At 45.1% G+C, this 144179-nt stretch overlaps 1 protein-coding gene across 3 annotated transcripts; it reads right to left on the reverse strand.

Moving 5' to 3' along the window:
- Positions 1 to 24163: 24163 nt before the first annotated feature.
- LOC143975588 (shootin-1-like) lies at positions 24164 to 118845 on the reverse strand. Of its 3 annotated transcripts, XR_013272399.1 has the most exons (17): positions 118685 to 118845; positions 102501 to 102547; positions 86704 to 86752; positions 71465 to 71559; positions 65959 to 66271; positions 61026 to 61126; positions 54446 to 54527; positions 52909 to 53003; positions 49692 to 49838; positions 45445 to 45598; positions 42668 to 42815; positions 41878 to 41939; positions 37043 to 37134; positions 33732 to 33791; positions 30329 to 30524; positions 26598 to 26694; positions 24164 to 25700 (listed from the first exon to the last, which is right to left on the reverse strand). XR_013272399.1 is itself a non-coding variant. In XM_077478055.1 (16 exons), exons 1-16 carry the CDS (start codon positions 118767 to 118769, stop codon positions 25582 to 25584), a joined length of 1845 nt encoding a protein of 614 aa, XP_077334181.1. In that variant the 5' UTR covers positions 118770 to 118845; the 3' UTR covers positions 24164 to 25581. The 3 variants fall into 3 exon arrangements, 2 of the variants coding, with proteins under 2 accessions (XP_077334181.1, XP_077334182.1); XM_077478055.1 differs by lacking the exon at positions 26598 to 26694; XM_077478056.1 differs by lacking the exon at positions 26598 to 26694 and having other exon boundaries at positions 118632 to 118754.
- Between the last annotated feature and the right edge of the window lie 25334 nt (positions 118846 to 144179).

Consider the following 144179-nt stretch of genomic DNA (forward strand, 5'->3'; position numbering starts at 1 on the left):
CAAGCATTCAGCAACTGCAAGAGGAAGATGGAGGCGATTGGTTCATCTATATGCCGCCACCCTTCCTATGCAGGTGTATGGGGGGGGGGGGGGGGCGCACGGGCCCCCTGGAGCAAGGAGCTGGTTTTTCAATTTCAAGATGTTTTCGAGATGTTTATTTTTTTTATTGAAGAGGATGGGAGGTGTGAAAGTTGTGGAAGCTCCCAGTTCTAGTTGCATGATCCCATGGTAGGTGTCAAGAATCCTACATAGGTGTTGATTCCACAATGTACGTGACTAAATATGTGAATTGCCAAATTGTCAAATTGCCAGGGTAGATAGAACGCCCATCCTATACATCAACTGTACATATTTTTATGCAAAAAAAATTGAGCCAATGTACTCTTTTATGAAAACAGTAACTAATGCTGTGTACACATGACCGGACTTTTCGACAGCAAAGTTCAGACAGAACGAATCCTTCGGACAATTTGATTGTGTGTGACCTTTTCTGTCGAAAAATCAGACGGACTTTAGAAAATAGAACGTTTCAAATCTTTCTCCCGAAACCAGTTCCTATTGAAAAAAACGCTCGTCTGTATGCAGGTCCGACGGACCAACAATGACGCAAGGGCAGCTATTGGCTGGCTACTGGCTATTGAACTTTCTTTTTAGTTTTAGTCCCGTCGTACGTCATCGCGTTAAACGGTTGGACCTGTTGTGATCATGTGTAGGCAAGTCCGATTCAGTGGAACTCCATCGAAAAGTCCGTCAGAGTTAATTCCGACGGAAAGTCCGGTTGTGTGTATGCGGCATAAGAGTAATTAGTCACATTCAACTGGACCTTGTTCTGTAATTTTGAAAACATTTCGTAGCTTACCAAGCCACTTCCATTGAGTGTCAGGAGGATACCCCAGCATTTATATTCCGACCTTGAAACACCTTAATCCAATCACTGTGGAATGGTAGATAGTGATGGACGAACTTCCGACGGGACGTTTCGCGAACGCGAAATGCGAACGGACCCAAACGTTCGCGAAACCGAACGTTCGCCGCGGGCCCCATTGACTTCAATGGGAGGCGAACTTTGCAAACCTTCATGTCGAATTTGCGGCCACGTGGTAATTATTAGGGGGTAAAACGTAGTCCCACCATCTGGACAATGACATAATACATGTATGAGGTGAATTTGGGATCGATAACTACAAGCATTTTTATTTTATTTGGGAAATTGTTCTAACAATTCAGGACTATGGAGCTAATGAAGGCAATGGAGGAGAGGGAAGGTCAGGGACCAGGGTAGGCAAAGAAGAGGGTGCAGGAGATGATCACCAGCAGCGTGACATACCGGAATGACACATGCACCGTGATAGAGGCATCTGACAGCAGCACCGTAATACAGAGCACTGACAGCAGCACCGTGACATACAGCGCTGACAGCAGCACCGTGACATACAGCGCTGACAGCAGCACCGTGACATACAGCGCTGACAGCAGCACCGTGACATACAGCGCTGACAGCAGCACCGTGACATACAGCGCTGACAGCAGCACCGTGACATACAGCGCTGACAGCAGCACCGTGACATACAGCGCTGACAGCAGCACCGTGACATACAGCGCTGACAGCAGCACCGTGACATACAGCGCTGACAGCAGCACCGTGACATACAGCGCTGACAGCAGCACCGTGACATACAGCGCTGACAGCAGCACCGTGACATACAGCACTGACAGCAGCACCGTAAGCAGCCCCAGGAGGAAGTCAGCACAGCACAGGGATGGTGTGATCCCCTCATAATAAGAACCCCCAGGAGGAAGTCAGCACAGCACAGGGATAGTGTGATCCCTTCATAATAAGAACCCCCAGGAGGAAGTCAGCACAGCACAGGGATATCATAAGCAGCCCCAGTAGAAATATGACACCGCTCAACCTCTTCAAAGAGGAGGGTAGGGGCATATAGTACGGTGTGCTTTTTTGGGTCAAGGAAGTGAGCCAAATGAATTAAGAAGGTCTGTGTGCTTGATTAAAAAAATAGTTTATAGACATATACATGGTCTACTGGTCACATGTGTTGAATTCCTCCGAGATCCATGCCTCATTCATTTTTAGAAATGTGAGGTAGTTAACACTGTGGTGAGCTAGGCGAGTACGCTTATCGGTCACAATCCCCCCTGCTGCGCTGAACGTCCTTTCGGACAGGACACTGGATGAGGGGCAAGCCAACAGTTCGATTGCAAATTGGGCAAGCTCTGGCCAGAGGTCAAGCCTGCCCACCCAGTAGTCTAGGGGTTCATCACTCCTCAGAGCGTCCACATCGGCCGTTAACCCAATGTAGTCGGACACCTGACGGTCTAGGCGTTCCCTGATGCTGGATCCGGATGACACCTGTCGATGGGTCGGCTGAAAGAATGACCTCATATCCGAAGTCACCAACACATCTTCAAACCGGCCTCTTCTTGCAGGCGCTGTTGGATTGGTACCCGCAAATCCTTCTCTGGGAGTGGGAATTGCTCCTCTGCCAGCGCACGCAAAAGCAGAATGCAGCATTTCTCGAAGCAAGGCCTGGAAGTGCTGCATTCTGACAGCCCTCTGCGACGGCGGTAACATTTCCGCCATTTTGTGTTTGTACCGGGGGTCTAAGTACGTTGCCACCCAGTACTGGTCCTTGACCCTCATGCTTTTTATACGGGGGTCCCTATTAAAACACTGGAGCATGAAGGCCCCCATTTGCACTAAAGTGGAAGCGGTGTGGTGGCCTGGCTCCTGCTCATCATCCAGGATAATGTCGTCCTCTTCATTCTCCTCTCCCCATCCTCGCACAACAGGGATCCCAGAAAGGTTTAAAGCATGCTCTTCTTGCTCCTGCTCATCCGCCCCGGCACCATCCTCCTCTGACTCCTCATCAGACTCCTGTTGTTGACTTGTCTCAGATAGAGTAGCCCCCCCTGGGAATTCATCCAGCATTGCGACTTCCTCATCTTCCCGCTCCTGCTCCTCCACAGCCTGATCAATGACACGACGCAATGCACGCTCCAGAAAGAAGGCATAAGGTACCATGTCACTGATGGCGCCATGGCTGCGACTGACCAGTTTGGTGATCTCCTCAAATGGCCGCAGAAGTCTGCATGTGTCGCGCATGAGCAGCCACTGGCGCGGTGAAAAAAAACCCAGCTCCCCAGAACCGTTTCTTTCGCAGAGTTCATACAGGTAGACGTTAACTGCACGTTTCTGCTGGAGCAGCCTATCAAGCATATAGAAGGTTGAGTTCCATCGCGTCGGGCAATCGCAAATAAGACGTCTGACCGGCAGATGGTGTCGCCGCTGAATGTCAGCAAGGCGAGCCATGGCCGTGTAAGATCTTCTGAAATGGGCCGAGATTTTCCTTGCCTGCCGCAAGATGTCCTGGACCCCAGGGTATTTGACAAGGAATCGCTGCACGACCAAGTTTAAGACGTGTGCCATGCACGGCACGTGCGTGATTTTGCCCTGTTTCAATGCGCTAAGCAGATTGGCACCGTTGTCACACACCACTTTACCAACTGTCAAATTGAGCGGTGTTAGCCACTCATCTGCCTGTGAACGCAAAGCTGAAAGGAGTGCCGGGCCAGTGTGGCTCTTTGCTTCCAGGCACAACAGACGCAGCACGGCATGGCAACGTCTCACCTGGCATGTGGAATAGGTTCTGGGGAGCTTGGGCGGTGCAGTGGAAGAGACGCTAGCAGCGGAAAAGGAGGAGGCAGCTGAGGAGGAGAGGGAGGAGGATGGAGTAGGAGGAGGAGAAGAAGAGTCAGGCCTGCATGCAATCCGTGGCGGTAAAACCAAATCTACACGGGTGCCACGGGTTACATGCTTGACGGCCGTCAGAAGGTTCACCCAGTGGGCAGTAAAACTGATATACCTTCCCTGCCCGTGTTTGCTAGACCACGTGTCTGTGGTCAGATGTATCTTGGCACCGACACTGTGTGCCAGAGATACATTCACTTGCCGCTGAACATGGCCATATAGCTCTGGGATGCCCTTCTCTGAGAAATACTTCCTTCCTGGGACCTTCCATTGTGGTGTTCCAATGGCCACAAATTTGCGAAAGGCCTCCGAGTCCACCAGTTTATATGGCAGTAGTTGGCGGGCTATGAGTTCTGACAAGCCAGCCGCCAACCGTTGGGCAAGAGGGTTATCCGGCATCATCATTTTTTTACGCTCAAACATTAGGCCCACGGAAGCCTGCCTTTTTGCAGAAAAATGTGAGCTTGGCGTGATGGAAGGTGGAGTGGAGGACAATTGTGAGGAGAGAGGAGAAGGAGAAGTAGAAGACGAGGCTGGACGGTGAGAGCCTGCAGTGTGGCTTTGTGTGTTCCGTTGCTCCCACTGGGCTCGGTGATGGCTGCTCATGTGCCTTCTTAAGGCGGTCGTCCCTAGGTGAGTATTGGGCTTACCGCGACTAACGCGTTGACTGCAAAGATTGCAGATGGCAACGCTATTGTCAGCAGCGGACACGTTAAAAAAAGCCCACACTGCGGAGCCATGTGCCGGTGTCCTGGGAGCGCCAGATGTGACCGTACATGGTCGATGACTCGCTCCTGATACATTTGCAGTCTGCTTTGTCCCTGCTGTGCAATGTAAGTCATTGCTGCTTCTCCTCCCTATCTGCTGGTCCATATCTCCCTCTGAACTCCCCTCCTCTTCCTCTCTTGTGGGCACCCACGTGACATCACTAGACACGTCATCATCAACGTCACCTTCCCCACCGCTATAAGTAGAGATCTCGGAGTAGGCAGCAACACCGGGGACCAACCTCCTCCTTGGGCTGATCTGGGTACTGGCGTCAGACTGCTGAGTAGCGCTTGTTGCTACCTCCTCTTCCTGATCCAATACCAAGAGTGGCTGCGCATCAGAAATGTCCTCTTGATATGGATCGGAAAATAATTCCAGTGACTCAAGCGGAAGGTATGTGGTGGTGGTGGTGGTGGTCGTGTTGTTGGTGGTAGTGTCTTTGGGGGTGCACATAGCAGAGAGTGAAGAAGAGGGTGCAGATCGAGAGGATGAGGAGGGTGCAGAAGAGTAAGGCTGAGCGAGCCACTCAACCAAGTCTGGTGCATCCTTTAAAGTAATTGAACGCACCTTCTGCAACTTCCCACTTTGGCTCAAGCCTGTTGCTCCTGCCCTACCCCTACCACCCCTGCGGAAGGGCCTGCCTCTTCCTCTGCATGTCATTTTTTAAATGACCCTGTGACAAAACTCTTAGTCCCTATACCGCTGAAGGACTGCTGCAGTATAGGTGAGCGGTCAGCAGTGGTGCACGTCAACCCTATCTATTGTGGACCGATAGCGGTCCTTACAGAACAGCAGACTGTACCGCACTCAAGCCTATGTACCGTAGCACCCTATACCAAGTTACCAGTCCTTATAAGAACTTTTGTGGAACAAGCAGGTTGTGTGTTAGTGATTAGCAGACTGTACGTCAGTCCCTATACCGCTGAAGGACTGCTGCAGTATAGGTGAGCGGTCAGCAGTGGTGCACGTCAACCCTATCTATTGTGGACCGATAGCGGTCCTTACAGAACAGCAGACTGTACCGCACTCAAGCCTATGTACCGTAGCACCCTATACCAAGTTACCAGTCCTTATAAGAACTTTTGTGGAACAAGCAGGTTGTGTGTTAGTGATTAGCAGACTGTACGTCAGTCCCTATACCGCTGAAGGACTGCTGCAGTATAGGTGAGCGGTCAGCAGTGGTGCACGTCAACCCTATCTATTGTGGACCGATAGCGGTCCTTACAGAACAGCAGACTGTACCGCACTCAAGCCTATGTACCGTAGCACCCTATACCAAGTTACCAGTCCTTATAAGAACTTTTGTGGAACAAGCAGGTTGTGTATTAGTGTTTAGCAGACTGTACGTCAGTCCCTATACCGCTGAAGGACTGCTGCAGTATAGGGCAGCGGTCAGCAGTGGTGCACGTCAACCCTATCTATTGTGGACCGATAGCGGTCCTTACAGAACAGCAGACTGTACCGCACTCAAGCCTATGTACCGTAGCACCCTATACCAAGTTACCAGTCCTTATAAGAACTTTTGTGGAACAAGCAGGTTGTGTGTTAGTGATTAGCAGACTGTACGTCAGTCCCTATACCGCTGAAGGACTGCTGCAGTATAGGGCAGCGGTCAGCAGTGGTGCACGTCAACCCTATCTATTGTGGACCGATAGCGGTCCTTACAGAACAGCAGACTGTACCGCACTCAAGCCTATGTACCGTAGCACCCTATACCAAGTTACCAGTCCTTATAAGAACTTTTGTGGAACAAGCAGGTTGTGTGTTAGTGATTAGCAGACTGTACGTCAGTCCCTATACCGCTGAAGGACTGCTGCAGTATAGGTGAGCGGTCAGCAGTGGTGCACGTCAACCCTATCTATTGTGGACCGATAGCGGTCCTTACAGAACAGCAGACTGTACCGCACTCAAGCCTATGTACCGTAGCACCCTATACCAAGTTACCAGTCCTTATAAGAACTTTTGTGGAACAAGCAGGTTGTGTGTTAGTGATTAGCAGACTGTACGTCAGTCCCTATACCGCTGAAGGACTGCTGCAGTATAGGTGAGCGGTCAGCAGTGGTGCACGTCAACCCTATCTATTGTGGACCGATAGCGGTCCTTACAGAACAGCAGACTGTACCGCACTCAAGCCTATGTACCGTAGCACCCTATACCAAGTTACCAGTCCTTATAAGAACTTTTGTGGAACAAGCAGGTTGTGTGTTAGTGATTAGCAGACTGTACGTCAGTCCCTATACCGCTGAAGGACTGCTGCAGTATAGGTGAGCGGTCAGCAGTGGTGCACGTCAACCCTATCTATTGTGGACCGATAGCGGTCCTTACAGAACAGCAGACTGTACCGCACTCAAGCCTATGTACCGTAGCACCCTATACCAAGTTACCAGTCCTTATAAGAACTTTTGTGGAACAAGCAGGTTGTGTGTTAGTGTTTAGCAGACTGTACGTCAGTCCCTATACCGCTGAAGGACTGCTGCAGTATAGGGCAGCGGTCAGCAGTGGTGCACGTCAACCCTATCTATTGTGGACCGATAGCGGTCCTTACAGAACAGCAGACTGTACCGCACTCAAGCCTATGTACCGTAGCACCCTATACCAAGTTACCAGTCCTTATAAGAACTTTTGTGGAACAAGCAGGTTGTGTGTTAGTGATTAGCAGACTGTACGTCAGTCCCTATACCGCTGAAGGACTGCTGCAGTATAGGGCAGCGGTCAGCAGTGGTGCACGTCAACCCTATCTATTGTGGACCGATAGCGGTCCTTACAGAACAGCAGACTGTACCGCACTCAAGCCTATGTACCGTAGCACCCTATACCAAGTTACCAGTCCTTATAAGAACTTTTGTGGAACAAGCAGGTTGTGTGTTAGTGATTAGCAGACTGTACGTCAGTCCCTATACCGCTGAAGGACTGCTGCAGTATAGGTGAGCGGTCAGCAGTGGTGCACGTCAACCCTATCTATTGTGGACCGATAGCGGTCCTTACAGAACAGCAGACTGTACCGCACTCAAGCCTATGTACCGTAGCACCCTATACCAAGTTACCAGTCCTTATAAGAACTTTTGTGGACCAAGCAGGTTGTGTATTAGTGTTTAGCAGACTGTACGCCAGTCCCTATACCGCTGAAGGACTGCTGCAGTATAGGGCAGCGGTCAGCAGTGGTGCACGTCAACCCTATCTATTGTGGACCGATAGCGGTCCTTACAGAACAGCAGACTGTACCGCACTCAAGCCTATGTACCGTAGCACCCTATACCAAGTTACCAGTCCTTATAAGAACTTTTGTGGAACAAGCAGGTTGTGTGTTAGTGTTTAGCAGACTGTACGTCAGTCCCTATACCGCTGAAGGACTGCTGCAGTATAGGGCAGCGGTCAGCAGTGGTGCACGTCAACCCTATCTATTGTGGACCGATAGCGGTCCTTACAGAACAGCAGACTGTACCGCACTCAAGCCTATGTACCGTAGCACCCTATACCAAGTTACCAGTCCTTATAAGAACTTTTGTGGAACAAGCAGGTTGTGTGTTAGTGATTAGCAGACTGTACGTCAGTCCCTATACCGCTGAAGGACTGCTGCAGTATAGGGCAGCGGTCAGCAGTGGTGCACGTCAACCCTATCTATTGTGGACCGATAGCGGTCCTTACAGAACAGCAGACTGTACCGCACTCAAGCCTATGTACCGTAGCACCCTATACCAAGTTACCAGTCCTTATAAGAACTTTTGTGGAACAAGCAGGTTGTGTGTTAGTGATTAGCAGACTGTACGTCAGTCCCTATACCGCTGAAGGACTGCTGCAGTATAGGTGAGCGGTCAGCAGTGGTGCACGTCAACCCTATCTATTGTGGACCGATAGCGGTCCTTACAGAACAGCAGACTGTACCGCACTCAAGCCTATGTACCGTAGCACCCTATACCAAGTTACCAGTCCTTATAAGAACTTTTGTGGAACAAGCAGGTTGTGTGTTAGTGATTAGCAGACTGTACGTCAGTCCCTATACCGCTGAAGGACTGCTGCAGTATAGGGCAGCGGTCAGCAGTGGTGCACGTCAACCCTATCTATTGTGGACCGATAGCGGTCCTTACAGAACAGCAGACTGTACCGCACTCAAGCCTATGTACCGTAGCACCCTATACCAAGTTACCAGTCCTTATAAGAACTTTTGTGGAACAAGTGAGTTGTGAATGTTTAGCAGACTGCAGCAGAAGGGCAGCAGTCAAGTATAATATCCTTTCTATATTTGGAAGAAAGAATATTATACATGTACAAGCCTATTACTGTACCACTGATACCAGTCCTGAAAAGAACCTTTGTGGAACTAATAATAACAGCAAGTCTTTAAAATTACCCTCACTGCCTGACAACACTGCTTCCTTCCTGTCCCTATACAAATTGGCAAAAAAAGAGAACGATTAGTGGTTACTGGAACAGCTCTTTTGTGGACCTTGATAGTAACAGCTAATGATGATGATGATGATGATGATGATGAAAGACTAATCTGGCTGTCCCTGTAGCATACACCGTCCTTTCCCTTTCTCTAAACTAACAAAAGACACTCAGGCTGCTGCAAGAATCAGCAGCACAGCAAACCTATCAACACCTAACACCTATACCAGTCCTGAAAAGAACTTTTGTGTACCAAATAGCTAGTGGTTTATCTCTCCCTACTCCACACAGGAACCTGTCCCTATCGTAACAGAAGAAAGAATGTAAAATGGCCACCGGATCGGGTGTATTTATAGGTTAGGGGGAATGTACAAGTGTCCATGTGCTGTCATGTCTCAATTGGCTGTCCTGTATCACATGATAAACGTGTCACCAAAGGTTAAAGTTCTTGTATACATTAAACACGTAAGTCCGCCGCGGCGAACGACGGAAAAAGGCGTTCGAACGTGCGGACCGCGAATGTCGGAAATTCGCCGCGAAACGACCGCCGGGCGAACCGTTCGGCCATCACTAATGGTAGATGTTGATTGTCAAGAACAAGATGGGGAGTGTAAAATTTAGGTAACCCCCTGTTCTAGTTACAGTACATAACCCCATTGTTGTGTCAAAAATCCTGCATAGGTGTTGGTTCCTTAATTTACATGGCAAAATATGGCAATTGGCAAATTGCCGTGGTAGTCAGAATGCCCCTCCTATGCATGGACATATTTTTGTGTAAAAAAAATTAACCAAGGGATCTGCACACCCTCAACTGTTTAAAACCATATTTGAAACCCCGAAAATTCCCTGGGATTCCCCCCCATACTTCTTTCTTCTCTCTTTTGCTCTCCTTCCTGCTCCCCTCCCCTGGTCCCTGTTCTCATTTCCACCTATCTAATTAGTAGCTAAGCAATCCTAGACCCTATTCAATAGTCTAGTCTATCATTATGTTTTGTTCATATATAAATAGTTGTTTCACAATATTACACTCCTTCCTTGATGTTGTTACTTGCGGACATCATCACCTGGGTCGCCTACGATTTCATTGTGTACTTGTATATTATCTCCCCCTGAAACGTGTTTCTTACATTTTTCTTTGTATGTACCAAGTGCCTTTCCTGCTGTTTATTTCTATTTTTTGTTTAAATTGTTTTTATTGAAAAGTTTTCACATTGCAACATAAAATAGGCTAGCACAGATGTAGGACATACATAACATACACACATTCAACAAGTTCCACATATGGGAGTATTCCCTGTTATACAGCCAAGTCAAGATGTTACGAACGTAATATTTCGTGCTATCGGTAGGTTGGTGCATCTGTTACCTCCAATCTCACCAGGGAATTCCTACTCTAATGAGATACATGTTAGTATTCAGATAAAGGTTGTTGAACAATAATAGATATGTATAGTACAGTTTGTGCCCCAAAGGTGAACAAATTTACAGCTGTGGTGTAAGCTATAGTAAAAAAATAAAAATAAAACGGAAAACATAAACTTGAACATTAGCATTAAACATTTGGTCTGTCCTATGTCCGAGGTAAGGCGAGCACAACCGTGGGGTGGGCCAAAAACTCTAACCACAAGGGATAAAAAAGGATAAAAGAAGACTGGAGTTATTGATTCCTATTAAACCAGTTTTCCCATATTTGCCAATTCATATCAAACTTTTTCCTGGAACGGTTCCTCCTAGCTAATAGTACTTCATATGCATAATGTGAATGGGTGGTTAGTATCACCTCCGAGGCATTGGGTGCCTCATGTTTTTTCCAGTATCTTGCAATTAAGGTTCTAGCCACTAGGAGAATATGAGAGATTACAACCCGGAAATTAGGAGGGAAGTTTTCAATACCTATGTTGAGAACAGCTAGGCCTGGATTGGGAGTGATAAGAACACCTGTGATAGTAGAGATAGAACGGAATATAGTGTTCCAAAAGCTAGTCAGGTGCCTACAGGTCCAAAACATGTGGAGGAGATTGCCCACTTCCTCACAGTTCCTCCAGCAGAGCGGGGAGTTGGATTGGCCAAACTAGGAGATTTTATATGGCGTGAGGTACCATCTGAGGGCAATTTTTTGTGCTATTTCCCAAAGACCAACGCATTTAGAGGCTTTGTAGTTGGCTTTAAGTGCTTGTCGCCATTGTGTATCCGAGATGGGCTTCCCCAAGTCAGACTCCCATCTCAGAAACAGGTGGGACTTGATAAAGGTGAGTTTTTGCTGAAAGAAGTTGTAAAATAGGGTGATACCCTTGGGGAGAATAGGGTTTGCATTGAGAAATCGCCAAAGTTCTTCCGCTAGGCATATTCAGTGGTGTTTATTTCTATTTTGATAAACAAATGAAAATTTTGAACAAGAAAAAAATTTAACCAGTATACTCCTTTATGCAAACAGTAACTAAGAGTAGATAGATAGTAGTAGATAGTCAACTGGACTTGGTTCTGTAATGTTGAAGATGATTCGTAGCTTACCCAGCCGCTTCCATTGAGTTTCAAGAGGATACCCCAGCACTTATTCCCACCTTGAAAACACCTTAATCCAATCACCATGGAATGTGTAGATGTTCATTGTGTAAGAACAGGATGAGAGGTGTGAAAGTTGTAGAAAACCTCTTGTTCTAGTTACGTAAGTCAATTGGTGTGTCATAAATCCTGCATAGGTGTTGGTTCCTCAATTTACATGGAAAAATATGCAAATTGTCATATTGCCAGGGTAGTCAGAGCCACTTCCACTGCATGAGAGGACGATATACCAGCATATATTCCCACAATGAAACACCCTAATCCAGTCACCATGGAATGTATAGATGTTGATTGTTGATAGGAGGTATGAAACTTGTGGAACTCCCAGTTCTAGTTACATAATCCCATTGTTGGTGTCAAAAACCTCTTGCATAGGCATTGGTTTCTTGATTTCCATGGCCAAAAATCCAAACTGTTGTCAAATTTCCAGGGTAGAGATGTTAAAACGGCATTATTTGTGGAAGGCAGATAGGGATTGATTTACTAAAACTGGAGAGTCCAAAATCTGGTGCAGCTGCGCATGGTAGCCAATCAGCCTCAAACTTCAGCTTGTTCAATTAAGCTTTGACAAAAAAAAAACTGGAAACTGATTGGTTACTACGCAGAGTTGCAGCAGATTTTGCCCTCTCCAGTAAATTATTTAGTAAATTATCCCCACAGTGTCTAGAGACCCCTTCCCTGTTCAATGATAGTTGAATTTAATCATTCTGATAAGAATCGCCAATGTAACATGGCTCTCAACAAAACGTAGCTAGGCTCTTTCATGTCCCATGCAAACCTGCAGAACCACTGATAGAAATCATGGGGCCTGTACAGCCTACCTGACAGGGCCCCCTTTCAGCCGCACCCCTGGTCCTCCCCCGACCCCACCTTGAAACAAAGTGAAGGTTTGTCTTCAAGTGATGTGCAGTACTTTTTGGCATGGCATGGGTGGTACTGTCTGCAGCACATTATGGCATTGGTGGCATGGGTGGCACTTTCTGCAGCACATTATGGCATTGGTGGCATGGGTCGCACTGTCTGCAGCACATTATGGCACTGGCGGCATGGGTGGCACTGTCCGCAGGACATTATGGCATTGGCAGCATGGCATGAGTGCCACTGTCTGTAGCACATTATGGCATTGGCGGCATGGGTGGCACTGTGCCACCCATGCATATAGATGCTGCTGCAGACAGATACAGTGATATAGTAGATCTTGAATCACCCCCCCCCCCCAAGAAAGCACACACCTGTGTTAGCCAGGCCCCATGAGCCACTTCCTCTCTGATCCTGCTCCTGCTGCCTGGAGTGTCAGTCACAAACAATTTCAGATGTCAGCTTAGCTGCTTTCTTCTTCTGCCGCCTCCGCCATTCGCCTCAATGCTTCTTCTTCTCCAGCCCCACTGTCTCTATCTCAGGCCGAGCGGAGAATGGAGCAGAGCGCCATGAGCGGAGGGAGAGGAATCACTCGACCAGGGAAGGCAATATGCAGGCCAGACTTGAGCCAGCACGAGGAGCGGGCATAGAAGAGACATGCGCCTGAAACTGAAGAAATAGTCCCTCCCTCCCACAAGAACATCAGTAAAGAGGTGCTGGCTGGATGGGTCATGAGGTGCTGGCTGGAGGAATATTTTTCTTTATAATATTCTGCATGTTCATATTCTGCCTCACTGTCTTTGAAAGAATGTCACTTCTCTTTAAGGTGTAGGACATGGGTCTTCAAACTATGGCCCTCCAGTTAATGTAGGTAATTAGAAGACTCTGGACGGCCGCACTCCAAAACAAAATTGGTGCCTTTGTTCAAAAAATCTCAGGAGCACTACAAGTGACATCACAGCAAGAAGAAACAACAGCTAACGCGTTTCACACTACAAAGAGTGCTTATTCATAGCTATATAATTACCTACATTGTCTGCATGCTGTGGCTCGCACCCGGATCTCGCTGCCTGGAGAAGCTATTTTTGTGCTTTCTGGATCTGCCTAGAGCGGTGGTACTTCTCTTATGACCCTCCAGTTTTTCAGGAACTACAATTCCCATCATGCCTAGTCATGTGTGCGAATGTCAGAGTTTCACAATGCCTCATGGGATGTGTAGTTTCGCAACAGCTGGAGGGCCGTAGTTTGAGGATCCCTGGTGTAGGAAGATTGCTAAGACTTAATCTATATATTTTGCCATTCTATGTTGAGCAGTTCATTTGTTGAGTGCCATGCCACATTGGCAAATCTCACCAGAATCAGTTCCAACCGGTATCTTCCCTAATGAACCAATGGACCTGTGCTAGTCATCACACAGCTGATCCTTGCTTGTTAGTGAAGGAGCAGTGGCTAATCAATGTTGACCAGTTGTTGACCAGTAAGAAAGCCACACCATGGGAAAAGGTAAGCGGTCTCGTAGCAACATGGTCACTGGTGCGGTATAACCACCAACTGGATTAGTGTGACTTGGCCCCTTAAGCTCAGGTTGGAACTATGACATGGAATCTACCTCCACTCACAACGTATTATTGGTCATTGAGACTGTGGGGGATTGGAAGGGGTGTCACGGAGTTCGAGAATCAGAATTGAAGTCTATATTTTCTTAAATGAGCTCCATGGGTTATGGGGTCCCATGTTTTTCAGTTTAAACAGAGGGATGTGCTGCACTTCTTCTACTGAGGGGTCTGACCAATTTAACCACTTGCCGCCCGCCCTATAACAAATTGACGGTGGCAAAGTGGTTGCATAATCCTGATTGGACGTCATATGACGTGATCAGGATTATGAGCCGCTGCATGCCCCCGGGGGCGCGCATCGCGGCGATCGTTGTTGCTGGGTGTCAGTCTGACACCCGGCAACTACGATCTCGGTAAAGAGTCTCCGTCGGAGACTCTTTACCACGTGATCAGCCGTGTCCAATCACGGCTGATCACAGTGTAAATAGGAAAAGCCGGTGATCGGCTTTTCCTCACTCGCGTCTGTCAGATGCGAGTAGAGGAGAGCCGATCGGCTGCTCCTCTGATAGGGGGGGTCTGTGCTGATCGATTATCAGCACAGCCCCCCCGAGGATGCCCACACTGGACCACCAGGGACGTCACCAGACCACCAGGGATGCCCAGGACAAGGTATGCCACCCTAGACCACCAGGGATTCCAGTCAGTGCCACAATGGATGCCAATCAGTGCCCATAATGGATGCCAATCAGTGCCCACAATGGGTATCACTGATTGGCATGCATTATTGTTTGGCACTGATTGGCATCCATTAGTACAGTATATTATAATACAATCCCGCCTATCAGTTCCCATGTGTGCTGCCTATCAGTGCCCATCCATGCCACCTATCAGTGCCCATCCATGCCCACCTGTGCTGCCTACCCATGCCCACCTGTGCCGACTAACCCATGCCCACCTGTGCCACCTATCCATGCCCATCCATGCCAATCCGTGCCAGCTATCAGTGCCAATTTGTGCCACCTATCAGTGCCCATCCGTGTCGCCCATCAGTGCTGCCCATCAGTGCCGCCTATCAGTGCCACATATCGGTGTCCATCAATGCCACCTCATCAGTGCCACTTCATTGGTGCCACCTCATTGATGCCCATCAGTGCCGCCTTATCATTGCCCATCAGTGTAACCCCATCAGTGCCCATCAGTGAAGGAGAAAACTTACTTATTTGCAAAGTTTTGAAACTGAAACAAAAAAAAAATTTTTTTTTCAAAATTTTCGGTAATTTTTTATTTGTTTAGCAAAAAATAAAAACCGTAGAGGTGATCAAATACCACTAAAAGAAAGCTCTATTTGTGGGAAAAAAATGATAAAAATTTCATTTGGGTACAGTGTAGCATGACCGCGCAATTGTCATTCAAAGTGCGACATCGCTGAAAGCGGAAAATTGGTCTGGGCAGGAAGGTGTTTAAGTGCCTGGTATTGAAGTGGTTAAATATGTTTCATTGGATACAGGTTCATTTTACAGCTGAACTCCAAGCAGTAAAATGCATACATGAACTTATTTTTCTGAAAAAAGGATTGTGATTTTGGATAGCCAACTTTGTGACCTGGACACCCTCCTCAATGTGCCTTCCCCACCCCCCAACATGCTGATTGGACAATGAAAGAGCAGCAGTACATATTTAGGGTCATCGTTGTGCTCACTGCACCCTCGTCCAGTCAGCACGTTAATTGCCAGCGCATGTCTATTTCATTTGGCTGCTTTTTGGTGGCCCTCCTTGTTGCTCCTAAGGATTACAGGAGTCTAAAATCAAGGAAGTTTCAGGTACTAAAATTGAAATGAGGGAGACTGCAGACAGACATCTATGCATCCAGTGAGGTTACCTCAAAAGATCCCGCTACTTATCCTTTTGTACAGATCCACAGTTATAGGCCTGGGTGCTTTTAGCAGTAAATATTATACAGATATTCAAGTCAAGACAGATTCCAGGACCACGCTTGGCATTTCACTCTTTATTTAGCAAAAAGCAAAGGTAACAACAGATGTGTCTGGCAAAACTAGGGTTCCTGCTTTGAATCAGCCAGGACATTATCAGCATGGAGTTTGCATGTACTAGGGATCAGAAACTGAATTGCAATTTTCCATTTTCTGGTGCACATGTTGCAAATCCTCTTCACCATTGTGCACTTGTTTATTATTTTTGGTTATGTGCACATAACATGTAGACCAAAAAAAAGCCATAAAAACAAAAATTTAACCAGACCCAATACATGTCAGTACAGTCAGTGTGTCACATGATATTAGTGTTGATCCTCCTCCAAACCTTGGGCTTCGATGCTGCCAGTTGATGGAGGTGTCTAGTAGTGATGGCCGAACGGTTCGCCCGGCGGTCGTTTCGCGGCGAATTTCCGACTTTCGCCGTCCGCGGGTTCGAACGCCTTTTTCCGTCGTTCGCCCCGGCGGACTTACGTGTTTAATGTATACAAGAACTTTAACCTTTCGTGACACGTTTATCATGTGTTACAGGACAACCAATTGAGACATGACAGCTCATGGACACTTGGACATTCCCCCTAACCTATAAATACACCCGATCCGGTGGCCATTTTACATTCTTTCTTCTGTCACTGTAGGGAAAGGATCCTGTGTGGAGTAGGGACAGAGAAAACGCTAGCTATTTGGTACACAAAAGTTCTTTTCAGGACTGGTATAGGTGTTAGGTCAGCAGCCTGAGTTTCTTTTGTCAGTTTAGATAAAGGGACAGAGCGCTGTATGCTGCTATTTTAGGGACAGCTCAGCCAGATTAGTCTTTCTTCATCATCATCATCATCATCATCATTAGCTGTTACTATCAGGTCCACAAAAGAGCTGTTCCAGCTAATCGTTCCAGCCTACTCTTTTTTGCCAATTTGTATAGGGACAGGCAGGAAGCAGTGTGTCAGGCAGTGAGGATAATTTTAAAGACTTGCTGTTACTATTAGTTCCACAAAGGTTCTTTTCAGGACTGGTATCAGTGGTACGGTAATAGGCTTGTACACGTATAATATTCTTTCTTCCAAATATAGAAAGAATATTATACTTGACTGCTGCCCTTCTGCTGCAGTCTGCTAATCATTCACAACTCACTTGTTCCACAAAGCTCTTTATCAGGACTGGTAACTTGGTCTGTCTAGGGTGCTACGGTACATAGGCTTGGGTGCGGTACAGTCTGCTGTTCTGTAAGGACCGCTATCGGTCCACAATACATAGGGTTGCCGTGCACTACTGCTGACCGCTGCCCTATACTGCAGCAGTCCTTCATTGGTATAGGGACTGACGTACAGTCTGCTAATCACTAACACACAACCTGCTTGGTCCACAAAAGTTCTTATAAGGACTGGTAACTTGGTATAGGGTGCTACGGTACATAGGCCTGAGTGCGTTACAGTCTGCTGTTCTGTAAGGACCGCTATCGGTCCACAATACATAGGGTTGCCGTGCACTACTGCTGACCGCTGCCCTATACTGCAGCAGTCCTTCAGCGGTATAGGGACTGACGCACAGTCTGCTAAACACTAACACACAACCTGCTTGGTCCACAAAAGTTTTTATAAGGACTGGTAACTTGGTATAGGGTGCTACGGTACATAGGCCTGAGTGCGTTACAGTCTGCTGTTCTGTAAGGACCGCTATCGGTCCACAATACATAGGGTTGCCGTGCACTACTGCTGACCGCTGCCCTATACTGCAGCAGTCCTTCATTGGTATAGGGACTGACGTACAGTCTGCTAATCACTAACACACAACCTGCTTGTTCCACAAAAGTTCTTATAAGGACTGGTAACTTGGTATAGGGTGCTACGGTACATAGGCCTGAGTGCGTTACAGTCTGCTGTTCTGTAAGGACCGCTATCGGTCCACAATACATAGGGTTGCCGTGCACTACTGCTGACCGCTGCCCTATACTGCAGCAGTCCTTCATTGGTATAGGGACTGACGTACAGTCTGCTAATCACTAACACACAACCTGCTTGGTCCACAAAAGTTCTTATAAGGACTGGTAACTTGGTATAGGGTGCTACGGTACATAGGCCTGAGTGCGTTACAGTCTGCTGTTCTGTAAGGACCGCTATCGGTCCACAATACATAGGGTTGCCGTGCACTACTGCTGACCGCTGCCCTATACTGCAGCAGTCCTTCAGCGGTATAGGGACTGACGCACAGTCTGCTAAACACTAACACACAACCTGCTTGGTCCACAAAAGTTTTTATAAGGACTGGTAACTTGGTATAGGGTGCTACGGTACATAGGCCTGAGTGCAGTACAGTCTGCTGTTCTGTAAGGACCGCTATCGGTCCACAATACATAGGGTTGCCGTGCACTACTGCTGACCGCTGCCCTATACTGCAGCAGTCCTTCATTGGTATAGGGACTGACGTACAGTCTGCTAATCACTAACACACAACCTGCTTGTTCCACAAAAGTTCTTATAAGGACTGGTAACTTGGTATAGGGTGCTACGGTACATAGGCTTGAGTGCGGTACAGTCTGCTGTTCTGTAAGGACCGCTATCGGTCCACAATAGATAGGGTTGACGTGCACCACTGCTGACCGCTGCCCTATACTGCAGCAGTCCTTCAGCGGTATAGGGACTGACGTACAGTCTGCTAAACACTAATACACAACCTGCTTGGTCCACAAAAGTTCTTATAAGGACTGGTAACTTGGTATAGGGTGCTACGGTACATAGGCTTGAGTGCGGTACAGTCTGCTGTTCTGTAAGGACCGCTATCGGTCCACAATAGATAGGGTTGACGTGCACCACTGCTGACCGCTGCCCTATACTGCAGCAGTCCTTCAGCGGTATAGGGACTGACGCACAGTCTGCTAAACACTAACACACAACCTGCTTGGTCCACAAAAGTTTTTATAAGGACTGGTAACTTGGTATAGGGTGCTACGGTACATAGGCCTGAGTGCGTTACAGTCTGCTGTTCTGTAAGGACCGCTATCGGTCCACAATACATAGGGTTGCCGTGCACTACTGCTGACCGCTGCCCTATACTGCAGCAGTCCTTCATTGGTATAGGGACTGACGTACAGTCTGCTAATCACTAACACACAACCTGCTTGGTCCACAAAAGTTCTTATAAGGACTGGTAACTTGGTATAGGGTGCTACGGTACATAGGCCTGAGTGCGTTACAGTCTGCTGTTCTGTAAGGACCGCTATCGGTCCACAATACATAGGGTTGCCGTGCACTACTGCTGACCGCTGCCCTATACTGCAGCAGTCCTTCAGCGGTATAGGGACTGACGCACAGTCTGCTAAACACTAACACACAACCTGCTTGGTCCACAAAAGTTCTTATAAGGACTGGTAACTTGGTATAGGGTGCTACGGTACATAGGCTTGAGTGCGGTACAGTCTGCTGTTCTGTAAGGACCGCTATCGGTCCACAATAGATAGGGTTGACGTGCACCACTGCTGACCGCTGCCCTATACTGCAGCAGTCCTTCAGCGGTATAGGGACTGACGTACAGTCTGCTAAACACTAATACACAACCTGCTTGGTCCACAAAAGTTCTTATAAGGACTGGTAACTTGGTATAGGGTGCTACGGTACATAGGCTTGAGTGCGGTACAGTCTGCTGTTCTGTAAGGACCGCTATAGGTCCACAATAGATAGGGTTGACGTGCACCACTGCTGACCGCTCACCTATACTGCAGCAGTCCTTCAGCGGTATAGGGACTAAGAGTTTTGTCACAGGGTCATTTAAAAAATGACATGCAGAGGAAGAGGCAGGCCCTTCCGCAGGGGTGGTAGGGGTAGGGCAGGAGCAACAGGCTTGAGCCAAAGTGGGAAGTTGCAGAAGGTGCGTTCAATTACTTTAAAGGATGCACCAGACTTGGTTGAGTGGCTCGCTCAGCCTTACTCTTCTGCACCCTCCTCATCCTCTCGATCTGCACCCTCTTCTTCACTCTCTGCTATGTGCACCCCCAAAGACACTACCACCAACAACACGACCACCACCACCACCACCACATACCTTCCGCTTGAGTCACTGGAATTATTTTCCGATCCATATCAAGAGGACATTTCTGATGCGCAGCCACTCTTGGTATTGGATCAGGAAGAGGAGGTAGCAACAAGCGCTACTCAGCAGTCTGACGCCAGTACCCAGATCAGCCCAAGGAGGAGGTTGGTCCCCGGTGTTGCTGCCTACTCTACTTATAGCGGTGGGGAAGGTGACGTTGATGATGACGTGTCTAGTGATGTCACGTGGGTGCCCACAAGAGAGGAAGAGGAGGGGAGTTCAGAGGGAGATATGGACCAGCAGATAGGGAGGAGAAGCAGCAATGACTTACATTGCACAGCAGGGACAAAGCAGACTGCAAATGTATCAGGAGCGAGTCATCGACCATGTACGGTCACATCTGGCGCTCCCAGGACACCGGCACATGGCTCCGCAGTGTGGGCTTTTTTTAACGTGTCCGCTGCTGACAATAGCGTTGCCATCTGCAATCTTTGCAGTCAACGCGTTAGTCGCGGTAAGCCCAATACTCACCTAGGGACGACCGCCTTAAGAAGGCACATGAGCAGCCATCACCGAGCCCAGTGGGAGCAACGGAACACACAAAGCCACACTGCAGGCTCTCACCGTCCAGCCTCGTCTTCTACTTCTCCTTCTCCTCTCTCCTCACAATTGTCCTCCACTCCACCTTCCATCACGCCAAGCTCACATTTTTCTGCAAAAAGGCAGGCTTCCGTGGGCCTAATGTTTGAGCGTAAAAAAATGATGACGCCGGATAACCCTCTTGCCCAACGGTTGGCGGCTGGCTTGTCAGAACTCATAGCCCGCCAACTACTGCCATATAAACTGGTGGACTCGGAGGCCTTTCGCAAATTTGTGGCCATTGGAACACCACAATGGAAGGTCCCAGGAAGGAAGTATTTCTCAGAGAAGGGCATCCCAGAGCTATATGGCCATGTTCAGCGGCAAGTGAATGTATCTCTGGCACACAGTGTCGGTGCCAAGATACATCTGACCACAGACACGTGGTCTAGCAAACACGGGCAGGGAAGGTATATCAGTTTTACTGCCCACTGGGTGAACCTTCTGACGGCCGTCAAGCATGTAACCCGTGGCACCCGTGTAGATTTGGTTTTACCGCCACGGATTGCATGCAGGCCTGACTCTTCTTCTCCTCCTCCTACTCCATCCTCCTCCCTCTCCTCCTCAGCTGCCTCCTCCTTTTCCGCTGCTAGCGTCTCTTCCACTGCACCGCCCAAGCTCCCCAGAACCTATTCCACATGCCAGGTGAGACGTTGCCATGCCGTGCTGCGTCTGTTGTGCCTGGAAGCAAAGAGCCACACTGGCCCGGCACTCCTTTCAGCTTTGCGTTCACAGGCAGATGAGTGGCTAACACCGCTCAATTTGACAGTTGGTAAAGTGGTGTGTGACAACGGTGCCAATCTGCTTAGCGCATTGAAACAGGGCAAAATCACGCACGTGCCGTGCATGGCACACGTCTTAAACTTGGTCGTGCAGCGATTCCTTGTCAAATACCCTGGGGTCCAGGACATCTTGCGGCAGGCAAGGAAAATCTCGGCCCATTTCAGAAGATCTTACACGGCCATGGCTCGCCTTGCTGACATTCAGCGGCGACACCATCTGCCGGTCAGACGTCTTATTTGCGATTGCCCGACGCGATGGAACTCAACCTTCTATATGCTTGATAGGCTGCTCCAGCAGAAACGTGCAGTTAACGTCTACCTGTATGAACTCTGCGAAAGAAACGGTTCTGGGGAGCTGGGTTTTTTTTCACCGCGCCAGTGGCTGCTCATGCGCGACACATGCAGACTTCTGCGGCCATTTGAGGAGATCACCAAACTGGTCAGTCGCAGCCATGGCGCCATCAGTGACATGGTACCTTATGCCTTCTTTCTGGAGCGTGCATTGCGTCGTGTCATTGATCAGGCTGTGGAGGAGCAGGAGCGGGAAGATGAGGAAGTCGCAATGCTGGATGAATTCCCAGGGGGGGCTACTCTATCTGAGACAAGTCAACAACAGGAGTCTGATGAGGAGTCAGAGGAGGATGGTGCCGGGGCGGATGAGCAGGAGCAAGAAGAGCATGCTTTAAACCTTTCTGGGATCCCTGTTGTGCGAGGATGGGGAGAGGAGAATGAAGAGGACGACATTATCCTGGATGATGAGCAGGAGCCAGGCCACCACACCGCTTCCACTTTAGTGCAAATGGGGGCCTTCATGCTCCAGTGTTTTAATAGGGACCCCCGTATAAAAAGCATGAGGGTCAAGGACCAGTACTGGGTGGCAACGTACTTAGACCCCCGGTACAAACACAAAATGGCGGAAATGTTACCGCCGTCGCAGAGGGCTGTCAGAATGCAGCACTTCCAGGCCTTGCTTCGAGAAATGCTGCATTCTGCTTTTGCGTGCGCTGGCAGAGGAGCAATTCCCACTCCCAGAGAAGGATTTGCGGGTACCAATCCAACAGCGCCTGCAAGAAGAGGCCGGTTTGAAGATGTGTTGGTGACTTCGGATATGAGGTCATTCTTTCAGCCGACCCATCGACAGGTGTCATCCGGATCCAGCATCAGGGAACGCCTAGACCGTCAGGTGTCCGACTACATTGGGTTAACGGCCGATGTGGACGCTCTGAGGAGTGATGAACCCCTAGACTACTGGGTGGGCAGGCTTGACCTCTGGCCAGAGCTTGCCCAATTTGCAATCGAACTGTTGGCTTGCCCCTCATCCAGTGTCCTGTCCGAAAGGACGTTCAGCGCAGCAGGGGGGATTGTGACCGATAAGCGTACTCGCCTAGCTCACCACAGTGTTAACTACCTCACATTTCTAAAAATGAATGAGGCATGGATCTCGGAGGAATTCAACACATGTGATCAGTAGACCATGTATATGTCTATAAACAATTTTTGGAATCAAGCACACAGACCTTCTTAATTCATTTGGCTCACTTCCCTGACCCAAAAAAGCACACCGTACTATATGCCCCTACCCTCCTCTTTGAAGAGGTTGAGCGGTGTCATATTTCTACTGGGGCTGCTTATTATGAGGGGTTCCCACCATCCCTGTGCTGTGCTGACTTCCTCCTGGGTGTTCTTATTATGAGGGGCTCCCACCATCCCTGTGCTGTGCTGACTTCCTCCTGGGGGTTCTTATTATGAGGGGATCACACCATCCCTGTGCTGTGCTGACTTCCTCCTGGGGCTGCTTACGGTGCTGCTGTCAGCGCTGTATGTCACGGAGCTGCTGTCAGCGCTGTATGTCACGGAGCTGCTGTCAGCGCTGTATGTCACGGAGCTGCTGTCAGCGCTGTATGTCACGGAGCTGCTGTCAGCGCTGTATGTCACGGAGCTGCTGTCAGCGCTGTATGTCACGGAGCTGCTGTCAGCGCTGTATGTCACGGAGCTGCTGTCAGCGCTGTATGTCACGGAGCTGCTGTCAGCGCTGTATGTCACGGAGCTGCTGTCAGCGCTGTATGTCACGGAGCTGCTGTCAGCGCTGTATGTCACGGTGCTGCTGTCAGCGCTGTATGTCACGGAGCTGCTGTCAGCGCTGTATGTCACGGAGCTGCTGTCAGTGCTGTATGTCACGGAGCTGCTGTCAGCGCTGTATGTCACGGAGCTGCTGTCAGCGCTGTATGTCACGGAGCTGCTGTCAGCGCTGTATGTCACGGTGCTGCTGTCAGCGCTGTATGTCACGGAGCTGCTGTCAGCGCTGTATGTCACGGAGCTGCTGTCAGCGCTGTATGTCACGGAGCTGCTGTCAGCGCTGTATGTCACGGAGCTGCTGTCAGCGCTGTATGTCACGGAGCTGCTGTCAGCGCTGTATGTCACGGTGCTGATGTCAGTGCTCTGTATTACGGTGCTGCTGTCAGTGCTCTGTATCTCCTGCACCCTCTTGTTTGCCTACCCTGGTCCCTGACCTTCCCTCTCCTCCATTGCCTTCATTAGCTCCATAGTCCTGAATTGTCAGAACAATTTCCCAAATAAAAAAAAAATGCTTGTAGTTATCGATCCCAAATTCACCTCATACATGTATTATGCTATTGTCCAGGTGGTGGGACTACGTGCTACCCCCTAATAATTACCCCGTGGCCGCAAATTCGACCTAAAGGTTTGCGAAATTCGCCTCCCATTGAAGTCAATGGAGCCCGCGGCGAACGGTCGTTTTCGCGAACGTTTGTGTCCGTTCGCGTTTCGCGTTCGCGAAACGTCCCGTCGGAAGTTCGTCCATCACTAGTGTCTAGTGATTGGCAGGCCAGGACCCCACTGTGAGCAGAGAACCCAGCACCAAACCACCATCTTCATCCATCCAACATCATTCTGAGCTCAGAAGCCACTTCTGGATCATGTGACAGGTCACCCCAGCAATGGCCACGCACTGAGCTCCCATTCCCCCCTGCCGTATTACCAGAGCCCCAAACTAAGGAGTGAGGGTTGGTGTGTGGCATGTTCTAGCCTCAGGTTCCCAGTGGAGGTACAGAAAAAAAAAAGCATTGGATCAGCTTTCTTTATTTTATTGACCTGCATTCACTGCCTCCAGGGTCACAGTTGGGGACATTTGTTTTCTAGGGACAGGCCTCTCAAAGCAGGGGTGACTGATAACCCTACAATAGAGACTTTCATGCCCATATTGTATCACCAAAAAGTTCAAACATGGCTGCTTCTGTGCACAAAGCCAGCTCCATAAAGACATAGTTTGATGAGTTTGGTGTGGCCTCCATGGAGCCCTGACCTTAAAGCAGAGGTCCACCCTAAAATGGACCTCCGCTCATCGGAATCCCCCCCCCTCCGGCGCCACAATCGGCACCTTTCAGGGGGGAGGGGGGTGCAGTTACCTGGATAATCCAGGTAACTGCACCCACTTCCGGGCTAGCTCTCTGCGGAAAGGGGCGTACGTTACGTTACCGCCCCCTTCAGCAAGTGCCCCGCTGCCTGCTGGGAAACACACAGCTCCCAGAGGCAGCGGGGACCGTCCGGATTGCGCCGCGCGGCTCGCGCATGCGCAGTAGGGAACCGGGAAATGAAGCCGAAGGGCTCCATTTCCTGATTCCCATACCCAAGATGGCGGCGGCAGGACCCGCCAGACGAGCGAGCGATCGGCTTCGGGTGCCAACATCGCGGGCGCGCTGGACAGGTAAGTGTCACTATTTAAAAGTCAGCAGCTGCAGTATTTGTAGCTGCTGGCTTTTAAAAAAAAAAAAAAAACGCGGAGTCCCGGTGGACTCCCGCTTTAACCCTGCTAACACCATTGGGATGAATTGGAACACCAACTGTGGGCCAGATCTTCGCATCCAACACCAGTATGTGACCTCACAAATTCCCACAGACACACTCACTCCAAAATCTTGCCATAAGCCTTCCCAGAATAGTGGAGGCTTTTATAGCCACAAAGAGGTATGGGCTCCATAATAATGCCCATGGTTTTGGAATGGGCTATCTAACAAATCCATATAGGTGATAGTCAGGTATCCTTAAATTTTGCTTTAGCTTAGGAACTCCATAGCATGTTTATTGTTTATCTCTTCTTTAAACTATGGATTTGGTAACAGGGGTAAGTGAACAAGGACACACAAAACACAACATCTGTTTCACTTGACTCTACAGCAAGCTCACTTTGTACAAATTGGTTGTCGAAGTTGGGCTTTGGTGAAGTCATTTTACTATTGCCATTGTACTTGGCTGCTTCGACGGCTCTCTACTGGTGACGTTCTCTGTTTCAACTTCAATAAAACTGGATTGTTCTGCAATGGGGAAACCACCTCAGGGGCCTGTGATCCACCTGTAAGAAAGAGGAAGGAGTCCTAATAACAATATGACATCATTTTAGATTTACTAGCCCCAGATTTCTGTGAGAGGAAGCAGTGCCCAAGGACAAGGCCTAGGCAACAATCTGCTGGAGGAACTTTACATATACAAATGTTAAACTCTGATCCATTTATTATCTGCTTTACATCATGGAAACCTTTTCCTGGATGGTAACCTAAGCAGGGAGAGCTAGATGAAAATGTAAAAGGAAATTGAAAAACCCGGAGGAGCTTTAGGCAGAGCATCTGATTGGTCCTAAAGATCAGTCCCCAAAGAACCGTTGGCAAAAAACACAGGGCCAACTCCTTGGCAATGATTACATAGTTGGAAATTAGGAGTTCCCAAATAGAATAATAATTGGAGAATGGAAATAGTTTGATATCTCCTTTAAAATTTATGTTAGGGCAAAATAAAAAAATATATGCAGCGGTTGTATAGTTAGATTTTTAACTTTTCACCTACAGGTAAGCCTATAATAAGGTTTACCTGTAGGTAAAAAGAATATCTCCTAAACCTGTACGGTTTAGGAGATATTCCCCTCACAATGCGCCGCTGACTTCAGCGGCGCATGAGCACCGGGGATTCTCGGCTGAAAGTACGCCAGACCCTGCTGGGAAGAAAACTCCTGTGCCCATGCGCGGAAGTGACGACATTGCGGCTCCGGCCACTCAAAGCGCCGTAGCCACGATACCCAGAAGACACGCCGAGGGAACATGTCAGCTCCCACAGTGTGGACCGAGTGAGATGCCGGCGCCTCGTTCTAAGGTAAGTATTTCATGCCGTGCATACTAGCTCATTATGCCTTTTCCCTTGCAGGTATAAAAAAAAAAAGTCAGCGGGTTTACTCCTGCTTTAATGCATGCACATTTACCTTTGTTTTATCAGTGGAACACCAAAAAATAACTGTTGATCCTGGCAAAAAGGCTCTTAGCTCCTAATTTTCTGTTGCTGACTGCTCTGAAATCGCTCTGAAATCGCAAGAAATGGTGTTAGCCATGCCCAGTTTTTTTTAATTTGCTAAACTACAGAACACCAGCTCCACACCTCATCTGTATAACATAGGGCACGGGTCTCCAAACTTTCTAAACAAAGGGCCATCATTGGTGTCGGTGGATGGAATAGTGCCCCACTGTTGGTGTCAGTGGAAGGGATTGTGCCCCATCATTGGTATTAGTGGAAGGAATAGTATACCTATGTTGGTGTCAGTAAGAGGTGTAGTGCCCTACTGTTGGTGTCAGTGGAAGGAATGGTGCCACATCATTAGTGCTAGCTTGAAGGAACAGTGCCCCAAGGGCTGGATAAAGGCAAGCAAAGGGCTGCATCAGGCCCACGGGCTGCATGTTTGGAGACCAATGACATAAGGGAAAGGACAACTGAATTTCTGTCAGGATCAACATGCATTTTTTGAACAGATATAATAAAACACTTGAAATGGCATATTTAAAGCTGAACCCCAGGCACAAAAATAGCAACGCTGTATTGTATTCAAGTAGCCATGGGTGCAGTGGCTACTCAGTGCAAAAGCTGACAGTGAAGATTCTTCTATCCACCCTGTTAGCATGTTTAAGAAAAATCAACTGATCGAGAGCACAATCAGCTCCATTCATAACACAAGCTAAAGGTCAGTCAGTGCTGCTACAGACCAATCACACAACCCCGCAGAGCAGCTCTTAGTACACATACACCTAACGCTGTATACTGGCCTAGGCCGACAAGGCCCAGGCCTAGGGCAGCACTTTGCAGGGAGGCAGCACGGAAAGAGTCCCCGTCGGCTTGTGCTACACTGTTAGTGTAGTGCCATTCTAAGGGCCGGTTCACACAGCGAGGCGATGCGAGGCGACACGGCTCGCCTCGCCTCGCTCCCGCAAGTCGCCCCCGTTCTGTACAATGGAACCGTTCTGAGAGGAGCGACTCGAGTCGCTCCGACTCAGAAAAAAGGTTCCTGTACTACTTCTGGGCGACTTCGGGGGCGACTTGCATTGACTTCTATACAGAAGTCCTCTGCAAGTCGCCGCTGAGGTCCCCGCAGGTCGCGGCGAGGCAAGTCGGAGACGCCTCGCCGCGCCTCGCTGTGTGAACCGGCCCTTATGGAGCAGACTGGGCTGAGAGGCAAATTAGTCTATCGCCCCATAAAGCAGCCACACTGCTTCCGGTATACGGGCGGCTGGCATTTTGCAACTGTGGGTGGAGGGGTAAGTGGGGCGCCGCTTCTAATTTTGACTGTCCTATCATCCTGAACCACAAACCTTCCTCACTATGCTATATGTTTTCTGCTGCACCATTGGAATGGTTATATCTTCTTAGTCCTCTCCATAAAATTATCAGAAATTTCTGCTTAAAGTAAAACTATAGGCAACACTTTTTTTATTTTATTTTGGATAGAGTAAGGGACAGTTATAGCCCCTGTCAGTTTATTTTTTACCATCCATGTCCCATTGCAGAGATTTCCCTTCACTTTCTGCCCCATATCCAAACAGGAAGTGAGAGGAAATCTATGCAAATTAAGTGAATCCATTGCCCCCCCCCAGGCCCTCAGAACTAGTGTCCCCACTCGAAAATTTCTGGGCAGGTGGTGTGGCCTTAACAGGAAGGGGTGGGTCATATTAAAATTATTGGTTACATGAGTTTAGTCAGGCCTAGGGCAGCACAAAACCTAATTACACTACTGCATACACCGTACCGGCAGATAGATCACACAGTCTGGCAGACTAGGTCCGGGATCAGTCCGTCGGACAATCCGATCGCGTGTGGGCTAGTCCGGCCGCTTTTTAAAAAATAAATCCAACAGACATAGAAATAGAACATGTTTCACATCTATCCGACGGACTAAAAATCAGGGAAACCATTCGTCTGTGTGCTAGTCCGACGGACCAAATACAACGCAAGAGCAGCTATTGGCTACTGGCTATTGAACTTCCTTGTTTAGTCCCGTTTATGTCATCACGTTCAAAATGAACGGACTTTCAAACAGACTTAGTTCGGTCGTGTGTGGCCAAGTCCGCTCGTTCAGAAAGTCCGTCGGACCTCTGCCGAAAGTCAGTCGGGAGACCGTTGGACCTAGTCCGTCGAAAAGTCTGGTCGTGTGTACACGGCATTAGAAATTAGTTTGTGAATAAACGGTTAGCCCTGCGGGGCTGCGTGTTAGATCTGCGGCTGCCAGTACACATACAATGTGCCAGCAGAAAGGTCACACAGCTCTTTAGTGCTGCTGATAGTTTACAAATTAATTTGTAAATGAACAGTCAGTGCTGTATGGGCTGTGTGTTAGGTCTGCAGCTGCTAGTACACATACAATGTGCTGGCAGGTAGATCACACAGCCCCGTACTACTGACTGATTGGCTTCTATTGAATTTATGTATGAATAGTCAGTACTGTCTGGGCTGTGTGTTAAACTGATTCTAAAGGCTCAAGGTTTTTTACCTTCATGCATTCTATGCATGCAGGTAAAAAAACTTTCTGTAAAGGAAAGTTTACTTTTCTTTGCAGGTAAAAATACTTAAGCTACATCTAGATCCAGCCATGTGCAGAGGTTCTCCAGGGACTCTCACTCCTCATTGATTGAGGCAGCAGCAGGAGCCATTGGCTCCCACTGCTATCAATCATAGTTAGTGAGCCAATGAGGAGAGAGAGGGGGCAGGGCTTAGCCGTGGCTTTGTGTGTGTGAATGAACACGCAGAGCAGTGGCTCGGGAGTGAGCCTGCTTGGGTGGGAGCCAGGAGCAGCACTGGCAAGGGACCATAGGAGAGGAGGATCTAGGCTGCCCTGTGCAAATCAACTGCAAAGAGTAGGTAAGTATAATTTTTTATTTTTTAAACAACACACCTTTAATATTACTTTAGGTTTGCAACTGCTAGTACACATGCATTGTGCCGGCAGATAGATCACACAGCCCCGCAATGCTGACTGATAGTTTACAAATGAATTTGTGAATGAACAGTCAGCACTTTACACAATGGTAATCTTAAAGGGGGCAGTGCTGTGGTTCCCACATTGGAACACCCAAATATTGGTCTTCATACAAGGGTGGAGCTACAGCACAGCCAGGGGCAGACTGACCATTGGACCACTCGGGCACTGCCCAAGGGCCCCCGAGCCACTAGGGGGCCCCATCAGGGTTGCCAGCCTCAGTAAATCCAGGGACAGTATGTAAAAAATCTGTGTTTTTTTTACATCTGTCTCTGAAATGTCCCTTACCGACATCCTTTTGGTCTAAAAATCCCAAAAATATAGCTGCCCCACCTCTCCAGTACCTTCTCAGCCAATAAAAAACATGTCTGTGTATACTGTGTGTACATGTATGTGTATACTGTGTGATTGTATACTGTGTGTGTGTGTATACTATGTGGCCCCATGAACTCGGATTGCCTGGGGTCCAATAATCTCCTATTGCCCAGGGGCCCCATGAGTTGTCAGTCCACCCCTGAGCACAGCATTACCTAAAGCAAGATTTGCTTTTAAGACAAGAGTGCTAAGGGTCAGAACAGGTCCAATGCTATACTGTATGCAATTGATCCATTGGAGGATGATTTATTAAAGATTTAAAATATTAATTGTCCTTTCTTCTTTAAGCACCATAATGAAATAATAATGTGTTTTCTAACCTTCCTCCTGGGTTTGTCTCTTTGTCTCCGCAGTCTGTTCCTGTGTTTGTTTTGAAATCTCGTCCGTCTTGTCAGCCGGTGGATCGTGATCCACAATCTGCCTTCGTTTCTTCAGAAAACAGCTAAGCTCGTTGTCTATGGCTTTGCGGCTGATTCTACGTCGGCTCATTCTCCTTAGCGGCTTTCTTGCTGTGTTCTGTAAGAAAAGATTTAAGGAGTCGCAACATCCAGCAGAAAAAGAAAGTATTGATCTTATAAATGAGATATTTTTACTAGATTTATAACCACTCATGTTTCCTGTGGGATAGGGTTGATGTGCCTCAAGTTCTGCTTTAAATTGTATGCTAAGTCAAAATATATATTTTTTTATTTTATTTAATTTTGAATTGGTCTGTGTCCCCTCTGGGGTGATTTACCCCTCTATCCGTCACGGTGAATGCGTATACCAGAACTGAAGTTTAGGGAGGGTAAAGTGAGGGTAGGTCTTCCAATGATGATACCCATTCCAGCAATAACGGTGTAAAAGGGGAATGCCTTTGTTTTTGGGGACATTACCTATTACTTTCTGTTCCATCTCTGGAACAGAAGAGTGTTTTCGCCATAACAGAACAGGATAGTGAGTTGCCACATCCCTAGATCCTATAGAAAAATCAAAATATTTCCCTGGGCAACAACACTGAAAGGTAATAAAATTGATCTCTATTGAAAAAAATTAAGAATAAGAAAATCATCAATGACATATGATGGGTACCGAAGAGTCTCTCAGGCAATGGAGAGCAATTTTTTTTATATATTTACCAGAATTCTACTGCAAGTTAATATGTTATTGTGTTCATCGTAACTTTGTCTATTGTCTATGTGTGTTTTACTAGTCATCATATGTCATTGATGATTTTTTTTTTTTTTTTCATTTGTTCAATAAATATCCATTTTAATACCTTTGGGTGTTGTTGCCAATTTAAAGTCCCACCCAGGGGGTATTTAGATTTTTCTATCTCTAGAAGAGGAAATGTATGGGGAATCTCTCCCATGGGACACAAAGATGGCAAAACTAAAGAGAATCGGTCACTTTGCTCTTCCACGTGGAGTGGCAGGATCTCTTGACAGGCCACCTTCTATCCACTGATACTTGCCTTCCTTATACTTCACCAACACTCCAATAATATGTCAGAACACCGAAGTCAATCCATGTGTAAGCTCTTTGCTGGATGGGGTCAGAGCTTACACAGTTAATTACCTTCTGCCCCACCCCATGTGACGATGGGGGGAAGTAGAGAGAAGGTCACATGCTTTGACAATCGACCAAAATGGCAGAGTACAACATATGTGAGTATTGGTGGGGGGGAGGGGGGGGGGCTGTCAGGGCAAAGGAAAAGATTCTCCTTAAATAAAATCTATACCTGCTTTTTATGTTCATATACAGTTGGTACTGTACTGTATAGTGTACATCTTAAATCAGACAGGCAAGGTCTACTTATTAACTGAAGACCCCCTCCCTTGCCCAAATGCTGCACTAAAATTAGAAAAAATGAAAAAAACTTTGGGTAACACAAAGGCAATTAATATTCACCTCCGCTCCGACTCGACACCAGCAAAGTCCCTCACCAGTGCCAACATCTTCTCCCAGGCTTCTTCCAGGTGCCAGGTCTATGGCCATCTTGCTTGATAATCCTGGGAGTTCATCTCTTCCAGCACACAGGTACTGTGCCGAGAATGTACCTTGAGTTATACATGAGCAGCTCATTGTACATTGTAAGGCTCCATGCACACTGGGCTTAAATAAACACCAGTTCCCTTGGCAGAAAAAGAAAATGCTCATATAGAGCGTTTTTGTACACAGTTTAGATGTTTTTTTCTGCCAGAATTCCATTCAGAAACGCAAACCAGAAAGGTTTTTTCCTGCCTCTAACTGTTGAGCTTAAAATATGCCTCTAATAATCCTAATGTGCATGGGCACATACTGTATGATCCATGTCTTGCTCTTGATGACATTAGGACCTTAGACCAATGGAACATGGGGGGAGAAGATGCTGCAGGGACCGTTCACACAGCATGAAAGAGCTGGTTAGTAAATCTAATTTTCTACACCCCCTACACCTAAACGAGCAACTAATTCCTGTGGTGCAGGCGCAGGCCTACTGCAATTGAGAGTTTTCAAGTTTCCCAGAGTTGGGCTTTAAGTATTAACACAAAGCAGGATTACTAACATAGCGATTGTTGGAAAATAGATGTTTTGTTCCCTCAGATAAAGCCATATTATTTTTAAATTGAGGTGATAAAACAACAGGTACACTTTAATAATGGCCCCATCAGTTACTGTTTCTCCCCTTCTAATTTTGCCCACCTGCTTCTAGGGGTAAAGAGAATTACTCTGTACTTCCAGGTGTGAGGAGCACGGGACTTACTCTCCTTTCTCCCCTGTGATGGACCCTAACTACCTTCAGAGCACTCAGGACCCTAACAACCTTCAGAGCACTCAAGGCCCTAACTACCTTCAGAGCACTCAGGGCCCTAACTACCTTTAGAGCACTCAGGGCCCTAACTACCTTCAGAGCACTTAGGGTCCTAACTACCTTCAGAGCACTCAGGGCCCTAACTACCTTCAGAGCACTTAGGGTCCTAACTACCTTCAGAGCACTCAGGGCCCTAACTACCTTCAGAGCACTCAGGATCCTAACTATCTTCAGAGCACTCAGGGCCCTAACTACCTTCAGAGCACTCAGGGGCCTAACTACCTTCAGAGCACTCAGGGGCCTAACTACCTTCAGAGCACTCAGGACCCTAACTATCTTCAGAGCACTCAGGGCCCTAACTACCTCCAGAGCACTCAGGGCCCTAACTACCTTCAGAGCACTCAGGACCCTAACTACCTTCAGAGGACTCAGGGCCCTAACTACCTTCAGAGCACTCAGGGCCCTAACTACCTTCAGAGCACTCGGGGGCCGAACTACCTTCAGAGCACTCAGGACCCTATCTACCCTCAGAGAACTCAGGGCCCTAATTACATTCAGAGCACGCAGGGTCTTAACTACCTTCAGAGCACTCAGGGCCCTAACTACCTACAGAGAACTCTGGATACTAACTACCTTCAGAGCACTCAGGGTCCTAACTACCTAGGGGTGGTTTCATCTGTGCTCCCTGCAACCCTCACAGACAGGAAAAGATGATCCATTGCCCCAAGAGATGCCAGGGGTGTGCAAGTTCCAAAATTCAACCTGGAAGCTGTCATATATAGGGCCATCGTTTTTGGAGCTCCCAGGGGATTTTGGAGCATAAACATCATACATGACTGCTTTTAGGATTATGTTAGAATTAAATGAATGGGAAATGTTGAGTTTGCTCTTAAGCCGGTCAACCTTAAGCTGAACTCCCATTCTCATAAAACTCAATTCCCGATACTCACCAGCAATACTCCCTGTAATTCACTAATTACGCTCTTCCGTTTGTTCGCAGCACATTCTCTCTAAGAGTTGGAGAAAGAGGAAAATTGGATCATTATAATTCAGACACAAAAATGTAAATTCTGTTTACAGAAAGCTGCAGGTTAATGAAATTCCACTTAGGAGTTGGGGGGAGGGAATTATCCCTAAAAAAATAAATAAAATAATAATAATTTAAATGGCTTGGGTACTCATAAAAAGTTTATTTTGGTTAAATGGCAGGAAAGTCGCAGTACAAATACAAAAACTTCAATTATTAAGAAGCGATTTTGTTAAACTATTACTAGATCTCTGTCAGGGCTGGCTTAGCCCTTCCTCCTCTGGGCTGGCCGCTCAGCTGTCTGCTAATTGCCAGCTCTCTTCTCTCTCTTCAGTTACCAGCTGTTCCTGATGATGCTCACCTGGCCTGCCTATATAAAGTCTTCCAGCTCATTTCTCCTTTGCCTTCACGTTTGATCATATACTAGGAACCATCTCCTGCTGTTGTTTCAAGACTGGCTTGCTAACATCCCTCCTGGCTTCCATCCTGCTTGCAGTTGCTCTCCTTGGATCCCTGACGTCTGGACTGGCTGATTACCCGATCTGGTTTATGAACTTTGGACTGGCTGACTACCCGATCTGGCTACTGGACTCTGGCTTGCTTGAATACGCTTTTTCCTATTTATCTTTTTATTTTTATTAATAAACAAGTGTGATTTGATTGTACTTCTGTTTCTGTCTGTTTCATGGTTCCTGACAATCTCTTTTTATTCATTGTTTAATTAATAATTTTTTTATTCATCTATTTTTAATTTATTATTATTACTTCTTTTATTTTTTTAATATTTATTTGATATTGATTTTTACCCTGAAATCATATTGTTATGAGCAATTTCTATGGAGAGCATTACACCAGCAATATACCGCTCAGAAAGCTGAAGAGAGCCTGTGGCCAGAACATTCATGTGAGCAAAAATCTTCCTATAACATTATTTGGGCATTTACTGCATAGTATTTACCTATAAGAGCCTCCCTTGTGTAGGCATCCAAAACCCTGAGACTGCTGCTGAGTGCCGCCATCTTGGATGTGGTTTCAGCATCCCCAGCAGATTCAGAGCTGTCACTTCACCTTCATTCTTCTACTGGCTGCTACATTAGGGTTTATTCAGGATGGGGAGGGTTGGGGGAGCTGGGCCCGCACAGATCCGAACTCCCAGAAGAGGAGAGAGCTATGATGTGTAAGGAAGGGAATTTACTTTTCCTGGAGTGGTTACATTTTATAGCATTTTTAAAGGCAATGCAATTGAATACAAAATAATTAAAGAAAAGGGAAAACGCTGCAAATATGTATTTACAGTGCTTAATTTTTCTGTGCTTTTACCTGCAAGTTTTTAAAATTTGGTGACATGGTCTCTTTAACCACTGGTGGATACCCACCACCCTTTTACTGCGGCAGGGTAGCTCCACTGCACAGATCACATACATGTACGTGATCTGACAATCATGAGTATGGTGCACATGCGCCGCCCCGTCTGTGCTGTGATTCTTTACAGCACATTGATTTATGGCTGGGACCTGCTGATCAGCTTAGCGAATCACAGCACAGAACAATGTGTTCACTAACAACACAGGGCTCTGTACACGGAGCAGTGATGAGTTTTTATTCTAGGGAAAGGGGGGAAAGGGGGCATAGAACAATCCTGAAGGATTTAGCTGCAAAATTATTTAAAGTGGTTGTAAACCCTTACAAACCACTTTGACCTACAGGTAAGCCTAGATTAAGGCTTACCTGTAGGTCCAAGAAATATCTCCCAAACCTATACGGTTTAGGAGATATTTGCCCGAAGACGGGCACCGATGTCTACGGCGCATGCGCCGTAGACAGCGGCATGCAGGCGCACTGAGCGTGGCATCCTCGATAACGAAGGTGCCACACAATGCCGCGGGTCTCCGCTCATGCGCATGCGCGGGAGTGACGTCATCGCGGCTTCGCCGAATGACAGAGGCAGAGCTGCGAGACCCACCGAGAAGATGGATGCAGTGGACTACAGGGGACAGCGGTGACTTCGCTGGCTCCTGTGTCAGGTAAGTGACACATACATAGTAGTCCATTATGCTTTGCCTTTGCAGGGAATGAAAGAGGAAGTAAACTCATCAGGGTATACTTCCTCTTTAAGGATGTGTAACTTATCAACTCGAGGACAGCTGGGAGCACATTTCTTTTTTTTTTTTTCTTTTTTTATCCTTGACCACATGTCAAATATAAAGCCCACGGCCCAAATTTCATGTGGCCCTAACATCTGTCCTACATCTGGGGGAACCTCCCTCATTTTTGCCCCCACCTTGTCTCAGCAGTCAGCAGCAGGAAAGAGGATGGAACTCCACCCCCAGATCCTGCGCTTCTCTGTACAGCCGTGGAGAGGCTCGTTTATGCCCACCACCCTCCCCGTCTCAGCAGTTGGCAGCAGAAGAGAGGAAGACAGAACTCCACCCCCAGATCCTGAGAGGCTTGTCCCTGCTCCCCCCCCCCTCCCTTCCCATCTCATCAGTCAGCAGCAGAGAGGAGGACAGAACTCCTCCCACAGATCTTGCGTCTCTCTGTGCAGCCGCAGAACCCCCTCGTCTCTGCCTCCCGTGGTCTCATCGTTCAGCAGACTCTGGCAGCTGTCTCCAGCCCATCTCTGATCCTCCTCCAGACACTACACATTCTGCTTTCCAGCTTTGCCCCCAGATTCTTACTGGCAGCAGCACCAGATAAGGAGGGTGCACTGTGATGTAAGGGGAGGGTGGAAGACTCTTGACTCCTGATGGTTGTTGGGCTCTTTACATCTGATGTCAGGGGAGGTGGGGTGCTCTGGACCTCTAGTCTTACAGGTACAACCAACCCTTTGAGGGCAACCCTAATGCTAATATGGCGCACAATGAAATTGAGTTTGACAACTTTGACCATTAAGGGCCACTGAGAAGGAGCGAGAGGGCTGAAAGCTGCCCATAAAAAAACACCAGTGTGACATGCATGCTCCAGGACCAGTTCACTTTCCTTGTTAAATTACCTTTTTCCCTTTGCACACCTTTCTGAATACAGAATGTAGTAGATTTACTAAAACAGGAGCTATCAAAATCTGGTGCAGCTCTGCATGGTAGCCAATCAGCTTCTAACTTCAGCTTCAGCTTCAATTAAGCTTTGACAATTAAACCTGGAGTCATTTCACCAACTCGTAACATATAGCAGTTATTGAAATGTGAACACCCTTTATTAAATGTAAAATGATCATTCAGAAAATGTAGAACTGACCTGTCCGGTTTTCGGTGTAGGCCTTAGGATAGCACCTTGCTCGATTCTTTGCTTCATTTCCTGGATGGCCTTTTCTTTGACATCGGGGGAAACTAAAAAAAAAGAGGACAATGGTACTCCAACCATAACCTGTTTGTAGGGGCGTTGCTAGGTCTACAAATGATTTGGGGCTAGAGCCCATAGCAGCATAGTAAAGAAAGTCACAAACTTGGGGGGGGAGGCATACACAAGTATATACAGTAATATACATGTGTGTGTGTGTATCCCCTTACATCAGGGTCCCCAGAGAGCCCATCCTTACATCAGGGTCCACAGAGAGTCCCCTCCTTACATTAGGGTCCCCAGAGAGCCCCCTCCTTACATTAGGTTCCCTAGAGAGCCCCCCACTTACATCAGGGTCCCCAGAGAGCCCCCCCCCCACTTACATCAGGGTTACCAGAGAGCCCCCCTTACATCAGGATCTCCAGAGAGCCCCCCACTTACATCAGGGTCCCCAGAGAGCCCCCCTTACATCAGGGTCCCCACAGAGCCTCCCCACCCCTTGGGGACCCCTGCAGAGACTCGGGGCTATGGGCCCCAGAAGCCACCCCCTAGCAACGCCACTGCCTGTATGTATATACTGTCTCGTTAGGTTTAAACCCTACTCCATAGGACACATGGTTTCCATGCACTGCACTGGTGATGGCAAAATAGTCTGAAACAATTGTATGCAGTTTGGAATAAATGGCTCTATAATATCAGGCTATATTTTCACTATATACCACCGTTTTCTGGATGTGTGACCAGCCAATGGGGTGTAAAGCAAAACAGTTTGCATGGCTCTGCCCACTGTCCATCAGGCAGGCACTTGCACTATATAGTGGTTGGTAGATCTTAAGTACTTCCCAACTGTGCTATAACCAAACGATAGCTACATGTGGTTATCCAGTTCTGAGGGGGCATCCATGCACGTCCTCCCAGAACCTTGTCCCTTGCGTTCCCCCAGGGGCACGCATTTGGCGCACATTCGGCTATGCCCATGACAGTGGCCCTTTTATCTGATCACGTGTAAACAGACTTGCCGGTTATCGTCATTACATTCCTCACGCTGTCACAGTGTGAGGAAAGGTAATCAGTAATTCTGACAGGGCACATTTACACTGATAATCAGGGCACTGATTAACAGTTCAGCCTCATCAGTGCTGCCTATAAGTGCCCATCAGGTCTGCCTATCAGTTCCTCCTCTTGAGTGCCCATCAATGTGGTCTATCAGTGCTGCTCATTAGTGCCCATCAGTGCTGCCTATCAGTGCCTCCTCATCAGCGCCCATCAATGCCGCCTATTAGTGCCCATCAGGGTTACCCAACCAACCGGGGGGTGGTGGGTGCACTGTTTGCCAACCCCCCCACAAACGATTTACCATCAGCCACCACTGCTCCGAAGACAATGTTTATATAAGTATTCTGCTCTGCTACTGGCAAGAATACTCAAAGCACAATGGAGGAAGGAGCTGCTCAGCACTAAGACGCAATAACTGGCAAGTGAGTGACACCAGGGCTAGCCAATATAATGTAGGCAAGTCCTGGGCCTCTCAAGGCCCAATGGTGATGTTCAGAGTTATGGACAGCCGACATCCTTCTGTGTAGGGTGGGTTACGAGGCATGGTGGTTGTAATGTATGGGCGCCAGTAAATTCTTGAATGCAAAGAGGTTTATTGTCTCTTAAACAGAACTGTGGGAGAGAGGGTTAGGACCAGGACACCCTTTAGTAGTTGCAATGTTAATTTAGCAAGCTCAGAGACTTCTATAGGTAGACAGCCATGCAGGGAAAGGCATCCAGCAAGACACCACATCTACATGAGTAGGACTGCTGTCTCCTATGGCACAGTCTTGTAACAGTTTCTAACACAAGTTGTAACGAACTCTCACTTCCTCTATAATTCTCTGCTTGTAGATCTTCACTCAACTGACCTCCCAGCCTTTCACTAGACTGGCTTGACACACAAGTGTCACCTCCACTGGCTGGGTCCCTGGTTTGATACCTGCTGAAGTTTCCCAATTCTTTACTGTTCCCAGTTGGTGAGAATGCTGCTCTGGTAATTGCTTCAGCTACTCACTGTGGTCCCTGGTAACAAGGTGGATGGTTCCTTAGTGGCAACAGCTTCCCCTCTACCTCCGACCACGACAGGTTCTTCTGGCTGGCAGAACCGTTACTTCTGGTTGGACTGCAAGCTGCAATCCAAACCCTATGCTGCTTGAATCGGCCCTCAGATAGCCTAGCAGCCAGATGTCCCGGGATAGGCCTCAGGCTCTGGCCTAGCAGCCTGGGCAGCACAACACTCGTGCACCCAGACAGCCATCCAGGTGACACAGAACTCTGATCACCTGACTGCACCACAATAAATAGGTTCACCCAGCAGGCCAAGGGACCCACGAAAATCCCTACTCTTTGACTGAGATACCACATTCATTCCTAATCTGTCCTTGCAATGCCCTTGTTTTATCTAATGCCACCAGATACCTGGCCATCTAGTGACAGAAGAGAGAAGTGCTGCCATTCCAGAATTGGGTTGAAATCACTTGACCTCCTATCAATTGGGCAAGGCAACTATCACTCAGCAAATAAATGTACTAAATGCCTAAATATCAGGGTGCTACATCAATGTAATGCTGAATTATCAGCTTCTTGTTGGCAGTAAAGCATTATAAAAATATGTTAGGGATCAGGACTATAGACCAGCCTTTTTCAATTGCAGTGCCTTCTGGGTTCTGCAGAGGTGCCTTGGCAGAAAATTGCACCAAATTAGTCAAAATTGTTTACAAGCCAGCGGGTGGATCAAGTCTACTTTTTTGTTACTCAAAGCCACAGGTTTCATTGTGCAACAGTACAACCTTGGGCACTGTGTAGGCCAGCTGCCAGTTTCCTAACAACCACTGATGTCATGGGTTGATAAGAAGGACATCAGGCACCTGCACAGCATCTTTGTTTGACCCACCCGTCTCTGCCAGCATTGGGGTCACGTTATCTGCGAGAGGGGGGGAGAAAATGAGGAAGAACAAATGCTGGAATTCCAGTCAGACACCCAACATAAATCACTTCTAATGGTGGGTCTCTTACATGTGTGGAGCTTGCACTGTAAAATGATTATTTACATTGTTGTTTTTTACATTTTAGAATGGGGTGCCTCAAGATTGTCCATAATTTTAAAGGGTGCCTTGACTGAAAAAAAGGTTGAGAAACACTGCTCTAGACCATGAGGGGGAAGCAAATGCTCTTTAACCAGTTTCACGCAACTGGCTATACTCATGGACACTCTGCTGAGCATTGTGTAAAGCAGTGGTCTCCAAACTGCGGTCCAGGGTATTATTGCTTGTTGCTTTTATCTGGTCCTTGGGGTATTATTCCCCCCACTGTCAGCAACAGTGGGACATAGTTCCACCCACTGATACCAATGATGGGGCACTATTCCTCCCACTAATACCAGTAAGGGGCAATTCTTCTTTCCACTGATAACAAAGATGGAGTACTATTACTCCCACTGATACCAATGATGGAGCACTATTAACCCCACTGATACCAATGATGGGGCACTATTACCCCCGCTGATGCCAATGATGGGGCACTATTACCCCCACTGACACCAATAATGTGGCACTATTCCTTCCACTGACACCAATGATGGGGCACTATTCCTCCCACTGATACCAATGATGGGGCACTATTCCTCTTACCGATACCAATGATGGGGCACTATTCCTCTCACTGATACCAATGATGGGGCACTGTTCCTTCCACTGACACCAATGCAATGATGGGGCACTATTCCTTCAACTGATACCAATGATGAGGAACTATTCCTACCACTTATACCAATGATAGAGTACTATTACTCCCATTAATACCAATGATGGGGCACTATTACTCCCACTGACACCAATGATAAGGCATTGTTTACTCCCACTGATTCCACAACATTTTCTCCCCCCCCCCCCGGCCACATTGAAGCACAATAAACTGGTCCTTTTTTAGAAAGTTTGGAGACCCCTGGTGTAAAGTAAGGATTCTGTTTTCCCCTAGATACATACCGTATTTATCGGTGTATAACACGCACTTTTCCCCCCTAAAATCAGGGGGAAATCGGGGGTGCGTGTTATACGCCAATCCCCCGCTGTTTCTAAGCCTTTTTGCCGTTCTCCGCGGCTTCCGAGTATTTTCACCCACACTCGGCCGTTTTCGGCTATCTTCGGCCGTTCTCAGCTATTTTCGGCCGCACACATCCGTTCTCTGCGGCTTTCGGAAAGCCGTTGAGAATGGCCAAGTGTGGCCGAAAATAGCCGAGAACGGTCGAAGATAGCCGAGAACGGCCGAGTGCGGCCGAGAACTACCGAGCGCCGCCAAGATACACAGGACATCCGCTCTGTATCTCGGCGGTGCCATTTTTAAATGGCAAACACACAGACAACGCTGCAAACAACTGACAAGGCTAAATGGATGGCTGCAAATGACACTGACAAGGCTAAATGGTATATTTCTGCAAATGACACTGACAAGGCTGCATTAATGGGCATTTAAATGTAAGTTTTTTTCCTTAAACTTCCTTCCTAAAAGTTTTTTTCTTTTAAATTCCCTCCTAAACTTGGGGTTTGTGTTATAAGCCGGCGTGTGTTATATGCCGATAAATACGGTAATTAATCCAGAAATGTGTTGGCAATCATGCCAATAGAAAACTAACAGAGCACGGCTGCCACCTTAACAATATACATAATGAGCATCCTTATCCACCCAATGGGAACCCAATATTCTGTCATCATACATGGTGCTGGTTTAGCACCTTCAGATATCACCTAAAAGCTTACCTGTCATAACCTCTGCTGCCGGTGTCCGAAGTCCTCTCCGTTCTCTCACCAGTGCCAGAGGGCTGCAAAATTTACAAATCTGAGTTTTATCTTATCAAATGTCGAAGCACCAACATATTTTTGTTTCTAGCTCTTTGCTTTTCCATGTTACACAGATCTTTATCTAATATTTTGCTCACTAATCGGGCTACCAAGTCCAGACGCACAAATCCATCCAGGGTCAGCACTATCGGCCATCACTGCAGGCTATAAGGATCACAGCCAACTGGTTTATGTTATAAAGCAGGTATGCCCAACTGAATTTTTGGAGGGCCACGTGTGGCACTTTCCCTGTTCCCTTTGAAAGAAGGTTCTAAACAGATGACTGCCACAGGCCGCTGATCATAGACAATCTCTGTATGCTTTGTGACTCTTTCCCTCCAGTGATATCCCAGAAGAGGAGAACATAGGATAACGCTGATATGCAGACTTTCTCAAGATGGCCGCTGAACTAGGACAATTTCTGGAGCATTCATCCTTTCAGTAGTAATGGTACATAAGGACACTAGCAACAAATCCATGGAGGACATGTAGAACAATATAATCACTGCCCCATCCTATAATTCCCCAGAGTGCGTGGCACTCGCAGCCATGACAACTGTGCCTGTGCATTTAGTAAGGGGTACTTCCCAGGGCCCAGTTGGGGGCCTATGCCCAAGAAGGTCTATGAAGGCCAAAATACAGCTTAAAGATATTGTAGGTCTAGGCTTGAAATTCAGAACAGATTGTAAAAAAAATGATTTTTACTTACTCACTGGGAGCTTTGGAAGATGGACACACTGGCAGTGGTGGTGGAGGTGGTGGAGGTGGTGGTGGAACGGGTTCTGCTACCATTTCTACATTGTCCTGTGCATTAACCAATAATTCATTTTCTTTCAGTTTCTCTTCCAATGTCTTTACTGGGAAGGAGAAGAAAATATGAAATAATTAAATTTTCCAAACAACCAGTGAAGATATACTCTACCAAGGGCTATGAGTCCTAACACCTGTATGTGATGGTAGAAATACAGAAAACAGGGTGGATTCGATTTAAATCATGATTTAAATCACTAGTAAAAAGGCTTGATTTAAATCAACTCAGTTTAAATTATAATTTTTAAAGAGCAACTGTCATCTCTGTCCCACAGCGACTCCTCCTCTGACCCGCTGTTGACTCACCGACAGTCCCATTCACTTTAATGGGACGGTTGGTGATGCGGCAGTGACACAAGAAGGTGAGGGACGTGGCATCAGCAGGTGAGTGGGTGCCCGCTAACAGGCACTGCCATGATGAATCTGATATGACAGGTGCTCTTTAAATGTAAGGACTTATTCTTGCTGGTAATTAGAATCTTTAATATTTGCAAACAAAATGAAGGTTTCCTATTTAGAATAATAAGCTGTCAGGTTAGTAAAACAGTGATATCAGAACCGATTCAATCATACAGTTTGAAGTGTACATAGATTTGCAAAACAATGGGATCAAGGAATATTGCTGAACTTTGGTTTATCTCATGGTTACTGTGAAATTGTGTGATGCATCAACGCAGTGCATGTTATCTCAGCTTGCAGAGCTTGGATGAATTCAATGAGTTTACCAAAAATGTAAATATTGCAGAATATACAGCTTCATGCTACATAACTAAGCTCCATTTTATGCTGAACAAACACATTGATTAATGTATCTTAAATAAAAAACTATCTTTAGATAGATTTTTACTCCAAAACCATTTTATTAAAATAAATTTGATAAAAACCCAAAAAATCGGTTTAAAAAAAAAATCAGATTTAAATAAAACAAATCACATTTAAATCAAAAAAATATATATTTTTTAAATAATAAATAGAAAAAAATCATTGATTTATATCCACTCTGATGGAAAATAAGAATGAAACTGCTTAAAGAGGAAGTAAACCCTGATGGGTTTACTTCCTCTTTGATTCCCTGCAAAGGTAAAGCATAATGGACTACTATACATCGCATAGTAGTCCATTATGTGTCACTTACCTGACACAGGAGCCAGCGAAGTCACCACTGTCCCCTGTAGTTCCAAGCGTCCATCTTCTTGGTGGGTCTCGCTGCTTCGGCGCTGTGATTCGCCGGAGCAGCGATGACGTCACTCCCTCGCATGCGCACGGGAGCTGACACTCGCGGCATATCGCCGCGATCTGCGGCCTGCCCAGTGCGCCTGCGCGCCGCTGTCTATGGCGCATGCGGTGGCTGTCTTCGGGTAAATATCTCCTAAACCGTATAGGTTTAGGACATATTTCTTGGACCTACAGGTAAGCCTTAATCTAGGCTTACCTGTAGGTCAAAGTGGTTTGTAAGGGTTTACAACTACTTTAACGCCAAACTCCAGATTTTTTCTTTATGTAGCAAGGTCCCTGACCTCCAAAGGCCTAATGGTGACCTCTAGAGTCAAGGAGAGCTGACATCCTTCTCTGTAGAGTGGGTTACAAGCCATGGTGGGTGTAATACAAGCTGAAGTGATGGGCACCAGACACTTTTTGAATGCAAAGAGATTTATTGCCTCTTGAACAAGAACTGTGGGAGAGCGGGTTAGGGCCAGGACACCCTTGTGTAGATGCAATGGCAATTGGCAGGTTCCCATGGGGAGCCCCCAAGCGGCTTCCCATGGGGGCACTGATGCATGCAAGCTCCAAAGCCCTGCTGCTGCGTCCATTGATACAAACAGCGGGACTTGGTACAATGAAAGAACTTTTATTGAAATAACACAAAGACAGTTCACAAATAACACTCTAGGATTCAGCCAAACTGACGGTGCCTGTAAAGAGGGGTAGAATGCAGCCTGGCCATCTTCTGCCCAAGCAGGCAGATGTCCAGAGGAGTTGCAAGCCCTATGCTTTCCCTTCTTGTCAGGGACCTTTCCCTGTCTTTGGTTCTGTCCCTACCAGGTGGGGAACCTGTCCCTACTCTACCAACTCGCAAAATGCATGCCAAACTTGGGAACTAGGGCCTTTAAAAGGCTCTGCCTGACCCAAAATGGCCACTAGAATCAAAGGGGGCAGCAGCATCCTATGGGATAGCTTATCCAGTGATTTAGGAAACCATAGAGGAACCATGCTCCTCCTGACTTCCTCTCCAACTGTCGCTGTGGAAGAGCACCACCTGCAGTGGAGAAATTAGACTGCATCTACCTACAACTTTCATACACAGGAATAGTCCAGTAATGCCCTAATACTTCAGTGAAAGTACTAGTGGTGCTGCTGTCTAGGCCCCATCCTACCTTTTGACTCAAGAGTAGGTTCTGCCATGAATATTTTTATAAAGTGGAATTTCTGGTGAGTGCCATAAGGACACTCTGAATATATGTGGCCTAAAGGAACATTTACCATTCATTAAACCAGTTGCTGTAATACCACAAATTGTTCTCTGGACACTGCATTTTCTGCAATTGGAGGCACCAACTGGCAGAAGCCAGTACATAGATATCATGGCAAGGTTTGGCCTTGTGGGAATGTCAGCTGGGGTGTGCGTTGCAGGCCACGACATCTTCTCCCAGCCTTCTACAGTCAAGAATGACGTACCCTTTTCTTGTAAGTCCTCACAGATCGCTCGCGCTACCTTCAGCTCTTCTTCTAATTGATTTTTTTGCAGATTAGCTGTGTTCAGTTCTCCTTTGATCACCATAAATTCTTCCTGTGAAGGTCTTTCTGCCAGCTGCAGTTCCAGACTCTTTACCTGCAGACAAAGAGCAAAAATTCAATATAGGCAACCTCTCTAATCTGTTGCAGCAACAAATATGATGTGTAAAGGTGGAAAAGTAACATAGCCAGATACACTGAAGGGTCAAGCACTCCAGAAGGACATTCATCAGACCACAAGTCACTCAGAAGCTGTTGGCAGAGCCATACACGGCTACTAGTGCTCTGCTAATTGTCTTCAATACATTCAGGTTCCAATTCATTCCCAGGCCCACTTACTGGTCTTATGTTACATAGTTACATAGTAGGTGAGGTTGAAAAAAGACACAAGTCCATCAAGTCCAACCTGATGGTGTGATTATATGTCAGAATTACATTGTATATCCCTGTATGTTGCGGTGTTTATCTAATAGTTTCTAGAAAATATCGATGCCCCCCGCTGAGACCACCGCCTGTGGAAGGTAATTCCACATCCTTGCCGCTCTTACAGTAAAGAACCCTCTACGTAGTTTAAGGTTAAACTTCTTTACTTCTAATTTTAATGAGTGGCCACGAGTCTTGTTAGACTCGCTTCTGCAAAAAAAGTTTTATCCCTATTGTGGGGTCACCAGTACGGTATTTGTATATTGAAATCATATCCCCTCTCAAGCGTCTCTTCTCCAGAGAGAATAAGTTCAGTGCTCACAACCTTTCCTCATAACTAATATCCTCCAGACCCTTTATTAGCTTTGTTGCCCTTTTTTGTACTCGCTCCATTTCCAGCACATCCTTCCTGAGGACTGGTGCCCAGAACTGGACAGCATATTCCAGGTGCGGCCGGACCAGAGTCTTGTAGAGCGGGAGAATTATCGTTTTATCTCTGGAGTTGATCCCCTTTTTAATGCATGCCAATATTCTGTTTGCTTTGTTAGCAGCAGCTTGCCATTGCATGCCATTGCTGAGCCTATCATCTACTAGGAACCCCAGGTCCTTTTCCATCCTAGATTCCCCCAGAGGTTCTCCCCCCAGTCTATAGATTGCATTCATATTTTTGCCACCCAAATGCATTATTCTACATTTTTCTACATTGAACCTCATTTGCCATGTAGTTGCCCACCCCATTCATTTGTTCAGATCCTTTTGCAAGGTTTCCACATCTTGCGGAGAAGTTATTGCCCTGCTTAGCTTAGTATCTTCCGCAAATACAGAGATTGGACTGTTTACCCCATCCTCCAGGTCATTTATGAACAAATTAAATAGGATTGGTCCCAGCACAGAACCCCGGGGGACCCCACTACCCACCCCTAACCATTCCGAGTACTCCCCATTTATTACCACCCTCTGAACTCGCCCTTGCAGCCAGTTTTTAATCCATGTACTCACCCTATGGTCCATGCCAACGGACCTTACTTTGTACTGTAAACGTTTACAGTAAATGTTTATGTTCAGTAATTGTGGGGTAAGGATCAAAGGCCACAGCATCAGACTATCTCACTGTTCCAGGGGATTTTACTTGGCTCCAGCCATCTTATCTTAGGCACTTAGTCAGTAACCCAATCCTCCGTCAAACAGTTCATTTATGGCAGAGTGATTTTGACATTAGGAAGATACAGTACATGCATGGGTTGTTTTTTTCAATTTACTGAAGCGCACTAGGCGAATAAGGTAGTTTGCAATCTTGGGTAGTTAGGGCTCAGCATGGGTAACTGTGGCATGGCATGTATCTATATGTCAAAGCCACCCATCTCTTTAGACCAAAGCATTCAATATTCCATCTTAAAGCCCTGAGAAGCACAAACCAAATCAAGTGGCACTTCCCTTGAGCCCCTGAGCACCATCAAGTCAAGGAAGGCTGCCCACAAAGAGTTTCACATTTTGGAGTTTTAAATATTCTTCAAAGAAACAGTTTGGAGGAGACTGTGTTGCTCTAAGCTCAAGTGATCATGGCTTCTAGTGGTTTTTATAAGTTTGGCTTAGAGGAGCCTGCAGGAGACTACGTTCTATCCACAAACACCAATTCCAGAAAAAAGGGGACAGGCTTTTTCTTGAATCATTAGTCAGACTTGGCCCCCAACAAAAAGAATCCTGTCTTTTGAGGATATTTAATGTGTATGATGCATTTAAAGACTAAGTGCAAAATCATGAGAATTGACCACACCAGCCCATCGGGGATACGTAAAATCAGGTAAGTCTGTCATGAAGACGACTGAACTAATAAGTTTGCACTGCTTGGGGCAAAATACCAAAGCTGTGGTCTAGAGATGTGCACAAGGGGAAAATTTGTTTTGTTGCGTTTCGCATTCCTTCATTAAGATAATTTCATTTCATAATATTTGTTATGTTAGAATGATTCATTTTTTAAATTCATTTTGTATATTTGGATTTGTTTTGTATGTTCAGATTAGTATATTTGTTATTTTCGATTTGATTTGAACTTCGAAAGATGGCCATATTTATTCTATTCTATTCTTTTCTATTCTTATCATCTTTTTTAACTTTTATCATTTACTGCATTTATTGCAATATATTTCTATTTCAAATTCAAATTCAAATTTTTCTAATTCAATTTAGAATTTTTCAAATTTGTTATTTTGTTACGTTATTTTGTTTAATCGTAATTTATTCATTTATTTCAAAGTCGTTAAAATTCGTTATCGTGATTTGGAAATTCAGATACATCCGAATCTCCAAATAATCTCCAAATAATTCAAATTTTGTCTGAATTTCAATTCGTAACGAAGCGAATTGCATACTCTGGTCACTAGCTCTGGACATTGTACATAGTTTCTATTAAAAACAAGTGCAAGCACTTTGTTAGATGGGATCAGGGAACTCTGGTCATTTTTTCATAGCCTGAGGCACACTTTACCTTCTTAATCTTTAACTAGCCCTAAGTAGTTTAATTTAAAGCATAATGCACAAAACTTGTACACCTTCTGGATTAATTTATTATATATTATAAAGAATGTAACAGGAGGATGTGGAAAACACAAACAATGGTAATTCCCAAAACTTCCAGGTGGACAGGAAAATAACTGGGAATTATGACTGGGAGATCTCACTGCTGAAGTACCTGACTCACATTCTCATCTAGGGTTCCTCGAGAGGTTGCTAGAGGTTCCTTGAGCTGTGGCTGATTGACTTCCTATTTGATGATGCCTGAATTGTTCCAGGGCCAAACCAGTAGCATGACACCAGTGATCTTTTTATCTGTCTGAAAGGGTAGAATTATAATCACCACTTTCCATCTACACTGTCCCCCAATGTAAGAGACATATTTATTTTTTCATACATATTGGTTTAGCAAGGGTTCCAAGGGGCACCAAGACCTACAATTATGTAAGGGTTTCTCTTGGGTAAAAAGGTTGAGAAAGACTGATCTAAGATGACTCAGGCCAAAAAGTTTCACCTATAACTAAAATATTACTTTTGAGTTTAATGTTTTAGGTTGGTCTTTTTTAACCACTTGTCGGCCCGTCACAGCACATTTACTGTGGCAGCGGCAGGCTCAGAGACGTACTGGCACGTTGTTGGCTACATGCGCACTGGTGTGCCCACATTGAACTACTCTGATGACAGGAAAAAAAAAGAAAAAAGAAAAACAAATCTTTAAAAATGTATAAACAAAATGATACTGTATATATGTATGTGTGTATATTTATATTTTATATATATATATATATATATATATATATAATTTTTTTTTTTTTTTTTTTTTTACATACTGTCACCAGTCAGTATTTCTGATCACTGCCACATTAGTCATACTGCATGATGATGCTGTTTAACTAAATTTATGAATAAATTTGATTTTATTGGATCTGTTTTATGACAGAAAGTAGAAAATATTTTTTTTTCAAAATTTTTGGTCTTTTTTCATTTATATAGCAAAGAATAAAAGACCCAGTGGTGATCAAATACCACAAAAAAAAAGCTAAATTTGTGTGAACAAAAAATTATAAAAATGTAATTTGCGTACAGTATTGAATGACCGCGTTACAGTAGGACAGTGCTGAATAGTCATGAAAGGGGTAAAACCTTCCGCAAGGTCAAGTTGTTAAATGTACACTCAAAGGCTTTACAAAGACTGTATTTACCATATGGGTAACAGTGAACAGCCACGATCTCGGCATGCACTTGCCATGGCTCACCTGTGTCTGTAGCTCTGCTTTGGTTTCTTCGAGGGTTTTGCTCAGTGTACGGACATCCTCCAGAGCTTTTATAAGCATCTCGCTAGGTTCCAAGTTCTGCATCAGTATCATGCTCTGCCTAGAGATTGCCCGCTTCTCCTTCAGCATCTGAGGACAAAAACAAAGAGAAGTTCAATGATGCTTCACCGGTGAAAGGCACTTGCTGGGAGATGCACTTAATACCTTCGGCTTTACCGTAGTATTCTGGCCCTTTGCAAAGGTCTTTGACAGTGTTGCATACCACGCATATATTCTATACACAGGGCTGTATTAACACATGGGCACCCTTGGGCAGTTCTAGGCTTCACTGGCTAGGGTTGCCACCTCATCCCTTTAAAACCGAACACATATTTATTACACGGGTTCTGTGGCTGATTAAGGTGGTAATTAAACTCACTTGGTGCCTTATCTGCATTCAATTAGCCTCAGAACCTGTGTAATTAATATGCGTTCGTGTTTAAAGGGATGAGGTGGCAACCATATCACTGGCTGCATGTTCAACTGTTCCCCCCTGCCTTTTGGAGTATTCTAGAATGTAGTGAGCCCGAAGAAGCAGACCCACAGCCTGAATATTTATGTGGTCTTGGCCAATTCCTAGGAGAGTTTGCCCAGAATGTGGCTGGGAAGTGCATAAATAGCATGGAGAATGAGGCGGCCCAGTTCTTGTAGAAGAGGAGGAGAGGTTCCCAGTCTGAAGGGCTGCTGTCTTTCTGGGCAGTCCAGCTGTGTTAGTATATGTGCTCATCGAGGTCCCAGCTACGCTAAGAGCTGGGGGGTCCTGTTCTGTTGAAACTTGCTGGAATTGATTAAGGAATTTCACTGAGGACCTAGTCTGGAGAGTTCACAGGAGAAATGCCTAGCTGATATTGGAAGTAGGCATCCAGGTATTAGGGGAAATTGTGAATACAGGCCTGTGTGTAGGATCCTAGTGACTGTGCTGTTACTATCCCTTGTTCATCGGTGCCAGAGCTTGCTTGATTTGGGGCCTTCCCTGTGGTGTCTCTGTGTTGCTCAGTCTTTTAATTGTTGCTAGAGGGACTGTACTAAGAAGCTTTGACAAAGTGAAGAGTGTACTCGTGTCACTACATTGTGCTGTTGGAGTATCCCACAGCTTCTCTGCACCCTATTCAAATTTGACGTTCAATAAAGCATTAAAAAGATACCCTTAGACCAGGGGTCTCAAACTGGTAGCCCTCCAGATGTTGCGAAACTACAAGTCCCATCATGCTTCTGTCTAACCAGTTTGAGACCCCAGCCCTAGACTGTTCATTGAGCCAGAAGTGACCCTGTGTGTCTGGCTGCTGCTGCACTAGTTTTGGGAAAGGTTTGGAGAAGGTCAGGAATCCATCACGGGGAGAAGACCTGCATCGCAGGCTCCTCGAATGAGAAGTTTGGTGGATTTTTACCACACCACACGATATGAATTTGAGATACAATGTTGATCTTTTTCTTCGGTAAAGGATACTAGTACAACAATGTTTTTATAGTGATACTTTGTGCTTTAGGATATATATAATTTTTATACATAATTGTTATTATATATTAATTTTTTCCTTTTTTCTGCTACTTTTTCTTTTGTTTGTTTTATATGTATTTTTCTTCATTGTTGGAATTGCAGTGTGTGTTGCACTCCCTTAACCCTTGTACACACGGTCGGACATTCTGATGGAAAATGTCCAATCGGACTGTGTTGTCGGATAATCCGACCATGTGTGGGCTCCATCGGACTGTTTCCGTCGGAATATCCGACCAACAAAGTTTTCTAGCTGGGATATAAAATTTTCCGACAACATGATCAGATCGGACTTTGTCCGATCGTGTGTAGAGAATTCCGATCGGACAAAGTGCCACGCATGCTCAGATCAAATTCCTAAACCAAAGCTATTGGCTACTAGCCTGAACGTAGTCCCGTCGTAATTAAATAATGTCACCACATTCTGAACGATCGGATTGTCCGACAACTTTGTCCGACCGTGTGTATGCAACAATTTCGGACAAAATCCGTCGGACACAATCCGTCGGACAAAATCCAACGGATTTGCTTGTCAGAATGTCCGACCGTGTGTACAAGGGCTAAGAAACCACGCAGCGTTGTTTCTTGTCTGTTCTAATTGATGACATCATACAATTAACCCATTGATTGGAGGGGGTGGCATGCATTATTTTATGCATATATATGTTTTGTTTGTCACTCTTATGCCCCATACACACGATCGGACTTTCCGACAACAAAACCGTGGAATTTTGTTCGAAGGTTGTAGGCTCCAACTTGTCTTGCATACACACGGTCACACAAATGTTGGCCAACAATTACGAAACTTAGTGACGTACAAGACGTACAGCGAGCCGATAAAAAGGAAGTTCAGTAGTCATGTGATATCTCCATTACGAATGCTAGTTTTACTGATCGCTTCTGGGTCGTACTTGATTTCGAGCATGTGTGAACTTTTGTGCAACGGACACATGATCGGAAAGTCCGACAACAAAAATTTGTTGGCAGAAAATTTGAGAACCTGCTAGCTAGCATTTGTTGGCGGAAAGTCCAACAACAAATGTTCGATGAAGCATACACATGGTCGGACTTTCCACCAACAAGCTCACATCCAACATTTGTTGACGGAAACTTCGATCGTGTGTACGCGGCATTAGTTTGTGCTGTGAGCAAGGCTAATGCGTTTCGGCATTAGCCTTGTTCACAGCACAATCTAATGTTGGATGTGAGCTTGTTGGCGGAAAGTCCTGTCCTTTTAACTTAGTTATGTTCTAATAAAGACCACAGATAATACATCCAGCAGTGGCAGCTCTCCTATTAGATTTTTTCAGTTTGGGGAAAGAACCAGGGCAAAACACCTGGCACGTTCGGGGATGAGCAATACACTGACAAAGAGGATTATCACCCAAACTAGATGATAATGACCATACCTTTACAGATACCCACAAGTGGACTGGTCTTGTAGAAAACTCATCAACAATGGTTCTCCTGCCTGATCTATATGATTTTTCTGAGATGATCAGGAGTGTCTTCTTGAGGCATAAGCATCTATGCTCAGCTGCAACAAGTATTGGTCTTACAAACAAGTCTTTCATGAGAATTAGTTTTTCAGTGGTTGCCTCCCATCTCATATCTATGGCTAGTCTCAATCAGAAAGCACCCTATTTGTGTTTAATGCAGTAATACCTGGTGTGCCATGATTTCGGCCTCAAGTCTTAAGTCTTGTTCCAGCTCCAGCTCTCCCATCATTTCAGCATATTCCTGGGTCACTGCTAGCGAGACTTAAGGAAGAATATAAAAGGCATTGTTATTTATTTTCATCATTATCAGCATTATACAAATTTTTTGGTGGTGTTTACAGAGCTCTACCCCCCCCCCCCCCCCCCCATGGAAGCACTCATAGGAGCAATTTTAGACACATCTAATTGGTCAAGGACTCCAGAGCAGGCCCAGATCACCCAGATCACGTCTGGGAAAATTATGGAATCCCTTAGAATTTGGCTGGGTAACGATAACGCTGAGTTAGATTACACAGTCTTCTTAACTGTATCCTCTACAGCAGATTTCTCTAAACTTTCCAGTATGAAGGCCACATTGTGGATTTTACAAATATTTGATTGGCAGTGGATATGCCAGTCTCAGTATTACGATAAACAGACCACTGCCAGCAAGTCAGGGTATTTTCATGGACACTTGCTGTAGGCCAGATTAAATCTTGTAGTAGGCCAGATGTGGCCTGTGGACAATGGTTTGGAGACTCCTGCTCTCCTTAGCTAATTAAAGCGGAAGTAAACTCATTGATTTAATAATATCAAAAAACAGTTACATTCCCGCCATGCCGGAAATGCTAACGGTCACATTGGTTGTGCTCTCAACCAAACAGACAAACCACCCAATGGTTGGTGCCATAACTGATCACATGTGCAGCATCATGACAGTTGAAGATTAAACAGAGGCCAAGATGGCAGCTTCCTTGGCTGAAAACAATGGGATGGTTTACTTCTACTTTAAAGACCTGTAAGCCCAGATTCTCCTTCAGTATGTGATGTTCATGTGAATGTGAGTTCAACCCAGGCTTTCTCCCCCCCTCAAAAGAGCACATACCTTTTGTTAAAATTAAAGTTTAGAAGGCTGCTAAATCACTAATGGGAGAGTGAACTGAGCTGCTGAGTTACCTCTGGGAAGGGAAACCAGGATGAATTAGGTTTCTAAGTCACTGCTTGTTAGGACAGAGAATCATGAACTGAGCTGCTGAGACACTGCTGAGAGGATCAGGGCGAGCTGAGTTACTCTGTTACTGCAGAGAAGGGGAGCTGAGCTACTCTGTCACTGCTGAAAGAGGGAGCTGAGGTATATAAGCACTGTTGGGTGGGGGAACTGAGCTGTTGGGTCAAGGATGGAAGAAGGGGTGCTGAGCAGCTGAGTCACTATTGGAAAGGGGAAGCAGAGTTGCTTAGTCATTACAAGGAGAAGGATCAGGGGGAGCTGCCCAGCTGATCCAATGTTGGGAAGGAGAGCAGAGCCGAGCCGGGTCACACTGGGATGGGGTAGCAGGGTAAATTGAGCTTCTTAGTCATTGTTGGAAGAGGGGAGCAGGGTGAGCTGGCTTTGAATGTGAACAACGTTTATGCTTTTGTCGTGATCTTTGAAGATGAAATGTTCACAGCTTGGCCACTAGTTCACATTATGTTCCTCTTCACTCATGAAAGACTGATCTCCTCACCTCTGTTCAGCTTCAGGAATTTCCTCTGGCTCTTTTGTAGTTTTACTGCCAAGGATTTTCTTTCCAATCGTTCATCTTTAACCTAAATGTAAAGTCATAAACAATGAATTGGCTGACCATTCGGGGAGTTAAAGGAATTTAATGCGTTTAAATCATAATAATTTGAGTCACCAAAATATATATTAGAACAAGGGAGTTGGTTGGGACTTTATATGAAGCACGGCTAAGAAGATAAAGATATGCAATCACATGTTAGTGGATTTCAAAGAAATATTCTTTGAATAAAAAAGGGATAACATGATTGAAAAAAGTAGCACCTTAACAATTTATTATACATAATGATAACATGATTCACAATCAATATAATAGTAATAAATACATTAATATATAGTAATAAAATTGTTCCAATTCATAATGCACATAATTATGTTAATGGTAATAGTGATTAATGATAAAATTTGTATTATTGAATCTCAAAATCACATGATTGCATTGATGTAGCATAAGGCTACGCGTTTCGTGGAGATGTCCACTCATCAGAAGAAGTTACATTGGGATAAATCAATAATAGACCAAAGGATGGCAGAATGAACAGATGTTTGACACAAAGGGAAAATAGGACAGAGGAGGGATGGGGAATTCCCAAGCACTCTTACCTACATATGAATTGGATATATAATTTAATAATGATTGCGACTGGAGGCGCCATGGAAAACAGAGCATTTTCCATGGCGCCTCCAGTCGCAAACATTATTAAATGATATATCCAATTCATATGTAGGTAAGAGTGCTTGGGAATTTCCCATCCCTCCTCTGTCCTATTTTCCCTTTGTGTCAAACAGCTGTTCATTCTGCCATCCTTTGGTCTATTATAGATTTATCCCAATGTAACTTCTTCTGATGAGTGGACATCTCCACGAAACGCGTAGCCTTATGCTACATCAATGCAATCATGTGATTTAGAGATTCAATAATATGAATTTTATCATTAATCACTATTGAATCACTAGTGAATCATGTTATCATTATGTATAATAAATTGTTAAGGTGCTTCTTTTTGCTATCAAGTTATCCCTTTTTATTAAATGTATATTTCTTCGAAATCCACTAACATGTGATTGCATATCTTTATCTTCTTAGCCATGCTTCATATAAAGTCCCAACCAACCCCCCTTTTCTAATATATTCTATATGTTATATGTTCTATATATATATATATATATATATATATATATATATATATATATATTAGGGATGTGGAAATTAAAGATGAATTCCTCGATTAATAGTAAATTTTTTTGATCAATCAAAATACTCACCTCTCCGCCGGCTTCTGGGTCTTCAGGGAGTTCCGACGGACATCCGGTGACATCACGGACATCGACGTCACCGGACTCCTCCCCCCTTCCCCAGGTGCCTCCATCTGCTAATGAAGGGAAAGGGGAGGAGTCCATTGACGTTGAAGTTCTGATTGAACGTAACGCGTACGGGGGAGGAGCTACGCATGACGTCAAACACTGCTGCCCTACGGATTGTTGGCTTTACATGCTGTGTTTTTATCATCTTTATGTGAGTAGTTTGTGTTTGAACACAAAAATGAAATCTTATACTTAAGCGGTGAGCACTTAGATCTTTTCTTTCTACTCATGACCTGGCATCCTTGCTGAGATCTAAGGAGACGTGAGAGAAGTTTATGGTCCGTGTTAACCCTTTTGATACCCACTTGCATGACCACCTGTTTGCACAGAGGTCCATGCCATAAGGTGAGAGTGATTAGTTAGACCCGAGGTGGAGGGATTGTCACGCTACTTTATAAAAATAAAATTACTTACGTCAGTGCTACAGTTTGAATTTAAAACTTATTTGTGTGAACTGTGAAGTTAAGTCATGGATTGTGGAAACCAACTAGTGTTGGGTGATTGTATATAGTGTATACCACATTTACCACTGACTAATGCAGAGTTGCAATGGAAGGAGATCAGCTAAAAGTATTTGGATCTGTATGTACATTATAATTAACTGAAATTAGTCGATTAATCGATTAAAAAAAAAAAGATGAATCAAACAAGAAATCTTTAATCAGTAACAGCCCTAATATATATATATATATATATATATATATATATATATATATATATATATATATATATATATTAGAGATGGAGGAAGATAACACCCACCCCCCCCTATTCATTGCCACACTTAAAGTCTCCCCCTTTCTTGCAAGTTACCAAAATAGTAGCAAACCCCTTGGAAAGAGCACTACTTACAAGACTTCCCAGTGTTGTTCTGCCAAACAAGGTGCTGTTATCTAAAGATCAGTCTTCTAGACTGATCTTCTAGGTAGTTTGGCAGAGAGAATCCTGCCCAGTTGAATTAGCATCCTCCTAGCAAAGGATGCTAGGTCAATTTTCCATAGGCTGGGAGTTTGATTGCTTCCCCTTGTCTCTGAAAAAAAAATTCAGAGCTTAGGCAGGGAGATACAGATGAGTAGCCTGAATATGAGTAGCCTGAATATTTATCATGCTCCTACCAATCTCTGAAGGCGATTGTCCAGAAGGGGGCTGGAGTGGTGATAAATAGTCTGAAACAGTGAAGAGCTTGGTTCCTTCTCCCCATGATGGTTCCAGAGCTGTTGCCCTTAGGCAGCCCATGGACTGTGTAGCTGTTCTAGAGGCCTCAGTGGAGTTAGGGCTGAGGTCATGCATAAACTTTTCCAGAAGCACTGTCTCATGCACTGGACTGTGTCCGGAGAAAGCTGGAAGGTGGCACCTGTCCTGGGGACTTGATCTCTGCGACTATGCAGTGTTCTGAAGATCACACTGGGTAACAGTAGTTGTGCATTGGCTCAAGTAACCAGATATCAAAGAAACTTGCTTCATGGTCTTTTGTGAGGCCTTAACCTCCCTGGCGGTACGATTATTTCGGATTTTAGGTGCTAAAAGCGGTACCATTATTTTGCATGAAAATTTGGCGTTTTATATTGTAGTCCTGTAATTCTTAGGAATAACTCACTTAAATCTGTCCAAACCAGAGTCTAGCAGACATCCCGGGTATGATAAAGTTTGAAAAATTAAATCATAAATTATAATATAATAAATAATTATAAATAATTGTACCAAATAATAATATAACAATAATAAAAATTATTCAATAATGTAATCAAATCAAAAACACTGAAATTTGCTCAGTTGCAGAATTGTCACTGTCATTACTTTTCAGTATTTGATGACGGATCTCCCCACAAATCGCTATCGCTTAATTCTGCGAGTGATTCTAATTTATTATCGCTGTTTTCTAGCTGGTCTAAAATCATTTTTGATGTACAGTGACAGTTTGGTTGCTATGGGCAATCTCCAGTTTCCAGGCATAAAGAACAGTTTTTATTATATAAAACTGCATGCAGGACACTGGGCAGACCACTAGGGACAAAGGGGATGTGAAATATTTACATACAGCAATGTAATCTGTAAGATTACATTATACTGTATGTATACTGTTTGTTTCACTTTTTGAATTTGGCGCCGATCTCCGTGCCCGTGCGTCGCAACGCTCGCAGGGCACGGAGATCGGCGATGTAATGCATCGAGCGAGACACGGCTCGCTCGTACAGCGGGGAGACAACGCTGGATCCGAGGGAGAAGGTAAGTAAACCTCCTCCTGGATCCAGCGATGCAGTCCCGAGTCTGGCTCGGGGATACCGCTTTTGGTATAAAAAATCCACCCCGAGTCAGACTCGGGAATACCGTCAGGGGGGTTAAACTGCCAAACTCTCATAAATACTTAAGGAAAATATTGCCCTCTATTTGCTATGTACTAGCCATTTTGGAGTATCCCATGCCCTAACCCCTCTCCTGTTCAAGTTCATTCAAACATCCCCTAGACCAGTGGTCTCCAAACTGTGGTCAACTGGCTGTTTGCTTGCCTTTATCATGCCTTTATCATGCCCTTGGGACACTATCGTAATAGCTGTATATTGATTGGTTTGTGCAAAAGTTATCGAGTCTACAAAATAGCACTGTAGGCAGCGGGCACCTGCTATCCCCGCCTCTTAAAGGGGACGTACAGGTACGCCCATTTTCCCACCGCTGCCATTGTGCCGACGTATATTGGCGTGCAGCTGTCGGCAAGTGGTTAATGACTGTTAGGATTTTACTGCAGAACAAATAACCTGCATTTGCAAGTCACATAAGGTACATTAATTTGAATGTTTGAACTTTGTGAAGTGGCAGTGGGTACATTTATTCAGTATTGGTAGAAATAGAGGGGTATTTACTAAAACTGGTGAGTGCAAAATCTGATGCAGCTCTGCATAGAAACCAATCAGCTTCTAGGTTTTATTGTCAAAGTTTAATTGAACAAGCTGAAGTTTAGAAGCTGATTGGCTGCCATGCACAGCTGCACCATGTTCTAGTTTTAGTAAATACCCCATCTGTACTTATAAAAAGAAAAAAAATTTGAAGAGCTATTTGTCCTATGAAACTGCAAGTACATTTATTATGTGGGAATCAGAACAAAGTCAAATAGTGTTAATCTCTTCCCACTCTTTTCTGCTGCTAGATGTCCTCAGTCTGATGTCCAGCATCATTCAACCCAGTTCCTCTGAGCCCAGGTCATCCTGAACTCACCCCAGCCTGTGATTGGATAGTGAAAGCAGAAGGAGCACTCTGCCATAATATATCCCCTATTTTGTAGACGCTAAAAAACTTTTGCGCAAAGCAATCAATATACGCTTATTGCGTTTTAGTTTTTTTACCTAAAATATGTAGAAGAATATATATTGGCATAAGCCAGGGATGCTCAACCTTTTGAAGAGCGAGGGCCACTTAAGCGACTTGGTAACCGGTCGCGGGCCACAATGCACGGAGCGGGTGGATGGCATGTCTGTGTCCACTCTGTATTTGGAGAGCGGACATGGACGCAGCCCACAATACTTTTTAGCGGATCGTATTGGAGGTAGAACACAAGTCAGTTTATGTCTGCCGCTACTTAGAGGTGAATGGAGGGTCCAATTGGTCGGACTGTCCACTGATGCACTGCGGTTTACCCGAACCACGTGTGCAACGCAGTGTATTATATTCTGCAGGTTTGGTGCACTTTCAGAAAGCTCACCAAACTCTCAGGTAATAATAGAAGTCTATGGCTCAGTGCCGGTAACCTGCAGGTAAATTGCACTGCACCTGCAGATCAGTTTGAAAGCAGCCCAGTAACCACTGCAGAAAAGATATGCCCATATATACACTGTGATCTTAGTAATAAACTGACCTTTAATAACTGTATTCTTTCTATTATCTCCCAGAGCAGGAGGTTGCGAGCCACATCAGAGGGCTCCGCAGGCCACGTGTGGCCTCCGGGCCACTGGTTGGGCACCCCTGGCGTAAGCTGATGAAGAAATTCATTTTTTTACATTTTTTGGGGTATATTTATTATAGCAAAAAGTATAAAATATTATTTATTTTTTTCAAAATTGATGAATGAATGAGTGACTTGTATAGCGCTACCATTGCGAACTGAATCACCTCGGGATGCTTTCTTGCCACTGGTGTCCATCTGCAGCTTTTTTTTTTATGTGGTCCTTTAACCTGTAGGGTCCCAACACACTTACAACATTGACATACACACACTATGGCCAATTTTTTTTTTGGACAGGGTCTAATTAACCTACCAGCATGTCTTTGGAGTGTGGGAGGAAACTGGAGTACCTGGAGGAAACCCACGCAGACACAGGAAGAACATGCAAACTCCAGGCAGATAGTGTCGTGGTTGGGATTTGAACCAGCAACCCTATTGCTGCTAGGTGAAAGTGCTAACCACTACACCACAGTGCTGCTCTTATTTTGTTTATAGCGCAAAAAATAAAAACCGCAGAGGTGTTCAAATACCACCAAAAGAAAGCTCTATTTGTGGGCAAAAAAAGATGTCAATTTTATTTGGACACGACCGCGTAATTGTCAGTTAAGTGCCGCAGTGCCATATCGCACAAAATGGCCTGGTCATTAAGGGGGGAAATCTTCCAGTCTGTAAGTGGTTAAAGCAGTATTAAACTTGTGTCTTCTACTTTTTACCTACAGGTAAGCTTATATTAACGCTTACCTGTAGGTAAAATGAATATGTCATAAACTTGCACGGTTTTTAGGAGAGTGCGCGTTTTAGTGAGCAGCAGCTTGTGATGTCACCAAAGCATGCGCTCTGAATGGATGGAATACTCATGCCGTTCCTTCTGTGACTCGCGCGCATGCGCAGGATTGACGTTGTGGCGGCTTGGCCATTCAAGCAGCTGGAGCCCTCGAACCTGGAAGGAAGACTGGGGAAGATGGAAGCCCTGTAAGCGGTGACAGCCCGCCAATGGAGGGCTTTGTTTTCAGGCAAGTCTCTCATAATGTGACATTATGACAGTATCTTGCAGGAGGACTTTTTTTTTCAGCTCTTTATGATTATCTACCAGTTTCCCAGTGAATTTTAACTTTATGAATTGAGAAATTGTAAAGTGATGAATAAGTGGATGAAAGGGTGACGAATTTTCACGTTTACCCCTTTTTAAAGACCCCTATATTTATACTATATCTTCATACATAATTACCTCCTCTGTTAATTTCTGTATCTGACGTTTTAGTTGTTCGATTTCTTCTGTGTTCTGCTTCTTTTCCTCCAGCAGTCTTCTGACCGTCTCCTCTAAATCTTCTGCAATGAAAAATAAAAGAATATTTTTTACAACACTTAGAGGGACATTTCCATTTATAAATCAACACTTCAGACGGTGTTCTCATCTGACAGAAAGACTCAAAAACTCGGTCTTAGTGCCCACAGCAATCAGCTCTTGCCGGCAATAAAAAATTTAGATTATGACTCAAATTTTTGCAATGTTGAGAAATTAAACATTCAATCCTAATTGCCTAGCTCGGATGCTACTAAAAAAAAAATATCTCGGCCAGACCCTTCTGGCTGCTGTGTAAAGTCTAGACAGTAGAGCAAGTTCATGTAAACTGCAAGTTCTTTCATATATCTTTATACAAGCATTGGTGTGAGTAATGCCACGTACACACAATCGATGGACCACAGTACGCCGGACAATTCGATCATGTGTGGGCTCCAGCGGACTTTTTCATCGTAAAGTCCGGTGGACTTAGAAAGTAGTTTTGACTCAAAGTTTGTACGCCGGACTTGGCTTTCAGCTGACAATCCGTTCGTCAGTGTGCTAGTCCGGCGGACTGAGAATGACGCATGCTCTGAAGCAAATACGAGAAGGAAACTATTGGCTACTGGCTATTGAACTTCCCTTTTCTAGTCCCGTCGTACGTGCTGTATGTCATCGCGTTAGAAATAGCCGGACTTTCGGAGTGTATGTGTGTGGCTGTTCGTTAGAAAGTCCGACAATTCGATCGTGTGTACGCGGCATAACAAAGGAAAGCAGATGAAGAGACAGAGAGAGGGATGTGAGAGGGATGTGGTTCTGGTCAACTTCCAGCTGCCTGGATGGTAGAGAATCAGCTAAGAGCCAAGGGGTGATCCCACGAGGAAGAATCCATCACTGGTGGGATCATCTCAGGTCATGATCAGAGACCAAAAAGATGCTCTACCAAGAAAATGTCTTGGGTATTAGCATAGGGTTGGGGGTGAAGCTCTGTTGCCTGTGTGCAGATATTAGAATGTGAAGTTATAAGTCCTAGAGTCTGAATGGAGTGCAAGAGCCCTGTCACCTGGTATAGATACCGTAGAGTGACCGACAGTCATGGGAGGATACCAAAAGATGCTCTACCAAGAGTGAGAAGAGGTCTTGGGTATTAGTGAATGATCAGGTGGGTGAAACTCTGTTGCCTGTGTGTAGATGCCAGAATGTGAAGTCATTAGTCCTGGAGTCTGAATGGAGTGCAAGGGTCGTGTCCCCCAGTATGGATACTGTAAGTCAGGGTTTCTCAGCCAGGGTTCCTAAGTTCTGAGTCCTAGAATCTGAATGGAGTGCAAGAGTCCTGCCATCTGATGTAGATACCGTACAGTGACCTTCAGCCATGGGAGAAAAGATGCTCTACCAAGGGTGAGAAGAGATCTTGTGCATTAGTGAAGGGTCAGGGGAGTGAAGCTCTGTTGGGTGTGAGCAAATGTCAGAATGTGAAGTCATTAGTCCTGGACTCTGAATGGAGTGCAAAGGCCCTGTCACCTGGTATGGATACTGTAGGTCAGGGTTTCTCAGCCAGGGTTCCATGGAATCCTAGGGTTCCTAAAGAGGTTGCTAGGGGTTCCATGAGTAATGAGCAGTTTCTGCCTCTCAGTTCCCTGTGACATCATTGTTCTTTTCAGCTATCTGTAAGGGGGTAATTCTTCCCAATGACTACAAGTGTAAGGAACATTCTTCCCACTGACCATCACACTAATGTATCGTGCATTGTAGATATATTAATATTTGGCAGGGGTTTCCTGCATCGATTTACTATACCAGGGGCTTTCCATTCTGATTTTATCTTACAATAGGAGGAGCCCGTGGACTTGGAGGTAGTTGTCTTTCTATGGAGCGGCCCCAGAACTGGAGGTGGTAGTCCCCCTATGGAGGGGCCCCTGAACTGGAAGTGGCCGTCTCTATATGGAGGAGCCCCTGGACTGAATGTGCCAGTCTCCCTATGAAGGGGCCCCTGGACTGGAGGTAGCAGTCTCTCTATAGAGGGTCTCGTTAACTGCTAGCAACCAATCAGTAAGTAGTAATAGTGTGCAGTAACCTTTAGCAACCAGTCAGTAAACAGTAGTGATCAGCTGTAATATCTAGCAACCAGTGAGTAATAATGTTGTGAGGTAACCTTTAGAAACCAATCAGTGAGTGGTAATGATGTGCGGCAACCTCTAGCAACCAATCAGTGATTGGTTAGAATGTGCATTTACATCTAGCAACCAATCAGTAATCAGTAATGATGTGCTATAACCTCTAGCAGCCAATCAGCAAGCAGAAATAATGTGCTTTAACCTCTAGCAACCAGTCAGTGAGCGGTAATGATTTGCTGTAACCTCTGGTAACCAATCACGATCGCTGCCTGATCTGCTACAGTAAACTGATTTTGAGTCTTCCTGCTAATCATTGAATGCAGGTTGGACAAAAATATGGAAAAGCTATATGATTTGCAGCTGTGAAAGTGACAAAATGTTTCATGGATCTGATGTAACATTCTTTTGCTTCCGCTGTGTGAGTGTGACGAGACACCCAGCTAACAGGTGGGAAGCCTCACTTTCATCATTCACTGTGTGCACTGCTACTAATACAGTCATGTTAGAGCTTACTGAGTTTCAAAGAGGGCAAATTGTTGGTGCCGCTTAGCTGGTGCCTCTGTGGCTGAAGTTGCCAGTTTATTTGCGGTGTAGCGTAGTCCAGTATCAAAGGTTATGACATCATATATTGGGGGGAGGGGGGGGGCAAGAAAATGTTTGTCCAATTAATATTATAGAAGGCCCTGGGAACAGTGGTGGGATGCCATGGAGGAACACATGCAATCCTGGACAGAAACCTCAGTCTAAGTACATGGAAGGAACTTTGAACCCAGCTCTGCACTTGCTGTCAATTATAGATAATTGAATACAATTCAAATTGAATTGTGTGTGGAAGACAAATTCAATTACAAGGCTATTAATACAGGGAACCTTAGCGCTGAGCTACCATACAGATATAGGAAATACCCAAATAACTAGGCTGCAACCATGTCAGTGTTCTGTCACCAAAAAATGAATATATATATATAATGATGCGCTCTGGTCAACTTCCTAATGAACAAATTACAGCAGAGAAAAAACAAGGATACCAGTTCTGGGACTGTTATGGGGAGATAGGTTGAACACCTTACTGTGCAAAAATGCAATATTGTGTGGAAAAAACAAAAAAATATATATAATAAAATATATATATAAAGTGCGAACAAATTTACATGCACTAACCAAAAGTGCGAAAGTATTTTTGTGCAAATAAGCAATAAAACAGATGTCACTAACGACAAAACTCCTTCATATCCAGTGAAAAGTGCTGTTGTGCTGATTGCTGTTCCACCTAGCACCTGAGTAGCAGACCTCACAATCCCAAGCTGGATAAGGTGGTAGGCGTTTCACAGACAAGCCACCTAGCTGGATTCTCTAAACGAAACTTCACTGGCTCCAGCTGACGCGTTTCATCATATGTCACATGACTTTATAAGTCATGTCTGTGACTTGTGACTTGTCTGTGAAACTTTTCAATGGATATGAAGGAGTTTTGTCGTTAGTGACATCTGTTATTGCTTATTTGCACAAAAATACTTAGGAATTTTCGCACTTTTGGTTAGTGCATGTAAATTTGTTCACACTTTATATATATATTTTATTATATATATTTTTTTGTTTTTTACACACAATATTGGATTTTTGCACATTAAGGTATTCAACCTATCTCCCCATAACAGTCCCAGAACTGGTATCCTCAATTACAAGGCTGCTAATCAATAAGCTTCAAGATGTGCATATAAAAGAATATATGGACAATAAATCTTAAGAAACATCCTGGAGGTATAAGCTTGGTAATATAAAATATATATATAGTCCGCGATTAGCACTGTTGGGAAAATCAAGGCTGCCTCTCAGAGCGGGCTGGGAATCCAGGCACTGCAAAAGAAGAGGTCAGGGGGAAATAGAGGGTCCAATCCACCAATAGTGTGATACGTTTTTATTGTGTGACAAAATGTACATCCAATCTTCCCAGCTGCTCACACTGACCTCTGCATGGATCGCTGTAGCAGACCTTTCATCTCCAGCTCCAGCCCCGCACGGATTCCCGACTGGTGATTGCTCTGGAGTTTGTTACATGCTTATTCCTTATAGATTTGTGAATGCATCTTTTTATTGGATTTACATTTTGTTACATAATAAAATCATATTACACTATAGTGGCGGATTGGCTCCTCTCTTTCCCCCTATCCTCTTCTTTTTAAGTACATGGAAGGTCACCTCATTGCTGGTCTGTGAAATTAAACCCACACAAATTTGGGAAGTACTCAAAAGTTCTAATGCCGCGTACACACGACCAGACTTTCCGGCAGACTAGGTCTGACGGAATCAGTCCGTCGGACAATCTGATCGTGTGTGGGCTAATCCGATAGTTTTTCATAAAAAAAAAAAAAATCAGATGGACCTAGAAATAGAACATGTTTCAAATCTGTCCAACAGACTCAATTCCTATCAGGAAAACTGTTCATCTGTATGCTGGTCCGATGGACCAAATATAACGCAAGGGCAGCTATTGGCTACTGGCTATTGAACTTCCTTTTTTAGTCCTGTCTTACATCATCACGTTCAAAACTAACGGACTTTCGATTGGACTTAGTCCATTCGTGTGTGAGCAAGTCCATTCGTTCGGAAAGGTCCGTCGGAACTCTGCCGAAAGTCCGTCAGGAAGACCGTTGTACCTAGTCTGCCAGAGAGTCCGGTCGTGTGCAGCATAAGAGAGCTTCCTGTTAGGAATCCAAATCAGTACTTCCTTGAAACAAGGTTTGCTTGCTAACCACCAATCATACCTTTAGGTTGATGGCCTTCTTTCCTTGTAGTGCTGGGTTCAGAGGTCACCTGCCCATGTTCTGGCTGGGGCAGCCTATCTTGGAGTAAATCACTTGGTGGCCCACTGTCCAGAATATTGCTTAGTGGCCTGACTTCCAGAATATCACTTAGTGGTTGATTTTCCAGTTGTTGGTTTGGTGGCTTGTCTTCTAGAAGATGGTGCAGTGGAGGGTCTTCCAGTAGATGGTTTGGTAGCTTGTCTTCTGGGAGGCGGTTTGATGTTGGGACAGATTGCTGACCGAGCTGCGCCAGTGTATTATCTTCTTTGTTGCCCTGCAGTAGAAGGGACGGTCATTTAAATTGTACTTACTGTTAACACTTAACAGCAATGTCTTATCATTTTTGTTACACTTAAAGTAAACCTGTTAAAATAAATATGTAGACTGTATGTAGCAATATGTATTGCTGACACCTTATACAAAAAAATCTAGCTGCCTGCTTGTCACTGACTTTGTCTTTGGTTCTTTTTGGTTGTATTTGGTATCCCTGCTTTGACTTATTGTTTGGAAATTTCGAAGGCAGGGAAGACACCCCAGTCTTCTTTGGCCTGACACAGATTCAGCTCTATCCAAGGAATTTAAAGACATCTGACCTGCTTGGGAGTTACTTGAAGAGGCACCTACACATTTTAGGTGATGTTTGGCTGGGCAAAAACATCAAACATTCCAGCCTTTAAAGGACTATTTTAAAACCAAGCAGGTAAACATTTGGTGTTTGAAGCAGATACAATGGGAAGACTCAAGTTCTTGTCTTGGGGATGGTAGATGGCCAATAGCAACTAGCTAGAAAAATGCAACCCATCCTTTTTTTGCTATACCAGGCCCAGCCAGGGGACATCGGGAAAGGCTTAAACGCATACAAATATGTCAAAGTTATCATATTAATGTTTTCTTATGGCTGCAAGTACCATAAAGAACCTTGTCATAACAAAAAAATTTAAGCTACAATTCTAGGAGGCATTTGAGAGGTATGACTGCATGTTAACTCCTAATATCCTAAATCAATCCCCTGCACACTGCTAGACCCCTTTTCTATACTTCTACCAATTTGTGCATGGAAACATGGATTCTGGAGTCATCTAAACTGCGGTCAGGAGTGTGTAATGTACAGGGGTCAGCAGTGTGTAACACAGATGGAAAGGGTCAGGAGAGTACAATGCACAGGTCAATAGACAGAGTATAGCCAAAAACTACCTCCCTCCCCAAGCCAAAATACACCCCCAGTACAGAACTCCTCCCCTTCCAGCAGTACATTTTCCCTCCCACAGCCCAGCTCTCCCCCACAGTACAGGGGTCAGGAGTGAGCAAAGTGCAGAGTACAGGGGTCAGGAGTATATAACATGCTAAGTACAGGGGTCAGGACTGTGTAACTGACAGAGCACAGGGGTCAGGAGTGTGCAAAGTACTGGAGTACAGGGGTCAGGAGTGTGTAATCTACAGAGTACAGGGTCAGGAGGTGCGTAACACAGACAGAAACAGTCAGAAGATTGTAATGCACAGGCCAATAGACAGAGTACAACAAAAAATGACTCCCTCTCCAAGCCAAAATTCACCCCCGGTACAAATCTCCTCCCCTCCGAGTAGTACATTTCCCTTCCACAGTCCAGCTCTTCCCCACAGTACAGCTCTCCCTCCCCAGAAGCTGCTCCTGCAATCTGTCTGTTCAGAGCATGGGGAATGCTCCTCTCCTGCTCCAGTCTCTTGGTGACCCAGCCAAGGGAGGGCTTTCCTTCCTCTGAACTGCCCTGGTCTGGTCCGATAAGTGTGTTTTATGAGAGCTGTACTGCAGGCGGAGGGAGAGTTATACTTGGAATGGGGAGAGCCGTAATGTGGGTGGAGGACTATACCGGGGGTGAAGGGGGCTGTACTGGTGGGAGAAGAGCTGTAGTGGGGGGGGGCTGTGCTGGAGGGGAACAGTAATGGGGGAGATATGTACTGGAAGGGGGCAGCTGTAATGGAAGGGGAAGAGCTGGACTGTGGAAGGGAAAATATACTACTCGGAGTGGAGGAGATTTGTACCGGGGGTGGATTTTGGCTTGGGGAGGGAGTCATTTTTTGTTATACTCTGTCTATTGACCTGTGCATTACACTCTTCTGATCGTTTCTGTCTGGGTTACGCACCTCCTGACCCTGTACTCTGTACATTACACACTCCTCACCCCTGTACTTCTGTACATTGCTCACTCCTGACCCATGTACTCTGTTAGTTACACAGGCTTGACCCCCTGTACTCAGCATGTTATATACTCCTGACCCCTGTACTCTGCACTTTGCTCACTCCTGACCCCTGTACTGTGGGGGAGAGCTGGACTGTGGGAGGGAAAATGTACTGCTGGAAATGGAGTACTGGGGGTGGATTTTGGCTTGGGGAGGGAGGTAGTTTTTTGCTGTACTCTGTCTATTGACCTGTGCATTGTACTCTCCTGACCCTTGCCATCTGTGTTACACACCTCCTGACCCCTGTACTCCATACGTTACACACTGCTGACCCCTGTACATTACACACTCCTGACCCCCGTTCTCTGTACATTACACTCTCCCGACTAGGGTTACACTGATACCGATACTAGTATTGATGCCGATACGGAGCATTTGCACAAGTACTTGTACTCATGCAAATGCTCCAATGCTTAATTCGATACCCGGGGTAGGCCGGTACAGCCGGCCCTGTTGTAGCAGGCCCAGAGTCCTCAGTGTAGGGAGTAGACTAGGAGACTGGGTCAGACCCATTTTGGTAGTGGAAAGCTTCCTGAGGTTGCAGAGCAGTGTTTGCAGAGTGAGGATATGTCCACCAGCGAAGGGCCCCTGTGCAATGCACAGATGTTCATCTGGGGGGGATGTGTTCACTCTGCAAAGACATTATCGGTTATGGGGGGATTTACGCTTGTGTCGCTTTGTGTGTCTGATCAACATTTGGGGAGACTATGGCGTGTCTCTGCAGATAATCGCCCATCCTCAGAAATGGTAGCCTCTTGCCTCTGAGTTGTTCTCTGAACAACGCAGAATAAGGATTCACACCAATGGTAAAAATTTATTTTTATGGTCGGGGACAGCGTCCATGATTTCAAGGCCAGTCATGCGGCTTTCTTTGTCTAGGTGAAGATGATGGCCAGACACGCCCATAAGACTCCCCTAGTCATTGTTCATTGGTTGAGATTTGTATAACTCCTCCTGTTTGCCTGTGCTTGATTGGCTGAGTTGTAAAGCAACCAAGCTCTATTGTTATATAAATAAAGATTGCTCCCATGATCAGACAGTCGAGCTGGGGAGCTAAGGATGTAAGGATGGTGGTCATGTCTGTGTTACTTGGGAATATACAGGAAACAGGGTCGTACTATGATGTATTATACTAAAAGGCTGAAAGTGACATGGATTACACGCAGCGTATAGTTGAATTTCCACCACACTCCCGTGGCTCTCTGGTGTTTTATTGAAAGCAACACAGGGAGAATGAATTTACCTTTGATACACTATATACTTGGCACTTTATCTTTGAAGATAGCGCAGCACTACCTATTGTATTATACACAGGGTGCTTGAAACTGCCCCCACCGCCTCACTGATCATCCCTGACTGCCCCCTGTGTCCTCTTCCGGCTCCCCGGGTCCGTCTCCAGCTCCTTGGATCCTCTACCGGCTCTCAGTGTCCTCCCCTGGCTCCCGGTGTCCTCCTCCAGCTCTCCGGGTCCTCCTTCAGTCCCCCCCCCTCCCCAGACCCAGATCTGTCAGGATGGAGAGCGGAGGAGTGAGCCGGTAAATATGTAATTTACCAGCTCCTTCCTTTTCTGAATGAACAGAGCCAGTGATCGCAGTGATCAAACTGTGTTTACGATAATTCTGTTTATGAATGCAGAGGGCCCTCTGTCTCTTGTCCATTCATCTCCAGTGCAGCTGATGCTGCAGAGAAAGGGACTGGGGAATCTGTGTCCTCGATCCCTTTCCCTGTCTCAAAAGGGAGATGTCAGGGGTTTGTTTAAATCCCTGATATCTCACCAAAGCCCCCCCCCCCCCCCCATTAGGGCTGATAAAAAAAAGAAAAAAAAAAAGAAAGAAAGAATTCTAATAAATATTTAAAGGTTAAATTGTAAAAATAATAAAAAAATAAAATAAAACACTGACACCGTCCACTCCTCCCTTCCCCATCACCCAAAAAAAGAAAGCATTGTAAAAAAAAAATATATATATATATATATATATATATATATATATATATATATATATATATATATAAATATATAAATTGTAAATAAATAAATAAAATAGTAGAAAAAAAATTGAAAAACGACTGACACCGTCCACACCTCATCAGTGCCCATTAGTGTCACCTATCAGTTCCTATCAGTGCTGCATATTAGTGCCTCCTCATCAGTGCCCTTCAGTGCTACCTCATCGGTGCCCTTCTGTGCCGCCTCATCAGTGCCCATCAGTGCCACCTATCAGTGCCCATCAGTGCTGCATATTAGTGCCACCTTAATCAGTGCTCTTCAGTGCCATTTCATCAGCGCTGTCTCATCAGTGCCCTCCAGTGCTATATATTAGTGCCACTGTCACATGACATTAAAAAAAGTATCGGTAATTAGTATCGGTGCAACCCTACTCCTCACCCCTGTACTCTGTACATTACACACTCCTGGCCCCTGTGCTCTGTTAGTTATGCTGTCCTGGCCCCTGTACTCTGTACGTTATGCTCTCAGGACCCCTGTAATCTGTAGATTAAGCACTCCTGACCCCTGTAACCTGCACATTACACACTCTTGACCCTTGTACTCTGTACACCACACAGTTCCTTGTAGCCCCTGTACTCTGTAATTGCACACGTCTGACAGCTGTACTCTGTATGCTACACATTCGTACCCCCTGTATTCTGTACGTTCCACACTCCTGGCCCTTGTACTCTGTACATTACACAATCCTGACCCCTGTGCTCTGTTAGTTATGTGGTCCTGGCCCCTGTTCTCTATATGTTACACACTCCTGTCCCCTATACGCTGTAGATTAAGCAACTCCTAAACCCTTGTACTCTGTACCCTACACACTCCTCTGTAGCCCATGTGCTTTGTTAGTTACATATTGCTGACAGCTGTACTCTGTATGCTGCACATTTATTCCTGTACTATGTACATTACACACTCCTGACCCCTGTACTCTGTACAATATGCCCTCCTGACCACTGCACTCTGTACGGTATACACTCCTGACGTCTGTAGTATGTTACATATTCCTGACCCCTGCACTCTGTACAATACACACCCCTGCACTCTGTGTGTGTTACGCACTCCTGACTATTGACCCTGTGAGGGCGTGTGAATATAGCCTAAGGTTATTTTGTTTTAGCCCACCTCCTAGAACAATCAAACACTGGATCGTTCATCAGCTTTTCTAAGTGTGGGGAGGAATGACAATTTCAATTATTTAGAAAAAAAAAAGTGTCTACTGCTCTGGTGTTACTGTGTTCAGTCACCATGTACCTGCACGCCCTCAGCGTCCTCTTCTTCCAGGAGAACAGCCTTATTTTGGAACTCCGCTTCCAGCATTTCCAGCTCATCCAGCAGCTTCTGAGAGACTGTAAGAAAAGCAAGAGAAAACTAAAATATTAAAAAAGGATTGAATCACTTGTTTTTAAAGCCTAAGTACAGCCAAGAATCAAAAACCAGAACAAGGAACATATTGTAACTTACAGTGAGTGGGATGTGTCCCTTGTGCTGATTCCTCTGCTGTTAGTAGTAATCCTCCTTTGTCCTGCAAGCCACCCCCTCCCCCCACTGACTTCTGTGATTGGTGGATCTGGACAGAAAGGGTGGGCATTGGTTGTATAAACCCCCGGAAGATTATGACGGTGGGGAGGTCATGGACGGAGGAAGATTTTCACTAACAGAAGAGGAATCAGCACAAAGGACACATCCTACCAACTGTAAGTTAAATCCCTTGTACTCATTTTTATGTTTTATAATTTAGGCTTTAAATCACATGTGAAGAAAATACACAGTATTGGAAAATATTAAGAAATAACTTAAAGGATAACTCAGATTTCGTGGCGAATTAAAAAAAAATATAGCGTATAAAATTGCAACTTAAAGCTGACCTCCACCCTGAAGTGGAAGTTCCGCTCATCTGACCCCTCCCCCCTCCGGTGCCACAATCGGCACCTTTCAGGGGGGAGGGGGGTGCAGATACCTGGATAATCCAGGTATCTGCACCCACTTCCGGGACAAGCTCGCCGCAGCCCACCGCAGATGCCCCGCCTTCCTGTTGTGTTCTGGGAAACACACAGTTCCCAGGACACAGCGGGGACCAGTAGAGACGCGCAGCGCAACTCGCGCATGCGCAGTAGTGAATCGGGCAGTGAAGCCGCAATGCTTCACTTCCCGATTCCCTGACAGAGGATGGCGGCGGGAGCAGCAGAGAGCTGAGCGATTGCTCGTTATCTGCCGCCGACATCGCTGGACCCTGGGACAGGTAAGTGTCAATTTATTAAAAGTCAGCAGCTGCAATATTTGTAGCTGCTGGCTTTTAATATTTTTTTTTAAAGGTGCAGCTCCTCTTTAAGTCATATTGTTATTGAATGGTATTAAAAATGAGCTTTCAATCTGCAGCTCTGTCATTTGAAAATGCAATACGTTCAGAACGCCCCGCTGAAAATGTCATTTCCTGCTTGTGTGATTGGCTTACTGATTTTCCCAGAAGTCTGGAAAAAGATACAAGTCAGATTTTTGGCATCCCCTGCAACATAAATGTTATTTTTGGTGAGATACTCCCAAAGGGAATTAGGTCTAAAGGAGGCAGACCCTTCAACTTTCCTCATTAGAGCCTTGCAGGTGCGGCATCTGATTGATAATTATAAAACTACTCCCATGCACAATCACTTTGGGCATGGACACAGACAAACAAACAGCTATTCCTTCAGAATGATGGCACATACACACGATCCGAAGATCGTAGACTTTTTTCCCTTAATAGTCGCAAGTAGAAATTGAATAGGTTACTAAAGTCAAGAAAATTCTCGTACGACAGAAAATAAAAAAAATCGGAAGTGATGTCATCTGTTGTAATGTATTTGTATTGTATTTTCAGACGACAACTGTACTGAATAAACGAAAATCGTACGGTCTGGTATCGTACGAGGAAAATTATTGTGATTGTCCGGTCTAATAATATCGGATGAATTGTTGTGATCGGCTCTCGAAAAAGCTCTGTACTAACGATCCGATTATCGTGCGATCGTATCGAAAGCGGTATTTTTCAGCCGATTTTCAGATCGTGTGTACGAGGCCATAACAAAATGTAGGAATCTGCAACAAAGTTTGGTCAAATCCCTGCAATGTAAATAGATAACCCAGAGGGGAGGGTTTTTTCCTCAACAAAAGTGGAGTTACTCTTTAACCACACTTCGTTACTTTAAACCACTTCCCATCCAGGCCAATTCTGACATTTTTTTGCTAGAAAATTACATTGAACCCCCAAGCATTATATATGTTTTTTTTTTGTTTGTTTTTTGTTTTTTTAGCAAAGACACTAGAACAGCCTTTCTCAACCTTTTCAACACAGAGGAACCCTTGAAATAGTTCTCCAGTCTCGGGGAACCCCTGCTAAAAATGAGAAATCTACAATTCATGATACATTAGTGTGATGGTCAGTGGGATGAATGGTCCTTACACTTGTGGTCATTGGGAAGAATTACCTCCTTACAGATAGCTGAAAAGATCAATGGTGTCAGTGGGAACTTATCTGAGAGGCAGAAATTGCTCAATGCTGAAGGAACCCCTAGCAACCTCTGGAGGAACCCTAGGTTTCCACGGAACCTTGGTTGAGAATCACTGCTCTAGAGAATACAATGGCAGTCGTTGCAACTTTTTATCTCGTACTGTATTTGCGCAGCAATTTTCCGAACATTTTTTTTTTTTTGGAAAAAAACTGTTTCATGCTTAAAAAAACAAAAAAAAACATAAAAGTTAGCCCAATCTTTTGGCATAATGTGAAAGATGAAGTTATGCCAAGTAAATAGATACCTAACATGTCACGTTTCAAAATTTCACACGCTCGTGGAATGGAGCCAAACTTCAGTACTTAAAAAGCTCCATAGGCAGCGCTTTAAAATCTTTTACTGGTTACGTGTTTTGAGTTACAGAGGAGGTCTAGGGCTAGAATTATTTCTCCCGATCTAACGGCGATACCTCATATGTGTGGTTTGAACACCGTTTTAATATGTGGGCAGGACTTACGTATGTAGCTGCAGGCATCATTCAGATATACCCCCCCGCAAAGTCAAGGACATCCCTGGACAAAGTGGTTAACTGACAATTGCACAATTGCACAGACATGCAACGCTGTACATAAATGAAATTTATGTCATTTTTTTCTTTTGGTGATATTTGATCACCACATATTTTATTTTTTATTTTTTGTGCTACAGTATAAACAAAAAGACCAGGCCTTCTCATCCAACATCAGTGCCTGACCTCACAAATGCTCTTCTGGAAGAATGGTTAAACATCCCCATAGACACACTCCTAAACCTTGTGGACAGCCTTCCCAGAAGAGTTGACGCTATTATAGTTGCAAAGGGTGGGCCAAGTCAATATTTAACCCTACGGACAAAGACTGGGATGCCATTAAAGTTCATGTGTGTGTAAAGGCAGGCGTCCAAATACTTTTGGTAATAAAGTGTATCTTAAGTATACTTTGCTTTAACGCCTGAGACTTTACATGCTTACAAAGCCTTATCTTTCTCACTGCAGATGTGATATCATGCATTTGAATATATTTGCAATGCTGGAGCTAAACATTAACAAGTGTGGCACCTGAACCATTGGGAAGGTGAATGGACATTACTATTATGTTTGCTGAGTGGTTATCCCTGCGAGGGAGGGAGCACCTGTTAACGTGAGTGACACTAATCAACAAATCTACACGCCTTTAAAACCTCCTCTGTACCAGGACTGTCCCAAAAACTAGTCAAAGACATTACACCACAAATGCCTGGGTGAGGGAGGTGACATGAACCACCTTTTGCTTTAATTCCAGCCTTTAGTCTGCTGGGATTTGTCTCTACTAACTTTGCACATCTAGACTTTGCAATATTTGCCCGCTCTTCTTTGCAGAACTGCTCAAGTTCAGTGACATTTGATGGTGACCGTTTGTGGACTGCAGTCTTCAAGTCATTCCACAGATTTTCAAGGGGGTTTAAGTCTGGGCTCTAACTAGGTCATGCGAGGACATTCACCTTTTTCTCCTTCAACCACTCTGTGCTCATTTTTGCTGTGTACTTTGGGTCATTGTCGTGTTGGAAGCTTAACCTTCTTCCCATTGACAACTTTCTGGCAGACAGCAGTAGGTTTTCCTCAACAATTTGATAGTATTTTGCCCCATACATTTTTCCTTCTATCCTGACAAGTGCCCCAGTCCCTGCTGCAGAGAAACACCCCCACAGCAGGATATTTTCACCTCCATGTTTTGTTGTAGGAATGGTGTTATTTGGATGGTGAGCTGTACTGGATTTCAGCCAGACATATCATTTGGTGTTGAGGCCAAATAATTCAATTTTAGTCTCATCTGACCATAACACCTTGTGGCTTCAGAATCTTCAAGGTGTCTTCAAGGTGATCAGATGAAATTAAAATTAAATTGTCTGGTAGAAATCCAATTCAGCTCACCATCCAAATAACACCATTCGCCAAATGTAAAACACATCTTTTTTATTTTTCAGAACAACCTTTTACAACCTGTCACTGACTTGGGGCTGCAGGAGAACCATTGCCTGGAAAATTCTGAATTTTACTGTGTTTTCAAATTATCCAGAAGGATCTGATAACTAGTTGACTTTTATGCCCATCCAGTCTTCCATCTACCCTAGCCTGGGTACTCCATCAGTGCTTCACCGAGTCCTAGCCACATTCCCGTGGAACTGTATAGCGGCTAGGGCCAGTAGGAATGCCCGCTAACTTTACTAGGAGGTGCTTTGAAGACCAATTGTCTTGCCACGCTTGGGAACCTTGGAATTTCAGAGTTACATCTCACAGGGGTTTGGTAACCACAGCTTTGGAACCTTTGCCTGATTAGTCTACGAATGACACTAGGTACCTTTAGCCATCTGTCACTCTGGCCCCCTCCATGGCATTACTACTGGCTAAGGCCAGTAGGAATGCCCGCTAACTTTACTAGGAGTTGCTTTGAAGGCCAATTGTCTTGCCACACTTGGGAACCTTGGAATTTCAGAGTTACATCTCACAGGGGTTTGGTAAACACAGCTATGGAACCATTGCCCGATTAGTCTACGAATGACACTAGGTACCTTTAGCCATCTGTTACTCTGGCCCCCTCCATGGCATTCCTACTGGATAAGGCCAGTAGGAATGCCCGCTAACTTTACTAGGAGTTGCTTTGACGGCCAATCGTCTTGCCACGCCACTCTTTTAGGACTATGTTCTCTTCTTGGTGGGACATGGGCCGGACTGGTTGCTGAGAGGGAGATTGCTTAGGAACCTTGGAATTTCAGAGTTACATCTCACAGGGGTTTGGTAACCACAGCTATGGAACCATTGCCCAATTAGTCTACGAATGACAATGGGTACCTTTAGCCACCTGTCGCTCCAGCCCCCTCCATGGCATTCCTACTGGATAAGGCCAGTAGGAATGCCCGCTAACTTTACTAGGAGTTGCTTTGAAGGCCAATCGTCTTGCCACGCCACTCTTTTAGGACTATGTTCTCTTCTTGGTGGGACATGGGCCGGACTGGTTGCTGAGAGGGAGCTTGCTTAGGAACCTTAGAATTTCAGAGTTACATCTCACAGGGGTTTGGTAACCACAGCTATGGAACCATTGCCCGATTAGTCTACGAATGACAGCAGGTACCTTTAGCCACCTGTCACTCTGGCCCCCTCCATGGCATTCCTACTGGCTAAGGCCAGTAGGAATGCCCGCTAACTTTACTAGGAGTTGCTTTGAAGGCCAATCGCCTTGCCACTCCACTCTTTTAGGACTATGTTCTCTTCTTGGTGGGACATGGGCCGGACTGGTTGCTGAGAGGGAGATTGCTTAGGAACTTTGGAATTTCAGAGTTACATCTCACAGGGGTTTGGTAACCACAGCTATGGAACCATTGCCCGATTAGTCTACGAATGACAATGGGTACCTTTAGCCACCTGTCACTCCGGCCCCCTCCATGGAACATGTCACTTTCTGGATCATATTATCTGGGGGTCCAGGGCTATCAAATGGTATCCTGGGATTGCTGCTGCTCCCTCTGGATCACCCCAAAAGAAAAACCATTGTAACATATAGCTTCCTATGTATAATGTATTTCTATATGGGACTGTCTGAGATGGGCATTATCTGTAATAAAGCTCTTATGTGATGGTTTTCTATATAAATTGAGTGTGTTTCTCTAATAAAGCAGTTCTTGTTTGATCCAAAAACTGGTGTTGTCTAGTTCTTTGGGGTATCTACAGCTATAGTCACTTGCCTCATGTCACAGAGCTTGGGAAGCAGCTTCCTGGTGGAGATACCCAGTCAGGTGTCCGGAGTCCATCACACAACTTATCCATAAGGCCGCGTACACACGGGCGGACTGTTCGCTCAACTTTGTCCGCTGAACAGTGTTTCAGCGGACAGTCCGCTCGTGTGTGGGCTTCAGCGGACAGTTTCAGCGGACAGTCTGACGAACAAAGTTTTTCGGAATTCCCGTTAGACTGTCCGCTGAAACTTGGTTTGAGCGTACAGTCCAATCGTGTGTAGGCTTGTTCGTCAAACTAAGTCTCGCGCATGCTCAGAAAGAATTTATACGCCGAAGGTTGCATTGCAGTGTATAGGACGTCGTTTTTCTAGTCCCGTCGTACGTGCCATTCACGTCATCGCGCACGGTTTCAGCGGACTGTTCGTTCATCGTGTGTAGTCAAGTCTGTTCATGTTAATTTTGAGCGGACTGTTTGTCAAACTGTTTGACGAACAAAGTTGAGCGAACAGTCCACCCGTGTGTACGCGGCCTAACATTAAATGACTACAAGGACTCTCCCACCTCTCCTCTTCTTCTTCTCCTCTATGCTCTTTTAAGGACCATTCACAGACTTTTTGGGGAGAGCTTCTCTTCAGCTTCATCTACTCAAGAATTCTTTATCCCAGACCATTGGCAGTGCTGGGCTGGAGGGAGTAGCAGGAAAGTGAATAACAGCAGCTACAGCGATGCACCATCAATAATAAAACACAACCTAAAATATAATACTGAGCCCAGACCTACCTGTCCTACCAGACCTACAAGCTGCCAGTTTGTGCTGTGGCTTGTTTGTTTTTATGGATGATGACACTCATCTGCAGCCGCTGTCATTCAAGCAAAAGCTGACGGCTATTACTTTATTCCTCTGCCTGTAGTAGTGGGGGGTTGGGGCTCTGTAGTCTTTCTTTTTCTTACAAGATAGTGGAAAGGAGGCCAGAGCTGCAGATGTATGCCCATCTCCTCTGTATTCCCTGTATGCCAATCCTCCTCGCCTCTCTGTCCCTTTCAATCACACCTAATTAAAAATCTGTCTTTTTGCTTGCAGCATGTTTGGGCAACAGTGTGGGGGGGAAGGGGCAAGCTGTCAACCACACTAGTTCAGCAGCGTGGCCATGGATCAGAACAGGTTCAGGGCAAGGATGCCAAACTGTACCCCCAATCCTGATGTTACATATACATAGTAAGGTTGAATAAAGACACCAGTCCATACAGTTAAATCTGTGTGGGTGGGTGGGTGTGTATGTGTATTTATGTCTCTACTACTTCCCATATCCCTGTATATTTTGGTCAATAAGATGCCCATCTAAAAGTTTTTTTAAACTATCAAAACTTCCAACCAACACCGCCGATTATAGAAGGGAGTTCCACATCCTTACTGTTCTAACAGTAATAAAAAGAAAAACCCTATGCAGTTTAAGGTTAAACTGCTTCTAGTCCAACCTCATTGAGTGGCCACATGTCTTCTTGAGCGACTTGAGGCTGAACAGTTTCCTCCCTATGCTGGGATTACGATTTATGGGTACATAAAAAGTGTTCTACTGGGTATAGCAATGCATAGTATTTATTTGAAACAGGCAAAGGTATGTAGGTGAAGGCCTACATGTATGTGCAAAGACAATAAAGAGTGCAAATTAAAAGTATACAGGATGCAAACTATATGAGCATAAATCAAAGATACAGCTATAGCAATGCTGACGCGTTTCAAGTGTTGACTCTTCTTCAGGGAATAGTGATCAGCATATATATATATATATATATACATCCTGTTGTGTATCTTAGCAATTGTGATGGTGCATCCAAAACGTAAAAACAGGAGGTCCTTGGTGCTGAAAAGCACAAAGGTGGGGGAAGTCACTGCTTGACACCGGAGGCCCAACCCGGGACTTAAGGCGAAGTCCGACAAGCCCCCCCCACACACACCAAGCGGGGGATCCCCAACAAAGGGCATCAAGGGGAGTCCCCCCCCTGAAAGGGACACCGAAGGGCCAAATGTAGAGAGCTGGTATGGGGCCGTAATGGTGTGCTGAAGGTGGAAAAAAAGGTACGGTCAAGTTAGCAGGGGTCGTAAACCGTGCTGGTGTATTGAAGAGGGATTATAGACTGCTGGAAAAGGTCTGTAGTGACACAAGGCAGGAAATCAAAACAGTACCTGAGGCGTGGTTCCAATAAGGGCACAGGTATATAAGGCAGTATGAATGGGTCAACTGAGAGGGCAGAAAGTGCTCACTTCCATTGTTAGGGACCCCAGATACCTGAGGTCTGGGTTGCAGCAGTAGTCCAAGGAGGTGATCCATGCGGCAGGTATGCTGGGATTTCGATTTAGATATTTGTATATGGCTATCATATCTCCTCTTAAGCGTCTCTTCTCCAGGGAGAACACATTTTATGTTTTGCAGCTGTTCCTTATATCTGAGGTCCTCCAGCCCCCTTATAATCTCTCTTGACTCTCTCCAGTTCCAGCACATCCTTCCTGAGGAATGGTGACCAGAACCAGATGACATACTCAAGATGCGTTTAAACCAGGGTTTTGTAGAGTTGTAGAATTATAGTTTTATCTCCAGAGTAGAAACCTTTTTAATGCATGTATGCACCCTTGATTGTCTTTCACAGCTGTGATCTATAATACTAGCACTACAGCGCCGCTTCTGCCTGTCTGACAGTTGCATGGTGCAACAGCAAGAAAAAAAATGTTGGGTGGTGAGCCAGCTCCTGGAGTCCTAGAACCTGGTGCAGACTGCACACCATTGGTGCAGACAATGGACCTCACTACTGGAGACATCACTACTCCTCTGCTCAGTGTCCCTCCTCCTTTCAGGTAGGGCCACCCCCAAGCAGCAGAGCAAGTCAGTAAAGGATGGAAGGGGCAATTCAATGTACTCTACCAGCTGCTGCCTCATGGTGTCCCCCCAACACACTACGTCCAGGGCAGCTGCCCTTCCTGCTCTCCTTCCAATAGTCCCATATACATATTTTCCAGCACATCCTGGATCTTCAAAGTCCAAACAGTTCTTTATTGAACAGAGAACACATCACAGCAAGGAAGTGCAACCTTTTCTGAGCCGCGCAGGTCCCCTTCATCATCACATGCCTGTGTGGCTTCAAAACTATTGCATTTCCTTGCTGTCATGTGTTCTCTCTTCAATAAAGAATCATTCAGACTTTGAAGATCCGTGGTGTGCTGGCAAAAAATGTCACTGTTCTGTGCATGTTCCAGTCTGCAGCCGGTTGTTGCTGCAGCACCCTATTTCGGGAACATGTGCAATGGGAATATTGACGATTGCTTCCAATAGTCCCGTTCCTACATCCACCATCAGATGCTCTTTTGGTTGAATGGACACAGATTCCCAGAGACGTACCAAAACCTTCCCAGAAGAGTGAAGGCTGCTATAGCCAAAAAGGGAGCCCAACTTCATACTAATGCTCTTGGTTTTGAAATGGGACATCCAACTAACTCATGTACTGTAGGTGTGATCGTTAGGTGTCCACAAACTGTTATCCACATAGCGGACGTATGTGATTTTTCTATAACACTTACAGATAATTAGCTGAAATCACAGAAGGAAGTTTAAAAGAATAAAGCATGCATAAAATATATTTCTAACGTGCAGGAAGACATTGTCAGCATTGTAAACTGTTTTTATTGCAGAAAAGCAGAAGTGAAACTTTCACACAAATTTTACAATTTTGCCTGTAATAAATGTCATTTTAAAAGGACCATAATGGAAAATAGTCTGGATTAACCAGGGGTAAGTCAGCAAGCTTTTTTTGTCATGTGGTGAATTTTTATGTCATCTAAATACATACTTACTGCTCTCACTATAACGTTCACAGTGATACCTCACATGTATGGTATAAACACTGTTCACACATGTGTGCATAACCTATGAATGCGTTCCGGTCCTCGGCCTGCTCTAGGATAACTTGGTGACCTGGTTGCATGGGAGAGTCTGGAGAGGAGCCGGTCCACGGCGGGATCAACCCTTTAGGATTGCCTTAGGATTAAACATTGGCAGCTGAAAAAAAAAACAGGTTTATGGCATACAGCTGCAGCCATAACCCCGGTAAAACCACTTGAAGCTGATCACGTACATGTACATGATTCAGCAGCAAGTGATTAAATCTGCCATTCTCAACCAACTAAAGCCCATCCAAGCCTAATGCCGCGTACACACGACCGGACTTTCCGGCAGACTAGGTCAGATGGAATCAGTCCATCGGACATTCCGATCATGTGTGGGCTAATCTAATCGTTTTTCATTTAAAAATCCGATAGACCTAGAAATAGAACATGTTTCAAATCTTGCCGACAGACTCAATTCCTATCGGGAAAACCGTTTGTCTGTATGCTGGTCCGACGGACCAAATACGACACAAGGGATGTTATTGGCTACTGGCTATTGAACATCCTTTTTTAGTCCTCTCTTACGTCATCATGTTCAAAATGAACGGACTAGTCTGTTTGTGTGTGGGCAAGTCCGTTCGTTCGGAAGTCCATCGGAATTCCGCCGAAAGTCCGTCGGGAAGACCGTCGGACCTAGCCTGCCGGAAAGTCCGGTCGTGTGTACGCGGCATAAAAACAGTGAGCAGTATTACAGTAATCTCTAGTAACCAATCAACAAGCAGAAATCATATGCTGTAACCTCTAGCAACTAATCAGTGAGCCTTAATGTGTGCTGTAATCTCTAGCAACCAGTCAGTAAGCGGTAATGATATGCTGTTACCTCGGGCAACCAATCGCAATTACTACCTGATCTGATACAGTAAACTGATTTTAAGTCTAGCTGCTATTTATTGTATGTCTGAGAGCAGGTGAAGAGCGAAATTGCATGGGGGGGGGGGGGGGGGTTTGCCCAGGGTCCAATTAATATTAAAGATGGCCCTGAGTGGGATGAATGCTCCTTACTTGTGGTCATTGGGAAGAATTATCCCCTTACAGATAGCTGAAAAGACCAATGGTGTCAGTGAGACGGAAATTTCCCAATGCTCAAGGAACGCCTAGCATCCTCTGGAGGAACCCTAGGGTTCCAGGGAACTCTGGCTGAGAAACCCTGCCTTAGATTATAAGCAACTTGAGGGCAGGGACTGATGTGCAAGTACAATATATGTGTAAAGAATTGCTTACATTTCCAGCACTATATAAATACCAATGATAAATAAATTGAAATAAATAAATCTGCGGTGAGGTGGAAAGCTCTGTTGTGTGGCTTAAAGGGCCAACAGCGAAGACTGCAGGTGTCTGGGTGTATCCAGCCTACAACCCTACAAATAATACAGCATATCAGACACTGGCTATTTATTGTATTAATGTTTTGTACAATTCTACTTAAATCCAGTATTTTAGTTTTGGCTGTTTGCAGGAAAGCAGAATCGCTGGTTCCATTTCTCAAAGACTCCAATGCAGTGATCTCCCCAGCTGAATTATAAAGCTGCCAGACACATGCAGCCATTACAAAGCCAGGCAATGGTGTCACGTTCCCTGTTGGAAGATCCACATTATACAATAAACAGGATTACAACACTGATATGTGACACCAAAATTATGGGCTTGAGGGAGGAAGCAGAAAATTAAACTACTACGTGGAAATCTCAGAACTAGAGTCTTAAAGAAATAGATAAACCTTTAGCTGCATGACCCAGCTAATAGCATAGCGCTAAAATGTCCCTAATTTGAAGGGAATTTGGCTCCCTCTTTTGGAGCCGAATCGCTCTTTGTTACCTGTGCATCACTCTATCGCCAGGTCTTTCCTTCTGTACAAGGTGGGCAATATATAACCAATCAACGTGGTAGCCAATCTGTGGCCATTCACAAGGGCATCTAATACGCTGCATTTAGATGCATACAGAAAAAGCGTGACCCAGAGATAAGACAATAAGCAAAGGGTCAGCATGACTATTGGAGGAACAAGTCAGAGAAGGGTTGAAGAACTCTGTAGCTAGTGTGGCAGGGGTGTAACTTACCTGATTGGTGTCTGAGGGGTCAGATGGTCAGGGTGGAGCCGCAAGGGTTGTTTGGTGCAAGGGTTGTTTGGTGCAAGGGTTGATGGGTAGTCATTCTGGAAAGCTCAGCTGAAGTGAAGAGTTTCCCTACCTCCTGTATTCTGGGTTTAGGGTGTATTTTGGGTGAGGGACATTTTTTTGTGTTTCGTGTTTTTTCGAACACAATAAAAAAAAAACGTTGCATTTTTGTCGCAGCAGCTTGCGGGTCAGGTGGGTCTTTGGGGGGGTCAACGATTACACAGATTGTTAAAGAATTGGGGGCTCATCTAGGGTATGGTGCTCCCACCTGGTTGGTTGATGGTTGTTCTCCCAGGATCTAGGTCCCCTAGGGGAAAGTCTAAAATGTTGCATCGTCTTTGACCTGGATGGGGCGCAGCTGAGGACATGGTCGCTTGTAGTCATAAAATGTGCCTTAAAGGGGTTGTAAAGGTAAATGTTTTTTTTATGCATTAAGGTGAAAAAACATCTGACAGTGCCTGCCCCAGCCCCCCCCCCGTTTTACTTACCTCACCCCTCGAAAGTCCAGCGCTCATCCCCCGACATCCTTTCCACCGTTCAGCCTGGCCGCTGATTGGCTGGAGTGGATGGATGGAAGCAGCGCAGCCATTGGCTCGCGCTGCTGTCAATCACATCCACTGACACGGAGCGCTGGAGGGCGGGGCCGTGTGATACAGCGAGCAGCTATAGCCCCCGGCTGTATTACGGGAGCGTGCCCGCAGATGCTTCTCACCATGCGAGGGAGCTCACATGAACGTGAGAAGCACCTGCTGGAGGAAGCCGAGACAGCCGCCGAGGGACCCCAGAAGAGCAGGTTTCGGGGCCACTCTGTGCAAAACAAGCTGCACAGTGGAGGTAAGTATAACATGCTTGTTATTTAAAAAAAAAAAAAAAAATCACTTTACAGTCCCTTTAAGGACACCCAAAGACCCTCTCCTGGTTGCATTTTTTATTTGGTATTGTTAAAACTGTTTATGTTTCTGTTATTTATTAATTTGTTAATAAAATGGCTGCTGTGGCCGTTTAAACCCACGTTACACAGTTTTGTGTCTTTATTATAAGTTCGAGGACGGAAGGTTGACAAATCCTCTAGTCATGCAATGAAAATATGCACTATGTTTAGAGGCCTAAAAAAAGTAGGACATAGCTCTTTTGGGGCCTTACATATCTGCAAATTTTACCCGAGTATGCAGGGATGTCAAAGTAATGCACTACCAGCCTGCCCTCATTTATGCACCTACTCTCAAGAATTAAAGTATAAATAGATGATAGAATTATACATATATTCAATAGTACTTTCAATAAAATCAATTTTAAACAGTAAGAAAACATTTCAAAATTCAAAGACTAATCAACACAAATGGCACAGTACAGGGGGGAAAGCAGAAGGGAAAAGGACGGGGGGTGGCAGAAGGGTACAATAAAGGGGGGAAGCAGAAGGGCATAGTATGGGGGGGTCGGAAGGGTACAATACAGGGGGCATCAAGAGGGTACAATTCTGGGATCAGGAGGGCACAGTACAGGTTCTGAGATGTTTCCCAGGACGCGGCCATCCCAGGACAGTTTAGTAAAAAACATGAATGTCCTGGCAGCTCCAGGACAGTTGGCGAGTATGATGTAATGCAAGATAGTCAAGGGGCCCCCATGCACCTGGGGCTCAGGGGCACCCATACATTAAGACAGCCCTGTGTGCATGCATGTAAAGGAACACATGCATACACAAAGGAAATAATATAAAGAATTGTACGCAACTAAACACAAGTACGTATTTTATGCAGGATCTTATGCTAGCTCTGCCAGCAAGAACCTGCAATCTGTGCAGAAAATTTGCATTTGAATTGCTCAGTGGTCAAGTAGTGTGTCTGTATGCTAAGTGCTCACCCCCTTGTTTATCCAGAGATTGTCTCTTGCACTTAGCAGAGCCCTACATTCCCACAAAGCATGCCTCTGTTTTTTCCTTCAAACTAAGCTTGCCTGCTTGGGACTACTGTCTACTCCATGTGACGTTCCTGTGGTTCCAACATTTCAGCACTTCCAAAGCAGTGGCTGATTGGTAAATTTTTTCCCAGGGGGCAATACAACCAAGAGGTCTATGGTGCATTGGCTCGGCCCTCCCTCCTGCTCACCCCCATCCCAGGCTGAAGCTCCTCTCCAGGTACTCTTTGCTCACCGGGTGGGACAAGCTGAACAGCACCTGCTGCATCAACTCTGGGTTCCCAAACTGGTTACAAGGGGGCGGCCGGGGTCTTCAGGGGGGAGCCAGGGCAGCTTGATCAGGGCTGGCCAGGGGAGGAGAGTCTCTGAAGGGGAATGAAGCCGGCCTCTAATTGGATATGGATATTGGATATTGGATATACACCATCAATGCCGAGGGGCAGCCTGTGCCTTGCCCTCAAACCACACTCGATAGGACACCAGCTTGGACTTCTTTGTCCTGTTCACCAGGAAGCCTTTAGGCATGTTTGCAGCGGAAGCAGTGTGGCATTTTTACAGGACATCAAAACGTCCCAGGGAGCAGTTGCCCCCCCTTCCCCCCCCATCCCCTGGCCTAGTCCACTTCTGTTTCAGAGTCTCTTGTCTCTGTATTTCTGTGATCCCACCACTCCAGTGTTATCCAAGACTCTCACTCCTGTGTTCCAGTAATCCCAGTGCTCCCAGATACTGTCTACACTCGGCTACACCCTGTTGTTTCTACTCTACCCCTCACTCCAGTGCTCCCTGCCTGTTTGGATGAGACAGAGGGCTGCTACCTAGGAGCTGTCCTGCAGCAAAGTCCATCACCCCTTGCAAATTGCTCTAACAAATACCAGGTTGCCCCTTAGACTCTGAGCCTTTGCGCTTCTTAGGGCTTTCACCTCAATAAAACATACAGGCACTCTCCTGTTCCTCCTAAATCCCTGGAGCATCCAGTGTCACCTCAGCTCCTATTTTATTGTCCCTCTGTTACTCCACCAGTCCCTATGGCACATTGGATTTCTAGCTTGTGGTCTACCACTTTGTGCCCCAAACATCCATTGTCTTTTGGTGACCACTGGCAAACTGATAACTCCTAGCTTCTCTCCTGAGCCATGCTCTTCCATGTGGCTCCAGTTGTATTCTCCTGTTTCCTAGTCATACCTGTTCTTAGTAAATGTGGACTCCTGTCCATGAAAAGAAGTGTGCAATATAAAGTTGTTCAACATGGACATACTATAAGGACATTCAATGTTAGTAGGAGCTCATGCTTACTTTCAGCAAAGTTCTGTGTTTGATTGCCATCACCACCGGAATCTTCTTCCTGTGCAAGAAAAATAGGAATATGACTAGTCTTTGGAGATCAATATACACAGGGATCCAACACATCTAGTTTACCTTAATTATTATATACAACCACATGACCACTGTTTTAGCTTAGTAAGTTGAGCTTATGGTTAGTGTGAAATATCTGAAAGATTCAGGACTCGGGGATGTAAGCAAAGAGGAACTGCAGCCACATTTTTTTTTTTAAAGCCAAGCGACAACCAAACATTTTTTTATTTAACTTTTTGTTCATCTAATTCATTTTTTCTTTTTCTTTTTCTTTTTTTCTTTTTTTATAGAAAAAGAAGGGTTACCACCTGTGACAAGTTTTTATTGCTGTGTAACTCTAAATTGATGATTTATAAACGCGATTAACCACCTCTGCTCCAAAAGATTTTACCCCCTTCATGACCAGGTAATTGTGCGGTCCTAAAACACTGTACACCAACAAAATTTATATCATTTTATTCACACAAATAGAACTTTCTTTTGGTGGTATTTGATCACCACTGGGGTGTTTATTTTTATTATATAAACAAAAAAAGGCTGAAAATTTTGAAAAAAAACCCCCAAGATTTTCTACTTTCTGCTATAAAACGTATCCAATAAAAAAACTAAAACTAATCAAATGTCCTCATAATGTTGATGATATACGTAGAAAAAGTGGCACGGGTGCGTAAAACAATGTTCTGTACGCCGCTGCGTCACCGGTGGCTAGCATGCGCACAATCCCACCGCGCGCTGCTGGAGCATACCTGCGGGTCCTGCAGACTCGATGTCCACTGGTGGCCTGCGATCGTGACATGGAGAGGTAGAACAGGCTGATGTAAACAAGGCATTTCCCTGTTCTGCCTAGCAACATGACAGGGATCTACTGCTCCCAGTGATCGGGAGCAGTGATCTCTGTCATGTTCTAATGAGCCCACCCCCTCTACAGATAGAACACGCCCAGGGAACACACTTGATCATCCCCTAGTGTTTAACCCCTTCCCTGGCAGTGACATTTACACAGTAATCAGTGCATTTTTATAGCACTGATCGCTGTATAAATGCCAATGGTCCCAAAATAGTGTCAAAAGTGCCTGATCTGTCTGCCGCAATGTAGCAGTCATGATAAAAATCGCAGATTACTAATAAAAAAAAGTTAATAATAAAAATGCCATATATCTATCCCCTATTTTGTAGACATAATTTTTGCTCAAACCAATCAATATACACTTATTGAGATTCTTTTTTACCAAAAATATGTAGAAGAATACATATCGGCCTGAAATGAGGAAGAAATTCGTTTTTTTTAGATATATTTTGGAGATATTTATTATAGCAAAAAGTAAAAAATATTGCTTTTTCTTTTCAAAATGTTTGCTTTTTTTTGTTTATAGCTCAAAAAATAAAAACCGCAGAGGTAATCAAATACCACCAAAAGAAAGCTCTGTTTGTGGGAAAAAAGGGACATCAATTTTGTTAGGATACAATGTTGCACGACCGCGCAATTGTCAGTTAAAGAGATGCAGTGCCGAATCGCAAAAAAGGGCTTGGTCAGGAAGGGGGTAAATCCTTCTGGGGCTGACGTGGTTAAATACATGTACAAAACTGTAAAACAACTGCCATATTGACTGGAAATTGGCTGGGGAGGTATTAAAGCAGATCCTCAGTGCATCCGAGCACCACAAACCATGCTTTATTTCTGAGAAAACACTTTGAAAAACACTCCTCCTAGCATTTCTGGACGTGGCCATCTTGAGTAAGGGCAAACCAATAATTTAGCATTTACTTCTTGGAATCCATCTGCCCTTAGCTCAAGCATGCACGCAATGTGACAATGTGCTTAGCTGAGAAACCCCCCCCCCCTTCTCTCCACCCCTCCTGAAGATTTCTGGGATGTATGGCATCATTTGGCTAGGCAAGAAACCAGGAAGTAACTGAATAAAAGTAAAAAAAAAAAGTTTAAACCAAGAAAATATGATATATTTTCCTATCTACAGTATTTACTAATGCTAGCGGCATGAGGGTTAAAAATAACCCTCTGAGCCCCTCTCTCTCTCAGCCCCCATCTCTCTGTCAGTCGCCCCCCTATCTCTCAGCCCCCCTCTCTCTCAGCCCCCCCTCTCTCTCAGCCACCCTCTCTGTTGGCCCCCCTCTCTGTCAGCCCCCCTCTCTCTGTTGCCCCCCCTCTCTCTCAGACCCCCTTTCTCTGTCAGTCCCCCCTCTCTCTCAGCCCCTCTCTTTGAGCCCCCCTCTCTTAGTCCCACTCTCTCTCTCTCTCTCTCTCAGCCACCCTCACTGTCTACCATCCTCTCTCTGAGCCCCTCTCTATTTCAGCCCCCTATCTCTCTGTCAGTAGCCCCCCTCTCTCTCTCTCAGCCCCACTTCTCTCTCTCTCTCAGCCCCACTTCTCTCTCTCTTAGCCCCCACCACCCTACCTGATTCAAGCAGAAACACTGTACATACTGACTCCTACCACCATGGCCACTTCAAATCACTGAAGTGATCATGCTGGCTTAAAGATAATATGGCGGATACTACTTTCTCCTGCCTATTCGCTATTGAAAGGGCACATAGGATCCCTTCCAGAACACCACCTCCAGGGGCACATCCACGCCCGACGATTGCACGTATTCTACATTTCAGAGATCGTAAAAATATTCTCCGTGCTGCAAGGTCAATGGGAGAATTATAGTTTAATGGCAACCAAATCTCTATGTATCCTGACTTCTCTGCAGCTACTCAGAAGCAACGTGCTAGTTTCAGAAAAAAAAGACTCCGGGATTTACAAATGACATGCAGTATGCTTTACCCTGCAAAATTACAAGTGGTCGATAGGGGCAAGGTGTATTTTTTCAACACTCCTACGGATGCCTCACACTGGTTGGATGCTAGAGGGTCCTCCAGCCCTGCTGCACATCGTTGATTGTTGTATGCCTTTTGCTGTCTGATGCTGGCAATTTCAACCTGAAACCTCGTTTTACACTGTTCATAACTGTTCAAATGTAAGGACAGATACAGTTGGATATAAATCTGATAGTTGAGACTCCTGTTGGTTAATTTGATTCCTTTCTCGACATACTGTATTATCTTTACAGGATTCATGTTAATATGCTCATGTTGCTTATGCACTTTTCTTAGAGGTCATAGTCCAATATGAATATGAGGTGCCCTAACATTGTTCATGACTGTCTCATGAAATTACTTTTCTAGTGAAAGTCCCATGCTTATCTATGTGTCCCCTAGACTACAATATTGCACTTTTATTTTTAGTTTCTCTTGTTTTCCCATCTGGATTTCTTTTACCCCATACCTTTTTTGGGCTGTTTGTTCTGCGGTAGTTTCATGTACCCGTGTGTGCAGCTGCGGAACAATTGCTGCTCTACAGGGCAGTACTGTGTTTTTTCTGGGGCCACTATGTACTGATACGCAGCTCCTATTTTTCCCTAAAAGACCCCCGTACCCCCGAGGTCACTTACATTTTCAGTTATGGGATACAGGCACTCAACATGTTGGGGTTGTGTGCAGGGAGGGAGGGGTTGGGTGTTAGTTTTTTGTTGTTTTGTGATGTGTGCTATTATGCCATTTGTGCTTATGTCTATACAGGCCACGCTGAAAGCTGTGCTAGTAGGAGATCATCAGAGTGAACTATGATCCTATATTGTTAATAAGTTGCTCATATGCTATTTATCCTGTGCGTTTATGCCTATGGTATATATGTATTCATGGCTAACAAAATAAGCTTATTATCATGGAATGTGAGAGGCTTAAACTCAAAGGTGAAGCGATCTTTAGTATTTCATTATATTAAGTGGTACAAACCCCATATAGTCCTATTACAGGAGACTCATTTACAGGGCTTCAGAGTCTTAGTTTTGAAAAGAGCAAACATGAATGTTATTCATGCGGAATACTCCACATATTCTAGAGGAGTAGCTATTTTGGTTACAAAAAAGATGGCTGCTCATATCTTACATATCAAGCTTGAGACTAAGGGCAGATATGCCATCTTGGTTTGTATACTTAATGTGTGCTTAACGTTGGTGTGTGTTTATATCCCACATCCATTTTATTCCCTGGTATTGGAGGAGGTTCTGATAGTGGCTGTAACGATAGCACAGGGGCCTGTACTATTTTCGGGAGATTTTAATGCAGTGTCAGATGTGACCAGATGTGACTCTGGACAGGCATGAATGTATCTCAGGATCATATCCGGTGCTTTCCTCCTGGCTGGAGAGCTATGCACTCACTGATGTTTGACAACATAAAAATCCTGGGGTCAGAGAATACTCCTGCCACTCGGAGACACATAAGACACTATCGATAATAGATATGCTGCTTTCCACAATGGAGGGCCTTCCACTATCATCCAACGTTAGATACCTGTTGAGAGCTTTATAGGATCACTCACCAGTGGAAGCCACAGTAGACTTAAATGCTGGCCAAGGGAAAACACAATGGCACATGAATGCTCAATGGCTACAGGAAGCACTTATTACCATAAAATACAAAACAGCTATCGCTAATTACTGGAGGGAGAACAGTGTAGATACTCCTGTCTCTAACCAATGGGAGGCATTTAAAGCGACCCTTAGGGGAGTCTTGAACAGAGAGGTTAGGGATTTTTCTAGGGCTCTGGGCTCGGATGTAGTGAAGGCAGAACATAAAGCTACTTTAGCAGAAAATTTATACAAGACATTTCCCCCAATACCTACAAGACATGACAGGAAGAAACAAGACAATTGTAGGTTATTACTAACACAACAGAATACTAAAAAACAACTACACCAAAGCTGGACCATTTTTGAGTTGGGGGACAAGAGTGGGCACTTGCTGCCTTTTTTGAGAAACCTGCTTATACCCCAGTAATGCAAATTAGAAATTTGGAGGGCAATACCTTTCAGGAACCTCAGGGGATCTTGAATACATTTATGGAGTTTTATGAGACCCTTTATTAATCCCAGACTCAACAAATGGATCGGGGAATAGCATCTTATTTAGATGCTATGGCACTGACCACATTGAGTTTAGAGGATAGTAATATTTTAGAGAAAACCATAACACAGGAAGAAATAGGTGGTGCCATAGCCCCTTTCAAACCCTGTAAGTCACCAGGTTTGGATGGATTACTGGCTGAATTGTATCAACTACATAAGGAGGATCTGGTACCACATCTACAAAGGGTTGTCATAGCAGCAGAAAAAGAGGGAATACTTCCAAGATCCACGAGAGAAGCCTTGATTGTGGTACTTCCCAAGCCTGGGAAAGATCCACTGGAATGCGAATCCTATAGACCTATAGATCTACCAAAACACCCAGATCCTTCATCACCATTGAGTCCCCCAGTTGTACCCCCCTAGTATGTATGATGAAGGCATATTCTTAGCCCCAATGGCGTACCAAGTGGGGGGCGGGGGGGGGGGGGCAGGACCACCCCGGGTGCAACACACTGGAGACAGCGTGTTTAGGCAGTGGTATGGTGACAGGCAGGTAAGAGTAGGGAGAGGCGAGCTGCAGTGGCATTGAAGGGGGGGCAAGGGGGGTGGGGGGTGCAGGGTGGCACCACTCCACCAACCATCCCCTTCTCTCATGGCCACAGGCTCTCTGAGCGGTCCTGGATGTCACACAGGCACAGCTGAGCAGAGTGAAGCCACCTCCCCCTCCTCTCTGTTTATGTTTACACAGGGGGAAGGGACCTGCTGTGCATGTGCCGCCCCGATCTAAGGTACTGAATGGGGGAGTCTGCACTGAAGGGGGGTTCTGCACTGAAGGGAGGGGGTCTGCACTGAAGGGCGGGTCTGCACTGAAGGGGGGGTCTGCACTGAAGGGGGGTCTGAAATGAAGGGAGGGGGGTCTGCACTGAAGGGGGGGTCTGTGTAACATGCAGTCGGTCCAGATCTGTGGGGGGCTGTAAAGGGGTGCAGGGGGCAGTGTAATGTAAAGGGGTCCAGAGATGCAGGGTACTGTGTGTGTAATGTAAAGGGATCCAGAGTTGCAGGGTGCTGTGTAATGTAAAGGGGTCCAGAGGTGCAGGGTGCTGTGTAATGTAAAGGGGCCCAGAGATGCAGGGTGCTGTGTAATGTGAAGGAGTCCAGTGATGCAGGGTGCTTTGTAAAGTAAAGGGGTCCAGAGTGCAGGAGGCTGTGTAATGTAAAGGGGCCCAGAGGTGCAGGGGGCTGTGTAATGTATAGGGGTCCAGAGGTGCAGGGTGCTGTGTAATGTAAAGGGGCCCAGAGCTGCAGGGTGCTGTGTAATATAAAGGGGTCGAGTGATGCAGGGTGCTGTGTAATGTAAAGGGGGCCAGAAGTGCAGGGTGCTGTATAATGTAAAGGGGTCCAGAGGTGCAGTTGTGGAGAGGGGGTGCTCAGTAGTGGCAAAGAGATACTGCGGGATGCAGAAGTATGCAGGGGGCACAGTGGGGTGTTTTTACATTTTAACATGGGGGGGGGAGTGCCAGATATAGGATCCGCCCCGAGTGCCAAATTCTCTAGATACGCCCCTGCTTAGTCCCCAAGTGCATAACTTTACATTTATCAACATTAAATCTCATTTGCCACTTAGTTGCCCAATTAGTGTATTGAGGTTGGCTTGTAAATTGGTGACATCCTGTAAGGATATTATTCCACTGCATCTATCCATACCAGACCCAAATGGGCTGGGGGAACCCATGTCGTTTTTCTCAAGCCGGGACCCGACAATACATTACAGCCGCAAGCAGTTTTAAATTACTTTTTTCCCTTTAGAAATGTCATCTTGGTACTGTTCTAAACATAGGAAAACTGTGTCACTTTACAGGCATAATATAGACACCCCCCAGGCACGATATTTAAAGTAATATTTAATTTTTATTGTTTCACTTTAAGCATTATTAAAATCACTGCTCCTGAAAAAACGTCCGTGTCTAAAACGTTTTCCTGCATTGATACATGTACACGTGGTCACAGCAAATTCCGACCGTTAAGAACGTGGTGACGTACAACACGTACGGCGGGACTAGAAAAAGGAAGTTCAATACCCATTAGCCAATAGCTTTCATCTCCTAGTTGAATCTGAGCATGTGTGAGTTTTTGCACGTCGGAATTGCATACACACAATGGGAATTTCCGATACAAAGTTTTTCCGTCTGAAAAATTGAGAACATGCTCTCAAATTTTTGCTGGTGGGAATTCGGCCAGCTAAATTCCGATGGAGCATACACACAGTCGCATTTTCTGATGAAAGGTTCCCATCAATCTTTTGCTGGTCCAAATTCCGACATACCAGCATAAGACTATTGCTCTTTTATGTCCACAAATTCATTGCCATTAACCACCTTCAGACCGGACCATTTTGCTGGTAAATGACCAGAGGTCTTTTTACAATTTGGCACTGCGCTGCTTTAACTGGTAATTGCGCGGTCATGCAATGTTGTACCCAAACAAAATTTGCGTCCTTTTCTTCCCACAAATAGAGCTTTCTTTTGATGGTATTTGATTGCCTCTGCGATTTTTATTTTTTGCGATATAAACGTAAAAAGACCGCAAATTTTAAAAAAAAAATGATATTTTCTACTTTTTGTTATTAGAAAAATCCAATAAACTCAATTTTAGTCATACATTTAGGCCAAAATGTATTCAGCCACATGTCTTTGGTAAAAAAAAAGTCAATAATTGTATATTTATTGGTTTGCGCAAAAGTTGTCACATCTACAAACTAAGGTACGTTTTCTGGAATTTACGCAGCTTTTAGTTTACGACTGCCTATCTCATTTCTTGAGGTGCTAAAATGGCAGGGCAGTACAAAACCCCCCCAAATGACCCCATTTTGGAAAGTAGACACCCTAAGGAAATTGATAAGTGGCATGTTGAGCCCATTGAATATTTTATTTTTTTGCCTCAAGCGATTGAATAATGACAAAAAATATATATTTTTTTTTTTTACACAAAGTTGTCACTAAATGATATATTGCTCACACATGCTATGGGCATATGTGAAATGACACCCCAAAATAAATTCTGCTGCTTCTCCTGAGTACGGGGATACCACATATGTGGGACTTTTTGGGAGCCTAGCCGCGTACGGGGCCCCGAAAACCAAGCACCGCCTTCAGGCTTTCTAAGGGCGTTACAGTTTTGAAGGCCATAAAATGCCAAGATGGCACAAACCCCCCCCCCCAAATGACCCCATTTTGGAAAGTAGACACCCCTAAATTTAGGGGTACACTAGTGAGACTAGGTAATAAATGGCGGGTGCCCTGAAACTATAAAAAAAATAACTAACCAACCAGCGTCACCTGTAACAGTTATATGGTGATCACTGGTGAAAGGGTTAACTAGGGGGCAATCAGGGGGCTTTATGCGGTAGTATATGGGGGTCCCTGGCGCTATAAAAAGCTGCGGCGAACCTAAATACCTACCTGCCTAACTAGCGTCACCTGTGACACTAATACAGTGATCAGAAAAACGATCGCTTATTAGGCTGGGTTCACACTGGAGCGATGTGGGAACGCCACGAATGCGCGGCGGGTTCCCGCATCGCATGCCTCCCGGCGGCAGTTCACACTGCCCTATGCGAACTGCTGGGAGTGTCAGTGAAATGTTAATGACACCCCCAGATCAGTTCGCATATCGCAGTGCGATCTGCAAACTCGGATCGCATGGTGTGAACACCCATGCGATCCGATTCTGCTGCGGACCAAAAAAAGGGTCCCGTGCGAGTTTGCGGCGGGTGCGGCGGGTGCGACACGAATTCAGCCATACTATCTGTATGGCTGAACTCGAATCACACAGAGATCGGATGTGATTTGCACTGCAGTGCGGTGCGAATCACATCCGTTCTCATAAACCGCTGCAATGTGAACCCAGCCTTAGTGACACTGGCGACGGGGGGTGATCACGGGGTTAAACCTTTATTGGGGGGGTTAGGGGGGTACCTTAGAACTGAAGGGGGCTAACCCTAACTGCCCTAACAGTTATTACAGTGACAAATGACACCCGCCGGGTGATCAGGGGGTTAAACCTTTATTAGGTAATAAATGGCGGGTGCCCTGAAACTATAAAAAAATAACTAACCAACCAGCGTCACCTGTAACAGTTATATGGTGATCACTGGTGAAAGGGTTAACTAGGGGGAAATCAGGGGGCTTTATGCGGTAGTATATGGGGGTCCCTGGCGCTATAAAAAGCTGCGGCGAACCTAAATACCTACCTGCCTAACTAGCGTCACCTGTGACACTAATACAGCGATCAGAAAAATGATCGCTTATTAGGCTGGGTTCACACTGGAGCGATGCGGGAACGCCACGAATCCGCGGCGGGTTCCCGCATCGCATGCCTCCCGGCGGCAGTTCACACTGCCCTATGCGAACTGCTGGGAGTGTCAGTGAAATGTTAATGACACCGCCAGATCAGTTCGCATATCGCAGTGCGATCTGCAAACTCGGATCGCATGGTGTGAACACCGATGCGATCCGATTCTGCTGCGGGCCAAAAAAAGGGTCCCGTGCGAATTTGCGGCGGGTGCGGCGGGTGCGACACGAATTCAGCCATACTATCTGTATACTATCTGTATGGCTGAACTCGAATCGCACAGAGATCGGATGTGATTTGCACTGCAGTGCGGTGCGAATCACATTCGTTCTCATAAACCGCTGCAATGTGAACCCAGCCTTAGTGATACTGGCGAGGGGGGGTGATCACGGGGTTAAACCTTTATTGGGGGGGTTAGGGGGGCACATTAGAACTAAAGGGGGATAACCCTAACTGCCCTAACAGTTATTACAGTCACAAATGACACCAATGCAAAAAAAAAAAAAAAAAGCAATTGGTGTCACTGTGACTGGGGGGGCAAGGGTAATTGGGGGGTGATCGGGGGGTAAAGGGGGGGTGTGAGTGTGCCTGGCATGTTCTACTGTGTAGTGTAGTGCTTGTGCAACTCACCGATGCTCTCTCCTCGGTGCCGGAACGAAAAATACCGACACGGAGGAGAGATTACATCACTTCCTCTCCTGTGTTTACATTACAGGAGAGGAAGTGATATCACCGGACATTTTCATTCGTCGGGAGCGATCGCGAGGGGGTGGCCATGAATGAATGGCCGTCCCCTCGTCCGGGATCGCTCCCGAACGAATACCGACCGCCGCAGGCACCGGGCGGGGGCCCGATCGGGCCCCCGACCCGCGGGCAGGCAAGGACGTACATGTAAGCCCTTATGCCTGCCCGTGCCATTCTGTCGACGTACATCGTCGTGCGGCGGTCGGCAAGTGGTTAATTGGATTAGAAGAGATTGCGTCACATTGTCTTCTTGGAAGGGCCCGGTCAACGCCAATGTTACATTGTACAAAGTGACTTATGAAGCTAGGGGATGCCCAAAAAAATGTAATAAAGTTTGGGGCAAATGGGTTGACTCTAAAGCAGTGGTCATCAACCCTGTCCTCAGGGCCCACTAACTGACCAGGTTTATGTATTACCTTGGGGAGATGCAGACTAGAATACTGCAATCACTGATCAGCAAATTATATCATATGTGATGTATTTCAGTTATGTTGCAAACCTGGCCTGCTAGTGGGCCCTGTGGACAGGGTTGATGACCATTGACCACTGCTCTAAAGGACACGGTGCCACACAACACTTAAGATTTATTTCTGCAGTTGTATGAGTTGAGGTCTGACTAGAACTAAATAGGATTGATGTGATTTACTGACAGTAGACAAACAATAGCACATGTCACAATGGTTCAGGAGGTACTTCTCCTCTTAAATGTTTTTATTATTTCTTTTTCATCTATATGTTCTACGTTTTAATGTAACCAACAAAAAAAAAGCTATCTGTACAATTAGAACTATTGATATGCACAGTACAGGCCATTTTGATGCAATAAGAATAATGATAACAATGATGTAGTTTGGTGTACACATATGTATGTAAACTGCTTCCACCTTTTCTTTCTGTATATGTGCATTTGGCAATAAAAACCTTTAAAAAAAAAAAAAAAAAAAAAAAACCTCTGTATACTGATTCCATTTCATTTGATCATCCTCTAGTTGTGTTAAATTAATGGACGAGTAGGGAGTGCCACCTCCCTGAAATTCGTTTTTGAAGGTTGGGATGTCTGCGATTGGGAGAGTGAAGTTCCACTTCAACAGTGTAGGCTGAGGTCATATTCTCCCACCCACTATGTCTCAGGGTCCCCTGGGAGGCAGGGAGGAGTAATTGAGCCCATACCTACAGAGCCCAGAGCAGACCTAACTAGTCAAATACTGCTCTCCCAGATTACAGGGAGGCCAAAAATGAAATTTAACAAACAGTAGCTATATGGGGCACTACACAAAAAAAAACCCCACAAGTTATATATTGCAGTTTACTGTAATAGTTTTCTTTTGTAAGATTTTTTTTTGTTTTGTTTTTTCACCTGGTGATCCTGCCAGTAACATACTTCCTGTCCTAGAGTGACAACACTACCGCACTACTTTATATCTATGGAATCGCTATCACCCTAGACCAGTGATGGCGAACCTTGGCACCCCAGATGTTTTGGAACTACATTTCCCATGATGCTCATGCACTCTGCAGTGTAGTGGAGCATCATGGGAAATGTAGTTCCAAAACATCTGGGGTGCCAAGGTTCTCCATCACTGCCCTAGACAGCCCGCTAAATTTGAACTACAAGCGTCCTCCTCTCTTTATTGCCATAACATGGGGGAAGGAGGATTTGCATTTTACATAAGATAACGCAAAGGAAGATAACATTGTTTGAGATTAAACTTGCCATATTTTCATAGAATGCTTAGTCTCCTGGGTTGCAGTGCTACACAAAAGGTTTACTGCTGCTGCTGTTATGATTTACTGGGAAGGTCCTTCTGTTCTGCTAGACCAGCGGTCTTCAAACTGAGGCACAGGGGCCAGATGAAGCCCCTTACTTGCTTTTATTTGACCCTTGGGGCACTATTTCAGCCACTGATACCAACAATGAGGCACAATTGCCTTCACTGGACACCAATGATGGGGCACTATTCCTCCCCCCCCCCCCCATTGACACCATTGATGGGACACAGTTCCTCCTAATTACATCAACAATGGGGCACAATTTATCCCAGTCAGACCAACAACAGGGTCCAATGACACCAGTGAACGGGCACAATTCCTCCCAATGGCGTTGACAATAGGGCCCAATGACGCCAATGATAGGGCACAATTCCTACCACTGACACCAACGACAGGGCACTATTCCCCCCACTGACACCAACGATGGGGCACATTTCCTCCCACTGACACCAATGATGGGGCACAATTCCTCCCACTGACACTAACGATGGGGCATAATTCCTCCCACTGACACCAACGATGGGGCATAATTCCTCCCACTGACACCAACGATGGGACATAATTCCTCCCACTGACACCAACGATGGGGCATAATTCCTCCCACTGACACCAAAGATGGCACGATTCCTCCCACTCACACCAACAATGGGACACAATTTCCCTCCTGACACCAATGATGGGGCACAATCCCCCCCCCCCCCCCACTGACACCAACAATAGGGCCTAACTCCTCCCCCCCCCCCGACACCAAAGCTGGGGCATTGTTTTTTCCCCCACTGATGTTGAGACATTTTCTACTCCCAATGGCCACAGTCTTGCTTTCCTAAAGTCCGAAGGACAGTAAACTGGCCCTTTGTTTAGAACATTTGGAGACCCCCTGTGCTAGACTATTCTGCATTTTGCTAGCTGGTGGAAATTCTGTCCATGGGCGATTCATTATAGCATGGCGATTGTTTAGTATGTGTATATTTTTCCCATAGATGGTTGTCCTGCCTAGACGTGAAGGGAAAATCATAGCTTCATTATTGGCCGTATTGTCTGCTGTGGTATACTTACTCCATATCATTCCACCTGGGGCCCCCTGTAAGTTTGCTTGATTGACCCTTATGCGAGTAGAGGATTATATCCTATATCTAAACATTGGGGACTATACATTTTGCAGCCCAGTATTTTATACATACAGTATATATAATAAATTATTCTATATTTTTCCATTCTTAGTGCGCCATATCATCTATTCAGGATGGTGTCATCAGTTCTATTGTGTGAACATAGTGCAGCTACTTCTGGGCAGTGACTTTATTGTGCCCTCTCCGCCGTACCTGTATGGTTTAGTCCATTTAAATAAGTTGCCTACATGGACCACACAGTTCTATCATTGTGCTGTAAAATATTATTTAGCTCATAATGGTTCTATACCATTCATTTTGCATATTTGGATTCTTGCCCTGGCAGGCTCCACTTGGGTTTGTGCGGGAAGGTTTTTTGGCCAATAGTGCCCCTGTGCCCACCCCAGGCATTGGTGGATGGACATTCCGCTGCATGTACCCACCGGTATGAGCATACAGATTTAACCACTTGCCAATCACTCTATGGCTGAATGACAGCTACAGCACAGCTGGCTACGGTAGTTCTGGGAGGCCGACATATGACGGCTTTCCATGATTGCGCCCGCTGCGCGCCTGCTGTGGAATGTGGGCGGAGCACTCTGTGATCACAGTGTCCTCCGACTCTTTACCATGTGATCAGCTGTGTCAAATCACAGATGATCACTGATGTAAACAGAAGCTGAGAGCATAAGAAGAGGAGAAGAGAGTTGATAACTGGCTTTTGTAGAAGGGACATCTACACTAATAATCAGGGCACTGATTATCAGTGTCCTGAATACCATTGCAGTCCCAATCTGTGATAACATGTGCTGCCAGTCTGTGCCCACCAGTGCTGCCCAGCTGTGTCCACCAGTGCTCTCAATCAGTGTCCATGAGTGTCACCTACCAGTGCCCATCAGTGCTGCCTCTCAGTGCTCATCGGTGCCACCTATCAGTGCCTCCTCATCAGTGGCCATCAGTGCAGCCTCCTCGATGCCCGCCAGTGCCGCTTTATCAGTGCCCATCAGTGCATCCTATCAGTACCCATCAGTGCAGCCTATAAGTGCCCATCGGTGCCTCCTCATCAGTGCCCACCAGTGCAGCCTAATGCCCTGTACACACGGTCAGACTTTCCGACGGAAAATGTGTGATCGGATCGTGTTGTCGGAAAATCCAATCGTGTGTGGGCTCCATCTGACTTTTTCTGTCAGAATTTCCGACACAAAGTCAAAACAAAATCCGATCGTTTAAATTCCGATCATGTGTAGACAATTCCGATAGACAAAGTGCCACGCATGCTCACAATAAATTACAAGACGAAAGCTATTGGCTACTGCCCTCTTTATAGTCCCATTGTACGTGTTTTATGTCACCGCGTTCTGAACGATCGGATTTTCTGACGTGTGTATGCAACACAAGTTTGGGCAAAGTTTCGGAATGTCCGACCGTGTGTACAGGGAATATCAGTGCCCATCAGAACAGCTTCGTCAACGCACATCAGTAATGTGCCCTCTTGTCTGGGTCTTGAGCAAGCCAAATATCTGGCGAAACACGTTGACCCTACAGGCAATAGGAAACGCTCATCTATACTGGACTGATATCATTTTAGTCTGTATATGTGGCTTTATCTATTATTATAGAGCTATATATAGATAATAAGAGGGTATCAGCTTCCCTATTTGTATAGGGTACAATGGCGATGCTTTTATCTTTTTTAACCACTTGAGATCCGCGCTATAGTCAATTGACGGCTACAGCGCGGACCTCCTTTTCCGGGACATCAGTTCCGATCATGGCCAGCACTGCTAGTGCCCACCTGCAACCCTGTCAGTGCCCACCTGCCCCCTGCCAGTGCAACAATAAAAAAAGTAAGTGCCCACCGTCAGTGCCACCCAGCAGTGCCCATAGTGCCATCCAGCAGTGCCCACAGTGCCACCCAGCAGTGCCCACAGTGCCACCCAGCAGTGCCACCCAGCAGTGCCCACAGTGCCACCCAGCAGTGCCCACAATCTGCCTTAACAAAGGTGCTGCACCCGTGCCACATATCCGTGCCCATCAGTGTCATCTACCAGTGCCCAGCAGTGCCGCCCATCAGTGCCCAGCAGTGCCACCTATCAGAGCCACCTATCAGTGCCACCTATCAGTGCCCATCAGTCCCATCTATCAGTGGTACCTATCAGTGCCCATCCGTGCCACCCATCCGTGCCACCCATCTGTGCCACCCATCCGTGCCATCTTATGTGCCCATCTTTGCCCATCAGTGCCGCCTTATCTGTGCCCATCGGTGCTGCCTTATCTGTGCCTATTTGTGCCGCCTTAACTATGCCTATCAGTGCCCACCAGTGCAGCCTATCAGTGCCCACCAATGCAGCCTATCAGTGCCCACCAATGCAGCCCATCAGTGCCCACCAGTGCAGCCTATCAGTGCCACCTCATCAGCGCACTTCAATGAAGGAGAAAAATGACCCGTTTGCAAAATTTTATAACAAACTTTTAAACATGATTTTTTTTTTGCATCTTTTTTTGTTTGTTTAGCAAAAAATAAAACTCCGAGCTGTAACTAAATACCACCAAAAGAAAGCTCTATTTGTGGGAAAAAAATGATAAAAATTTCATTTGGGTACAGTGTTGTATGACCGCGCAATTGTCATTCAAAGTGCATCAGCGCTGAAAGCTGAAAATTGCTCTGGGACTGAGGGGGGTTTAAGTGCCCAGTAAGCAAGTGGTTAATATTGTATAATAAAAATTATATTTTATTGTCTCCTGTGGTTTGCCCCTATAGTCCGCATTCTTAGGCAGCTGGAGATTGTTTACTTATCCTTTTCTACCTCCGTAACGTAACGTCTGTTGCTTTCTGACGCCGATACCTTACCTCGCTGGTTAGGCTGGAGGAGTCTGAACTGCTGGATAATTGAAGATCTGTAAAAAAAAAAAAAAAAATTACAGCATATAAAACAAATCACTATTGATGAAAAAGCCATATTCAATTCTTTTTTCCTGACTTCCCTGAATTACCGGTAAGAGTTATTTTCATTTATTTTTAATTCTTTGTGTACAGTATATTGACCACAGTACAGGATGAAGAGACCAGCTTTCAAAGACAATAAACTTTATTCAAAATGATTATTTTTTTTATTTTTTATTTTTATTAAAACTAAAACTTATTTTTCACTCCAGAAAAAAAAACACTTCAAGCTTTGTAGCAATAAATAGGATGTCAGGAATTAGTTTACTATGTTAGGTTATGGCAGCTGAAATTAGGTGCGATATTTATGGTGCTTTTTCACCCAAAAAAATGAATCGATCACATCCGAACAATGCAATCCCAATTGGTCCAGCTTTGATTACTGGGCTCTCCCACTCTTCCCGGGAGCCAGGACTATATCTTCCAGGTATTGTTCTTTAGCACACTTTTTTTGTGGTTTTTGTTTTCAACATTCCCTTGCTGTGTTTTTGTTGTTGACCCAGTTTATACCTATATTTTATTAACTATCCTATTCATCTTCACACGATGGAGTTCACCATTGTTGGAGCATTTCCATTGCTCCTAACATGTTTTCACCATCTTACATTCCCTAAATTTGTGCCGCACTTTTGTTAAGTCCACTCACCTCACATCTCAGTCACTCCAGACACCCCATTCTATCACACTTACACTCACATATTTAAGTATTCATCGTAGGGTGATGATCACTTTTGGTTTATATTTATGGTACACAGCCTCATCGCGATAACGCACGCTCTGTCTGCCTCAGCTCCCGTATCGGTTGACACTCCCGGCTACCTCCGTTGTCCGTGGCTGCGCCTCTTGCCATTCCATGACCCGTGAGTATGGGTACTCGTTCTGGATACATTGTTCCTGTTCCCTCCATTTTTTTCTCATTTATTATACAAACCTGACTAACTGTCGGCACACCATTTCTTGTCCCACAGATATTCATCACATTATCAGCTCCTGATGAGTGGCAATATAGCCACGAAACGCGTAGAGCTTCAAATACTACGAATTACATTTAAACATGCAGTTTTACTAAACTCTGGAATGTTTTTACTTAATTCTATTGATTTTTACTGTGTGCAATATGCCTATATACAAGGCCAATGCTTTTGATGTACGAACTGTGGGATTGATGTTTTTGATGTACAATACTTCAATATATTTACTATTTATGATGGATCATGGATCATACAATGTGTATCTTTGTGCCCTATGCTATACATTTAATATATAAGTTAATAAATTTATATTATTGATTTTTGTTGCTCTTCTGTTTTTTGCTTCCAAAATCGCATGCTTTGTCAAAGTCCCAACCTTTTCTTTTTACCGGACTATATCAGAGGGCTCCAGGATGGTGAGCGGGAGGAGACCAAGGAACATTTGGTACAGAGCAAGTCGGTCAGTAGGTCCCAGCCAATGATTTATGGCCGGTACCTGCTGATCGACTTAGCGAATCATAGTACAGAGCCCTGTGTTTACTAACAACACAGGGCTCTGTACATGGAGCAGATATGTGGCTGTGTTTTTCTCCCTGCAAAGCAGGGAGAAAAATCAGCCACATTGATTAATAAAAGCAGAACATAATACACACATTACACATTGTTGGGCATACAGTTAACCTGTCAAAGAGGGAAATTCCCCCATATGGGGTTTTCTAGGGAGCAAATAATAAAAAAATAAAAAGACGAAAAAAATGGAAAGGAATAGGAATAGACTTCAATTTTATTAGACAAAATATCAAAATGATAGTGAATGTGGTTGGATAATTGGTTAAAATAAGAGCTGTGGTATAAGAGATATAAACATTAAAGCACCAGCGCAAGTGGGAGCATTTGCAACATATATTAATGTACAATAGTCAAGTGCTACAATGATGGTAAAACTGACGTGTTTCGACCCCACCGGGTCTTCTTCAGAGGATTTGTATGCTGTAAAAGCAGTATCATAAATTGAAGTGCATGCAAGAAAAAAACACAAAATGTGGTATAATAAAACCTGACCACTATAACTACATCATATTATCTTTATAATTACCACTTGCATCGTGTTGCACAGTGTCTCCTGGACCTATATTGTCAGGGTAGAGTCCCTCATCAGATCCTACCAAAGACCCCCGGCCGGTAGGGCACACCAGGGGGGGGGGGCAGCAGACCATCCCGGTGTGGCTTACGAGGAGTCACAGCATTAGGTTCCCAAAATCCCTGTTGGGTAGCCGAGGGCAAGAGGCGCACCTGTGGTTGAGCATCAAATATCACCTGCATCAGTCTCCTAATTAATATAGACATTGTCAATGTGATAGACATGGGTGTCTTAAAATGAATAATACAAGAAAAAGAGCATATGTATCCAGGGAAACCTAAGGGCTACATTTCAGAGATGTAGGTTTCTTTGGATACATATTCTCTTTTTTCTTGTATTATTAATTTTTAGACACCCATGTCTATAACATTGACAATGTCTATATTAATTAGGAGACTGATGCAGGTGATATTTGATGCTCAACCACAGGTTAGTAGGTTACACAATCATGGGGAAGACTGCTGACTTGGCAGTTGTCCAGAACACAGTCATAGACACTCTCCACAAAGAGGGCAAGTCACAAAAGGTCATTGCTAAAGATGCTGGCTGTTCACAGAGTGCCGTATCCAAGCATTGTAATGGAAAGTTGAGTGGAAAGAAAAAGTGTGGTAGAAAAAGATGCGCAAGCAACAGGGATAACCGCAGCCCTGAGAGGATTGTGAAACAAAGGCCATTCAATTTGGGGGAGATTCACAAGGAGTGGACTACAGATAGTCAGTGCTTCAAGAGCCACAAGACACAGACGTAACCAGGACATGGGCTACAACTGTTGCATTCCTTGTGTCAAGCCACTCCTGAACCAGAGACGACATCAGAAGCGTCTTACCTGGGCTAAGGAGAAAAAGGACTGGGAGGTTGCTCATTGGTCCAAAGTCTTCTTTTTGGATAAAAGCAAATTTTGCATTTCATTTGGAAATCAAGGTCCCAGAGCCTGGAGGAAGAGTGGAGAGGCACAGAATCCAATGAGGTCCAGTGTGAAGTTTCCATATTCAGTGATGATTTGGGGAGTCATGTCATCTGCTGGCGTTGGTCCACTGTGTTTTATCAAGTCTCAAGTTAGCGCAACCCTCCACCAGGAAATTCTAGAGCACTTCATGCTTCCCTCTGCTGACCAGCTTTATGGAGATGCTGATTTCATTTTCCAGCAGGACTTGGCACCTGCCCACACTGCCAAAAGCGCCAATACCTGGTTTAATGATCATGGTATCACTGTGCTTGATTGGCCAACAAACTCGCCTGAACTAAACCCCATAGAGAATCTGTGGGGTATTGTCAAGAGGAAGATGAGAGACACCAGACCCAACAATACAGATGAGCTGAAGGCCGCTATCAAAGCAGCCTGGGCTTCCATAACACCTCAGCAGTGCCACCGGCTGATCTCCTCCATGCCACACCGCATTGATGCAGAAATTCATGCAAAAGGAGCCCCGACCAAGTATTGAGTGCAAACTATACTGTACATGGACATACTTTTCAGTAAGCCAATTTTTCTGAGGTGCTTAATTTTGGGTTTTCACTAGCTGTAAGCCATAATAATCAAAAATAGTAGAAAGAAATGCTTGAAATATATCACTATGTGTGTAATGAATCTATAAAATATATGAATTTCACCTTTTTAGCTAAATTACTGAAATAAATGAACTTTTTGATGATATTAAAAAATTTTGAGATGCACCTGTATATCCCATAGTTTGTAGACACTATAACTTTCACGGAAGCCAATCAATATACGCTAATGGCCTGTACACGCGACCGGTTACCCGTTGGAATAAACTCTGAAGGTTTTTCCGACAGAATTCCGTTGGAACTGTCTTGCGTACACGCGGTTACACCAAAGTCCGATTGTCAAGAACGTGGTGACGTACAACATGTACGACGGGACTAGAAAAAGGAAGTTCAATAGCCAGTAGTCAATAGCTCCCGTCTCGTACTTGCTTCAGAGCATGCGTCGTTTTTTGGTACGTTCGGAACAGCATACAGACGAGCGGTTTTCCCGATAGGAATTGGTTCCGTTGGAAATATTTAGAACATGTTCTATTTCTAGGTCCATCAGAATTTTCGGGAAAAAAAGTCAGATGAGGCATACACACACGATCGGAATATCCAATGAAAAGCTTCCGTCTGACTTTTTCTGTTGGACATTCTGCTCGTGTGTACGCGGCATTACTGGGATTTTTCTTTCCAAAGACATGTAGCAGGATAAATTTTGGCCTAAATTTATGTAGAAATTAAAAAAAAAATTATTGGATATGTTTTATAGCAGAAAGTAAAAAATTATTTTTTTTTTAAAACTTTTCAAAAATCCCAGAGGTGATCAAATACCAATGAAAGAAAGCTCTATTTGTGTGAAATTTTTTTTATTTGGGTACAGTGTTGCATGATGCACAATTACCAGTTAAAGCAGTGCTGAATAGCAAAAAATGACCTGGTCATGAAGGGGGTAAAACCTTCCAGAGGTCAAGTGGTTAAATGTAAAAGTGATCATAGAGGCTAACTAGACACTAGATCGCTTTTACAGGTGGTGAAAAGGTATCCACTCCCACCACCTTCTGCTGCCTACCCAGACTTTCCCGTGCCACCAGCTGACCATAGAGATGACCAAACGTCCTTCATCAGCTGATCATCTCTTAATGCCCCATACACACGAGCGGATTTTCCGTCGGAAAAAACTTGGATGGTTTTTCCAACGGAATTTCCGCTCAAGCTTGGCTTACATACACACAGTGAGGCCGCGTACACACGCGGGGACTGTTCGCCCAACTTTGTCCGTCAAACAGTTTCAGCAAACAGTCCGCTCAAACTTAGCATGGACGGACATGGCCACACACGACGAACGAACAGTTTGCTGAAACCGTGCGCGATGACGTGAACGGCACGTACGACGGGACGAAAAATACGACGTCCTATACACTGCATTATAACTTTAAATCCTTTCTGAGCATGCGCGGAACTTAGTTTGACGAACAAGCCTACACACGAGGGGACTGTTCGCTGAAACAAAGTTTCAGCGGACAGTTTTTCGGAATTTCCGAAAAACCTTGTTCAGCGGACTGTTCGCTGAAACTGTCTGCTGAAAGCCCACACACGGGCGGACTGTCCGCCGAAACACTGTTCAGCGGACAAAGTTGGCCGAACAGTCCCCGCGTGTGTACGCGGCCTCACACAAAAGTTCTCTACACTTTCAACCGCCAAGAACACGGTGACGTACAACTCTACGATGAGCCGAGAAAATGAAGTTCAATGCATGCGTTGAATTGTTTCCGAGTATGCATAGGAATTTTACGCGTCGGAATTGCTACAAGCAAAACTTTTTCCGACCGAAAAATAGAGAACATGCTCTCAATCTTTTGCTGGTCGGAAATTCTGCCAGCAAAAGTCTGATGGAGCATACACAAAGTTGGAATTCCTTACCAAAAGCTCTCATCGGTCTTTTGCTGGCGGAATTTCTGCTCATGTGTACGGGGCTTTAGAAACCAAAAGCAACAGTTCCAGTCTAATCTAAACAGGCCCTTACCTTCCTGTGAAAGCATTTGATCAAACAGATCTCAGTTTGATCGGATGCTTTTAAGGACAGAGGGGAGATTTAGGGTCTAGTAGACCCCAGATCTCTCGGTAAAGAGGACCTGTCACTGCCCATGCTATCACAAAGGATGTTGTTCACCTTGTGATAGCAATAAAGTTGATAAAAAAAAATGTATTTAAATAAAATAAATAATAATAATAAAAAAAAATTAAAGCATCCCCTGTCTCCCCGGTGCTTGCACACAGACAAAAGCATTAGTAGGTTGCACACTGATATGTAAACCGCGACCGCACCACACATGTGAGGTATCCCTACGAACGCTATAGCGAGAGCAATAATTCTAGCACCGGAACTCTAAACAGGTAACCTGTAAAAGCTTATAAAGTGTCTCCTATGGAGATGTTTAGGTACCGTAGTTTGGAGCTATATCATGCGCAATTTTAAAGCAAGACATGTTTGGTATATATTTACTTGGTGTAAAATCATCTTTTATATTTTACCAAACAATTGGTTATTGTATCGTGTTCCTGTGCATTAAAATTCACTAAAGTGTAACTTTTCCCAAAAAAACTGTGTATGAAAAACCGCTGCGCGAATACCGTGTGACAAAAAAAACTACCACCCACCATTTTAATCTCTAGGGCCTCTGCAAAAAAAAAAAATATATATATATAGATATATATATCTATATATATAGATATATATAATGTTTGGGGTTTCTAAGTAATTTTCTAGCAAAAAAAAAGCTGACCTTTACACGTATGTAAAAATAGGGGGACCCCCTATGGGTGGGACTTTGAAGGCACTAACACATCAAATTTATAGAAAAGTATACAATTTATTATGTAGTAAAAAACATATATATACAGTAGCACATAATCAAGGATGCAAGGTAATGTACAAAAAATAGCAAAAAGAAATGATACAGCTTCCTGAACCCAAATGTAAGTGTCAGAATAGGCCAGGGGCTTAAGCGGCTACAGAGCGATCAGATCGAATGAGGCCACGCTGATATCCCCCTACAACCTAAATCAAATGAGGCCACACTGATATCCCCCTACAACCTAAATCGAATGAGGCCACGCTGCAATTGCCCTTCAACCTAAATTGAATGAGGCCACGCTGCAATCACCCTTCAACCTAAATCGAATGAGGCTACGCTGCAATCGCCCTACAACCTAAATCGAATGAGGCCACACTGCAATCGCCCTACAACCTAAATCGAATGAGGCCACGCTGCAATCGCCCTACAACCTAAATCGAATGAGGCCACGCTGCAATCGCCCTACAACCTAAATCGAATGAGGCCACGCTGCAATCACCCTACAACCTACATCGAATGAGGCCACACTGCAATCGCCCTACAACCTAAATCGAATGAGGCCACGCTGCAATTGCCCTACAACCTAAATCGAATGAGGCCACGCTGCAATCACCCTACAACCTAAATTGAATGAGGCCACGCTGCAATCGCCCCACAACCTAAATCGAATGAGGCCACACTGCAATCGCCCTACAACCTAAATCGAATGAGGCCACGCTGCAATCGCCCTACAACCTAAATCGAATGAGGCCACGCTGCAATCGCCCTACAACCTAAATCGAATGAGGCCACGCTGCAATCACCCTACAACCTACATCGAATGAGGCCACGCTGCAATCACCCTACAACCTAAATCGAATGAGGCCACACTGCAATCGCCCTACAACCTAAATCGAATGAGGCCACGCTGCAATTGCCCTACAACCTAAATCGAATGAGGCCACGCTGCAATCACCCTACAACCTAAATTGAATGAGGCCACGCTGCAATCGCCCTACAACCTAAATCGAATGAGGCCACGCTGCAATCGCCCTACAACCTAAATCGAATGAGGCCACGCTGCAATCGCCCTACAACCTAAATCGAATGAGGCCACGCTGCAATCGCCCTACAACCTAAATCGAATGAGGCCACGCTGCAATCACCCTACAACCTAAATCGAATGAGGCCACGCTGCAATCGCCCTTCAACCTAAATCGAATGAGGCCACGCTGCAATCGCCCTACAACCTAAATTGAATGAGGCCACGCTGCAATGGCCCTACAACTTAAATCAAATGAGGCCACGCTGCAATCGCCCTACAACCTAAATTGAATGAGGCCACGCTGCAATCGCCCTACAACCGAAATTGAATGAGGCCACGCTGCAATCGCCCTACAACTTAAATCGAATGAGGCCACGCTGCACTCGCCCTACAACCTAAATTGAATGAGGCCACGCTGCAATCACCCTACAACCTAAATCGTATGAGGCCACGCTGCAATCACCCTACAACCTAAATCGAATGAGGCCACGCTGATATCACCCTACAATCATGTGCAATGCACACAGTAGAGCTGCAGTTGGGGGGCACTGCAACGATTTAACTAACAATTGCGCGGTCGTGCGACGTGGCTCCCAAACAAAATTGATGTCCTTTTTTCCCCACAAAGAGAGCTTTCTTTTGGGGGTATTTGATCACCTCTGCAGTTTGTATTGTTTGAGCTATAAACAAAAAAAGAGTGACAATTTGGAAAAAATTTAATTGCACACGCTCGTGGAATGGTGACAAACTGCGGTACTTAAAAATCTCCATAGGCAACGCCTTAATTTTTTTTACAGGTTACCAGTTTAGAGTTACAGAGGAGGTCTGATGATAGAATTATTGCTCTTATCTCTCTGACATTGCCAGTGATACCTCACATGTGTGCTGCAAACACCGTTTACATATGTGTGCACGACCTTAAGTTTTTTTTTATTTGGTTTATTGAAAATTAAATTTTTAATTTTTACACTGTCCCCTTAATTTTTTCTTTTTTTGTTGATCACTTTTATTCCTATCACAAGCAGGGGCGGTGCATCCAAAAAGGCGCACGTGCGCAGCCCCCTCTCTCCAGCCACCCCCTCTATGACCAATGGATAAATTCATGCATTGCCTGCATGGTCTGTTACCCGTCCCCTGATTGGCTGAAACAACAGGCTCGTCGATTGGACGCCTGACGGGAGGAGAGGACAGGAAGAGACACATGACACCGCTCGGAGGACACCGCTCACCACCATCACCTGCCTCCCCACCGAGACAGGGTAACTGCCGGGCAGATGGCGAGCGGGCGAGGGGGTCACAGCGGCGGCATTGGATGGGCAGAGTGGCAGCATTCGATGGGCAGAGTGGCAGCATTTGATGGCACAGTGGCAGCGTTTGATGGGCAAAGTGGCAGCGTTTGATGGCACAGTGGCTGCAATTGATGGGCACAGTGGCTGCAATTGATGGGCACAGTGGCTGCAATTGATGGGCACAGTTGCGGCTATTGATGGGCACAGTGGCAGCATTTGATGGCACAGTGGCAGCGTTTGATGGGCAAAGTGGCAGCGTTTGATGGCACAGTGGCTGCAATTGATGGGCACAGTTGCGGCTATTGATGGGCACAGTGGCTGCGATTGATGTTTTTTTTTTTTCTGTATTTTTCAGTTTAAGCACCAGCCACCACTGATCACAAGAAATGTAAATATCCCTTGTGATAACAATAAGGCATGACAGGTCTCCTTTATGGAGACATCTGGGGTCTATTGAGATAATGCTTTCCAGAAAATAATGTGGCAGTGTTTACATCTGCCCTAACCGGAAGTGGCAAAAATGCTCATTGCTTCCATTCTCCTAGATCAGTGGTCTCCAAACTGTGGCCTTTGCTTGCTTTTATTTGACACCAATGAAGGGGCACAATTCCTACCAATGGCACTAAAAATGGTCACAATTCCTCGCCGTATCACCAATAATGGGGCATTATTCCTCGCTGTGACACCAATCATGGGGCACAATTCCTCCCACTGACACCAATGATGGGGCACAATTCCTCCCACTGACACCAATGATGGGGCACAATTCCTTTCACTGACACCAATGATGGCGCACTATTCCTTTCACTGATGCCAATGATGGGGCACTATCCCTCCCACTGACACAAGCGATGGAGCGCCATTCCTACCAATGACTCCAAAGACAAGGCCCAATGACTCCAATGATGTGGCACAATTCCTACCAATGACACAAACAATAGGGCGCAATCCCTTTCACTGACACCAAAGATGGGGCACTGCTTACTTCCGACTGATGCTAGGCCTGAGACATTTTCTGCTACCACTGGCCACAGTCCGGCCCCCCTAAAGTCTAAAGGACAGTAAACTGACCCTTGGATTGGAAAGTTTGGAGATGCCTGTCCTAGATCATAGAGGTGATTGGAGACGATCCGGTCTCTGAACACCTCTATTGTAATCCAGTACAACTGCCAGATAGGATGCACTGGTGGACAGCAAGAGGGGGAACACCCATCCATGGCTGTAAAAGCAATTCAGTGGCTAATTAGCCACTAGGATTGCTTTTACTTTGTAGAGCATAGCCGGGTCTAAAAAAACAATACCGGAATTATGGCTGACACCTGCAGCCATAACCCCAGTATTACCACTTGCAATCAATCATGTGCATTTACATGATTTGGCGGCAAGTGGTTATAAAAGTTTTGTCTTCATAGTAAGGGCATTGAAAGGATGATCCCAAGGTTATAGCTAACATTTTATTAACATAGAATTAATCTCTGTTAAGTCTATTATTTTTCCCTTCCTTTTATTGTTTTTATCTTAGTATTTTATAATGATAAGTACACACAGTACTTTTTGCCCTTATCAGTGAATAATTTTTATAATGTTGTTTTAGACAAGACACTGTTTATTTCTCTGGTTTTATATGTTCAAAGTTCCAAAGAATGGGGATGTTTACAACCCATAAAATGTGTTGATTTTTCCTTGGCGATCATCAATAAAATACCATTCTAGACCTACAGACACCATATTTAGAAAAGTATTGCCTTTACACACACATGGATTTGAAAGGCATCCTTCGTCCGTAGGGTTCAATATTGAGTTGGCCCACCTTTTGCAGCTACAGTATAACAACTTTAACTCTTCTGGGAAGGCTGTCCACAAGGTTTAGGAGTGTGTCTATGGGATTGTTTGACCATTCTTCCAGAAGAGCATTTGTGAGGTCAAGCACTGATGTTGGACGAGAAGGCCTGGCTTGCAGTCTCCGCTCTAATTTATCCCAAAGGTGTTCTATTGGGTTGAGGTTAGGACTCAATCCCAATCTTAGTCCATAGGGTTCAATACTCTGTGCAGGCCAGTCAAGTTCCTCCACCCCAAACTCACTCATCCATGTCTTTACGGACCTTGCTTTGAGCACTGGTCCAATCATTTGGTGGAGGGAGGATTAAGGTATGGGGTTGTTTTTCAGGGATTGGGCTTCGCTCCTTATTCCAGTGAAGGAAACTCTTAAGGCGTCAGCATACCAAGACATTAGTGGTGGCACAGTGGTGTAGTGGTTAGCACTCTCTCCTAGCAGTAAGAAGGGTCACTGGTTCGAATTCCAACCACAATGCTACCTGCCTGGAGTTTGCATGTTCTCCCCGTGCCTGCGTGGGTTTCCTCCCACACTCCAAAGACATGCAGGTAGGTTAATTGGCTTCTGCCCAAAATTGGCCCTAGTATTAGAATGGGGACCTTGGATTGTGGGCTCCTTGAGGGTAGGGATGTGAGTGTGCAATGTACAGGGATAGGGACAATTGTAGACACTCACTCAGGATGGACTGGTGTCTTTATTCAACCTTACTATGTAACATTTTGGAACATTTCATGCTCCCAACTTTGTGGGAACAGTTTGGGGATGGCCCCTTCCTGTTCCAATATGACTGCACACCAGTGCACAAAGCAAGGTCCATAAAGACATGGATGAGGGAGTATGGGGTGGCCTGCACAGAGTATTGAACCCTACGGACTAAGATTGGGATGCCATTGAAATTCATGTGCGTGTAAAGGCAGGTGTCCCAATACTTATGGTAAAATAGTGTATTTGAAGTGGTGCTTCCGTCCCTTATGCTATAATTATAAAAAGTTATAACCACTTCACCCCCAGAAGATTTGGCTGCTGAATGACCGGGCCATTTTTTGCGATTCGGTACTGTGTCGCTTTAACTGACAATTCCGTCATCGTGCGACGCTGTACCCAAACAAAATTGATGTCCTTTTTTTTCCCACAAATAGAGCTTTCTTTTGGTGGTATTTGATCACCCCTGTGGATTTTATTTTTTGCACTATAAACAAAAAAAGAGCGACAATTTTGAAAAAAAAAACACAATATTTTGCACTTTTTGCTATAATAAATATCCCCATTTTTTTTTTTTTTTTAAAGCTATTTTTTTTCTCAGTTTAGGCCGATATGTATTCTTCTACATATTTATGGTGAAAAAAAAAATCGCTATAAGCGTATATTGATTGGTTTGCGCAGGGCCGTCTTTAATATTGATTGGACCCTGGGCAAAACTTTTCTCCATACAGTTTCGCTCTCCACCTGCTCTGAGACATACAATAAATAGCAGCTAGACTCAAAATCAGTTTACTGAATAAGATCAGGCAGCTATTGCGATTGGTTGCCAGAGGTTACAGTGTATCATTACCGCTCACTGATTGGTTGCTAGAGGTTACAGCACACATTACGGCTCACTGATTAGTTACTAGAGGTTACAGCACATGATTTCTGCTTGTTGATTGGTTGCTAGAGATTACTGTGAATATAACCTCAGGGGGGCATGATATACATATCAATGCCACTGGCCGCTGATATTTACATATGAATGCCGCCGCTATTTACATGTAAACACAGGGTCTGCAGGTGAGTCATCTGTACTAATAGGGCAGAGCTGGGCAGCATTAGTAGCAGCACTTCACACTGAGATATTGGGACACAGCACAGGACTAAAACCTCAAGGGACATGGGAATTTAAACCAGGACAGTTGGCAAGTATGAGGCACCTGCTTTGGGCCCCACAACAATGACAGGGCCCAGGGCAGCTGCCCCTTTTGCCCTGCCTTAAAAACGTCCCTGGGTTTGCGCAAAAGTTATAGCGTCTAGAAAATAGGGGGTAGATTTATAGCATTTTTATAATTTTTTTTTTTTACTAGTAATAGCGGCGATCTGCGTTTTTTATCGGGACTGTGACATTATGACGGACACATCGGACACTTTTGACACATTTTTGGGACCATTGGCATTTATACAGCAATCAGCGCTATAAAAATGCACAGATTACTGTGTAAATGTCACTGGCAGGGAAGGGGTTAACACTAGGGGGCAATCAAGAGGTTAATTGTGTTCCCTGTGTGTGTTTCTAACTGTAGGAGGGGGGGGGGGGGACTGACCTAGAGGAAGTGACAAATCGTGGTTCCTAGCTAATAAGAACTCCCAATCTGTCACTCCTTGCAGAACAGGGATTTGTGTATTTTTTTATTAAAAAAATAAGACAACAGTAAATTTATACTATATATATACTATAAAGATAATGTTATACTAAGTAAATTGATACCCAACATGTCATGCTTCAAAATTGCGCCCGCTCGTGGAGTGGCGACAAACATTTACCCTTAAAAATCTCCATAGGCAACGTTTAACCAGTTCCCGACCAGTGCACGCAGATGTACGTCGTCAGAATGGCACGGGCAGGCATATTGGCGTACAGGGACGTCCAATCTTTAATGTCGCCCTGCCATCGCGAGCATGCCACCGTGGAAAGGTGTTCCCCCTCTTGCTGGTCGGGACCCCCGTGAGTCCAGTTGCGGGTCCCGTGGACTCGATCGCCGCGGGCATACTCGTGATCGTCTCACGGGGCGGCCGAACGGAGAGATGTCATTGTAAACAGCATCTCCCCGTTCTGCCTAGCAACAAGTGATGCTGATCTCTGCTCCATGTGATTGGAGCAGAGATCAGTGTTCACTAAATGAAAGCCCAGCCCCCAACAGTTAGTAACACACCCCTAGGAACACTTAACCCCTACACTGCCACCCACTGGTTAACCCCTTAACTGCCAGTGTCATTTACACAGGAATCACTGCATTTGTATAGCAGTGATTGCTGTATAAATGACAATGGTCCCAAAAATGTGTCAAAAATGTCTGATGTGTCTGCCACAATGTCGCAATCACAATAAAAATCACTGATCGCCGCCATTACTAGTAAAAAAAAAAAATTATTAATAAAAATGCCATAAAACTATCCCCTATTTTGTAAACGCTATAACTTTTCCGCAAACCAATCAATAATCGCTTATTGCGATTTTTTTTACCAAAAATATGTAGAAGAATATGTATCGGCCTAAACTGAGGGAAATATATTTTTATATATTTTTGGGGGATATTTATTATAACAAAAAGTAAAAAATAATGCGTTTTTTTCAAAATTGTCGCTCTATTTTTGTTTATAGCGCAAAAAAATAAAAACTGCAGGGGTGATCAAATACCACCAAAAGAAAGCTCTATTTGTGGGAAAAAAAGGACGTCAATTTTGTTTGGGAGCTACGTCGCACGACCGGGCAATTGTCAGTAAAAGCGACGCAGTGCCAAATCGCAAAAAGCGGTCTGGTCTTTGGCCAGCAAAATGGTCCGGGGCTGAAGTGGTTAAAAAATTCTACAGGTTGCATGTTTTGAGTTATAGAGGAGGTTTAGGGCTAGAATTATTTCTCTCGCTCTACCGATCGCAGCGACACCTCACATGTGTGGTTTAAATGCAGTTTTCATATGCGGTGGGCGCTACTCACGTATGCGTTCGCTTCTGCACACACACGTCCCTGTTCTGGCTCTCGTGCCCGCGATCACTCATGGCGGGCGGTCGTCGCGACCTCTGGTCATGATCATCCGCACCCCCCGCTATGTGGCGGGCACGCGTGTGCCTGCTATCCCGCTTAAAGGGACCGATGTATAGCTACGACGGTTCGCGGGATCGTGCCGACCTGCCGCAGTATAATGACGGCGGCTGGTCGGCAAGTGGTTAATGCACAAATATATTTCTCAATCTCTAATGGTTATACTATTCGGAGAGCCGAAAAGATGGAAAGGTGAGAGGAGGCTGAAAATGCCCCCCACTCACTCACAGTTACACTTTATTTTTTCTGAAAAACCTCAATAAATACATAAAAAAGAAAAAAAAAATATGTCCTATCTAAATATATATATATATATATATATATATATATATATATATATATATATATACTTTCTTTTTTCTGAAAAAAATAAATAAAAACATAAAAAATAATATATATATATACTGTATATATATATATATATATATATATATATATATATATATATATATATATATATATATATATACACATAAAAAAATATATGTCCTATCTAAAATATATATATATATATATATATATATATATATATATATATATATATATATATATATATATATATATATACATACATACACACTTTATTTTTTCTATATATATACACACACTTTCTTTTCTCTGAAAAACCTCAATAAATACATTAAAAAAAAAAAAAAAAGGAAAATAAATAAGAAAACAAACATTTTAAGCGTACCATTCCTCCGAGCTCGAGCACAGAAGCAAACGCATACGTGAGTAGCTCCCGCATATGAAAACGGTGTTCAAACCACACATGTGAGGTATTGTTGCGATAGTTAGAGCAAGAGCAATAACTGTAGCACTAGACCCCCTCTGTAACGCTAAACAGGTAACCTGTAAAAATTTTACAGCATGGCCTATTGAGATTTTTATGCACCATATTTTTTTGCCATTCCACGAGCGTGCGCCATTTTAAAGCGTGACATGTTAGGTATCTATTTACTCTGCGTAACATCATCTTTCACATTATACATAAAAATTGGGCTAACTTTACTGTTTTTTTGTTTTTTTTGTAATTCATTAAAGTGTATTTAAAAAAAAAAATTGCCTTTGAAAGGACGCTGAACAAGTAAAGTGTGACATAAAAATATTGCAATGACCGCCATTCTATTCTCTAGGGGTCTCTGCTAAAAACATATATATAAAGTTTGAGGCCTCTAAGTAATTTTCTAGCAAAAAAATATGGATTTCAACTTGTATGCATCAAATAACAGGAAAAGGTTGGGTCAGCAAATGGATACAGATCAGACCAAAATGAGAGACAAATGAGGAGGAAAGAGGGACAGAAGGAAAATGTTCCAAATCGGGAACAGTCCTGCAAAATCGGGGACAGTACCACAAAATCAGGGACAGTCCCGCAAAATTGGGTACAGTCTCGCGAAATCAGGAACAGTCACTCAAAATCAGGGACAGTCACGCAAAATCAGGGACAGTCACTCAAAATCAGGGACAGTCACTCAAAATCGGGGACAGTCCCGCAAAATCTGGGAAAGTCCCTCAAAATCCGGGACAGTTGGGAGCTATGCAATCATAAATAAAATCCCATTCTGGACTTTCATACATTGAGTAGCATTTTAATATTTTATCCTATAATTATAAAAGTTGTAATATTTAGGAAATCTCACCTAAGGTCCACAAGGCTCAGGGGGTGAAAAGGAACTAAAAAAAATCTAATCACCTGTCAGAAGGCAGGGGTCTTTCTCCAAGTAGGACTGCAAGATATCCATGCTGTTGGCACATTCAGAGGACTCCTCCATGGCCATTCACGTAAATACAATTTCATAGAACAAGGAAGTGTGTAAGATCTTAATTTTATTTACACTGGAAAGGAATTGAAACTCCCCTCCCAGAACCTAATCGTGTGACTGTTATTATCACTTCTGCTAACTGTTTGTAGCCATGGAGAGAGAAGTAGAGGGCGGAGGGGTGAGGATACTCTAGGCTAGAAGAAGTTTGAGATTTACTGCAGGCAGTTTAACTGTAAAGATTAACCCTTTCATGCCTAAACCTGTTTCTGGCATTTGTTCCCTACAAAGTTAATATGCATATATTTTACTAGAAAATTACTTAGAACCCCCAAACATTACATATCATTGTTTGCATATTGTGAAAGATGATGTTACGCCCAGTAAATAGATACCTAACATGTCATGCTTTGAAATTGTACACGCTTGTGGAATGGCGACAAATTATGGTACCTAAAAATTTGACATTTTTTAAAAATTGAACGGTTACCAGGTTAGAGTTACAGAGGAGGTCTTTTGCTAGAATTATTGCTCTCACTCTGATGATCGCGGCGATACCGCACATGTGGGATTTGAACACCACTTACATTTGCGGATGCCACCTATGTATGCGTTTTCTTTGCTGTGCGAGCTTGCCGGGACGGGGGGGGCTTGTTAAAAAAAAAATGTTTTTATTATTCTTACCATATATACTCAAGTATGAACTGACTTTTTCTGTACATTTTTTATGCTGAAAAAGCCCCCCTCGTGTTATAATCGAGTGAGGGTCTCGACTGAGGGTGCAGCCTCATTGTGCCCATCTGCAGCTGTACCTGTGATAACGAAAACAGCGGGTGTCTCCCGCTGTGTCATGCAGTCTGTTCGGGGGCCGTCCACTGTAACAAAGCCCTGCCTCCTCCAGTGATAGACGGAGCACTGAACACTGATACAATGCTGGGAAACTGAATCAGTGTTCCGTTCATCACGGATGAGGAGGAGGTGGGGCTTTGTTACAGTGGACAGGCGCCGAACAGACTGCATGACACAGCGGGAGATACCAGCTGTTTTGGTTATCAAAGGTACAGCTGGAGATGGGCACAGTGAGGCTGCAGATGGGCACGGCGAGGCTGCAGATGGGCACAGTGGGGCTGCAGATGGGCGCTGATGATACAGGTGGGCACAGTAAGGCTGCAGATGGATACAGTGAGGCTGCAAATTGGCACAATGGGGCTGCAAATGGGCACAGTGAGGCTGTAAATGGGCACAGTGAGGCTGCAGATGGGCACTGATGTTACAGGTGGGCACAGTGAGGCTGCAAATGGGCACAGTGAAGCTGCAGATGGGCATTGTTTACCCAGTAGCTGCTGCATTTCCCACCCTAGGCTTATACTCGAGTCAATACGTTTTCACAGTTTTTTGGGGTAAAATTAGGTTCCTTGGCTTATATTCGGGTCGGCTTATACTCAAGTATATACGGTAATTTTATTTTATTACATTGTCCCTTTAAAAAAAAAAATAATTCTGATCACTTTTATTGCTGTCAACATCCCTTGTGACAGTAAAAGGTGGTGAAAGGTACTCTTTATGGAGCCACCATAATTACATAGTTACATAGTAGGTGAGGTTGAAAAAAGACACAAGTCCATCAAGTCCAACCTATGTGTGTGATTATATGTCAGTATTACATTGTATATCCCTATATGTTGCTGTCATTCAGGTGCTTATCTAATATTTTCTTGAAACTAGCAATGCCCCCCGCTGAGACCACCGCCTGTGGAAGGGAATTCCACATCCTTGCCATTCTTACAGTAAAGAACCCTCTAGGTAGTTTAAGGTTAAACCTCTTTTTTTCTAATTTTAATGAGTGGCCACAAGTCATGTTATACTCCCTTCTGCAAAAAAGTTTTATCCCTATTGTGGGGTCACCAGTACGGTATTTGTATATTGAAATCATATCTCCTCTCAAGCGTCTCTTCTCCAGAGAGAATAAGTTCAGTGCTCACAACCTTTCCTCATAACTAATATCCTCCAGACCCTTTATTAGTTTTGTTGCCCTTCTCTGTACTCGCTCCATTTCCAGTACATCCTTCCTGAGGACTGGTGCCCAGAACTGGACAGCATACTCCAGGTGTGGCCGGACCAGAGTCTTGTAGTGCGGGAGAATTATCGATTTATCTCTGGAGTTGATCCCCTATTTGCATTCCATTGCTGAGCCTATTTACTAGGACCCCAAGGTCCCTTTCCATCCTAGATTGCCCCAGAGGTTCTATAGATTGCATTCCTATTTTTGCCACCCAAATGCATTATTTAAAATTTTTCTACATTGAACCTCTTTTGCCATGTAGTTGCCCACCCCATTAATTTGTTCTGATTTTTTTACAAGGTTTCAACATCCTGCGGAGAAGTTATTGCCCTGCTTTGCTTAGTATCGTCCGCAAATACAGAGATTGAACATCCTCCAGGTTGTTTATGAACAAATTAAATAGGATTGGTCCCAGCACAGAACCTACGGGGACCCCACTACCCACCCCTGACCATTCCGAGTACTCCCCATTTATCACCACCCTCTGAACTCACCCTTGTAGCCAGTTTTCAATCCATGTACTCACCCTATGGTCCATGCCAATGGACCTTACTTTGTACAGTAAACGTTTATGGGGAACTGTCAAATGCTTTTGCAAAATCCAGATACACCACATCTACGGGCCTTCCTTTATCTAGATGGCAACTCACCTCCTGATAGAAGGTTAATAGATTGGATTGACAAGAATGATTCTTCATGAATCCATGCTGATTACTGCTAATGATATCATTCTCATTACTAAAATCTTGTATATAGTCCCTTATCATCCCCTCCAAGAGTTTACATACTATTGATGTTAGGCTAACTGGTCTGTAATTCCAACGGATGTATTTTGGGCCCTTTTTAAATATTGGTGCTACATTGGTTTTTCTCCAATCAGCTGGTACCATTCCAGTCAGTAGACTGTCAGTAATAATTAGGAACAATGGTCTGGCAATTACTTGACTGAGTTCCCTAAGTACCCTCAGGTGCAAGCCATCTGGTCCTGGTGATTTATTAATGTTAAGTTTCCCAAGTCTAATTTTAATTCTGTCCTCTGTTAACCATGGAGGTGCTTCCTGTAATGTGTCATGAGGATAAACACTGCAGTTTTGCTTATTGAAGCCCCCCGATTCCCTTGTGAAGACTGAGGAGAAGAATAAATTCAATACCTTCACCCTCTCCCCATCCTTTGTAACCAGATGTCCTTCCTTATTCTTTATGGGGCAAATATGGTCTGTCCTACCTTTTTTACTGTTTACATACTTAAAGAATTTCTTGGGATTTTTTTTTTCTCTCCTCCGCTATGTGTCTTTCATGTTCTATCTTAGCCATCCTTATTGCACCCTTACATTTCTTGTTGCATTCTTTATGAAGTTGGAATGCTGTTCCCTCAATCTTGTAGTTTTTGAAGGCCTTCTCCTTTGCTTTTATATGCATTTTTACATTGGAGTTAAGCCATCCAGGACTTTTGTTCACTCTTTTAAATTTATTACCCAATGGGATGCATTGGCTAATGCCCTTATTTAATATACTCTTAAAGCAAACCCATCTCTCCTCCGTGTTCTTTTTTATCTAAGATTTTATCCCAATTTATGCCTTCTAGCAAGGCTCATAGTTTAGGGAAGTTGGCTCTTTTGAAATTCAGTGTCTTTGTATTTCCCTTATGTTTCCTATTTGTGTGATTTATACTGAAGCCAATTGACCTGTGATCGCTGTTACCTAAATTGCCCCGTATTTCCACATCCGTGTTCAGGTCTATATTGTTGGTAATCAGTAGATCCAGTAACGCTTTATTTCTAGTTGGTGTGTCTACCTTCTGACCCATGAAATTGTCCTGAAAGACTTTTAAGAACTGGCAAGCCTTAGATGAATGCGCGGTTCCCTCCGCCCAGTCTATGTCTGGATAGTTCAAATCCCCCATTATGATAACACTTCTCAACCTTGCTGCTAATCCAAATTGTGATAGGAGATCTGTCTCCCCTTCCTCCCTCAGGTTAGGGGGCCTATAGCATACTCCTAGTTTTATTTTCCCCTTAGCTTCATCCCTTTGGAGCTCTACCCATAAGGATTCTACCTCCTACCTAGCTCCCTTAGTGATATTATCTCTCACATTGATTGCCAGCCAATCATAAGAGCTGTTTACCCTCTGAAATTCCCACAAAATCCAAATCTTCATCGTACAACATTAACCCCAAACCCCTCCTTTACACATAAAAATATTCAGATTGCTGAAATTGATGATTCTGAATACTGTGAAATCTACGCGTTGCGTCACTGAACACGTGACTTCATCAAAGGGTGTTTACCCCCTTCTTTATTACGTCATAATACCACACTGGATGAGCCTGAATCCCTCCGTGGTCCAGGATTGCTGTGGATACCTGTGGGGATGGATCAGTTGCTCGGCTGTCATCCTAAAGGAGCAGGAGGGGACACCTCCCCCACCTCCCGCTGCCTTCTGCTGCTCTTTCCAGGTCTCCAGTCCCACTGGGAGACCAGAGCCACCATCCGGCGCATCCGCTGGCTGGGCTGAGACCCAAACAAATCCGCATTCGGCTCTGATTGGCTCTCTGATGTAAAATCCCGTAAGCGACATCATGTGGTCACTTCTGGTTTACTCAGTTGCCGAAGGCGCCGATTTGAAAAAAAATGACAGTATTCAGAATAGTCGATTTTGGCGATCTGAATACTTTTAAGTGCAAAGGTGGGATTTGGGGTATTTTAGATCCCGATGCCTCCATAAAGAATACCTTTCACCACCTATTACTGTCACAAGGGATGTTTACATTCCTTTTGACAGCAATAAAAGTGATCAAATGTATTTTATTTTTTTAAAGGAACAATGTAATAAAATAAAATTACCGTATATACTCAAGTATAAGTCGACCCGAATATAAGCCCTTTGATGAAGTCAATTGTTCAGTGACGCAACACGTCAGGGAGGAGCCGGGTGTCGTCACTTCCAGTCGCAGCCGAGACAGGAAGTTCTTGTTTTAAGCTGTATTGATCTTGCTGAACTGTAAGTTACTACTCGTTTTTTATTAAAGTGTATTGGAATACTACACTATGGAGCCCCCCTTCTTTATTACATGGCAATACCACACTGGATGAGCCTGAAACCCTCCGTGGTCCAGGATTACTGTGGATACCTGTGGGGACGGATTGATTGCTGAGGATCCAGTGTCTACCCATTTTCGGAGCTTGACTAGACCTGTAGGGGTCTTCCTGTGAGGTGAGAGGCTGGGGCAAATGAGTGGCACACATCGGATGGTGAAATATATTGGAAGTGGAAATTCTGTCGACTTCTTTGCACTTATGCACTTTTTTCATATGAACTGGCACTAGGAGTTTTTTGTCATGGGATTTTTCTTTTTCTTTTAATCACATTTTATATGAACTGTCACTGGGAAGGTTCCTGCCATTGGAATATATATTCTGCACTCGTATTACTTTGAAGCACCTTTACAAGTATTTTTGCATTTTTTGCACTGTGAAAATGGTGATTGCAATTTATTATTTTTATGCATACTGAAGCATTTTATTCAATGTTAGTCTAGCACAGCCACCATAGTGCTTTTTTACTATAGGATTGATTGCACATTTATATAGTTAATATTTAAACTGGAACTATGACTTTTTGGTTACGTAGAAAAAGGAATTAGTCTGGCCGCATACAAAAGACACCGTTTGCCAGACCTGAGTGTTTGAGTGTACGAGGATTCCTGCAAAAGATTCTCTTCTTCTGACAAACAATTGTGCTTTTAGAAAATATACATAACAGTGTAACACTATCAAAGCATTTACGGTATGCCAGCTGCAGGAAATTTCCATACTGTACATATTGCTTGCATTTTTTGTGTTTTGACAATTCTTGGCCATGCCACTGTATAAAAAGAGGTAAATGGCAATAATGTAGATTGAGGGCCTCCAGAATGGCCTTTATGATGGGGTACATTTGAAGCGCTTCCCTCTTGAGGGTCGCAAGATAAATCAGTAGCTCTCTGGTTGCCCCGACCCTGTGAGTCCTCTGCCACCTTTGGCACCCTGGGTTTCAAACATTTTTTTCCCTAAAATGACAACCGATGATGATCTCTCAGGAATGTGGCGCAAGGGATGACATCCGGCCTTCCGCTGCACAGCACCACGGCTCACATGAATCCGATATCCCTGCAGGGTGGATGGAACAGGAACGGCCTCCGGACTGCCGACGGACAGTGAAGGGGAACTATCCACAGGTGTCCTTCCAGATATCCACTGGGTAACTCCACCAGAGCAGGCCGTAAACTCAGCTACAGCTCACTCTGTAACAGATGCCCTGCATGTAGATCAACGCTGGTACCAAGAGAGCGACCCAGGCCTCAAGCCTTTCCTCTTATAGTCCCTCCCAGTGTTCTGCTCTTCTCCATCAGTATGCTGGTAGTTGTAGTTTCACTTAATGCAGCCAGCGGACTTATCCTATCCGTATGGACTACATGTCCCAAGATGCTTTGCTCTGTATTGTCTCTGATTAAGAAAGTAACAGGACATCCCACACTGGAACACTTGAACAGCTTCCTCTGAAACAATGCCACACAACGTCTTCTGATTGCAGGAATAGGTAGGTATCCAGCTCCTGGCTACACATTTTTCTCTGGGTTTTGTAATTCTCAGATTGAGTTCTGGAGTCCAGAGACTTCAAAGAGTCAAGCTGTGTCCCCTTTATAGCTAATCTCAAACTGCAAACGAGACTTCTTATGGCTTTCTTTCAACAATGGCTTTCTTCTTGTCACTCTTCCATAAAGGGCAGATTTGTGTAGAGCACAACTAAGCCCTTGTACACACGGTCGGAGAATCTGTCGGGAATGTGTCCTATCGGACCGTTTTGTCGGATAATCTGACTGTGTGTGGTATGCATTGGACTGTTTCCGACGGAATATCCGTCGGACCAAATTTTCCAATTTGCTGGAAATATTTTCCGATAAACTGGTCCGATCGGACATACTCCGATCATGTGTAGAGAATTCCGATCGGACAAAGTGCCACGCATGCTCAGATCAAATTCCTACACCAAAGCTATTGGCTACTAGCGTGAACGTAGTCACGTCGTAACGAAATAACGTCATCACGTTCTGAACGATTGGATTTTCCTACAACTTCATCCGACCGTTTGTATGCAACAGTTTCGGACAAGATCCGTCGGACAAAATCCGACGAACAGAATCCGTCGGATTTGGTTGTCGGAATCTCCGACCGTGTGTACAAGGGCTAATAGTTGTCCTGTGGACATATTCTCCTAACTGAGCTGTGGATCTCTGCAGCTCCTCCAGAGTTACCATGGACCTCTTGGCCGCTTCTCTGATTAATGCTCTCCTTGTTTAAGAAATGTAGGACATTTTGAGTGGACTTCTGGTACTACCGGTACCAGAAAAGGAACAGTACTACACAATATTACAAAATCCTTTTATTACATAGAAACGACAAAAAATTATTATTTCTAAAAAATATTTGTACAAGAGAAAAACACGAAAGTTGAAGCTTTGATACAACCATCTAATATATGTCAAAATTGATCCCTGTTACTAAGTCAAAGAGGTTGACGTTTCGCTTGATGCTTCCTCATGACTTTATTTCCTTGACTGTAAGTAGGGATCCTGTATAAGAAGAGAGGAAGGAAATATCATATTTTAATCAGATGAAAGATGCAGCATAACATTTTAATAATATAAACCCCCATATACAGTATCTCACAAAAGTGAGTACACCCCTCAGATTTTTGTAAATATTTTATTCTATCTTTTCATGTGACAACACTGAAGAAATGACACTTTGCTCCAATGTAATGTAGTGAGTGTACAGCTTGCAGAACAGTGTTAATTTGATGTCCCCTCAAAATAACTCAACAAACAGCCATTAATGTCTAAACCGGTGGCAACAAAAGTGAGTACACCCCTAAGTGAAAATGTCCAAATTGGGCCCAATTAGCCATTTTCCCTCCCCGGTGTCATGTGACTCGTTCATGTTACAAGGTCTGAGATGTGAATGGGGAGCAGGTGTGTTAAATTTGGTGTTATCGGTCTCTCACTCTCTCATACTGGTCACTGGAAGTTCAACATGGCACCTCATGGCAAAGAACTCTCTGAGGATCTGAAAAAAAGAATTGTTGCTCTACATAAAGATGACCTAGGCTATAAGAATATTGCCAAGACCCTGAAACTGAGCCTTCATATATATGGCGTGCCAGGTGTTATCAGGAAGCAGTTTAGATCGGCAGTGTCCTCCCTAAGTTAAGTAGCCAATTAAAAAATAGAGTAGACCAAATAACCCCATTGTAAAAAAAGAACAGAAGGAAATTAATCCTCCAAAATAATACACAAAATGCTAACTTCCAGCTAAAACCGTAATGGTGTCATACTTAATGGGCAAAAAACAACCCCAAAATAGATACACCAGAGAACGAATCAAGCACAAGTTCACACTATCTTCTAATTTGGCTAGTTTATCAGGATCACTCCTACGAAGTCTGAAATACATGGCATGGTCAACACTGCAGGCAATGGAACCCTTATCCCAACAGTCACATTAGATAGAGTAACAAAAAATCCTTAAATACCTTAATAGTATCGAAGTCTGCAGTAATATTGGTTACTGAAGCTTTAAATATCCTCAAAAAGATAGTCTATAGAATGGAATCCAGAAAAGATATCATAACCTATTGTCAAATAAATCATATTAATCAACCAGTATATAATTACAGATTAGGAAACAGTTCCAATTAGGCACTGCAGCAAACTGAAAACTTTTTGCCCAGTAAGTATGACACCATTATGCTTTTAGCTGGAAGTTAGCATTTTGTGTATTATTTTGCAGGCTTAAAGTGGTTGTAAACCCTTACAAACCACTTTGACCTACAGGTAAGCCTAGATTAAGGTTTACCTGTAGGTCCAAGAAATATCTCCTAAACCTACACGGTTTAGGAGATATTTGCCGAAAGAAAGGCACCTCTGTCTACGGGGCATGCGCCGTAGACAGCAGCGCGCCGCTGTCAACGGCGATATGCGGCGGCTCCCATGCGCATGCGCGGGAGTGACGTCACCGCGGATTCGCCGAATGACAGCAGCGGAGCAGCAAGGCCCACGAGAAGATGGATGCGCCCGACTACAGGGAACAGCGGTGACTTTGCTGGCTCCTGTGTCAGGTAAGTGACACATAATGGGCTACTATGTGATGTATGGTAGCCCATTATGCTTTATTTTTGCAGGGAATGAAAGAGGAAGTAAACCCATCAGGGTTTACTTCCTCTTTAATTTCCTTCTGTCCTTTTTAGAATGGGGCTATTTGGTCCACTCTATTTGCTTATTGGCTAATTAACTTAGGTAGGACACTGCCGATCGAATCTGCATCCTGATAACACCTGGCACGCCATATATATGAAGGCTCTCTGTGATCAGTGAGTGACACTTTTAGTACATTTTAACTCTATATATTATATATATATATATATATATATATATACACAGTATCTCACAAAACTGAGTACACCCATCACATTTTTGCAAATATTTTATTCTATATTTTCATGTGACAACACTGACATTTTGCTACAATGTAAAGTAGTGAGTGTACAGCTTGTATAACAGTGTATAACAGTGTAAATTTGCTGTCCCCTCAAAATAACTCAATACACAGCCATTAATGTCTAAACTGCTGGCAACAAAAGTGAGTACACCCCTAAGCGAAAATGTCCAAATTGGGCCCAAAGTGTCAATATTTTGTGTGGCCACCATAATTTTACAGCACTGCCCTAACCCTCTTGGGCATGGAATTCATCAGAGCTTCACAGGTTGCCACTGGAGTCCTCTTCCACTCCTCCATGACGACATCCTTCCGTTTGAGGATGCCCCACAGATACTCAATAGGGTTTAGGTCTGGAGACATGCTTGGCCAGTCTATCACCTTTACCCTCAGCTTCTTTAGAAAAGCAGTGGTCATCTTGGCGGTGTGTTTGGGGTCATTATCATGTTGGAATACTGCATCGTGGCCCAGTCCCTGAAGGGAGGAGATCATGCTCTGCTTCAGTATGTCACAGTACATGTTGGCATTCATGGTTCCCTCAATGAACTGTAGCTCCCCAGTGCCGGCAGCACTCATGCAGCCCCAGACCATGACACTCCCACCACCATGCTTGACTGTAGGCAAGACACACTTGTCTTTGTACTCCTCACATGGTTGCCACCACACACGATTGACACAATCTGAACCAACTAAGTTTATCTGGGTCTCATCAGACCACAGGACATGGTTCCAGTAATCCATGTCCTTAGTCTGCTTGTCTTCAGCAAACTGTTTGTGGGCTTTCTTGTGCATCATCTTTAGAAGAGGCTTCCTTCTGGCACGTCAGCCATGCACACCAATTTGATGCAGTGTGTGGCGTATGGTCTGAGCACTGACAGGCAGACCCCCGCCCCCCTCCTTCAACCTCTGCAGCAATGCTGTCATTACTCATACATCTATTTCCCAAAGACAACCTCTGGATATGACACTGAGGACGTGCACTCAACTTCTGTGGTCGACCATGGCGAGGACTTTTCTGAGTGGAACCTGTCCTGTTAAACTGCTGTATTGTCTTGGCCACCCTGCTGCAGCTCAGTTTCAGGGTCTTGGCAATCTTCTTATAGCCTAGGCCATCTGTATGTAGAGCAACAATTCTTTTTTTCAGATCCTCAGAGAGTTCTTTGCCATGAGGTGCCATGTTGAACTTCCAGTGACCAGTATGAGAGAGTGAGAGCGATAACACCAAATTTAACACACCTGCTCCCCATTCACACCTGAGACCTTGTAACACTAACGAGTCACATGACACCGGGGAAGGAAAATGGCTAATTCAGCCCAATTTGAACATTTTCACTTAGGGGTGTACTCACTTTTGTTTCCAGCAGTTTAGACATTAATGGCTGTGTGTTGAGTTATTTGAAGGGGACAGCAAATTTACACTGTTATACAAGCTGTACACTCACTAATTTACATTGTAGCAAAGTGTAATTTCTTCAGTGTTGTCACATGAAAAGATAGAACAAAATATTTTAAAAAATGTGAGGGGTGTACTCACTTTTGTGAGATACTGTATGCAGCACTGACTCCCGAAGGAGCGTCTGTTTTTTCTGGGCTTACCGTTACCTTCTCCACTTTGTGTGCGTCTAGGGGTTTCCCGAGGTTGATGGCCCAATAAACTGCCGACACTTGAATCCACTTTAGGGATTTTTATTTGCAAAAAGTTGAACAGAACACAGTCTCTCAGTAGGGAATAGAGGGTATAGGTAGTAAAACGCAGGTACTCTTGGAACTGCTGACACTTGAAATGTCTCTCTCTAGGTTATCCAGGGAATAGCCATTCGCAACTGGATATTACAATTATCGGATAAATCCCCTTTTAGTGAATTTAGCAACCGACAGGTGATTCAAGTAAAGCAAAGTCTCTGCCACAGACTTGGTTGTAACTGAAGGATAATATTAGGGAATTCTCATACGGTACCAGTATCTTGCAGCCGATCCAGCGATATCGTAAGATTGTGGATTCACTTGGTGTCCTTTCCAGCTTAGCTTCCAGGCTCCTACCGAGCGGCCAGCCCTCTTCTGAAGAGTCCTCCCCTGGTTGCGTTTTCAGTTGCTGGGCCTCTTCAAACCTGAGATGGCACCGGACCACCTTGGAACCCTCCTTCCAGTTACTATGCCTCGGGCTAGACAGCCCCGAGACTCGGAAATGGATGGATCCACACCCCAGGCCATGAGGGCCTCTGGGGGCTGGTCAGGAGGACCCGAACCAGGGAGTCAGAACATACTTCTGCTCTGGAACCTCGAATCGCGTGACCTCAGCACCTTAAGTACCCTCTCCCGAAATGCACAGCTAGACAACGCACCCACTGATTGGCTCAGAGAGAGAGATTGGTACCCAATGCGTCCAACCAGACTGCATTCCAATACCTGCCAAAGGTGACACCCACACCTATGGCCAGGCAGAACATAATACAGTCCAGCCAAACTGATACTGAGACCATAATTTACTGCAATTAACCCTAAAACCCAACTATTGTCTTAGGAACAATTACATATACAAAAACATAGCGCGTGCTCTTGAGGAGCCCGGCGCTACATGCATATGGGGGTTTATACTATTAAAATGTTATGCTGCATCTTTCATCTGATTAAAAAATGATATTTCCCTCCTCTCTTCTTATAAAGGATCCCTACTTACAGTCAAGGAAATAAGGAAGTGTAGCACACTACTCTCTTGCGAGCTACAAAGTTGTTCATTACCTTTCTGTAAACAGATTTCATTCTTCCATTCCATGCAAATATCCACCAACAGCAGACAGTCTTTATCTTTTATAAGGCTTTATTTCTTGAGCTTAAGTGGACGTTACATTTGAGTAGAGGATATGAGTTGCCTCTAATAATTCTGGTTCCTGACTCTGATCCTGTGTACTTCCCTTTTGTGAACTGACCATCATTACTCTGAATAATACTGTGGGTTGTAGATTCCAAAGTCCCAAGGCCTCGCCGCCTAATTCCTTGACTCTTGCAAATCCGCCCAATGTCAGTTCTGGAAAGTGTCTCTCACTGGGTCCTGGGACACATAGCAAGTTTACAGATAAGCACCACTGGGTTGCACTCCCTTTGCTCACTCCCATCGACAGTCTATGTTTCCCATAGAAGGTCGATCCCAGTTTCCTCCGTCCGCTTTACACCTACTTCCTCCTCCACATGGTTCGGCACATCCATGGCTGGGACACCCGGTTTCTCCTCTGGACTACATGATGATAACTGTTCAGATTATCCAGTGCTAGGGTCTCTGAACCCCCAGGCCTTCAAACCTGCTCCTGCTATCCAGCACTGGTGTCTCTGAACCCCCGGGCCTTCAAACATACTCCTGCTATCCAGCACTGGTGTCTGTGAACCCCCGGGCCTTCAAACCCGCTCCTGCTATCCAGCACTGGTGTCTCTGAACCCCCAGGCCTTCAAACCCGCTCCTGCTATCCAGTACTGGTGTCTGTGAACCCCCAGGCCTTCAAACCCGCTCCTGCTATCCAGCACTGGTGTCTCTGAACCCCCAGGCCTTCAAACCCGATCCTGCTATCCAGCACTGGTGTCTGTGAACCCCCAGGCCTTCAAACCCGCTCCTGCTATCCAGCACTGGTGTCTCTGAACCTCCAGGCCTTCAAACCCGCTCCTGCTATCCAGTACTGGTGTCTGTGAACCCCCAGGCCTTCAAACCCACTCCTGCTATCCAGTACTGGTGTCTGTGAACCCCCAGGCCTTCAAACCCGATCCTGCTATCCAGCACTGGTGTCTCTGAACCCCCAGGCCTTCAAACCCACTCCTGCTATCCAGTACTGGTGTCTGTGAACCCCCAGGCCTTCAAACCCGCTCCTGCTATCCAGCACTGGTGTCTGTGAACCCCCAGGCCTTCAAACCCGCTCCTGCTATCCAGCACTGGTGTCTCTGAACCCCCGGGCCTTCAAACCCGCTCCTGCTATCCAGCACTGGTGTCTCTGAACCCCCAGGCCTTCAAACCCGCTCCTGCTATCCAGTACTGGTGTCTGTGAACCCCCAGGCCTTCAAACCCACTCCTGCTATCCAGCACTGGTGTCTCTGAACCCCCAGGCCTTCAAACCCGATCCTGCTATCCAGCACTGGTGTCTGTGAACCCCCAGGCCTTCAAACCCGCTCCTGCTATCCAGCACTGGTGTCTCTGAACCTCCAGGCCTTCAAACCCGCTCCTGCTATCCAGTACTGGTGTCTGTGAACCCCCAGGCCTTCAAACCCACTCCTGCTATCCAGTACTGGTGTCTGTGAACCCCCAGGCCTTCAAACCCGATCCTGCTATCCAGCACTGGTGTCTCTGAACCCCCAGGCCTTCAAACCCACTCCTGCTATCCAGTACTGGTGTCTGTGAACCCCCAGGCCTTCAAACCCGCTCCTGCTATCCAGTACTGGTGTCTGTGAACCCCCAGGCCTTCAACCCCGATCCTGCTATCCAGCACTGGTGTCTCTGAACCCCCAGGCCTTCAAGCCTGCTACTGCTGTGCTCTACATCTTGGGTTCTCTCCTTCTCCTCCTCCTCCTCCTGGAAGCATGTGACCCCCAGCTTATATGCCAATCCTGCCCCTGCCAACACAAATTAATGATTGGTCCAGAGCTCTCCACATAAGTTGCCTGCCACTCCAGTCCCAAATCCTGCCTCCCTTCCAGAACATTTCACTGAAAGGCTGAGTGGACTTCCTTGAGCCAGAGTGTAGGTGGCCACACCCCCCTCTATTTTAGCACTCCCCTCTCTAAAATAAACAACCAGGCCTAGAAAAGTGCAAGGTCCTGGCTAAATTTACCTATCACTATGTACAGAAGACCTATTTAGCACCCACCTAAATGGGGTGGGCGCTACATAAGCATTAAGCGAAATGTCGACCTCTTTGACTTAGTAGTAACAGGTCAGGGATCATTTTTGACATATGTTAGGTGGTTGCATCAAAGAGCTTCAACTTTCATGTTTTTATCTTGTACAAATATTTTTTATAACTAATAATCTTTTGTAGTTTCTATTTAATAAAAGGATTTTGTAATATTATGTAGTGCTGTTCCTTTTCTGGTACCGGTAAAGCTCACTCAATGTCCTAAATTTCTTAAACAATCTATATATGGATGTTGTACCCCCTTTTTTTACATAATGTTCTCCTTGCCCGGCCTGTCGGTTTAGGTGGACGGCCATGTCTTGGTAGGTTTGCAGTTGTGCCATACGCTTTCCATTTTCGGATGATGGAATGAAGAGAGCTCCGTGAGATGTTCAAAGCTTGGAATATTTTTTAAAACCTAACCCTGCTTTAAACTTCTCCACAATTTTATCCCTGATGTGTCTGGTGTGTTCCTTGGCCTTCATGATGCTGTTTGTTCACTAAGGTTCTCTAACAACACCCCGAGGGCTTCACAGAACAGTTGTATTTATACTGAGATTAAATTACACACAGGTGGATTCTATTTACTAATTAGGTGGCTTCTGAAGGCAATTTGTTCCATTAGATTTTAGTTAGGGGTATCAGAGTATAGGGGGGCTGAATAAAAATGCACGCCAAACTATTCACATATTTATTCGTAAAAAAAATTAAAATAAAACCATCTATAACTTTCCTTCCACTTCACAATTATGTGCCACTTTGTGTTGGTCTGTCACATAAAATCCCAATAAAGTACAATTAACTTTTTGGTTGTAACATGACAAAATGTGGAAAATTTCAAGGGGTATGAATACTTTTTCAAGGCACTGTATAATCAGTTTTTTTTATTCTTTATTAGCATTTGTTTTCTTTGTTTTTTTAATCTGTTTCTTATAGTTTTTTTTATATTTACTATTTTGTTAAACTTTTTATCACGTATTGTTTTTCTATTCCATTTATATTTCTCTTGCTTTTTTATTTTTCATTGTTTCTTTTTTTTCATTCTTCATTGTTTATTATTGTGCAATTAGTTCATGGGGTTTTTTGCTCTGTTCCTGTTTTTTATTTTTATCTCTGTATCTGCTTCCACTGGTTTTATTTACAGCTGTCATATATTAACTAATATTCTGAGTAGTGAGGCTGTGATTGTTTTAGTTTTTTTCTCTTTGTATGCTGCTCGCAAATAGTTGATACATTATTTTGGCTATTACTCAGGAGATGAGGGCAGAATTGAATGTTGGGGGGGGGGGGGGGGGGGGCTGGTGATTGGCTGGGTGTTGTGTCTGCAGCCTGTCTGGTGAGAGGAGAGGGCCTGTCAGTCCAGGGCACAGTCACACCGACTCCTCTCCCTCACCATGTCTGCATAGAGTCCATTAGCCCCTTGAACAACCTCTTCGCCGGAGGATTTGGGGTGTGCCTGGTGTTTGCCTGACATCCTCTGGAAGCTATCAGGATGAGACCGCTGGATGGAGGGGATCCTGTGTAATGATGGGGGTAGTATGGGGGAGGGGATCCTGTGTAATGATGGGGGTAGTGTGGGGGAAGGGTCCTATGTAATGATAGGGATAGTGTGGGGGAGGGGGTCCTGTGTAATGATGGGGGTAGTGTGGGGGAGGGTTCCCATGTAATGATGGGGGTGATATGGGGGAGAGGGTCCTGTGTAATGATGGGGGTGGTATGGGGGATGGGATCCTATATAATGATGGGGTAGTATGGGGGAGGGGGTCCTGTGTAATGATGGGGTGGTATGAGGGAGGGGGTCCTGTGTAATGATGGGGTGGTATGGAGGAGAGGGTCCTGTGTAATGATTGAGGTGATATGGGGGAGGGTCCTGTGTAATGATGGGGTGGTATGGGGGAGGGGATCCTATGTAATGATGGGGGTGGTATATGGGAGGGGGTCCTGTGTAATGATGGGGGTAGTATGGGGAGAGTAGTCCTGTGTAATGATGGGGGTAATATGGGGGAGGTGTGCTGTGTAATGATGGGGGTTGTATGGGGGAGGGGGTCCTGTGTAATGATGGGGGTGGTATGAGGTAGGGGGTCTTGTGTAATGATTGGGGTTATATGGGGCAAGGGGTGCTGTGTAATGATGAGGGTGGTATGGGGGAGGGGGTCCTGTGTAATGATGGGGGTGGTATGAGGGAGGGGGTCCTGTATAATGATTGGGGTGATATGGGGGAGGGGGTCCTGTGTAATGATGGGGGTGGTATGGAGGAGGGGTCCTGTGTAATGATGGGGGTGGTATGGGGGAGGGGTCCTGTGTAATGATGGGGGTGGTATGGGGGAGGGGTCCTGTGTAATGATGGGGTAGTATGGGGGAGGGGGTCCTTTGTAATGATGGGGGTAATATGGGGGAGGTGTGCTGTGTAATGATGGGGGTTGTATGGGGGAGGGGGTCCTGTGTAATGATGGGGGTGGTATGAGGTAGGGGGTCCTGTGTAATGATTGGGGTGATATGGGGCAAGGGGTGCTGTGTAATGATGAGGGCGGTATGGGGGAGGGGGTCTTGTGTAATGATGGGGGTGGTATGAGGGAGGGGGTCCTGTATAATGATTGGGGTGATATGGGGGAGAGGGGCCTTTGTAATGATGGGGGTGGTATGGAGGAGGGGGTCCTGTGTAATGATGGGGGTGGTATGGGGGAGGGGTCCTGTGTAATGATGGGGGTGGTATGGGGGAGGGGTCCTGTTTAATGATGGGGGTGGTATGGGGGAGGGGTCCTGTGTAATGATGGGGGTGGTATGGGAGAGGGAATCCTCTGTAATGATGGGGATAGTATTAGGGAGGGGGTCCCGTGTAATGATGGGGGGTAGTATGGGGAGGGGGATCCTGTGTAATAATGGGGGTAGTGTGGGGGAGGGGGTCCTGTGTAATGATGGGGGTAATATGGGGGAGAGGTCCTGTGTAATGATGGGGTAGTATGGGGGATGGGGGTGCTGTGTAATGATGAGGGCAGTATGGGGGAGAGGGTCCTGTGTAATGATGGGGGTGGTATGGGGGAAGGGGTCCTGTGTAATGATGGGGGTGGTATGGGGGAAGGGGTCCTGTGTAATGATGGGGGTGGTATGGGGGAGGGGTCCTGTGTAATGATGGGGTAGTATGGGGGAGGGGGTCCTTTGTAATGATGGGGGTAATATGGGGGAGGTGTGCTGTGTAATGATGGGGGTTGTATGGGGGAGGGGGTCCTGTGTAATGATGGGGGTGGTATGAGGTAGGGGGTCCTGTGTAATGATTGGGGTGATATGGGGCAAGGGGTGCTGTGTAATGATGAGGGCGGTATGGGGGAGGGGGTCCTGTATAATGATTGGGGTGATATGGGAGAGGGGGTCCTGTGTAATGATGGGGGTGGTATGGAGGAGGGGGTCCTGTGTAATGATGGGGGTGGTATGGGGGAGGGGTCCTGTGTAATGATGGGGGTGGTATGGGGGAGGGGTCCTGTTTAATGATGGGGGTGGTATGGGGGAGGGGTCCTGTTTAATGATGGGGGTGGTATGGGGGAGGGGTCCTGTGTAATGATGGGGGTGGTATGGGAGAGGGAATCCTCTGTAATGATGGGGATAGTATTAGGGAGGGGGTCCCGTGTAATGATGGGGGGGTAGTATGGGGAGGGGGATCCTGTGTAAATATGGGGGTAGTGTGGGGGAGGGGGTCCTGTGTAATGATGGGGGTAATATGGGGGAGAGGTCCTGTGTAATGATGGGGTAGTATGGGGGATGGGGGTGCTGTGTAATGATGAGGGCAGTATGGGGGAGAGGGTCCTGTGTAATGATGGGGGTGGTATGGGGGAAGGGGTCCTGTGTAATGATGGGGGGTGGTATGGGGGAGGGGGTCCTGTGTAATGATGGATTTTTTTTTTATGCGTGTTTATTTTTTGGGATGTTGGGGTGGAGACTGATGAGGGTAGTGGTCAAGAAAATGTTTGCCCAGGGTCCAATCAATATTAACCACTTCAGCCCCGAAAGATTTTACCCCCTTCCTGACCAGTGCACTTTTTGCGATTCCGCACTGCGTCACTTTAACCGACAATTGCACAGACGTGCGCCGTTGTACCCAAATAAAATTGGGGTCCTTTTTTTCCCCATAAATAGAGCTTTCTTTTGGTGGTATTTGATCAGCTCTGCGTTTTTTTTATTTATTTTGGGCGCTTTAAACAAAAAAAGAGCGACAATTTTGAAAAAAAAAAGCAATATTTTTTACTTTTTGCTATAATAAATATCCCCAAAAATATCTAAAAAAAACCCATTTTTTTCCCCTCAGTTTAGGCCGATACGCATCCTTCTACATATTTTTGGTAAAGAAAAAAAAAATTGCAAGAAGCGTATATTGATTGGTTTGTGTAAAAGTTATAGCGTCTACAAACTAGGAGATAGTTTTATGGCATTTTTATTAATAATGTTTTTTTTTTTTTTACTAGTAATGGCGGCGACATTATGGCGGACACATCGGACACTTTTGACACGTTTTTGGGACCATTGGCATTAATACAGCGATCAGTGCAATTAAAAATGCATTGATTACTGTAAAAATGTCACTGCCAGTGAAGGGGTTAACACTAGGGGGCGATAAAGGGATTATTGTGTTCCCTAGTGTGTGTTCTAACTGAAGAGGGGAGGGGACTGTGTAGGGGAAGAGACATCTGTCACTTCCCCCCTCAGAAAACCGTGATCTGTGTGTTTGCACACAGAGGTCCCGGTTCTCGCTGCGTTACGAGCGATCGTGGGAGCCCGGCCCCTGGGGCGAGCGGGCATGCAGGCGTGCCCCTAGTGGCCGCCTCGGGAACCGACGTAACATGGCGGCGATTCGCACAGTCGAGCCATGTTGCCGCAGTACAATTGGTCGGCAAGTGGTTAAAGACGGCTCTGGGTAAGATAGATCATTTCTGATGTAATCTCCTTGTCCTAGACAGGGGCTGCTACGTCAATTACGTTTTTGGCTGGGCTGTAGTTAGCTCAGACTGATTGGATAGATGTTCACCTTGTTTTTCCCTAAGCTTAAGTTGGCTTGTGATTTCTCTCTGTCACCAGTAGATGTCACTGGTTTTACTCTGTATGAGCTTTCACAAACAAAACTAACTTATAAATATTTATATTTTCTTCAGCCAATCTAGGAGGAGGTATATGGCACTGGTGCATGCTGGGAAAGATATAAATATTTGGGACAGGATAGTGCTCGCTCTTTTCCCTGGGCTGAGGCCTAGGAAGGTGCTGCTTGATGGAGCTCTGCTGTTAGGCCCAATGGCCTGGGTTGAAGCCTAACCTGTGTTGAAGTGGTCGGTAAGCTGTCTTACCTTGTCTGGAAGAAGCTGTGCCAAGGAGGAGACCCCGGGGAGGCCCCTTGCTGGAGAAAAAGGTTGGTTTCTCCGAAGGGCCTGGTGACTCACTTAGGAGACTCACTGAAATTTGGGAATAAGCTCCTAGAGTTGCCGGGTCAGCTTAAAGGCTCTGACACTGTGAAGCTGGACATTGGTTTGGATCTGGAGAGTCTGTAGGTGACCAACTACGGTATCTGGGACCCCTAACCAGGGCTGCTTTTAGAAATCACTGAGCCCTATACAGCCTACCTGACAGGCCTCCCCGCCAACCCCCACCCCCCGGAATTGACTGAGGACATCGATTTATCAGATCAGTCCATTTCTTTGCAAAGATGCATGAATTGGAAGCACTCTGAAGCTTCTTGATCATTCACAAGCTGGAGCATAGTAAACACAGTTTACTATGCTTCAGTGATGAATGGGCACAGGAGTGATTGGTACCGATCACTCACTATGTTCATTCAGGAAAGAAAGAAAGGGCCAATAAATTCCCCCTGTGTGCCCACAGCAGCTGCCAGCGGGGGGGGGGGGGGGGGGATCTGGATGGAAGATGGAAGGGGTGCATGTGCTAGAACCACTACCCGGCAGTGCAGCTGGAGGGAGAAGCCTGCAGTGTTGCAGGGGTACAGCTGGCCCTTCACCCCAGCAGGTGCCTGGCCCTTTTGAACTGATGGGGCCTGGGCCCAGTACAGGAGGGCTGGCTCTACTGCCTTATAAGCGACCCTGCCCCTAACCCTCATCTCCTTAACTATACTGCAATAAAACTTTAAAAAGACAAAAGTGACTGACACCAAAAATCCTTTCTCTGCCAATTCCCCCCCCCCCCCCCCCATTTTAGCCATGGACTGAGCCCTGAGGTGAAATGCTAGCCCCCCTGGCCTCTGGATGTGCTAACCTGCCTTTGGAGTGTCAGAGTCTAGAGAAAGTGTCTATAACAGTGATGGTGAACCTTGGCACCCCAGATGTTTTGGAACTACATTTCCCATGATGCTCATGCACTCTGCAGTGTAGTTAAGCATCATGGGAAATGTAGTTCCAAAATATCTGGGGTGCCAAGGTTCACCATCACTGGTCTATAACATTGTATGTTCACTACTTCTTGCAAAAAAGATGCGTCTTGAAGCTGGTCCTTTGTCTTGGGGAATTGTATAGAATTTTCAATAAAGCAATCCTTACAATAATCAACATTTACAGATTACAGAGGTTCACAATGGGATGTTTCCCTGTTTTGAAAGACACCACTATCCCATTATATAAAAAAAAAAAGGATGGGCATTTAAGGGTATCTATAATAACTTCAAACTCTTTTACAGTATTTTAAAATCAGTTTTTAAAATACTATTTATGTAGCACCCTCCCAGTTAGTGTAGCTTGCTAGGCAACTTTAGTTTAGCTCCTCTGTAGGCAGTGGTTGGAGGGGGGGGGGATTAATTTTTCTGGTCTCCTCAATGTCTCACAGACTCCTGGTGTGATTGCTTCCTCATGTATTCTAGAATTACAGTGGGAGGAGGAATAGAGGAGCAGCCTGAATATTCATAGGGACCCAGCCAATCCCTGGAGGGTGGTATCCAGTAGGTGGCTGGAGAGCCTATAAATAGTCTTAAGCCTGGAGCAGAGTGTGGTGGATCCTGGGTCCAGCCCTTGTCGGAGGAGTCCCCAGTCTGGGGCAGTCTGTAAGAGATGCTGCTTGCAGGCCATCAAAGTCCCAGTGGTAGCCTATTTTCTAAAGTCTGTGATTTCTCCCTTGTGGTCTGTAGAGCACAGTGGAGGATACCTGGTGGAGGCTGGATGGAAGAAGGTCCCATGGTTACATAGTTCGTCTGAAAAAAGACACAAGTCCATCTAGTTCAACCATAAAAAAATAAATAAAAATAAATAAAATAAAAAATATCATACAATCCCATATACCAAATCCTATACCCACAGTTAATCCACAGGAAGGCGAAAAAACCCCAGAAAAGCATGATCCAATTTGCCCCAGCAAGGGAAAAAAATCCTTCCTGATCCCAGAGAGGCAATCAGATTTTTCCTGGATCAACTTTACCTATAAATGTCAGTACCCAGTTATATTATGTACATTGAGGAAAGAATCCAGGCCTTTCTTAAAGCAATCAACTGCGCTGGCCAGAACCACCTCTGGATGGAGTCTATTCCACATTTTCACAGCTCTAATGCTGCGTACACGCGATCGGAATTTTGGCCAGCCAAAGACCAATGAGAGCTTTTCTTTGGAAAATGCGGCCGTGTGTATGCTCCATCGGAATTTAGCTGGCCAAATTCCCGCCAGCAAAAATTTGGTAGCATGTTCTCAATTTTCCCGATGGAAAAACTTTCTATCGTGTGCATGCAATTCCAACACGCAAAAACTCACGCATGCTCAGATTCAACTACGAGACGGAAGCTAGTGGTTACTGGCTATTGAACTTCCTTTTCTAGTCCCGTTGTACATGTTGTACGTCACCGCGTTCTTGATGGTCGGAATTTGGCGTGACCGCGTGTAGGCAAGACAGCTTGAGCGGAATTCCATCGGGAAGACCATCAGACCTTTTTCTGACCATAATTCTGATCATGAGTTAATGGCATTAATGTGAAGAAACCTTTCGGTTTTGGAGAAGAAATCTCTTTTCCTCTAGATGTAAAGAGTGCCCCCTTGTCCTCTGTGTTGACTGTAAAGTGAATAACTCAACACCAAGTTCACTATATGTTCCCCTTATATATTTATACATGGTGATCATAATCTCCTCTTCTCAAGAGAGAATAAATTCAGTTCCTCTAATCTTTCCTCATAGCTGAGCTTCTCCATGTCTCTTATCAGTTTGGTTGCCCTTCTCTGCACTTTCTCCAGTTCCCCGATATCCTTTTTGAGAACTGGTGCCCAAAACTGAATGGCATATTCCAGATGAGGTCTTACTAATGATGTGTACAGGGGCAAAATTATATCTCTCTCTCTCTGGAGTCCATACCTCTTCTAATACAAGAAAGGACTTTGCTCGCTTTGGAAACCGCAGCTTGGCATTGCATGCTATTATTGTGCTTATAATCTACCAAAACCCCCAGATCCTTCTCTACATTATGGGTTATAAGTCTGTGTCTGTGTATCTGCATATCATATCCCATCACAAATCCAAACAATAAGAAGATTGTTCCTCATTACACGATAGTTGGCAGAGCCATGCACATAACTTATTTATGCCCCAGGCCAACTGTGCATCCACAAGTGCTGGTTTATCGAAATATAGCCTAATAGTATAGAGCCACTCATTCCAAACTGCTTCCCCTGCCTCAGGCTTCGTGGCCATCATCAGTGCAGTGTATGGAAACAATGACTTCTATTGAGAAAGACTGGGTAACCCAAGAGAAAGTGTCATTTCAAAAGTTGTGGCCACTCTCCTAAATTTGGAATAACCAAGCTATTTTCAGGATTTGTGATGAAAGTGAGACACACATGTGTCTCACTTCCAGAGTAGTGTAGGCTGCTGGGTAAATTACCTGGCTCTTCTGTAGTCAGTGAAACAAGAGTTAATTGTTTAGGCATGCTCAGCATCTCACAGGCTGCTACTCTGATTACTTACCCCTGTATTCTAGAGAATTATAGTGGGAGGAAGAACAGTGTAAGCAGCCTGAATATTTATGGGACTCCAGCCAATCCCTGGGGAGGTGTACCCAGTAGGCGGTGGAAGAGCTCTTAAATAGCCTGGGGCCCGAGCCAGGGCAGCATAGTTCCTGGGTCCAGTCCCACTGGAGGAGGCCCCCATGCAGGGCCTCTGCCCCGGGGGCAGGATTTCTGAAGGTGCCATCTAGAGGTCAGTGAGGTCCCAGCTGAAGCCTATTTGCAAAAGTTTAGTCCTGGAGTTCATTTGTGCCTGGAGAAGCTCACTGGACATATCCAGCTGTTGTATGTCCGTGCAGGTTTGCAACTCCCTCATTGAAGAGTGCCTGGTGGATATTGGGAGAAGGCAACCGATGATCCTGTAAGTAAATGACTGACAGAGATGGAAGTTAGTGACTGTGTGCAGTTTTTGGCCTTTTGGGAAAGGTCCTACTCACCGGTCAGCATTGGAGACTCTGTGGGACATCTTTGAGTAGCTCAGCAAAAAGAAGAAGAGTCCTCAAAGTGTTTAGTTCTTGGGTATCCCTTGCTCCCTCACCTCCACCCAAGTTCTATGTTCCAATAAAACCCTAAAAAAGACACTCCTAGTCTGTTCCTTTGAGCCAATGAAAGAATGAAGAAAATGCTATGTTTTGGTCCTTTGGGAAAGGTCCTAGTCACCGGTCAGCATTGGAGACTCTGTGGGACATCTTTGAGTAGCTCAGCAAAAAGGAGAAGAGTCCTCAAAGTGTTTTGTTCTGGGGTGTCCCATGCTCTTTCACCCCCATCCAAGTTCTATGTTCTAATAAAACCCTAAAAAAAAGACACCCCTAGACTGTTCCTCTGAGCCAATGAATGAATGAAGACAATGCTATGTGCCTGGCTGTATAAAAATGAACAAAAGAGAGCGCACCAGCTTAGTACATTATCCCGCATCATTTCTTAACCCCTTTTTCCGCCTGCTTTAGTGCCCTTTAAAAGTAAAAGCTGGGAGGTGGAGGCAGTCATTCAGGTCATGTGACCATTGTGATTGGCTGTCACAGCGGTCACATGATCGGAAAGCTCCCAATCGCAAGTATGCTTACCGATTCCCACCAGCTACTTTGCTGGGAATGTGCAGGGAGCGCGCTCTCAGCACAGTAAGTTTGTTTACACAGGTCCGCATATACTGTATGTGGTCCCTCGGCAATAAGGCCCACCTGCCGAGAGGCCACATATATGCGTACTGTCTGCTAAGGGGTTAAAATTCATAAGTACTACTCACAAGCATATCAATAAAAGAACACTTATCGAGCCAATCGTCCGTAGCTCAATAGTTCTAGAGTCAGCAGTCTCCAGAATGTAGGGGGACCTCAACGAGATACCCAGCTGGCTGATGTTTTTTCGAAGGAATCTCCTTCGCCATCAGAGCCAAACAGCAAGAGCTCCTTCAGCTATTATGTCGCATGCAATATTCCTTGCTGCCAGGAATGCCCTAGTGCTCAACAATCAGCTAATGCGGGGCGAAAACTCTTCCTAGTTTGCAAGATGGCGCTCTATCGGTGCTTGGAGTGCATGCCACTATATATGCCCTAACCGGGGGAATAAGGCTAAGTTCACCAGCAGCTCTTTTGGGGGTGCACTACATGTACTTGTGTTCTAAGAAGCATGTTCTGTGCTTTGCCCGCTCACTATACCCTACTGGGTTATACTTTTTCCTTGGTTGGCATACAGCGGGTCCCTGGATCCAACCTGCTCCAGCTCCCAACAGATGTCTTTAGCCAACTTTGGGCCATCTAATGCCCTGTACACATGGTCGGAAATTCCGATGGAAAAAGTCAGATAGGATTATGTTGTCGGAAAATCCGATCGTGTGTGGGCTCTATCGGACTTTTTCTGTCGGGTTTTCCGACGCACAAAGTTTGAGAGCAGGATCTAAAATTTTTCCAACAACAAAACCCAATCGCATAAATTCCAATCGTGTGTAGACAATTCCGCTGGACAAAGTGCCGCGCATGCTCAGAATAAAGACGAAAGCTATTG

Source organism: Lithobates pipiens, unplaced genomic scaffold (assembly GCF_037356315.1).
Source record: "Lithobates pipiens isolate NorthernLeopardFrog02 unplaced genomic scaffold, aLitPip1_a1.2 Scaffold_13, whole genome shotgun sequence".
Classification (NCBI taxonomy): domain Eukaryota; kingdom Metazoa; phylum Chordata; class Amphibia; order Anura; family Ranidae; genus Lithobates; species Lithobates pipiens.

Bases quoted from the DNA above. Each gene is read 5' to 3' on its own strand.
- LOC143975588 (XM_077478055.1), bottom strand. From the start codon at position 118,769: ATGGCCATGGAGGAGTCCTCTGAATGTGCCAACAGCATGGATATCTTG. The intron at 71,560-86,703 runs GTAAGCATGAGC...CTTTTCTTACAG, and splicing joins AACACAGAACTTTGCTGAAA to TCTCTCAGAAGCTGCTGGAT. The intron at 25,701-30,328 runs GTTAGAAAACAC...TCTTTCTTACAG, and splicing joins GAGACAAACCCAGGAGGAAG to GTGGATCACAGGCCCCTGAG.